The sequence below is a fragment of the Pleurodeles waltl genome, chromosome 5 (assembly GCF_031143425.1).
Source record: "Pleurodeles waltl isolate 20211129_DDA chromosome 5, aPleWal1.hap1.20221129, whole genome shotgun sequence".
NCBI classification, from domain to species: Eukaryota; Metazoa; Chordata; class Amphibia; order Caudata; family Salamandridae; genus Pleurodeles; species Pleurodeles waltl.
Genome location: NC_090444.1, coordinates 1,609,803,029 through 1,609,947,207, shown reverse-complemented (window position 1 = coordinate 1,609,947,207; position 144,179 = coordinate 1,609,803,029). Strand labels below are relative to the sequence as shown.

Sequence of the window (144,179 nt, the reverse complement as noted above, 5' to 3'; positions counted from 1 at the left end):
AACCTTCTATAATACCCTGTCAGGCCAAAGAAGGCTCTGACCTTGGTCTGGGTTGTGGGAGGCTGCCAGTCCAGAATGGTCTGGATTTTGGCCTGGAGGGGTCTAACTTGGCTTCCACCTACCACGTGGCCCAAGTAGATAACAGAACACTATCTGGCACTTACTGGCCTTGATATTTGGGCCTGCCTGCCGCAGGGCCTGTAAAACTTCTCTGAGGTGGACTAGGTGATCCGGGTGGAGCTAAAGATAGCTATGTCATCTAAATAAGCTGCACTAAAGTCATCCAAACCTGAGAGAACTCAGTTCACCGACTGCTGAAAAGTGACAAGTGCATTCTTCAGGTCAAAGGACATCACTTTAAACTGACAGTGTCTTTCAGGAGTGGAGAATGATGATATCTTCTTTACTCCGTGGGTCAGTCCAATTTGCCAGTACCCTGAGATTAAGTCAAAGGTACTTAGGAATTTGGCTATCTCTAGCTATTCAGTAAGCTCATCTTCTCTGGGAATGGGGTGAGCATCAGCTTTAGTGACTGCATCCAGCCCTCTATAGTCCACACAAAACCTCATTTCTGGTTTCCCACCTTTTGAATGAGGCTTGGGGACAGGTACCATTGGGCTAGCCTCAGATGGTTCAGTCACCCCTAGCTCTAGTATCTTCTCGACCTCTGTCTTGATGCAATCCTTAACTTGGTCAGCCAGTCTATACCAGTGTTGTCCAACCTTTTTATCGCCGCGGACCAGTAAATGTTTGATAATTTTTCCGTGGCCCGCTTGTCCCATTGTGTGACAAGCGGGCCACGGAAAAATTATCAAACATTTACCGCCCGCCACAGTGGGGCGGCCCGGTGCCGATTGATCCACGGACCGGCACCGGTCCGCGGCCCGGGGGTTGGGGAACACTGGTCTATACAACTTAGTCTTGACATGGAGGCTGTCAGCCATGTCCACATCATGGGTACACCATGTTGTCTTCCCAGGGGTTAGGGAAAATATCTGTGCAAACTAACTGAGAACTTGCCTACAGTCAGCCTGCTGCTGTGCAGTGACAGTAGCTGACAGCTCAACACCCTCCACTGTAACATCTTGTGGGTTAGATTACAGGAGGTCTGGGAGTGGCTCTCTCGCCTTCTTTTGCTCTCTATCTGTGACCAACAGCATGGTCATGTCAGCCCTGTCCTAGTCTTGTTTTAGGCAATTGACATGAATCACTCTGTGAGGATTCCTGGGAGTGCCTACTTCAACCAAGTAGGTGACTTCCCTCTTTCTTTCCATAATGGGATAGGGACCAGTCCACTTGTCCTGGAAGGCCCTGGGAGCCACAGCCTCCAACACCCACACCAGCTGGCCAGGTTGATACTCAACCAGGGCTGCCTTCTGATCATACCAGTGCTTTATAAGCTCCTGACTGGCCTGAAGATTCTTGTTTGCCTTTTTAATGTACTCTGCCATGAGAGACCACGTGTCTAGTAGATAGTCCACCATGTCTTGCCTAGATTGCTTGGGTGGCTTTTTCCATCCCTCCTTCACAAGGCTCAGCGGACCCCTTACAAGGTGTCCAAACAGAAGTTCAAAGGTGCTGAATCCAGCCCCCTTCTGAGGAACTTCCATGTATGCAAACAGGAGGCATGGCAAAAGGACATCCCACCTCCCTCTGAGTTTATCTGGTAGTTCCATGTTCATGCCCTTAATGGTCTTGTTGAACCTTTCAACTAAGCCATTAGTCTGGGGGTGATAAAGGGTAGTGAACTTGTAAGCCACACCATATTCATACCACATAGCTTTTAGATATACAGACATGAAAGATGTTCCTCTATCAGAGACCAATTGTTTAGGAAACCCTATCCTGGTGAAAATACCCAGGAGGACCTTGGCTACTGTGGGTGCAGTGACAGTCCTAAGTGGGATTGCCTCTGGGTACCTAGTGGCATGGTCCACCACCACTAGAATAAATCTGTTCCCAGATGTAGTGGGTAGGTCAAGAGGACCAACCATGTCAATCCCTACCCTCTCATAGGAAGTCCCAACCTCAGGTGGTGGGATTAAGGGAGCCTTTGAGCCTCTCTTGCCACTGGCTTGGCAGGTCACATAGGCGTGACAAAACTTCTTCATCTTTCAGATATTTGAAGCCAGTAAAAATGGGCCACTAACTGGTCCCAAGTCTTGGACTGTCCCAGATGTCCACCCAGTGGAATATCATGGGCCAAAGTGAGGATGAATTCTCTGTACACCTGAGGGAACACCACTCTATCGGGTGCCCCTGATATGGGGCCCTTGGCCTCAGTGAACAATAGGCTATCCTCCCAATAGACTCTGTGCGTAACACTGATGTCTCCTTGTTCTTGCCTGGCAGCTTGCTGGCTGAGGCTCTCAATAGTAGGGCAACAACTTTGCTCCTTGCAAATCTTTTCCCTGGAGGGTTCCCCTGCACTGAGTAGCTCTGCCAGGTCAGGCCAGGCCTCATCAGTTGCAGTTCCCTCCTCAGGCATTAGGGCCTCACTCTGGGGTAAGTTCTCTCCCTGATCCTGTGTGAAGGGAGAGGCTGGGTCAGCAGTCTTCTTGCCCTTCCTCTTGCTCTTAAGGTGATAGGCCATAGTTCCAGGCTTCAGTTCCTTAACTTTGCCCTGATGCCCTTGTGGTCACATGGGAGACCCAGCATTTCTGCATGGACCTTCTTCTGAACTTCTGCCCAGGCAGAAGTTTCCAAATCATTTCCCAACAGACACTCTACTGGGATGGCAGGAGAATTAGGCACCTTCTTTGGGCCAGTTACTCCTCCCAACTCTAGGTTCACCAAAACCATTGGATGTGACCTAGTCTCATTAATCAGTGTTGGTAGTAAGGAGCTTCTCACATGGGATCATCTTGTCTGGAGAAACCAGTTTGGCTGTCACCATAGTGACACTGGCACCTGCATCTCTCAGCGCCTTAACCTTAGTCCCATTGATTCTCAGCCACTGTCTGTACGTTTCCAAATTGGAAGGTAAGACAGGCAGGTACTCCCAAGCTAACACTAACAATGCCCTTGGATTGCTCCTCAGTGAGGGAATTCTTGGTGCAGACTGAATCACCTCTCTTATGCTGACCACAGCCAAAGCATCCGCCAGCCTTCTTGAGATCCCAGTTCTTACCCTGATACCTCTTGCCCTTGGACTGGGAGGAGTCCAAGGGCCCACCCTCCTTGGAGTTCTTTTGGGAGCCTGGTGCCACCAGTCAGGGGAGTCTTTCTTGTGATTTCGGAGTCCACGATCAATAGGTCTATGCAATTCAACATATACTTTAGGGGAAAGAGCATTGGTACAGGGGCCTGATTAGCAGGCCTTGTTACACTAATAGGTCAAAAACCACAGCATGATAGCAAAAAGTGGGGGGTGACCATCCAAAAAGGGGCACTTTACAACACAATACTATGTTTAAGGAATTCTATTACAAACCACTAAATGATCCATTTTATACAGGGGTGTGGAATTTATTAAAATATCTACTTGTCCAGGGGACAGGTTGCTTCTCAAATCTACTTGTCCTGTAAAAAGATCTACTTGTCCCTTTGGTGCCATGTAGTGTGGCAACAAATTATGGCAGCAATCTCATTATGTAAGAGCTCGGATAATAGCCTCTCTGATTATGCCAGGGCTACTACCATAGTAGGGCTTGAATACTTGCAGTTTCCTTATTTTGCCACCTTTCTGCAGATCTGCATACTGGGGCTGGAGGAAGCAGTAAGCAATAGTTCCAGGACTGGAGTGCCTTTGAGTCCGCAAACCTACTAACCTGCATGTTTTAAAGATTTTCACCAGCTTCTCTCTAATATTTTCCCATAATAAGAAAGGTTGGACATTTACTCCTGACAATGGCAGAATTAGAACTTCTTCCAGGGTTGGGAAGAAAGTGGCTGGAGGGAAAATGAACTTGCAAATTGTAACCGGACGGTTCCGGATGCCGATATACAACATACCACGACGGCCGCGATTGACGGGCCCCAACACACTCGAGGGAGACGCAACCCTATGACGTCAGACGCCTTGGGCGTCTGGGCGGAAACTGAAAGAAAAGACGGACCAAGAGGAAACGGAGAGGGGAAGACGGAAGAAGACTCTCGCCGAACGCGACCAGGAGAAAAGGACGCTCGGACGCCGGAGACCGAGAGGAAGGAAATCGTCGAAGGAGCAGAGGATCGGAAGGAGAAGGAAAGCCTCAGGGGCCCTCCCGCCCCCGTCAGTGAGAAGCCGGGAGACTGCGAAAGCGCCGGCCGCGTCCCCGGAGGGGCGTGGCCAACTCAGGTACGTTCGTACCACAGCTGGGGTATTACGAGAGGGTGGCTATTGGGAACAGGGGGGGACAAGGGAAAGAGAGGGAGATCCTGCAAGGAAGGGGAGACCATCTAGTAGAAAATCCTAAAAATAAACCTAACCGCACCAAGGTACCGACAGCCAGAAGACTTCTAGACAGAAAGGAATGCCTGAGAGCACCTATAAATAGAACCACAAACTAGAGAGCTGTTGTATCCTCACCTCCCTTCACTTATGCCTATTCCCCCACCACCCTACTAACCTTATATCCTTGCAATATATATATATCCCACTTACCTGTTTTGTTGTCCTTCTTCTATTTTTGTTTTGGAGAACCTGGCCCACTGACGTAGAGGAAGATCGGAGACCTTCCCAAAGCTGGACCCGGCCACTTGTGGACTATCATTCACAACCCTGAAAGAAAAGAAAAAAGGGAACTTTGTTAATTTTCTTTTGGACTACAGGTGCTTTATCCTTGTGAACCAGGAACATAGGATAAAAGGCGACACCCATAAAACCGAAGCACAAATAAATTAACTAAACCCTCACCTTCTGCGCCTGTCACCTTATTCCAATATCCCTTTCAATTGTTTCGGGATAAAGAACCCATTACAGTGGTGTCAGAAGTGGGATATTGGAACAACGACAGGTAACCTAAGACGATGGAGGGTACACCTACCCTATCAGAGATGATGCAGCAGCTAGCCGCAGGGCAGAGACATCTGCAAGTAGTGTGGGAAGAGCAGCAAAAGGAGGCTAAAGTGGAAAGGGAGGCCCTACAAAGCGCTCTTAAAAGTCAGGCCACTATCATGGCCAACAATCAGTTGGTCCATGAGACTGCAATCAAAAACCTCACGGACACTATTGCCGCCACCCGGGTACATCCGAACGTTCCCAGTTCGGTCCTGCAGCGATACCAGGAGGGCGAAGACCCGGATGCCTTTTTCACCAATTTCGAGCGGGTTGCTACTTCCGCCACCTGGCCCCAGGATAGATGGGGCCAATATGTCGCCCCGTTATTAACAGGAACTCTCCAAGCGGCTTATCAAGCTGTAAACCCAGGCGGAACGACACCCTATCAGGATATTAAGAAGAGTATCCTGGAGCGAGTGGGGTTTGATACAGAACACTACCGGGTCCGGTTTAGGAAAGCCAAATGGGGGCCCTCCGAGAATCCCCGGGCCCTGTATTTCCGGATTAAGGACTTGGGACTCAAATGGCTAGGTCCCATCGGGACAAATAGGGAGGATATCATTGAGATTATTCTCTTAGAACAGTATCTAGATGCCCTACCTACCAATACCCGTAATTGGATTAAGCAACACCCAAGTCCAGATACAAACACCACTATTGAATTAGCTTGCGCCTTTCACCGCTCCCTCGAGTTCAAAATCCCTCCCATACGGCCAACCCTTAACCCCATCCGACAGAACCCCGGACCCTCCCCATCCCTAGGACGAAAACCAACCGAGGATCCGGGGAAAATGCGAGGACTAGAGAGGCCCTATACCCAACACCCACAGTGTTTTAGCTGTGGAGAGTGGGGACATATCGCCCGGGTTTGCCCGCTGAAAACGGAAAAATCAGAACCGATGGAAATAGGAGTCACTAGGGGGAGAGTCTTCTATACAGGGTGAAAGGAGACCCGATACAGGAAGAGACTTGTTATCAATGGCAGAACCACAGTGGCACTTATCGACTCAGGTTGCAGTCAGTCTGTGATACGCGCTGATTTACTGGAAAGAAAAACCTTTACTCCCGGACTTACAGTATCCATATGTTGTATTCATGGAGATACGAGAGAATACCCCCTAATCTGGACGACCCTGTCCTGGGATGGAAAAGAAGTCCCCATAAGGATGGGGGTGGTAGAACTGTTAGTCGAAGAAGCTATCATAGGAACCGACTTCCCTGACTTTTCGGAGCTTCTTGACAGTACAAAGGACTCTGAGGACATGAGTGTATGGTGGAAAAGAGCTCCCTTTTCTACTACAACTATAACGCCACCGGTGGTTAGATACAGACCCTCCCGAAAGGAAAAAAGAGAAAATAGAAAAGTCTACGCCCAAGGAAACATGAGTCCAAATCGGGTAATTACAAAGGTCCTTACCCTTACTGACCTTCCCCCATTCCGTAGTTGTCAGAGAGAAGACCCGAGTTTGGTCCATGCCTGGAAAAGTGCACGACCCCGGAAACCCCAAGACAAAAGCCCTTCTTTCACCATAATTAAAAACCTCTTATACCGTGTCACTGGTAATAACCAGGAAGAAAAGAAACAGCTATTAGTTCCCGAACCTTATAGACCACAAGTCCTACACCTAGCCCATAGCCAGCCGGGGGGGGGTCACTATGGAAGAGAGAAAACAGAGGAGTATCTGTTGAGGAAATTCTACTGGCCGGGGGTCTTTTCACAAATTAGGAGGTTCTGTCAACAATGTCCTAAATGTCAAATGGTTGATCCTGGTCCCAAAGGAAGGGCTCCCCTGCAACCGCTTCCCATAATAGACATCCCCTTTTCAAGAATAGTAATGGACATTGTAGGCCCTCTCCTACCTTCTTCTAGGGGATACCGTTACATACTAGTATTGGTAGATTATGCCACTAGATACCCAGAAGCCATCCCACTCAGCACTATTAACTCCAAGAGCGTAGCCCATGCCATGATAGGGTTCTTCTCCCGAATAGGCTTTCCCCGAGAAATCTTAACAGACCAAGGTACCCAGTTCATGTCCACCTTGATGTCACAAATATGTCAGCTTCTGGGGATCAAACAGTTGCGGACAGCGGTCTATCATCCTCAAACGGATGGTTTGGTGGAAAGGTATAACCGTACTCTGAAAACTCTGTTAAAGAAATCTATTTCAGAGACAGGTAAGGACTGGGATAGAAAACTCCCATTAGTGTTATACGCTATCAGGACCCATGAGCAAGCCTCCACGGGCCATAGTCCATTTGAATTATTGTTCGGACGACAACCCAGGACCTTGCTAGATATGGCTGCAGAGTTATGGGAAGAGGAGGATGGAGAAAAATCCCTCTTAGAATATACCCAGGAGTTAAAATCCAACATCCAAAATGTGTGGGAGAACGTAAGGGAACATATGGAGAAGGCCCAAGAAAAGCAGAAAAGATATTACGACAGGAATACCCAACTAAGGACCTTTTCCCTAGGTGATAGGGTATTAGTGCTTCTCCCCAGTTCAGACAACAAGCTGCTGGCAAAGTGGCAGGGACCCTATAAAGTGATAGGGGTAGTAACACCAGTGACCTATAAGGTCCAGCTCACAGACAATTCCAACCGGTCACAGATCTTTCATGTTAATCTATTGAAAAAGTGGGAAGAGCCACAGGGAGAACCAACCAGGGGTTGCCTAGTTAACACCGTTAAGGAACTGGAGATAGGGTGGTGTCCCACTGAACATCCTAGCGGAAACGAGGTGCCTCCCATAAACAGCGAAATCTCAATCCAACAGAGGGGGCAGTTAACCCAGCTCCTCCATGATCAGGCCCATGTCTTCTCCGTGATACCAGGCCGGACCAAGTTAGTACACCATCAAATCATAACCCCACCTGGCAAGGTCATACGGTTACGACCATATCGTATCCCGGAAGCTAGAAAGATCCTGGTAGAAAACGAAATAGAAAAGATGTTAGACCTAGGTATTATAGAGCCTTCCCAGAGTCCCTGGTGTTCACCGGTAGTATTAGTACCAAAACCAGATGGGTCTATTCGTTTCTGTATTGACTTTAGACAAGTCAATTCTATATCCCAGTTTGACACCTATCCTCTTCCACGGGTGGACGAACTATTTAAGAAGTTAGGAAAAGCTAAGTACATGTCTACACTCGACTTGACAAAAGGCTACTGGCAGATTCCTTTGACGCCAGAAGATAAAGAGAAAACGGCCTTCTCTACTCCTTCGGGACTATATCATTTTAATGTTCTCCCTTTCGGGTTACATGGGGCACCCGCCACCTTCCAGCGTCTCATCGATACCATTCTACGACCTCATACCAGGTACGCTGCCGCGTATCTGGATGATATCGTTATCCACAGCGAGACTTGGGAGGACCACTTGATACATTTAAACAACATCTTTCCAGCATTGCGAGGGGCTGGATTAACAGCCAACGCCTCCAAAAGCCGGTTGGCATTCAATGAGATCTCGTATCTAGGATATCATATAGGGAAAGGTATACTCAAACCACAAATGAATAAAGTTGAAGCCATCCTACGCGTAGAGACACCCACAACGAAAAAGGAGGTCCGGTCATTCTTAGGCTTGGTAGGGTATTATCGAAGATTTATACCCCATTATTCCACCGTGGCCGCTCCCCTAACCGATCTCCTGAGGAAAGGTCAGCCCAAAAATATCACGAATTTAAACCCAGTACAATCCCGTAGTTACCATACCCTACAAAGATATCTCACTACCCAACCAATTTTAAAATGTCCTGACTTCACTGTCCCCTTTCACCTCCAAACAGATGCCTCAGACGTGGGCCTGGGGGCCGTACTTTTCCAGAAAGATGAGAGAGACATTAGTCACCCCGTGGTCTTTATTAGTCGTAAACTTTTTCCCAGGGAGCAAAAATATCCCATTATAGAGCGAGAATGTCTCGCCATCAAGTGGGCGATTGAAAGCCTCCAATACTACCTCCTAGGAAGGTCCTTTCTATTATATACGGATCACGCCCCCCTCACCTGGCTCTCAAGATATAAAGATACTAACAGTCGCATATTGAGATGGTTTATGGAGCTTCAACCTTTCTCCTTCCAGGTTTGCCATCTCCCTGGTAATCTTATGGGACAAGCTGACTATTTATCCCGGTTCCCGGGACCTTTGGGGCTCGAACAGCCCCATTCAAGGGAGGGGATGTGTAACCGGACGGTTCCGGATGCCGATATACAACATACCACGACGGCCGCGATTGACGGGCCCCAACACACTCGAGGGAGACGCAACCCTATGACGTCAGACGCCTTCGGCGTCTGGGCGGAAACTGAAAGAAAAGACGGACCAAGAGGAAACGGAGAGGGGAAGACGGAAGAAGACTCTCGCCGAACGCGACCAGGAGAAAAGGACGCTCGGACGCCGGAGACCGAGAGGAAGGAAATCGTCGAAGGAGCAGAGGATCGGAAGGAGAAGGAAAGCCTCAGGGGCCCTCCCGCCCCCGTCAGTGAGAAGCCGGGAGACTGCGAAAGCGCCGGCCGCGTCCCCGGAGGGGCGTGGCCAACTCAGGTACGTTCGTACCACAGCTGGGGTATTACGAGAGGGTGGCTATTGGGAACAGGGGGGGACAAGGGAAAGAGAGGGAGATCCTGCAAGGAAGGGGAGACCATCTAGTAGAAAATCCTAAAAATAAACCTAACCGCACCAAGGTACCGACAGCCAGAAGACTTCTAGACAGAAAGGAATGCCTGAGAGCACCTATAAATAGAACCACAAACTAGAGAGCTGTTGTATCCTCACCTCCCTTCACTTATGCCTATTCCCCCACCACCCTACTAACCTTATATCCTTGCAATATATATATATCCCACTTACCTGTTTTGTTGTCCTTCTTCTATTTTTGTTTTGGAGAACCTGGCCCACTGACGTAGAGGAAGATCGGAGACCTTCCCAAAGCTGGACCCGGCTACTTGTGGACTATCATTCACAACCCTGAAAGAAAAGAAAAAAGGGAACTTTGTTAATTTTCTTTTGGACTACAGGTGCTTTATCCTTGTGAACCAGGAACATAGGATAAAAGGCGACACCCATAAAACCGAAGCACAAATAAATTAACTAAACCCTCACCTTCTGCGCCTGTCACCTTATTCCAATATCCCTTTCAATTGTTTCGGGATAAAGAACCCATTACACAAATGCTCAATAGATTTTCACATGAGCAAATCTACACATGCGTATTTACCCATGCTAAAATACAGTTCACAAATATTTTATAGGGGTACGGCAGATACCATAGGTGCACTTTTGTGACTTTCTTTAAGAATTTGGGGCCACATGTAGGTAGGTTCAGATTTGCGACCCGCAAATTGCTAGTCAGAGCGACTCGCAATTTGCGAGTCGCAAATCCTAATGTAGGATGGTGTCCCTAAAAACCATCTGTGATTCGCAAGGGCTTCGTAAATGCCCACCTCATGAATAATCTTGAGGTGGGTCGCAATTTGCGATCCCCTTGCGAATGGCAGCCCTCACAGGGATGGTGGCCTGCTGGAGACAGCAGACCACCATGTTGGTGACTGCTTTTCAATAAAGCAGTTTTGTTTTGTAATGCAGCCCGTTTTCCTTAAAGGAAAACAAGATGCATTACAAAAACGAAAAATGAAACGTTTTTGTTTCATTTTTTCAGAGCAAGCAGTGGTCCGCAGGACCACTGCCTGCTCTGAAAAAATGTTTACAGTGACATTCACAATGGGGAAGGGGTCCCATGGGACCCCTTCCCTTTTGCAAAAGTGTTTGCACCCATTTGAAATGGGTGCAAACTGCGATTGGTTTTCGCCCGCGGTCACAAAACAATCCTACATTGCACTGCGAGTCGCAATTAGGAAGGGGTCGCAAACCCGTTTTGCGATTCAGTAACCAGGTTACCGAATCGCAAAACTGTGTTTGTGCATCGCAGTGTGCTTTTTGCACGTCGCAAACAGAGAAAGTCGCTGTTTGCGACATGCAAAAAAGCTACCTACATGTGGGTCTTGGTCCCTAATTAGGTCTGGTGTTAACAAAGACATTTTGTTTTTATTAAACTTCTATTTCTCTCTCTTTCGGCTGGCTTTACTGTGAGTGATCGCATTCTGCTCTTCCACAAGGAGCATATTGGCACACAAAGTCGTTTTGTTCAGTGTCGGGAACTACAGTGGCAATCAGTGACGTAATGAAACTGGAGGGTGCCCCTTTGCAAAGAACATGGAGGAGCCCCCCTCTCCAGACCCACTCAGGGCAGGTGCTGTGCTGAAGGGGCCCCCTGGAGGGAGGCTGCTGAGCCTTTGTTATGCCACTGGTGGCAACGTGTGCTTTTAGAGTTCAAAAACGTTTTTTTTTTTTTTTGCCATTGTTTGTTTCAATGTTGAGGGCCTGGTAGCTCCCACAACAATAAAGTGTTACAAAAGCCATGTCAAAACAAGACACGCATTGATGAAACTAAAAGACTTAGAAAAATGTCAGATCAGTTGGCTTTGTCAGTGTTTGTTTATTTTCATGCTTCCCATAATCGTGTTGAAAATGGTTACACTGATTTTCAATTAGAAATATTTTTGGGAAATACTAGCATGCATCAACACATTTTACTAAATGACACTTCATTTGCATCTAATCAGAGAGCATTCTGGGAGCATTATACTTAGCCTCATAGCCTAAACTTTTCAAACATGTGTATACACGTTTTTTTTTTTGTACTGGCACCAACGTCAGTAGTGAAGTGTGACCTTAAAACATTTATTTACAGCACTCACCCTAATAATGAAGACTTTCAAATAATGAACCATAAATACAAGTTCGAACAGCATTATCTTTTGGAAACATTACCTCAACTGCAGAGAGTTCCACTCTCTGTAAACAGGCAGCCAAAGGGTTTGTGCTGCAGAGGGTTGGGCCTACTTGTCCCAAGGACAAAGTAAACATAAAAACATGTTGCCCTTGACCCCAAATAAGATGTCCCGGGATAGGAATTATTGACTTGCATAATCTGAAGCCCCCAGCCCTGTCATGAAACCAAAAATGCAGTTGAGAACATGATCAAGAATTTGCAGTTCTATTAAGGACACGGAGGCGAGGATTATCCCATTCAAATTTTAATCCTGGAGTTTATAAAATGTATGTTTTCTCTTTGAAATGATTCCGCTTAAAGATACCCCCCACACACAGTTTTGTTACTTAAAACAAATTAGGGATTTTCTACTTAGCAGTCTGCTTTACTTCAGTTTCACATTAGCAGCAAGAATAATACACAAAGTTACATTTCCGGATGGCATTGGTATCTCACAGCAAGAAGAGAAAGATCTCATCTAGTCATTGATGTTTATATGTACATTTAAGAGTTGATTGGCTACTGTTTGTTGGTCTCATATGTATACATGCCATAGATTTGATTCAGACAGGAGATTCCTGATTTTTGCAGCAAAAAGGTACTTTATTTTCGCTGTCTCCCTGCAGAAATTACCTGCACTTCAATAAAGTCACTGGGGTACATCCATTCTCCTGATTATTATGAGTATTTTGGTTGTTTAGATCTACATTGTGGTTATATGTTTAGTCTGACATGGCTGATGAAAAATAAAAGAGAAAAAAATATGAATAATTCCAGTCGCCATGGCCCATACATATTAACAGACCTGTTGCAGGCAAAGGACTCTAGATATTTTCTGAATAAAGGGCTCTATTTTGGCTTTCTCCTGTCTACAATCTTCTCCAGTTAAATGGGAATAGTAAAGTTTCCTGTTTTTTTTTCTCAAAATTTTCCTCTTTCAGTTACAAAATGTTAGGATGTATGATGTTCCTGATAGAATTGAAAATTCTCTGTCACGTTTGCTATAAAAGTTTCTATTTCTGCTCATGATTGGTTTAAAATGATTGATCAGTGGTGGTTTAGGCAATACTGTTGTGGGCTGTGTAGTGGCGTATGAGTTCTTAATGACGGAACCTTTTTGGCTCCTGGTGGACTCCGTAGAACTGTGAGGTAAGTGTTAGAGCGTGGTGAAGTAAATGCAGGTTTAGAATGTTGAGTTTGTGCTTACACGCAGATGAATAAAGGTGTGTAATACCCTGCTCCATGTATGGCGTAGTCATTAGTGGGTACCTTGCCTGGGGAAGAGACTACAACTGACGACGTGATAGGGGATAAGTAACCCAAAGATCGACAGTGCTCTCCCAGAGAGTTTGCTGTGATCCAAGCAAACTGCTCATGAGTCATGCGTGGGCCTCCGTCGAAAGTGCAGAATCTACATTTGGCATATGTGGAGTCAAAGCCCAACTCCAGCCGGTGTGAAGCATTTAAAGATAATGAAAGATTCACTGAGAAGTCTACACATTTTTGGCCAAGAACCTCCTATCAAGGCCATTACGTTAGGTTCCAGTTCTACTACGCAATCTAAAGCTATACATTACACAGAGTAATAACACTAAAGGCGGATACAAACGAGCACAGAAAATAAGCTCTGAAAAAAACCATAGTCAAATGCAAGTAGAATACATAAAAGTGCTAGCTGACAGAATAATTGACAATAAAGCATACTGTCGTTACACTTACCAGAACATTGATAAGAAGAGCTCTACGACCTCAACAGCAAATGAAGAGACACAAAAAGAAGCACAGGGTTTGTGCTTACTGAGCTGTTCAGTACCTGAAGAGGTTCACAATCATAGGTGCTAGGTGGCGGCTCAGAACAACTCGAGAGGTCTCCAGAAAAGTGAAGGGCTGCAATGGAGACCAAGAAAGAGGTCACAGTTCCACAGGCTGTCCAACACGATCCAGAGGCCAGTACGTCACAGGGCCTTAGAGATGGTTTGGAGGAAGTGGGACAGCAGACAGTACCGGAGAAAACTCCATTCTCAGTGTTATCCAATCTTGTAAACAGTTAGAATGTTGCCGCTGTCTTCAAGCGACCACCACCATTCGATACTGCCAGAAAGCAAAATTTTGGTCATAGATGGACTGCTTAGATAGAGACATTTGATGATTTCATTGTTGCTCTAGAAGAAACAGATAACAAGAAGATCATCAAATACCTTAAGAAACTTGCTGGTGATGGTGTAGAAGAAGTCATAAAGAAAACGTAGGAGCTGACAAAATTACATACTGTCAAATTAAACAAGCTTTGAACCAAAAGTTCAATCCAATGCCAAATGTAGATTACGAAAGATACATTTTCAGTCAAGAACAACAAAGAGTTGCTGAAACCATAGATTAATTTGTTGAGAGACTGGATACGCTCATCAAACACTGTAATTTCAATGAATTTAATGATGAGTAAGCAATACATCTCAGAGTTATTGATGCTGTCTGTCAGATTAATTCAGATGATGAATGCTGAGAGAAACTTTTAATGTTGAGTGAGTTCTCATCTCTGCCAGAGCTAAAGAGAGTGCCGATCGACAAGCTGCTGACATGGAGGGCAGAGGTGCCCAATGTGAGTCAGTCATGAACATCAAAAACAAGCAGAAGCACAAGGTTGAAGGACACAAAGTGATTTCTCCTGCAGAAGAAGTTATGGTTCAGATATAGATTGTTATTTACACACAAAGGTAAATGTCCTGCAATTGGAAAGATGTGTTAAGGCGGTGGGATTGAGAACCATATTGCAATGGTTTATAAGGTGAAGAAAAAATAAGTAAGTCACGTCGAGAAGACAAAATGGCCTCCCGAATGTTCCAGCAGCGACGTTGAACATATGCCCACGAGGCCAAGAGACAACATCAGTTGTGACAAATGGACACCAAACAAAGTCGATCGTCATCTAAGTCATCATCAAAAAGCTTGTCTGTATCAATATCAAGTGAAAGTGAAGAATATGATTGTGCAATGTTGATGTGTACCTCAGACAAATGTGCACATGTTGGACTGGCTGCATGTGAAGAGAAATACCAGTCAAAGAGAAGTCGTCATGAAAAAGCACCAAAGTCGTTCAAACATTGTCCGAAGATTATACCTGAAGTAAATGGTTGCTCAATACCTTTCATTATTGACAGAGATGAGTCAATTAACATTATGAATGAGGAGAAATATAATGAGCTATCTCCACTGGCACAAATGACGCCATTGATAACTGAAGTATGTGTATAGTATGGGCTGCATCGACATGATTGAAAAGTCAAGGTTCATTTGTAGCAACAATTAAACACAAAAGACATAAGTGCAAGCGCCCAATCATGCGCTTCAAGATATGGTGTGAAGTTGCCTAAGTGCAAGCGCCCAATCATGCGCTTCAAGATATGGCATGACGTTGCCCGTTTACTCTGTTTCATCACGGCTGCTGATATGGGGCTGATCTCAGAGAACTGCAACATGAATGCTCATCACAAAATACTGAGTCAGTTCCCTTTGTTGTTTCATGGGTAAGGAAACCGTAAGAATATGAAAGTACAATTGCATATTAATGAGGATGTCAGTCCTGCTGCTCAAAGACACAGACAAAATGTGTTTCATTTACAAGAAGCTGTTGAAAAGGAAATTGAGTCATTACTTAAACATGGTAATATTGAAGAGATGTGACCAAATGGGAAGACCGACCCCTTTTGAACCAGAAAACCAGGTTTGAGTCATGCCACTGTCTTAAGATCCTGGGCAAATCACGTATGCTCCCCTTTGTCTAAAAATAATTAATTTGACCTTGTGTAAGGTAGTCTGGTGCTCTAGGAAAGCACTCCAATTCCTTCATTTTTGTGCTATGTAAAACTGCAACAACAAAAAAGAAAATGTCTAGAAGATATTTAACAGGCTGTCCCTTCCTATATCTAAAATAAAGTATTGTGTTTCCACAGAACAGAATATTCAACACATCTCGATCTTCGCAGATTGCTCTAGGTTTCAGGTCCTGAGCTCGCCCCCCACGACCGCAGCACCAACCTGCTGCCTCCTGCCTCTGTCCCCCGACCACGCTGCTGTTTGCGTGTTCGAGGCCCTCCTCCACCCGCAGGCATCCTCCTGCGCCTCATCCCTGGTGTCTAGTGGGCTCTGACAAGCTTCAATTGACCCGTGTGCCGCTTTCCGCCGTCGTGTAAGTTGTTTTCTCATTTTTCTGCGCCTTGCCTCCTTGCGCTTCTGCCCCCGCCGTGCCCCTTCTGATTGTGCCACTTTTTCGCCGCCCTATAGTGCGTGTTACTGTTTTCAAGCGCCTCGCCTCCGGCGCTTCTGCCCCCGTTGTGCCCCTCTGATTGCTGTTTCCCCGATTGTTTACTGTGCCATTAGTGTATTTCATATTGTGTGTTTTTCATATTGTGACTGCCTTTAATTTTGCTCGATTTTTTGTGCCTTTGTGTTTTTCGCCCCTTGTGCGCTCCCCCTTGCTCTCCGCTCCCTGCCGCTGCCTCCCTGCGGCCCCGCCCCCCTCGCGCCCCCATTCGCCGCTCCCTCCCACCTCCCGCCTCCCGCCTCCCAGCTGCTCCTCCCTCCCCCCTCCCTTCTTAATGGCTGGCGCTGCGCGTCGCGAGTGAGCGACCTCTGACATGTTTAAGGTCCTGAGCTCGCCCCCCACGACCGCAGCACCAACCTGTTGCCTCCTGCCTCTGTCCCCCGACCACGCTGCTGTTTGCGTGTTCGAGGCCCTCCTCCACCCGCAGGCATCCTCCTGCGCCTCATCCCTGGTGTCTAGTGGGCTCTGACAAGCTTCACTTGACCCGTGTGCCGCTTTCCGCCGTCGTGTAAGTTGTTTTCTCATTTTTCTGCGCCTTGCCTCCTTGCGCTTCTGCCCCCGCCGTGCCCCTTCTGATTGTGCCACTTTTTCGCCGCCCTATAGTGCGTGTTACTGTTTTCAAGCGCCTCGCCTCCGGCGCTTCTGCCCCCGTTGTGCCCCTCTGATTGCTGTTTCCCCGATTGTTTACTGTGCCATTAGTGTATTTCATATTGTGTGTTTTTCATATTGTGACTGCCTTTAATTTTGCTCGATTTTTTGTGCCTTTGTGTTTTTCGCCCCTTGTGCGCTCCCCCTTGCTCTCCGCTCCCTGCCGCTGCCTCCCTGCGGACCCGCCCCCCTCGCACCCCCGTTCGCCGCTCCCTCCCGCCTCCCGCCTCCCAGCTGCTCCTCCCTCCCCCCTCCCTTCTTAATGGCTGGCGCTGCGCGTCGCGAGTGAGCGAACTCTGACCTGTTTCAGGTCCTGAGCTCGCCCCCCACGACCGCAGCACCAACCTGCTGCCTCCTGCCTCTGTCCCCCGACCACGCTGCTGTTTGCGTGTTCGAGGCCCTCCTCCACCCGCAGGCATCCTCCTGCGCCTAATCCCTGGTGTCTAGTGGGCTCTGACAAGCTTCACTTGACCCGTGTGCCGCTTTCCGCCGTCGTGTAAGTTGTTTTCTCATTTTTCTGCGCCTTGCCTCCTTGCGCTTCTGCCCCCGCCGTGCCCCTTCTGATTGTGCCACTTTTTCGCCGCCCTATAGTGCGTGTTACTGTTTTCAAGCGCCTCGCCTCCGGCGCTTCTGCCCCCGTTGTGCCCCTCTGATTGCTGTTTCCCCGATTGTTTACTGTGCCATTAGTGTATTTCATATTGTGTGTTTTTCATATTGTGACTGCCTTTAATTTTGCTCGATTTTTTGTGCCTTCGTGTTTTTCGCCCCTTGTGCGCTCCCCCTTGCTCTCCGCTCCCTGCAGCTGCCTCCCTGCGGCCCCGCCCCCCTCGCGCCCCCATTCGCCGCTCCCTCCCGCCTCCCAGCTGCTCCTCCCTCCCCCCTCCCTTCTTAATGGCTGGCGCTGCGCGTCCGCGCCGCTGGCGCGCCGGAGGCGCGCCAGAGGCAAGCCCACCTGCACCCGTCCGCGCCTGGACCGCACCCAGCGCCACCCCCCCAGGTCCTCACGCCCTCTGCATCCCCTGCGTCCGTTACTCAACCAACGAACTCCGCGCACTCAACCCCGGCCCCTCCGCAGAGTGCTTCCTTGCAACCCCGAAGCACACAAAAGGACCCTTCTCCTGCCGCACCTGCAACTTCTCCTGCGACAGAACGGCGAAGCCAACAACAAGAACTTCCAACACCAACCACCTGAACTGCATCCTCATCAACACACGCTCCGCACGAAAACATGCCATCGAACTCTGGGACTTACTCGACACCACCGCCCCTGACGTGGCCTTCCTGACCGAAACCTGGTGGAACGACTCCTCGGCCCCGGACATCGCAATCGCCATACCGGACGGATACAAAATCACCAGAAGAGATCGAACCAACGGAATCGGCGGCGGAATAGCCATCGCCCACAAATCTACCCTCAAAATCCACACCCATACGGACGACACCCTCAAGACAGCCGAACACCTCCACTTCCAGATCCACACGGACCCCAACACGACCCTCAGAGGAACCTTCATATACCGCCCTCCAGGACCAAGAGCCCCCTTCAGCGACACCGTCGCCGACCTCGCGAGCACCCACGCCCTCGCTTCCCCAGACTACATCCTCCTGGGAGATCTAAACTACCATCTGGAAAATAACAACGACGTCAACACCGCATCACTGACCTCCAACCTCCTCAACCTCGGACTCCGTCAACTGGTCAACACTCCCACCCACATCGCCGGACACACTCTTGACCCCCTCTTCACCTCAAGCAACCACATCTCTTTCAGCCACACCTCCGAACTCCACTGGACCGACCATCACTGCGTCCACTTTTCCTATAAGAAAATCACCGAACACCACCGCATCCCTCTACCTCCTCACCGCCGCTGGGAAAAAATCACCCAAGACCAACTAACCAGCACCCTCGTCAAAAACCCACCACCCGACTCAACCGACCCGAGCGCTGCCGCCATCAACCTCCATCAATGGATCCTCGACTGCGCCAACACCTTAGCCCCACTCAAGAAACCCACCGCCAACCAAGGAAAGAAAAAACCAGCCTGGTTCACAGACGAACTGACCGCCTCCAAAAGCCTCTGCCAGAAGCTCAAGAAGAATTGGATCTTAGAGCGCACACCCGACAACCTCGCCTCCCTCAAAGACGCCAACCGTGAACACCACCAACGGATCCGAGTCGCCAAGCGCGCCCACTTCACTGAACGCATCAACAACAACGCCCACGACTGCAAAGAACTCTTCGGCATCGTGAAGGAACTCTCAAACCCCAACGCCAACGACATCCCGCCCTCCCAGAAACTCTGCGACGACCTCTCCACCTTCTTCCACCAGAAAATCACAACCATCCACGACAGCTTCAACGCCACTCCGCCGCCAGACCCCACCCCTGACATCTCCACAGACGCCTGCCGCCTCACCGCCTGGACCCACGTGGACGACACCGAAACAATAACAACCATGAACACCATCCACTCAGGCTCCCCCACGGACCCATGCCCACATCACGTGTTCAACAAAGCCAACGCCACCATCGCCCCCAAACTCCGCAAGATCATCAACTTCTCCTTCGACTCCGCCACCTTCCCAGACAGCTGGAAACACGCAGAAATCCAACCCCTCCTCAAGAAACCCAAGGCTGACCCCAACGATCTCAAAAACTTCCGACCAATCTCTCTCCTCCCTTTTCCAGCAAAAGTCATCGAGAAGATCGTCAACACACAGCTCGCCCACTTCCTCGAAGACAACTCCATCCTAGACCCCTCTCAATCCGGATTCAGACGAAACCACAGCACCGAGACTGCACTCCTCGCCGCCACAGATGACATCAGAACTCAAATGGACAACGGCGAAACCTCGGCCCTCATCCTCCTCGACCTATCAGCCGCTTTTGACACAGTCTGCCACCGCACCCTACTGACCCGCCTCCATGAAGCCGGCATCCAAGATAAAGCCCTCAACTGGATCTCATCCTTCCTCTCCGACAGAACCCAGAGAGTCCGACTCTCCCCTTTCTGCTCCAAAGCCACCAACCTCATCTGCGGTGTCCCCCAAGGCTCCTCCCTCAGCCCTACGTTGTTCAACGTCTACATGGCCCCCCTCGCTAAACTGGCCCGCCAACATCACCTCAGCATCATCTCCTACGCCGACGACACCCAGCTCGTCCTCTCCCTGACCAAAGACCCACTCACCGCCAAAACCAACCTCCACGAGGGACTAAAAGCCATCACCGAGTGGATGAACGACAGCCGCCTGAAGCTCAACTTTGACAAGACGGAAGTCCTCATCCTCGGGCGCACCCCTTCGGCCTGGAACGACTCCTGGTGGCCCACTGACTTCGGACCCCCACCCACCCCAGCCAGCCACGCAAGAAACCTCGGCTTCATCCTGGATCCGCCCTCACCATGTCCAAACAGGTCAGCGCCGTCTCCTCTTCCTGCTTCAACACCCTTCGAATGCTCCGCAGAATTTTCAAGTGGATCCCAACAGGAACCAGAAAGACGGTGACCCAAGCCCTCGTCAGTAGCAGACTTGACTACGGCAACGCACTCTACACAGGCATCCCAACAAAAGACATCAAACGACTCCAGCGTATCCAAAATGCATCCGCCCGCCTGATCCTCGACATACCCCGCCGATGTCACATCTCCCCTCACCTGAAGGACCTCCACTGGCTCCCCGTGGACAAGAGGATCACCTTTAAACTCCTCACCCACGCTCACAAGGCTCTACACAACACCGGACCTACCTACCTCAACTCCAGACTCAACTTTTACGCCCCCACTCGTCAACTCCGCTCTGCCAATCTCACCCTCGCCATCGTCCCCAGGATCCAGCGCAAGACCTCCGGCGGCAGATCCTTCTCCTTCCTCGCCGCCAAAACCTGGAACTCTCTCCCCACCTCACTACGCCAGACCCAGGACCTCCTCACCTTCAGGAGACTCCTCAAGACCTGGCTTTTCGACCGCTAACAGCTCACCCACCCTCCTCCCCCCCCACCAGCACCTCGAAACCCTGACGGGTACATAGTGCGCTATATAAATGAAATGATTGATTGATTGATTGATAGATCGGGAAATAATCTTAGTGGTCATATTAAAAAAGGGCACTTGACATTTAACACGGCAAGTGGGCACAACTGTCATTATCTCATTAGTCGTTGTAATATATTTTGCAGTGCAATTGTGAAAGCTGAATTAATTACTAATAAATTAGTATTGATTAATGGTTAAGAATTTAAATGTATTAGGCTAAAATAGAAAATAATGTGTACCTTGTAAAATGTGTCCACTTGAGTGGCCAACATTGTGCATATGAAAATTAATAAAGAATTCACATTTATAGATAAATAATGTGCACACGTAGAATAAAATCTATAAATGGATTATACTAATATATTAATGTTATGTATTTACTTCAATAATGATGAGCTTTTGAATAAGTACGAGGTTTGGGCCTAGTCGACAAAGCCTCATGTAAAAGTTCCATGGCCTAATAAATGTCTTGTGAAAGCAGAGAATTAATATTATTCATTGTTCACACTGCGCTGACCAAGCGATTTGTAAATGTCTTAAACTTTCTCACGAGAACTGCTGGTGGAGATGTTCTGTTCTAGAAGTTGTTACTTTGTAGATTTGATGCGTGAGAAGATGTTACCAGGAACTAACAATGGATGCACTGACTACAGCTAGGATTGCAACTAAAAGTTACCTGACTTTGGGAACGGGAGAAGTGGAGCCAATCATCGACGTGTGAAAGACTGTTAAGTTATATTTTAGATTAGAATTCAGAAACTATTGGTCCTACTGTAAATGTACAATTTTCTGACCAACGATGGCGTGTGAAAATGCTTTGTGAATGTTGATATATCTGGACCACAAAATTCCAGAAGAGTTCAGTTCAGGGAATGATTGAGTTTTGCTTGTCCAGTCCTTTAGTGTAGCAGGTGCAGATGCTTTTCTATTCTATCCCTTTTAGAACCTATTCCCTCCTCCTTGTCTAATAGTTTGATAGTTCCAGTGCTTAATATGTGCTTATTTTTTCCTGTGCAGAGCACCGGCACTTATTTTTCTGCCTCAAGCATTTAATACAAGCAAAAGACACATATGGGAAAGATGGAGGAGAAGAAAAACAAAAAAGCGTCACAATGGAAAGTTGCAAGATTGAGCTGAAGGGGCATGGAGTGGCTGTAAATGGATTGAAGAGGCCTGAAATGGCTTCAGAATTACACTGCCTCAGTATTCCGTGTTCGCATATTTAATTGAAGCAGCTGTGTGATTAAGAGGAGGGCTTTGCGCACCGGCACATTTTTGTTTACAAATTAAGCACTGGGTAGTTCTATACCATTCTCGACCTCTTAGTAATCCTGTTCGTGGAGCACCACCGTTCCAGATGTTTTCCTTATAGTTGTATCCCCATAGTTTAATTGCTGTGATGCTGCTTCTTTAGCTTAATGTTTTCTAAGTGGTTCAGTAAACTTAGAGCCCAATCCTTTCACTGTCCGTTGCTGATGTTGACCAGACGGATGCCCAACTGACAAAGAAAAATTGCATTTTGTTGATCCACTGAGGAGAGGCATAATGAAATGCTAATTGTTTCTGTTGTAGATTTTGTTCTTTCTTTTAGGTACCAGCTGCAATTTTGATAGAGCGCTGATAGAGAACTTTTGACTAAATTGTTTTGCATGAAGCCCAAACATGCTATTCTAATTGGAGGGTTAGTTAGTTTGCCCAAATGTTGACAAATCATATTAACAAAGAGTTGATTTTTATTTCAGTTGCTCAGTTATTGATTTTACTAATTTGCACTTTAATCATTGAATGTTTAATTATGAATGCTTTAGTTAACCTGAGATTCTTTTGAAGTTTTGGTCAGCTGGTGTTGTTTGAATATGCATATCATTTGGTATTGAGACTAATTTACCTGATATTAGCATTGTTAATATAGGTCGGGAAATATACGTTCTGAATTTTACTAAAAGGCGTGGTTATTCATGGCCACATGGGTCATGGTGCGTAAAGATTACTGAATCAAAGTTTTGATAATTGATTTAATTATCATGTTATGTTGTTGTTAGTCAGATTATGACTAAATATTGTGTACGTGCTGGAATTTCTCTAAGCCAGGGGTCTTCAAACTGGGGGCAGGCCCCCCTAGGGGAGCCTCAAGTGATCCCAGGTGGGAGGGGTTGCCAGGCTCTGGCCAAAAGAAACATTACACAGTTAATGTTTTGGTTTAAGCAGACACATTTTATTGCAGTTTTTAAAAAGTACCAGCACTTAACTACAATGCTTAAATAAGTCCAAACATACTTAAAAAGGCCATCTTTATAAAATATTTGTGAAAAATTCCTGGGGGAAGGGCAATGGTTTTTATTTTTTCAACTCGGCGGGCGCTGCATTAAAAAGTTGGGAGACCACTGCTCAAAGCATAGTCAAAAGGCCCATCTAACCTCTACCGCGTCCTCTTATAAATAAATTATAAAACACCAAATAAGGCCAGACGTGCTCACACATGTTAATTTTGCTGTATTGTTGGCTGTGAGCAGTTCTTTCACTAGCATGTTACAAGAAACATATTTTTGAGATCATTTAATTTGACAGGGTTATATGTGATGTGACTATAAACAAAGATGGTAATGCCAAAAGATTTGTTTGTATTTATCAGAAGTGGATGCAATACAACAGCGTGTCGTCAATCATGCGCTGTGTTGTGTGAAAACGTTCGGAGCTTGGATTTGCCGCGTCACATAATCGCCCCACCATAACTTTCCTCCCCCTAACATGGCTGCCCCTCGACTCAACCTTCGTTTTAGTACCGCGCGCTCCAGTGTCTGCTTGTTCTCGACCAGGGGTCTGAAAGAATCTGCCTGGCGGTTGTCCTACGTCTGTTTTGGCGGCGTACTGCCGCCGAATGTTTCTATCTGCGCCAGGAAAGGCGTGGGGGTGAAAGTGCGCGCGAGGAGTGTGCGTTGACTCGGGGGTTCCGAGGCCATGTCTTCCTCCAGGACCCACCCAGAGAAGTTCCGGGTGAGTGCGCAGCATGCGATTTGACATAAGGCCCTTCACGTGGGGTGGGCTCTTTATGTCTACTACTCGCGCCGCTGCAAGTACACTCGAGTGGGACAGTAAGGAAGTAGCCTGCTGTAGGCGAGGTCCCAGTACGCTGAGGTGCTCTGCTACCCGGCACCGCTTATTTCTGTAAATGTTGTTGATAGTTCCGTTTTTTGGTTATAGGTTTTAACGTCAGAATGATACATCTACAACGTAATGTATCCGTAAGGGATAACCTAAAAGTTAAAGGTAGTGGACGAACTGCATAGTCCTCAAATCTGTCAAAAAGTTGTGTCAAGGGGGCCTCTGACTGCTAAGCAGTTGGAATGAATGTCATTTTTATTTTTTAAAGACTTATGTAGATAAGCTAATACTCATGCAGATATACCTATCAGTCTGTTCCAGCGCCCTGAAGCCTGCCGGTTGGTGGGAGTTTTGCAGATTTCTACATCAACGCCACAGTAAACTGTTTAAAATAAATAGGAGAATAACTGTCGGACTCCATATGATGCTGTCTTCACTATACATAACAACTTTACGGAATCTCTGCGCGGCTTTAAAAGAAAATAAGCCGTTTTATTTGCTTGTCGAATAGTATTGGAAATATTATTGCTTTTATATGTAAACAGTATAAACAAGTTAGACATGACGACGTTGACAGAAGAACCCGTCCCCTTTTCTGTTTTACTAGCTACTTAGTATTTTACGTTAATTCATTTTGTATTTTGTATATAAGTATGTTCAGTGGTATATAACGTATGAACCGCGACGTGGGAAAAACTACGGATAGGGAGCGAAAAACAATATTCTGTAAAAGATTATGTATATTTTAAAAAGGGTAGCGGTATAATTCAGGCTGATTTTCGTTTATTTTCGGATATAAAGGTTAGGTGTGGTCTGATGTCTGCACAAATAGTTTCGTAGGCTGGGGCAAATCAGTTGAAAGGTCTAATTTATCCTTGCCAAACAAAACCTGACAATTTCGATCCCATATAAATGTCACAATCTGTACCACCATTGAGAATGTGTTATGGCCCCCTCAGTTTTCGTTAGGGGTGGAATTTAAGCAGAATTGTTATAATCCCTCCCACCCCCCCTTGTTTCTCCCTCCTATGCCTCCATTTCTCTCTTATGCTCCTCATGCTGTGACTCCTGGTACATTCGGATTAGAAGGTTAGATAGGGAGTTTATGTTAGAACGGTGTGAGGTATGAACAGTTGTGCCAGTAGGAGCAATGTATGGCAAGCTAGAGATGTAACGTTTCCCAATAAACTATATTCATCAAAGTGGTTCCCTTGTAATTTACTTACAATAAATGGGGACAAAGATGGGATACGCTGTGTAGGGTTTAGTAATGCATCGCCACGCCTATAATTAATTCTTGCTTACTGGTTGTCAAGTATCCTTCACCTCTGTGAACACCGCTATTGGTGTCTGAGGCATCCTGCTATGGTATCGCTCTCTTTGCGGGGACTCCTGGATGTGGGTAGCTTTGTCTGCTTTGGAGCATTCCCACATCGGAGGGATCTTGCTGGTGTTTCGGGTCCTGAGGTGACCTGCTCCAGTGCAGCAGCGCAGAAGACGACTTTTTGTTTTCCAGCCAGCATCTGAGCCATGACTGGGTCACACCTCCTCATCGTGCTTGTTCCTGCACTTCCTCAGTCATGGGCAGTATCCTCTTAAACTTCTCCCACTCCTGGTAACCACCTTTGCTTGCAGTTGGCAGCACTCCCAGCCGTCCTTCCTCACGTGTTGCCTTGCGGTTCCCTGCTGCAGTTCCTCTGCTTACCTTTACAGCCGTACTTCCCTCTATCAGCAATGGTCACGCTTTTTAATGCCCTTCCTGAGTAGAAGGGATTATTGAACCTCAGATGACATTTACTTTTTGAAAGAAGAATATTGGTGGTGGGCATAACTGTGGGGAAATTGGGTTTGGAATTCGTGCTTCGGCTTTATTAATATTGCTTGGAGGAGGAACAGTATTAAAGGTGACATTTGACCTTTAGGAGGCTGATCTGTCCTTTTGGGAATTAAGCCTAATCTAGGATTAATACATTCTCACCAACTGCAGTAATTTAATGCCAGCCATATTTTTTTTTATTTTTGGCTTCAGGGAGAGATATACCCAGCCTTTCTTAACCACACTGTAGCTTGAGTACACTTAATGGGATCCTTTATTTGTTTGGTGAAGAAATACTTGAATCAGAATATATAAATAGCTTGCAATTGTGTTGTGTATTAAACTCTTAGTATTGGTAGCTAGGATACTTACTGTACGCTATGGCTGCTGCAAGTATGAATCAACCTCCCCTATTTTTTAATGAAATGGGGGAGCCTAGTTTACTGTGACATGCATGGATTCAAAAGTTTAACTCCTACTTAATAGCAATAAGATGGGGCAAAGTTTTCGCCAGTGAGTAACCTCAACATGTTATTGTGTAATTTCGGTATTCAGAGGTGAAAAGTGTATGAAGATTTAATGGAACATGAGTCAGATGAAACTAGTGGTGAAGAAGATGTTTTCCAAACTACCGTAGACAAACTTGAATGCCATGTTAAGGAATTCTCAAGTTGCGTCTTACACAGGCATTTCAATGATAGAGTGCAAGGAAAGATGAGAAAGTGGGACCTTACATTATAGTGTTGAAAGGGTTGTCTGCTACATATGAGTTTAGTGTTCTCACAGACTTTTTAATCAGGGATCAACTGGTAAAATGCACGAATGATTAAAAAGTACAAGAAAAGCTACAATCTCATAATCCTTCTTTAACTGAAGCAGTTAATACAGCGAGAGGCATAGATCATGCTGCAATATGTATTAAAGAAATTAAGTTGTCTGGTGAGACGTTAAAAACTAATGGTGAAGTTAAAAAAAACAAAAAACGGTGCGAGGCAGAAAATTTCTCCAAAGTAAATGATTTTGCTGCCCAACAATCCACTATTAGAAGAGTCAGCAAACTTTCGTGTTGTAGATGTTGGCATAATAATCACAGTCCAAGGTGCTCTATACAGGAAATGCAATATAAAGGTGACACTTTCCCAACGTGTGTAAGGAGAGGGAAAGTAGAGACCATGTGGTGGAAGATACTGAAGTGGGAAGAGGTTCTAACAAAAAAAAGCAGTTTATCTTTCAGATTAATGGAACTGAATTTGAGGCCAGGATGTTGTATCCTACTTGTGATGTGCTGTTTGAAGGAATCAAAGTTACAGTTTTTGCTGACTCATGTTCCCAAAACACCCCCAATGATAGTCACCCCTTCCATGAGAGAATGTCGGGGGGGTGGTGGTGGGGGAATGGTTATATCATAGACCCTCCTGATATCCAACCCAGAGGGTACAATAAAGCTCCAATTCCTCGTGGGGATGGTTAAAATGCACATATCTTCAAGAATAGACACATGGTTGGTAAAGTATATGTCACTAAGCAAGGGTCCAGTATACTGGGCTGGGACCACCAAAAGGATCTGCAAATCAAATTGGACCCAAACAATCAAGAACAGGTATTAGTAGTGGACAGGTCCATAGTAGGTAAGGATATGTTATGAGTTCCCAAAAGTGTTTTTTGATTGTGCAGAATGGGTGGTCCCCGTTGTTCTTTCCCCAAAGAACGGGGAAAAGGACATACGGTTATGTATTGATTTAAGAGATCTAAATGCTAATATCTGGGTGGACTGTTTCCCACTACAGAGTATTAACAAATTAACTTAATTTGATACATGATACAAAGAATTTTAGTGTGTTACATTTGTCAACTGCATACCACCGGATAGTATTATACCCTGAATCGCAGCCCTTGACCTCATTCAACACCCCTTTTGGCACGTGTCTGTTCCTAAGAAGGCAGTTTGGGTTAGCTTCTGCTGCTGTGTCATTTCGGAGGATATTGTATCACATCCTACAGAGATTAAAGAAGGTCATGTGCTTTCAAGATGATATTTTGATACATGGGTCCACAGAACAAGAGCAGGATATTAACCTAAGCAGTGTGCTTATCAAAATATGTGATGCTGGGTTAACCATAAAGAAAAACAAGTGCAAGATTGGTGTTACATCTGTCGATTACTATTTCCACTGCAGTTATTCAATTTAAGATTAGCTCTATAGATCCTGTGAAAGAGGCTCCTTTCCCTTCTAACAAGGCAAATTATTTTTGGGGTTAGCGGAATATATGTCAGTTTGTAAAGAATTTCACTGAACTGGTGCAACCTATAAGAGACCTTATTAAAGAAAATGCACAGCTTGCATGGAATAACAAACACATAGAATCGTTGGGAGAAGACAAAGGATTCCATAATCAATGTTCCCTGTATAGGCAAATATGATACTGGGAGCAGAACTAGTCTTACCACAGATGGAAACAATAGTGGACTTGGAGCTACACTTTCTCAAATCTGTGGGGGCCTAGAAAGGATCATAGCCTTTGCCACAAGAAAGGTCAGGGACAGTGAAAGGAACTACTCCACAATTGAGAGAGAAGCTTTGGCTCACTTTTTGGCAGGTCATCATTTTATGTTGTTTTTTTTTTTTTTTTTTTTTTTTTTTTTTCCTTTGGGGATTGCCATTTGATCTGAAAACAGATCATGAGCCTTTAATCAGTCTTTACTGCAAACAGTTTGGATAAATCTACCCCTAGAATTTCTAAATGGGTTCTTGGGCTACACGGTTTTCAGTATAAGATGGGATATGTCCAAAGAGAAAGGAATAAAGCAGCTGATTTCCTATCTACGATGCCTTTAACCCACAATAATGTAAGCACTGATCAAGAGGTGTCCATATTGGCTATATCTGTTCCAGCCTTAATGAAAGAAGAGTGGGAGAAAGCTATGTCAGAAGATAGAGTGCTAGCCTTTGTAAATGAGAAAATAGTAAGTGTGTGGCCTGAGAAAAGTGGAGGGTTGGACAAAGAACTGCAATCTTTTTGGAACGTAAGGAATGAGCTTTTCATTAGGGAGGATTTGGTTTTCATATTAGGGAAATTAGTGCCGCCTTCTGGAGTGACATATCTAATAATTGACCTAGCCCATGAAGGACACCTAGGGAGGAGTTTAACAAAAAACGGGGTCAGATATGAATATTGGCTACAGTACATGGACTCCATGTTAAAGGAAAAAGTAAGGGATTGCTGTGCATGCAGCATAAGTGACAAATCCAAGCAAGTACATAAAGCCCCTCTTGCACCTGTTGGTGTGCCTGACAGGCCTTGGGGTAAATTAGCGTTAGGTATTGGTGGGCCCTATAAACACCATGGGGATCCAAAGTAAGTATATTTTGACCCTCATTGATTATCACTCATGTTGTATTTATATAAAGTTTAAGGCTAGAATTAATACTAAGGTTTTGATTGAATCCTTTCTGATATGTTTGCCACTGAAGGTATCCCTGGGACGCTTGTCACAGATGAGGTTCAGTTTTGTTTTCATGAGATGAAAGATTTCATAGCAGGTTTGTCCATGCAGCATTTCAAGACCCCATTATATTGCCCCAAGGCTAATGGGCTGGTGGAAAGGGCAAATGGAAAGCAAAAGTAGTCTATTCAGCTTGGTTTATCTGCAGGGAAACCCATTGTTGAGACTGTCAAGGACGTTTTATGGTGCTATCATACCACCCAAATAGTGTCACAGGATTCTCACCATGTGAGCTACATTGTAAGCCCAATACCAAAGTGGCTCAAGATGGTTATTCAAGCAAAGAACGGTAAACAAGGATCAGAATGATATAATAGGAAAAAAACACGTAATTAAAAGCAGTAAAAAAGATAGTATGTGTCAGAGTCACCAGATCCTCGGGGTCTGTGCACGTTCCCAACACTTCCACCACAAGACAGTTCCAATACTCTGATTAGAATTGTCACATAGTCTAAGAGAGTCCAAGTGGGGAAAAGGGGATTAGGAAGGGAACAGCTGGGAAGGAGACCTGTAGGAAGCAAAAAGGTTAAAACACACAATATCAAGATTATATCATATTAATCAATACTAGGCTATGACTTTAAGCATTGTCATTCTGAAAACATGGACAACCTAAGCATAGACTTAAAATGATTAGGCTTCAAGAAGACTGGATACCTGTGAGGGAATCAAGAAAGGTTAAATGCAACTTTCAAATTCAAGTATTATCTTTTGCATGAGGATCTGGAAATAATCAGAATGATTTCTAAAACATAATATGAATCGCGTTTGAGAAACCTATTATGTACACACAACATTACATCTAGAACTCTAGCTTCTTTGTTCTCTCAAAATTGTCGGAACATGAATTGCGCACATTGCAGATTTGTACAAAGGTTGTAAATACCAATTGAATGATTGTGCACCATGAATAACACAAATTAGACTCGAGAAATAAATCAAACGTCTTGCCAACTTGAAAGCCACCAAGTAAATGCCTTAAAATGGTAGCGCATAATGAACACCGTGATTTTAAACACAGAAAAGGAATTGCGCGGCTTGCCGATTTGAAGGTCATCATATGAATGTCCGAAAATGGTAGCATACAATGAATAACATGAATTACACACAAGAAATGAATCGCACGTCTTGCCGATTCAAATGCCACCATGTAACTGTCACGAAATGGTAGCGCACAATGAATATCAAGGGTTAAAGAACGAGAAATGAATCGCGTGTCTTGCCGATTCGAATGCCACCATGTAACTGTCACGAAATGGTAGCGCACAATGAATATCAAGGGTTAAAGCACGCGAAATGAATCGCGCGTCTTGCCGATTCGAATGCCACCATGTAACGTCCAAGGAATGGTAGCGCACAATGAATATCAACGGTTAAATCACGAGAAATGAATCGCGCGAATTGCTGATTCGAATGCCACCATGTAAATTCCATAAAATGGTAGCGCACAATGAATATCAAGAATTACACGCAAGCAAAGATTCGCGTGTCTAGCGGATTCAAATATCAGCATATAAATATCAAGCGCACTTTCACACGCACAAGAGCAAATAGATTTATCATATTAATTAGGCCCAAGAACTCGAAATACTTCAAGAACGGGATCGGGGACCCAGCCTGACCTCCGTCTTATCGCCCTGATCAAGAATCACCCAGCCAAATGAAAGGGCGTGGCCTGGAAGGTCAAGGTAGGCCTCCGGAACAGGAGCTCAGGAAGTTGCTGCTGCTCTGCACCAGGACCTCTGAATAGTGAGCACGTGGAGCTTGGCTGGCTTCCTTTTATAGAGTCTTAGCCCAGCCCACAGGCATGCTGCAGGGGAAGCTTCTAGAAGGACCTGGAAGGGGAACCACACCCTGACACAGTCTGAAAGCCTGCAGCAGTACATTACATGTGAACAGTATTTATATGCATGCTGAACATAAGCTTTCAGGATTAAACTCTGCAATGCAAAAGGTTAAACAACATCATATCAGCACAATGCATAAATTATGTTAGCTTGAAATTGTTAGGTTTTTGCATTCTAGTCCCTGTAGAGCGCGCACTGCCCTGATGTTGACAGTATGATAACAAGTTGGGTATAAAACAACAGAAATGGAGTGTAAGTCAGTGGGTTTTGGTGAGAAAACCTGGTACCAGTCAAAATAGAACAGACGCATTTTACAAACCTGCCAGAATAAAAGCTATTGGAAGGAATAATATTGTTTTAGATGATAGCCACCTGTGGAGCATGGATAGACTAGTTAGTCCCTTGCCCCGCAGGAATAATTCCAAAATAAAACACTGCTCAAGGCAACATTTTGACTGCTCCAAGTCCCAGCAGAATGGACAAAAGGAGGTGTAAATACCTTGGGTGGCAAAGAGACTCTGTAATCTATTAATGAAAATATATAATCTTTTCCAGTTTATCCACGTAATCCTTGTTTTTTATATAGCGTGAGCCTTCATTTGGTACCATTAGTTTAAATTTTCATTGTACTTATTTTCTCTCCTTGTGTTAGTATGGGGGGGGGGATGAGTTGTAGTTTCATCCTTGTTTCTTCCCTTCCCCCTCGTTTCACCCTCCTATGCCTCGTTCACCCTCTCTTACACCCCTCATCCTGTGCCCCATGGTACAGTCTATTTAGAATGTTGGACAGGCAGTTGATGTTAGAATGATGTATGTATGACCTGTGAACAGTTTTGCCAGGAGCAGCGTTGTATGGCAAGCTGGAGATGTTAAATTTCCCAGTAACTATTCCCATTTATCTACTTATAATAAGAATGTTCTAGAGCTTGAATTGGTGAGGTGTGAGAGTATGTCAGATGAGAGCAGGTACTCCGAACGTGTAGAAATTGCCAGAGAAGGGAAGATTTTAAGAATAGAAGAGTGGTCTGTGTTTTAGCATCTATTACAATCTGCAGACTCTCTAACGCCTTTTCTATGAAGTCTCTCGGGTGTCCAAATTGATGGATGGTCAACAAAGAATATTTATGACCGAGGCTGATTTGCAGTGCCGCCTAGCAAAATCTTAGTTCAAAAGCATTTGTCTACATCCAGGTCAGAAAGGAGACACCATCTCCCAAGTGCACAAGAATGCTTGAAATAAGTGTTGGGATTATAAATGCTCCGTAGTAGAATGCAGCTTTAAATTGTACCAATCTAGGGTGGGGGTAGAGTATGCCATTGCCCCTCCGCCTGTGATCCGAGGCATTTTTTTCACTGAACCAAATATAGCTGTGTACATAATACCTTACCTGTTACATTTATGAGTCTGGAAGTTAGAAGATGCGTTGTATATTGCTGCAGAACATTTTATTACCCATAATTTGGTTAACCACAAAGATATCGTTACCCAGATGTTCCAGCATTTATAGGTAGAATTCAGTTCAAACCTTTTGTTATCAACATTGTTTGCTGAAACCAGCTTGTCACACTTATTTCCCCATATCTGATTGAAGGTGTTTTCTGAGTATGGTTCTTGGACACATAAGTAGCACACTAGATGGAGTACAGGAGAGAAACATTAACTCCACCAGTGCAAGAAGCATGTTGCCACCCCAGTGATTTTTTGGTACATTACCAAATCTGGAACATTCTCTCCATTATAAAGTATGTTATATTTGTATTCCTGGAGATCTGAAGGCCTAGCATAGTAGTGCAGTGCCACAGTTGGGTCCACTTGAGTGGCTAAGGCAGGTGAGCTACCAAACCTCTCTGCTTGAAAAAAGATAGTATAGGGCTTTGACCCATAACAGACCTCTTGCATTGGAAGCTTTGTTGGCGTCACTGCTTGCTCTTATTAGGAACACGTTTCTCCGAAGTTATCTTTTCCTAGTTTGTGCTTTCTACACCTTCTCTTTTTTCATTGACGATATCTGTTTTCTGAGTTTTGCTTAATATTTTGTTTTTATCACTGTTATCTACCTCTCGGGTCCTCTCCAAAACTGTTCTTTGTAGCGGCCTGTTGCTTGTGCTTTTACCCCCTGGACAGGTCTTCCTTTTTTTATCACCATTAGCCATATTGGGTGAGGAATTCTCCCAGTATGGTACTCTCACAGCATTAGTGCGTTGTGCAGAGTTTGTGGCGACTATTTAGTTGCAGCTCCGATTACCATCAGTGCGCCAAAGGTAAACCAGTCTGCCTCATACGCTGTTTGGGTTGGAGCACCTCATGCTATCCTTTCATGCTTCAAAACTAGTCACCTGAATTCCTCTAAAACAAGTAAGTTTGACCTCGTAACTCTAACCTAATCGCAGGTTTGTTCAAAACACAAAATTACTTTTTTATATACTCTTAATGACCTACTCGCTGTCCTCAGCTTGCACACTTTCTGTAAATACCGAAACCTGTTTAAAATGAGAAAAACCTCTATCATAGAGTTTCCCTGACCAAATTCCTTTTTAACTGGTTTATCAGTCTTTCGTACATAAGCCCCCCTCCACCCCCACACACACACTTATCAAAGCTGTGTTACGTGACATCAGGTCAACAAATAAAAAAAGGTTACAAATTGCTGACTTGTGCAACTCCATGAGCCTCTTTCTAATGGAAACATGGCTTCACAAAACTTTGATCACAGTCTTGATGAGCTGCTCCACACCAGTTACAGCATTTACAGATGCAGTTGTCGTGATAAAATCGGGGAAAGGAAAGACCATTATTTAAGTGTTGAAAAAAAAAAAAAAAAAAGAACCTCTTTAAGATGTCAAACTTAAGCATTTTTCAAAATATATCCATCTGGTTCTCCAACTTGTATCAGTGAAATTGGTAATCAGTCTCTAAAATTCTTCCTAATATACCATCCTTGCCTTATCCTGTTGCTGCCTCGGCAACCATTACAGATTATAATGGCCATTTTGCTATTAACAGCAAAGGCATTATTATGAGGAGACTACAATTGTTATCTTGGATTATTTATTAATAGCAATGATTCTTACTGAGAATGTATTATAATATGAATTGAAACTTGTTTTCATTTCTTGTTTGAAAAAAAGCGTCTAACTTACGAGAATGGTGACTGTTTTCTACCATTTTTCCTCTACTAAAAGACTGTTTTTCTACCATTTTTCCACTATTAAAAGAAGAAAAGTCACTGTGTGCAGAAAAGTGAAGCTCCAACCACATTTTTTAAATACCTTTTTTCACTGAATCTGAAACACGTTTGTACGCACAAAAGAACTCCTACCCCCCAAAATAATACAGCAGTGTCATATGATCACTTGCAAAGAGACTTGGGGCTACAGTGCCAAATGCCACCTGAAAAAAAAAGTATGCATGCATATTCCATTAACTCCTTAGCTGTTGGCGAACCCTGACATCCCAGTGCTGAGCCCTTTTTTGGCTAGTTGACGTAGTTCTCGCTTAGGGCGCCATCATTTTTTTTTTTCTACATAAGGTATCCATGCCAAATTTGCGTCCTTGTTTACCACATCCTAGGGATTGTAAAGGTATCTAGGGTTTGTGTATTCCCCTGGAGGGGACCAAGAAAATAGGCAAAATATAGCACAATTTGAGGTTGTTTTTCGAAAAATAGGGAAAAATGCTATAGATGAATGTCTGTTTCCCCCCCCCAAAAAAAAAATGTCAGCCAGAAATGGTTTGCTATACTAAAGTCACCATCTTCCCTGCTTTCAGGAACATGCAGAACTGAATCGAAAAAACTAATTTTGTATCACAGTTTTGGCATTTTTCTAAGAGGTAGCCTATTGTTTTTTGCTCTCAACCTAACCTACTTCCAGTTTGAGGTGGAAACCAGTGGGAAACCCATGGGTGATCCAGAAATGCTATAGATTTCTGAAAAGTAAACACAATTCTGAATTCAGCAGCATGTCATGTGTAGATCCCTGAAGATTTTGCCAAGTAAAATAACTGTTGAAATAAAGAAATATTGAAAATGAGTAAGGAAAAACTGGGATTGTGATACAATTTTCATCTTTACTTTGTTGTCACAATGGCTGATTGACAGAAGCGATACACCATTATGTCCGCCAGACCATTCGGGTTGCAGGATTATATAGGGTTTGCAGGTTCTCCAAGAACTCAAGGGTCCAGAGCGAACAATTGATCTGAGCTGCACCCTAAAATGGTTTTTCATGGAGTACCGAGTATAGACCAAGACTTACAGCAAAATAGGCAGAGTGTAAAATGGGTATCAAGGAAACATATGTATTTCTGAAATACACAGAAGATATGAAGTTCAGGAGCAGTGGTTATTTCTGGGTCACATACTATAGTATGATTTGGAGGGTATTTTTCAAAATGTAATCTTTTTATACACTGTCTTACATTTGAAAGGCACAAATACAGCGCAATTCAGTAGGTAATAACAAATGTTCTACTATTCTATATTCCCACAAGTCTCCAGATAAAAATGGTAACTCACTTGTGTGCGTAGGCCTAGTTCCCGTAGCAGGAAACATTCCAAAACGCAACATGGACACGGTGCATTTTTTCTCGAAGGAGCCATGAAGCCACATCAAGGCACCAACCACTTTATGGTCCGTTCACACGCCTTTCATGCACCACATACAAGACTTTCATACTGCCAGCCACAGGCTAAGTCCAACTGATCTGTGCACTCACATCAACTTATCACCGCCATTCAAGGGCTCTCACATTCATATGCTACAGGACAAAATACATTTGATTACATTTTACAACCTGTCAAGTAACCACTTCTTTCTGAACGTTACCGAACACATGCCTAGTGAACCTTAACTAATGTTTCGCATGACAGCCACAAAAAGCTCAGGAAGACATGTCTTTCATGCGCCTTTAGCACACTCATTGTGGTAAATCCAACTCCGTCCAATTATGCCCCTGAGGCGTCATTCTTTGAACTGAGTGAGCATATGTACCTTTGAAAGTAAGGCAAACATGCTGGAAATATTTTTTTTATTTCCCTAAAGAGGATGCCATGACCTATAAAAAAACAATTTTTTGACATAGAGGATGCCATGACCTATAAAAAAAACAATTTTTTGACATACAGGGTTGTCCGTGAGAATGTAACATATGTCCCATCCACCGTTATGTGAAGTGCTGTTACTGTAGGGCACTTATCATACAGCAAACTGAACATATACTTTGTTCTGATGAAGGATGAACATGCAAGCAGGTCAAGCATGTACCCATACATATTCTAGTAATTCAGTACTTGGGTGAGTGCGGCACCAAAGGGTTTGAATCCATAAGTGAAGATGAAGTCATGGCGTGTGTGCCTCTATTACCTTTACTCTCTGCCTATGCAATATTCTTGGGAAAGCATACCTACCAGAAGCTCTTAGTACCCGTTCATGTCTTTGTCCTCATCAGAGTCCTGGCTAATCCTGTATGATTGCCAAGCAAACCTATACTAGTGCCTTCCGTCCATAGCTCCTGGCAGCTCAAGAAAACTTGACTTTCTTACTGCATCAGCGCACTTACTGTGCTGAATCCAACTCCCTCCAGTTTATGGATGCTAGTTGGAAGTGTCCAGTCATGCCTTACAAGGCCTATTCCTTGAACTGAGCTAGCATATTTACTGTTGAAAGTAAGGCATACATGCTGGGTAATCCTGCCTGAGTTCCCTAAAGTAACACTCCAAACAGATGTCCTGTGGACTTATTCAGCAACACTTTTAATTTAGCTTTGACCTTGTGAAAACTCAGTTACTAACTTATTTCCTACCCAGTTGTTATTGGAGAAGGATACAGGATACAATAGCTTATTTTTTTCACATCTTACAGTAAAGTTGTGAAAATAATCGTCATACAAGATATTGGTGGTCATTCCGACCTAGGCGGGCGGCGGTTGCCGCCCGCCCGTCGGAATCCGCCTGAATACCGCCCCGCGGTCAATTGACCGCGAGGGGTATTCTGACTTTCCCGCTGGGCCGGCGGGCGATCTGATTCAGATCGCCCGCCGGCCCAGCGGGAAAGCGCCTTCCACAAGGAAGCCGGCTCGGAATCGAGCCGGCGGAGTGGAAGGCGTGCGACGGGTGCAGCAGCACCCGTCGCGCTTTTCAGTGTCTGCATCGCAGACACTGAAAAGCCTAGTTGGGCCCTGTTAGGGGGCCCCTGCCGTGCCCATGCCATGGGCATGAGCACGGCAGGGGCCCCCAGGGCCCCGCGACCCCCCCCTACCGCCATCCTGTTCATGGCGGCTTTCCCGCCATGAACAAGATGGCGGTAGGGGGGGTCAGAATCCCCTCGGCGGCGCAGCGAGCTGCGCCGCCTTGGAGGATTCTAAGGGTCAGTGGAAAACCGGCGGGAGACCGCCGGTTTTCCCGTTCTGACCGCGGCCAAAGCGCCGCGGTCAGAATGACCAAGAGAGCACCGCCGGCCTGTCGGCGGTGCTCCCGCCCCCGTTGGCCCTGGCGGTAGGGAACCGCCAGGGTCAGAATGAGGGCCATTGTGTCCTGCCTGTACCCCTCTTCAGTATCATTGGTTATGATGGAAGTTACTAATTGAGTTTGCACACTTTAAAAGCAAGTAGAAATGTTGGTGAATAAGGCCCACAGGACATCTGTTTAACTTATTACACTTACTCTGGTTCTCGTGGGCAGTCAGAGTGGTCCTTGTGTAGCATACATAATTTCCCCAACAAGCACCTCAAAATCTAGTCAACCCTTTAACATTCTGACGCATAGGTGCTCTGTGACAATGTGGGCTGTGTTCTTTTCACCAGTATATACAGTGTGGGGACTATAATGCACTTGTCAATCGGTGAACAGAACACCTAGCACATTCTGATGGCAGATGAAGGCGTCTAGCAGGTCATAAGTTAAGTCCATGATTTCCTGAAGTAGAGGAATTCTAATTCTGCGGCTGCTTGCCTAGTGAAGTAGCGGCCCGTGGACAGTAGGCATCCATGCACAACCATTTAAAGGTTTACCTAGCGACAGTTCTACCTCTGTTAATTAATCAGTAGTTTGCGTTAGTATGATACTACATAAATGGGTAGAAAGACATAGGCCTGGCTGATATGGGCACTCCAGAACATAAGAAGTGGAAGCTGCTGCTACTGTAGCAGTGAGGCTTTCATTTACAGACAACTGAAAGTCAAGGAAAGGCATAAGTCTTTCTGTGTTTGTCCAATGATAAACAACATATGCATTGTATGTTGCCATCTGGATAAACAGTTTCTTGTACCAAGTGCAAGTTTTACGACTCGTATAGCTGAAGAATCTGGTCATTGATGTCCACTCCGCCCACTTATTGTAATCAAGTATACAGATGGACTCGCGAACTTCGGATATTTGACAACAAACAATGACTGGGGCAGTGCTGTCATCACGTATTGCAGTGAGCACGTACACATCCATATGAGAACTTGACTGCGAGCAGTTCGTTGCTATATAACCCAGTACTCTGAGGTTTCTGGAGTTTCTTGCAAACAAGCTCTTGCGGGGAATCCTTTGCGATGAGAATGAACTGTACCGCAGGCCACAGTGCCATCTTTATAGAACTCACTGAACAGTTTTACTTCTGTATAGATATTGTCTACGTAAAGGTTATACCTTTGTGAAGGAGTGGCTGGACAAGCTCCCATACAATCTTTCCTGTGACCCCTTATGTGGAAGGGCAACCTACAGAATTTAGAGTGGAGTCCTTCCCTGAATACACTCTTAAGCTGTACACATAGCCAGTAGAGCTCTCAGACAGCATGCACAGCTTGATGCTATAACTTTTGCTCTCAATGTACTGCCTGGACAAGTGCCACTCTTTGTGCAAGGTTAAGGACTCGGCAACAGCTATATTCTTTCCAGGAGTATAAATCTCTGGAAGCTTGCCAAACAAAAGTTCTACGTCAGTCCTAGATTTAAACAACCTGTCATGATCTGAATGATCCTGTGGCAGTGCAGCAGAATCTTCATTGAAATGCAGCATGCGCTGCAATAGCAAAAAACCAATCTATCTCTGCTCATGTATGTTGTGACGATGGGGCTTACCCAAACCATGCGAGTAGACCAAGTTGGTCTGCAAGGTTGGTTTCTGCACTAACCCCATTTTGAGCATAAGGCCCAAAAATATCTTCAACTCCTCCAGCAAAGTAGGAGTCCACTGGCCTGCCCTAGAAGGGGACCCTTGGGTTCCTCCATGCCCCCTCAGAAATTGTTTGGCACGCAGATTTGTTCACTGTACAATTTGCTCAAGGAAGTCAACATCCAAAAAGTGATGGACATAGTTAGTTGGCAAAAAGTTGTCCGTCTCAACTTTACACCCAGCGTCGCCAGTGAATGGTGGAATTTGGGGCAAAACTAAATTGGGGGGCTGCCAAGAGAGCACTCTGTGGTTGATGTTGCATGTGCCTGCTCACTGGGTTGGTTTAACCTGCTACTGTGGTCCTGCTGCACAGACTGTCATTATCGTGTCCCTCAGAAATGCTCGGAGATGAGATGTTGGATGAGACTATGCCGACTGAAAAATCACTTCCAAATTTTGCTCCATTGTCCTCTCATTCAGATGCTGTCTCACTAACTACTACTGTCTGAGTCTCTGATCCTGCCTCAGAACTATCCTCCGTATCCCAAGGTAGGGCTTGAGCAGCAGACTTCTACCTAGGTGCATTCACTGCTACTGGTTAAAACCGTCCTTGTAAAACACTATCCTATGTAGAAGGCAGATATGATGTTCTGAAATTGTTGGTGTGTGTGTGTGTGTGTGTGTGATGTGTAAACCAGTAAATAATGTGTCACCATACCTTGTCGTCTTCCCTAAATCAGCAGATTCTCAAAAGACATTAAAAAAAAGACAGTCTTACTTCACCTTACCACATACCCATCATCACAGCCTTTAGTGCAGGTGGCGCCCTGTGTGACAATCACCCCCGCCTCCTTATAGTCCCTCATTACTGCCCAGAAAAGGACCCCTCATCTCTTCATTGCCCCTCTCTCACGTACTTTTCTTTTGAGGAGCTGATAATGACTGACTTCACTTATTCATTCAGTTAGCCACATAAAATACGTATCCTTATGGCATGTCAAAACTTCCCCTAGACAAAATCTGATATTCTCATATTTTCTCTCACATAATCATCTTGACGTTTGTATTGCTGGCAGTAAGCTGTGTGTGTGTGTGTGTGTGTGTGTGTGTGTGTGTGTGTGTGTGTATATATATATATATATATATATATATATATATATATATATATATATATATATATTGAGAAAGCTAGTTCTCTCTCTCTCTCCCTCCCCTCTCTCTCTGTCTCCCCTCTCCCCCCTTACACAATAATCCGTTGTACATTCCCCTAAAACTTGATTGGACAAATGTTGCACCCCACTATCTTTAGCCAATTAAAAGCATTAGTTTTCAAGCAGTTTATTGGTCCATATGATTGACGTCTTCAGAGGTAGAACGTCCGGTATGATTTCATCCTTCTGTAATTCTTTGCACATCTTCGGTCAGTAGCTCCATTGTCTGTACCGGTTTGGGCGACCTTGTACATTATACTTATCTACACTGTTGCATTTTAACTAATACATTTCTACAAGCAATATGAATTTCATGAGAACGGATCTACTATAGTTACATTCAGCTTCTAGTTTTTGGAAAAACAAGAGTTCATGTCCTTTTGCAAGTCAGCACACTGCACGTTAGAAAAACACAGTTAATATGAGAGTCAGGCAGCTAGGCCTCGACCCAGGCTAACTAAGGCCTAGGAGGTTTATTAATAAAACTTTAATAACATAATCATTAATAATTAGTATAAAACCATTTAAATGCAATATTTTATAAACATTAGTCATTTTTATTAGTCCCCATATACATTGGTGGCCATTCCCCGTGGGCACATTTCAAGTGCACGTTTTAGCAAAACATACTAATACAGTCTTTATGTGGCATTATTACACATTAATTCAAAAACATTTCATGTTAATATAGATTATATAAGCTACGCTCTCTCAGTCCCTCTGATGACGTTGGTCGTCACACAAACCTTTTCCCTTTCAACCTTTCACTTTCAATTTTTCATCTTGTGCATGATGCGCATTTCAACATCTTGTCCTTTGTGTGAACTTTCCCAAATTTCATTAAACATTTTCTCACTTTCATTTTCTTCATTTCTTTTACTTTGTTTTGTCCAATTTCTCCTAATTCTTTAATTAATTTTTCATGCTCCCCATAAACCCAGTAAACAAATCAGGACAATTAATAGACCCCCTAATATTTTTGCAAGTACCCCGTTCCAAATATTACTAAACCAGCTCCCTACTCTGGCAATTCCTTTTCCAACTTTCTCCCAAACTCCAGGTTCCTTCAGTTCCTTCAAATCTGCACTATCTCTTGTTAGGTTAGTAAGCATACCTCTAATCTTTTTGCTATTATCAGGAATGAACGAGCAATAATGACGCTCGTTATGCATCTTACAGACTCCACCGCTTTTTGCTAAAAGAATGTCTAAAGCAAGCCGATTTTGAAGAGTCATAGCTCTTTCCGTAGCAAGTTCAGTATCCATCAGGAGTATAGCCCCTGTGAAGTTCGTCAGCATGTTATCCACAATAGTAGACAACTTTCAAATCTTTTTGGAGTTTAGGATAACCCCTACTGAAGGAATTATGGCTCCAAATATGTCACCAACGACAGCAGCCGCTGTCTCTCGTTTTTGTCTAGCATGTTGTAATTCAGACATTTTAGGTATCTGCTTTGAATCATCAATCTGGTAAATCTTTGGGAAAACTATCCCCAAATAACATGTCCCATATCATCCCTTAGGGAGACGGTAATAAGCATTAAGCCCACAGATATAATAGATCCCAGGGATCGCTGGATCCTGTCCATTTAACATGAATGTCCACTTACTCTGAAACAAAAACACATGCCTGCATTCACTCGTTCCCACAAATAGTGTTGTGCTCAGATTTTGGGCTATATATACAAAGCCTACCTACATGTAATGCATCTATAGCTAATTTGCCTTGTGTCTTTATTGCGATGTAAGCATAATCATTTGCGTATGTACGTTTTTCTAGCCCCTTTTCTAATCTTTCTTTCAGTGCTTTACGTCTATCATCAGTGTGATCTAAAAAGCTTTTCTCTACCGATGTTAATAAGCAGGTCAGATTGTTGCGGTGCGCATAAACTGTCCCAAATGTCCGTGTCGGCTCAAAGAAACCTCTAACTAATTTTATACAATGCTTATTAGCTAACGTGTTCAGAAACTCAATCACAGACACAAAAGAAAACACTACATCTAGGTTTGAATAAAAATATTGCACATGTTCCTGGTCATAAAATCTTGTTAGCAGCAAACTACAGCTTATCCCGTACGTTAGTGGCAGGCTATGATAGGTGACCCCTTCTTGTACTGATGAAGGAATCTTTGTACATACATAACAGTTCCTCGCATCCATAGTATCAACATATTCCTTCAGCAAGCAATAGAAAACATTAGTAGAAAGTTCCCCCTTTGAATTAGTTCCTTCATGCAAGTGTTTTGTGTCCTGCTCAAACTTTTCCCACTGTGTTAGTGTAGCAGTCTCAGGCTTTGAGGCGTTGTTATTCACCTTTTTATCCAACCAAGGCATTCCCACAATCACACCTATAATTATTATTGCACACACAATGCCTAACATAATACTTAACCAACCACACACTTAGTTGTTGCACGGAAAAACCTTGCAACAAGATATTTCCTGGCTGCATCAATGGTGTCTGTGATGTATCCACACTCCTTGACTGTGGGGCTAACACACTTGACCCTATTTGTCTCATTGCTTCCAAAGGAGCCCCAATCGGATTAAGGGATCTGAGATGTTTGCGCTCTTGGCGATATTGATCGGGTGAGTTCCTGTGAACCCTCCACTCATCATTTCCTGGGTCCCCACCCCTTGATCACATGTGTCAGGTTTACACTGCGCATACAGTGGTACAGGTGGACCAACAGTAATTGGTAGTGATATGGCAGCTGGTGTCTGACCTGGTCCCAAACCCCGTTGAGTAGTGAATCCCAAAGCTTGACTCACTGTAGCTGATGCAGGCGCAAATGGAGATCCTGCTGCTGGACTATAACCCGGGATCAGCTGTTGCTGGGGCAACAATTGCGGAGTTGGCTCAATCTGCACTAACCTTGATTTTGTATATATCGGATCAGGCAGCATCATCAGACTCGTAGTAGTCTCAAGTACTGGGACGTCTGGATAGATTCTCTTATCTGCGGCGGAGGTTGCAACTGTATCTGCTGGTCTCGCGCAGTGGGTACACTGACACCATTTTGTGTCAAAACCGTATCATTAGTCTGCACTGTATCTGTAACTCCCTTATCCTGCGTCTGGTTCCCAGGACCAGCACTAGTGCTCGGGGCATTGTCATCTACTGCATAAGGTGGCGGGCGATCATGTAACAATTGATTAAGAAACTCTTCATCATCTGAGTCATCTTCTTCTATCCAAGATCTTTTAGTCTCTTTTGGTTTGTTAGAGCTCTTATCTGTCTTACAGGTGGCTTTCTTACCCTGTGTCTCGTCTTCTTGTGTTATTGCTGGAAACAATTTGAGTCCGTCAACTATTCCCTTTCTCCACATTTTTCTCTCATTGTCCCATCTAGGCTCAGCTAAAGTCTTCTCTGCCCTTTTCATTCTTCTCTCAAATTTCTGTTGTCTGTCGTATGGCCATTAAATCCCAGACTGCTAATGCCTCATACTGAGCTGGCCTCAGAGGTGGCTTTTGTACACTTAACATCCACCTCAAGTTCTCTAAAATTCTCTTATTGAACGTTCCGTGTTCCGGAAACGCCAGACATCCCTCCTTCTCTGTTAATTTGTGCCACTGCTTCATCCATAAGCAAGGCGCAACTCCCTTTTCCTCCATTACTATATAAGCCGGAGTACCCTCAGGCGGTGTAGGTTCCCCCTCACTCGCCATAATGTATGCGTCTCCTTTCAGAGCGCCCCTAAAAGCTTTGATAAAATTCATCTTTGTGTCTTTTGTTTTGTTTTGTTTTGTATTTAATCAGGAAGTGACTTTAATTCCCAGGACACTCTTCACCCACCTTTCTCAACCTATTGCCTCTCACGGACGGCTGCCAGTCCGTGCGCTACCCCTCTCGGCAACTGACCTATCCCAGCGCGACACCACTGACGTCACACTTACACACACTGCAGCTGACAAAGTCTTGCGGCTTGTCCTCCTCACACTGGATTCACACCAAACTAATGCAAAATTACTGCAAGCACCTTTAGCAACAACAACAACTCAAATTTGCCGGTTTACTACGGGAAGGGTACGCAATCGCTTCAGAACTTTACAGAGATTTCACTTGAAGCCTCGGCCACTACTCTCTCCTTCTCAGTTCCCGCATTCACAAGCAGAATTCGACCCGCAAATCCTACTCTCGACTTGTCAATGGTTCGTCCTAGTGCACTATAGAACTTTCCAAATCTCCATCGAAGGTTTCACTCATACACTTGACTCAAACTCGACTTGTCAACCACGCCCGATTGACCTTATTAAACCGCACAAATTACAACATAAACCCAAGTGTCTCCTACACTTGCCAATATACTCCGGAGTCTTAGACCACGACGGGTCCGTACATTACCAACTAACCACGTGGATAATTTTTTGAGCAAAAAGCCCCGTACTCATGAAGTACGCCGACTTCCCTACTCTCATACTGCGGAATACGCCCACTCCTACTAAAACAACACTACCTGGCCTAAACACACACAACTTCACAAATCACCTGCAAAATGCTTAAGCTGAGCAAGCGCAATTCTATACCACACATACTACCACGCCGAGAACATTCCCAACTCACTTAGGTATGCTCCGAGATCCCGGGAAAGTCATGGGGAATTTAGAAACACATCATACCTCTATTTTGCATTATCTCAGAAAAACAGTCTAAACAATAATTCTCCGTCCTAGGGCCCCAAAGGGCCAAACCGTCGCTCTGCTACCAGAACTGTTAACACGTCCCTTTATGATAATTTATTACACATCAGGACTCGTTTTAGGCCAATGAATCTTTTGACCCAGTTGAGAGACACTTTAGGACAAGATAGCTAATCAATATGTCAATCAATACGTCAATAATGTCATCAATATTTATTACAATACTGCATTTCACTTTAGTCAGACATTAATCAACTCAAGACACCACCATGACCTTGCAGTCATGAATAACCTCACCAGTTTAGTAGAATTTTATGAGGTTTAGTCCCTATTGATTATAATTCTAAGAGCAAGTGTGTTAATTTCATAAACAAAACACTCAATATCATTGTCATAATTTGGCAACTAGAATAAGACTTCATCAAAGCAAGGAACGCAATTATTAGAACATAACACAGCGTCAACATAAATCAACTTCAGCAGAGTGTCATTAACGCGCCAGTTCAACAAAGCATAGATTCAGTCATTTGTCTATTTGCGTTGGTATAGTGAACCCCTGTCCTAACCACTGATTAGCATTGGCATGTTGGGCTTCATGCAAAACAATTTTGAACACCAATTTGGAAAACATCTAGCTATGGTCTCTGTCAAAAGTAAGCAGTTGGTACCTAGAAAGGAAAAGCAAACAGACAAATCACAATTTCATTGTCATAGTTACCCTCCAAAGTCTTTGGGTCCGCACCCAGGTTCAGTCTTCATCTTCAGGACATCAGTTAATTCGCCATCAGTCAAGGACTCAGCTCACGGGGAAAAGGGAGGGCACTTCCCTCATAAGGAGGTAAAGTGTAGATGGGCAATCTAAGGAAGAGGATGGTTTAAGTAAAACCAATAAATCACCAGAGTGACAAAGTTTCTGGATCAAATCAATAGCATTTCCCTAACCAATCGAAATGGCTCCCCGTGTCATAGGTTTTTATCCTTTTTCCGTTGTACATTCCCCTAAAACTTGATTGGACAAATGTTGCACCCCACTATCTTTAGCCAATTAAAAGCAGATTATGTCATTAAATCTTTCACCCCGCATTAGTTCTCAAGCAGTTTATTGGTCCATATGATTGACGTCTTCAGAGGTAGAACGTCCGGTATGATTTCATCCTTCTGTAATTCTTTGCACATCTTCGGTCAGTAGCTCCATTGTCTGTACCGGTTTGGGCGACCTTGTACATTATACTTATCTACACTGTTGCATTTTAACTAATACATTTCTACAAGCAATATGAATTTCATGAGAACGGATCTACTATAGTTACATTCAGCTTCTAGTTTTTGGAAAAACAAGAGTTCATGTCCTTTTGCAAGTCAGCACACTGCACGTTAGAAAAACACAGTTAATATGAGAGTCAGGCAGCTAGGCCTCGACCCAGGCTAACTAAGGCCTAGGAGGTTTATTAATAAAACTTTAATAACATAATCATTAATAATTAGTATAAAACCATTTAAATGCAATATTTTATAAACATTAGTCATTTTTATTAGTCCCCATATACAGTGGTGGCCATTCCCCGTGGGCACATTTCAAGTGCACGTTTTAGCAAAACATACTAATACAGTCTTTATGCGGCATTATTAAACATTAATTCTAAAACATTTCATGTTAATATAGATTATATAAGCTACGCTCTCTCAGAACCATGCGCAGGGGCCCAAGAAATGAATCAGACAATGTTTGAAGATTAAGAAAATATCCAAATAGTGTCTGTCTCTCTTCTGGGTGGCAGAACACATTTGTTTCTTGGGGCATCCTTTGGACTAATGATAGCATCTCCCATTTTAGTCCACCCTCCTGGTTCCTTTCTTTTGTTGGTGGAGCGGGCAGAAGTGTGGGAGGATCTGGACTGCTACTCCTGACTCCCTTCCACCAACAAATAAATACAGTGGATAAAGCTACGGGAATAACTAGGTAGGAGCTGGAACACTAACAGCTGTCTTGATACCCTCTTGTAGCCCCACCTACCAGCACCGTGGTTGGATGGGCTTGGGAGGAGCGAAGGAATCCCTCCTAGGCCCATCTGATAGATAGATATCTATCTATGTGTGTGTGTGTGTGTGTGTGTGTGTGTGTGTGTGTGTGTGTGTGTGTGTGTGAGACGTGACATGCATGTCAATGATGTGGCTGAGGAATGAGCACTGGGCTGCCTCATTTGGGAATGAGCTGGTGCCCTGAAGGGATCGGACACAGACAAATTCATGCAAACCTTCCCCAGCACCATGGAAACCAGCTGTTATGTGCCAGGGATGCTCCCTTAACGTATTGATGTATCTGTATGTAACATACACACGTCATAAGGGCATACAACTAGCAGATTTTTATGATGTGTGTGTGTGTACGGCAGCAAAAGCTTTAAAATGTTTCCCCTTTCTCAAGTGCAGCAATAGATTTCTCAAGAGACAGTTCAGGTGTATGCACATTATGCCAGTTTTTATTGATGGGTTTCTTGACTTGATTGACTACTCCTCCGAAAGTGCTGATGCAGATAAGCGCTAAAGATACTTTCTTTATAGTGAGTCAACAAAGCAAAATATCACTTTTGCCCCCCATTTGAGCATACCGATATTAACTATAGATGTTTAATATAACTATATTTTACCTGTTGTCGTCTGGACACCAGCCAGCATTCAGGCATAGATAAGCAAACCCATTATGCTCTCACGTTTACTTCCCTCTCTGAAAGATAAACATTTCTTCATATCGATATGGGGATGCAATTCAGTTTGTTTCTCCACTTGAGTGTAGTGGCTAAATATGTTTAAAAGATCAGATATTCTGCTGGCAATCAAACAATGCCAGCTGACAAAAATGTTGGTCACAGAGCACTGGTGACCAGAAACCACTGCAGCATCCATGTTAAAAACTAGACTGCAAACATTCTTGTGCTTAATTAGTCCTGAAACGATTAACTCCTTTCTGAGCATACATTTGTCCATTAACATGTTTTTCTACTTGGGATTATTTTGGATACATTTCAGAATAGGTTTTATTTACAATATTTCTAATTAAAAAAAAGCCACTGTAAAGGAATGCTTAACTAATAAATTGGTACATGAATCTATAGTTGGAAATATAAGATGGCTGCATTAGTTTATGGTTCACATATTAGATGAGGTGCAGCAACAGCAGAAAAAAATCAAGAGAAGTTGGGATATCCGCACCATTTTAATGGCAAAGAGTAAGCCTGGTTTCATTCACTCTAGACAGGGACTACTTAGACCAGAGATTCTTAACCTTTTGACTTCTGAGGACGTCCACCTAATCATTACTGGAATCCGGGGGACCCCCTATGAATCATTATTGGAATCCAAGGACCCCCCACTAAGTCATTAATAGAAGCCAGGGACCCCTGCCTAATCAATGTCAATTATTTGAAACACAAAATATTACACACAAAAGTTCAGTCATCAAACAAATACCCTGATGATGAAATTTTATTTAATTCACAGGCAAATATAAAAACAAAATGTACATTTTAATAGGAAGGTTGGAGTGCTTCTAAATTCAGTGGAGCCCACTAATCGTCCATACTATGCTATGTTTGATGTACTTGTACTGCTCCCACAAATCAGGCTAGAGCTACTAACTTAAATTTTAACCTCCAGTTTCGAATTCCTTCACATTTACAGAACTTTTGAAATTTCCAGTTGTACGGGTATCATATTTAATCAGATACACTTAATAATCTGTTAATATTATTCAATTCTCTAAGCTGCCTTGGACACCCTGAGCAGGCTCAGCGGACCCCAAGGTGTCCCTGGACCAAAGGTTAAGAAACACTGACTTAGATGATGAGAATGGATGGAGCGATAATGGGTGGATAGTAGACAGACTTTTCAGGGAAAACACTTCCTCGTGCAACAGAGATTCCTAGTGTCCTTGGCAGATACTTAAAACCACGTAATAATTAAAGCAGTAGAGTGATTCACTTGGGGTACAAAGAGTGTTAAATGTGCATTAAGCATAGTAAATTGTAGATGATCTTGATGCCACCCTTGAAGATGCAGCAGCACAGCCTTGCATTCTGTGACCCGGGGGGAAGTCCTGTCACAATAATTGATCAGTTTGAAAGTGACATTTTCTTAAACTGGACAATTACATACTTGCTCCATGCCTGACTGTCCCAGCAGCAACGTTATGACCATTTTGTTTAGTTTCTGCATACTTATAGGTGCATTCAGTAAATGTCATGTTATGTAGGTGGAAATATTATTGCATATGTCGTAGTAGACTGCAGTACCATGAAAATAAGAGAATGAAAGACTGAATAAAGGATGGGTCAGACTAACTTAGGGCTACATGTTAATGCTCTTGTACACAATGTGGCCCAGTAAGCATTGTACAAGCATTGGGCCCTGCAAACACTTGGCATGTAGTCTTGGTATTAAAATGTCTAATATAAATAGAATTCTATAGTACTAGGGCGTTATCACTGGTTGGTTGCTTTGAGTTCAGGCTTGACATGTTTAAGGGATAGAAATGCTCTCAAGGTTAATGCTTTGGTTACATATTAACTAATTAATTGCTCCCACAATTGCCATTAGCTGATCAAAATGCTTTATTGTTGTGATATAGGAGCTAACATAAAGAAATTACTTTTGGTATCATGGTAAATGATGTTTCTTGTGGTCCTTAAAATAATTAAATGACTGCACATTCATATAACAGTGTACTTTATTTTGGGCTGATTAGTTGAAGAGAAGAGATGTTTTTTAAGATGAAAAAGTATTAATGATGTGTGGTAAACGAGTTATGGAGCGTTTCCTATATACCCTCAGTTGCAGACTGTTTACATTTCTCTGTACATTGACGTTTTATTTTTGTTTCCACCAGCCGATAACACCGGTCTGTGACTCAGAAGAAGACAGAAGATCCAGGTCTTTATACCGTAAGTAACTCTTGTTTTCTGGTTATTATTTTTAGTTAATTCCTTTTAAAGTTTAGGTCTCCTAATTTTTTTAGTAGGTGACTTGTTCAAGTACTTCTTTAGGGAGTAGTTTTAGAAAGACTTTCTTATTTCCATTTTTCATGTACAAAAATGGAAGGCAGTGCGGTTTGTATTCAACAGGAGGGGGAGGCTGATCAGCCAACTGGTTAAGGTGAAAAATCATTTTTAGTGGCAAAATCAACCTTAATGAACATTAGGAAGAGTGCTGAGGCAGTATTGGGTGAATTACGCATTTTAGATGTCCAAACACTGTTGGTTTGGGGCAAGAATGCATGGTCACAAGATGGCCGTGCAAACCTGAGGCTTTGCAGATCAGAGGACACATTCAAGAGGGATCCTCGATTATAGTGCCAATCTACAGCTATTGCTAACTGCACTATTGGCTAGATAATACCTGGAACACTGTAGAGCCTTATGGAGACAAGGAATTCCATTAGATGGAGCAGGCCAAGAACTGTCCCATGAGTGGGAGAGAGACTGGCGAGAAAAGGCCCAGCCTGAGGCCAGAGACCACTCTGCTGCAGGAAGTAGTATACATTGAGGAGGCTGGCCGGTGGTGAAGCGAAGAACATGCAGTCCAGTGGGACCCACAGATCCGGGTCCATAGACATTAAGACCTAGCCTGTAATAGAGCTGGCCTGGGACCGCGTGGTAGGCCTCCCTGGGTTTGCCGCTGAGGCAAAGTTCCTGATTCTAGCTGTTTGCCTGGGGGCTGAAAAAGGAGGTTCATGCAGCATTGTGTCCCCCCCCTGCACCCCCAAATTGGACTTCCCTTTTGTAATTGTGGTCTGCAGGACCAGGTAAGAATCCCTGAACCAGCACAGGACCCTGTCGGTGGTGGTGGATGTTGAGTGGGGGAAGGGGGAAGAGAGACTGTTCCCTCATCCCCTCCTAGCTAAATGACAGTGACCGTCTACTCTTGTGATACCTAGATTTCTGGTTGAACTTTGGTCTACTGTCAACCCGGGAACCTCTCCGTCCCCCCAGTAAAACAATCCACCCCCCTCCCCTAAATTGCTGCTCGTAATCCAGTGGGAGTGGTGGGACAACCAAAGGCGAAGAGAGCAACCGGGCCGGAGTCTACACTAGGAAGTGTAGTGTCTGGATGCCTGGCTGGTGTGACCAGTACAAGTGCTAGTTACTGTGCTACTGTGATTCCCATGGCTGCCACTGATTCAGTGTAACAACTGTATGTGATATGCCACACGACTAAAGCTACTATACAATCTAAAAGCTAATGACATGCTCGTCAGCACACAGCCATCTGCGTGCAAACCTCCCCATGGGTAAAAGGGATGATAAATATGCCAAGCTTCTCTTAGAGTCCAGACGTCCAAGCAGACCCTCCACGCAAGAACGTGCTGCAGACCCTTCCAGTTGCCATCCGCATCCAATGATGACAAGCATATGAAAGAACCTCTACTAAACATGAAACACAGCTTGACAAAAATAGTCTCACTAACTGATCTGATTGACTGCATGAAAGAATGGGTATACAGATACCTGTTAGTCGAGGTGACAGACGCAGAGCATGGTGCAAAAGGCCATAATGAGAAACTACTTACGATAGAAAAAGTGCTGGAAGTCATAAAAAAAAAGAATAAGGATTTTAAGATCTGGTCCGCTGTGACAATTTATGTATTCTAGGGATCCCTGAATCAACTGCTATGAGGGGAATGGAAGACTCAATAGAGCAAAAGCTGAAATGGCTTTTCCCAGAAGCAGAATTCACTCCAGTGTTCTCAGTAGAAAGGGAGCACAGGTCTCTGGGCCCGTCCACCCAGTCATTGCTAGACTACTAAATGTTTAAAAAAAAACACAAAAAAACCACAATACGATCTTGTGCCTAGCCAGACCCCACTTTGATCTCAGCCACAGTGGTGGTAAAATCTGTTTATCCTTACTTTACCATGTAAAGAAAGGACACATTGTATGATTTTCCCCCTCATCCCCCCCAAAACGTTTGGACTGTTTGGCATATTTAACTTACCTATAAGTTCTGTAGTATATAGTACAATGTGTACCCAGGGCTTGTATGTTAAATGCCACTAGTGGTGCAGCACTTACAGTGCCACTACCGCCTAGCCAGCAAGCTTTCAGACTGTTTAGCCGACAGAGCAAAAATCCCTTTTGCCAAGTCTAAACCTTCCCTTTTTAGTATTTGTACGTATCCCCTTTGGTAAGCCTTAGTAACCCATAAAGCAAGGTGCTAAGTATTAAAAGAAGGTTGTGTTTCTTTTATGTTTTATATGTATTGATGATGAAAACTCAACATTGTAATTTTCAGTGTAGCAGGTTGATAGTCCCATTGGCTGCCATGGAGTCACACTAGGCCATTTCGGACCACCAAATAGAGTACATCAAGGTATCAAACTAATTGTAACTTAAACCTGAATTATTGCTGAAGTCGGACTTAGAAAGTCACCAGTTTTTCTCCCCCCAAAGTTGTAGTAACTGTTTCTGATTCACTTCAACAGTTGTCACCTGAGACAGCCTGCTGCACTCCTGTCAGGAGGTGTGAATGACTCCTAGGAAAGGAGAACAAAGGGCCTGTTGGAGGGTGGGAGTGTGACTCCTCCATCTTGACAGGATGGCCAGAGGGCTGTGGCTGTACATGGGCAAGTTTCAAAGGGCTAGCTGTCTGCCACAGACAAATGTAAGTCCCTTCAGTGGGAGAACTCCCTGCTCCTCTTTCATAAAACAGTTTTTACTACCCCCATTTCACCCCCCCCCCCCACCCCCCCAATACCTCCTTGCCCCAAACCACCTTGTTGTTTTGGGGGCCAGTATTTATTTACTAAGATAGACTTACCGCCAAGTGGTAGTCAAACAGACTGGTCAGTTGATGCACAAATTGGTTATTATACCATTCAAATGAGAGGGTGGTGATACAGTTACTTTTTCACGAGATTGGGGAAGGCTGAGTGGGTGAGGGCTAAACTCATCTGGAGAATGCACATTCACAGTCATTCAGGCTAAACATGTACCAAAAAATGCAACTTAAGTGCTTGAAGCTACCCAGCGTTTATTTTACAACAACTCGACTTGGACCTTGAATGGATGTTCATGGACTTACCGAAAGTCCTTTAGTTAGAAAATTCATACAATAAAATTATTAACTTTGACTGGGTCTCAAATGAATCACGTTGTACTCCAGTTCTTGCCTACATTCAGACACGGAAGAGACATAGGGAAATGCATCTAATTCGCAATACTAAATCCAAGCTTACATGGCATCCTATTCCTTGTACACTCATGGTGTAGCTATCATTGTAAAAAAAAAAAAAAAAAGGTGCTGAAAGCAGTAATTGACGCTGAGTGGATATAAGTTATCCTTCATGTGAAGTTACTAAAAGGAGCAGTAATGCTCATCAACGCCTGTGGCCCAAATGCAGCCCGCTCTTTCACTGAGAACTCAGACTCAACACCACACACTTAATAACAGACAGCCACATGCTACTTTTCCACACATGCCACATGATCTCATCTGGATTACTGGCTGGTTACTAAAGATGTGTGCTCTTGGACCACCAGAAAGGAACACGCACCCAGAACACTCTGATCATTCCTCAGGGCTGATAGAGCTACAGCTACCAGGTCTGCAATAATGACCATTTGTGTGGAGAATACGAAGTGACACATTGCAAGACCCTGTTTTAAAGGAGAGCAATATACATTACATAATAGATTAGTTCTCCTTGGTACAGTATCAGCAACAGTGCAGTAAACTATCCCATTTATGTGAGAATTACCCTTGATCGTAAAATAAGCTGCACTTTGCTATGACATTAAGGAGCAAGCTCTCATTCAGGTTGAATTTGTTTTATTGAACATGCTGTAGAAGCTGAAAAACAACGTCTTCATTTTGGGTGACCTCTTTATCCCAGTAATAGACGTGTAGCTTCTTAGATCTCTGCTGATAACAGTTTTACAATTTGCCTCTTGTCACAAGATAAAGGGAATTCAGCTCAACTTTGGCACTCTAATTTGCTGTAGTAATTTCACTGTTGAATGATGTAACCTCACTCTTAATATCGTAAAATTCCTGTGACTGCTCCACTGTCCACTAGTAGTCTTCGGATAAGTCAAAGTCAGAATACAAACACAAAAAAACGGACTGGACCTCATCCACCCACTCTGGTTCCAAAGGAAAGGTACGAGGATCTCAAGATTTAAGTCGCACTTGATCAAGGTCAGTGGCCCTGGAACAAATAACCCAGCTCGCCCAGATGTGTCCCTTCACTGTCATCGAACTTGTAGCAAAACTAGGCCTTCATGGAGGCCTTCCTCAGTCTTTAGTGTTTTTTTTTCTGCTCCCTCTGGCTTGTCTTGAGCCCCACAGAACCACAGAAGCTTCCAGTCAGGTTACTGCCGGTGGGACTTCCCCTGATGTAGTCAACTCCTGTGGGATCCTTACTGAGTCTGTACCATCTCTGGTAGAGACTTCTACTCAGGCCGTAGGTTCCAGGCTGGTTCCCATTGCTCCGATCACAGTAGACAACCTGGTACCAACACTCATGTTGGACCACAAACCAATGTCAGTACTAGTTTGACTGATACATATTCCTTTGGGCTTCCTCCATCTGTTCTGCCAAATTAAGTGGTTCTTCAGGCAGCTAGAAAACAGTTAATGATGCCAAAGTGGAATATTAACTTGGTTTTGACATTTATTATGCATACACCCTTCAACCCTATGGATAGTTTCACATTCCGTTTCTCCACCCAGAAAACAGTCTTAATCAATGTGATTACGCCAGCTTGTCGCTTTAGTGAAAAGCTGGTACTTTCAGTGCAACTGCCCTTCACCACCATCTTTTTGGACAAGTTGGTGCTGAGGGATCAGCTGTGTCTTTTTACCAAAAGTTGTGACTTCCTTCCACATGGACAATCGAACACACTATCAGCTCCCCCCTCCCACAAAGAAAGAGGACGAGAGGCTCCATCAGTTGGACCCCAAGAGATCTTTGAGTTTTATATCGATCTTACCAAGGTCAATTGAGTAAACAGTCAGCTTTTTGGGGTGTTTTCTGGAGTGAAGAAAGGGACTCCACTGTGCAGAAGAGGACAAGGATTTCGGTAGTCCTCTGCACCAAGATCTGCTATGCACCAGTCAAGAAGTAACCCCTTGAGGCAGTGGCACAAGGGGCGCGCCATGCATACATTCACAAAGCATGGCTACCCCGATACCCATGTACAACAAGGTCACTTTACTCAATCTGCCCTGTAGGACTTTATTTGAGCCCACACACCAGTCCTTCCACCTTGTGGAAGGTGCAGTTTTGATATCTATTCTTAAAGTGAAAAATCTGTGGGTAGAAGTATCCATTACACGGTGTGAATTTAATAAACTATCTACTTGTCCATGGGACAGGTTGCATAATAAATGTACTTGTCCTGTACAAAATCTGCTTGCCCATTTGGTGCCATGTAGTGCAGCAACGAATTATGACAGCAATCTCATTATTTAAGAGCTCAGATAATAGTCTGTCTGGTTCTGCCAGGGCTCATGCTATTGTAGGGTTTGAATAGGAGCAGTTCCTTTATTTTGCCATCTTTCCGCTGATCTACATCCTGAGGCTGAAGATAGAGGTAAACAATAGATTCCGGATTGGAATGGCCTCTTGAGTCTGTGCAAACCTGCTAACTTGCATGTTGTAGGGGTTTTCACCAGCTCCTCTCTAATCTTTTCCCATACTGAGAAAGGTCGGAAATGTATTCCTGACAGTGGCATAAGTAATACTTCTCCCAGAGTTCGGGGAAAAAAGTGGTTGGAGGGAAAGTGAACTCTCAGCAGATTTTTGCATGAACAAATCTACACATGCATATTTGCTTGTGCTAAAATGCAGTCCACAAATAATTTCTAGGAGTGTGATTTCCTGACGTATCTCTATATATTCATGTGAATTCATGAAAGCCATAAATCTGCACTAATGCAGGGACATATACCATGGGTGCACTTTGTGACTTTAAGAACTGGGTCCCTGATTAGGTCTGGCATTAACCAAGACCTTTGTTTAAAAATTTAAAAAAAATAAAAAAATAAAAAAAAATTTTTAAAAAAGAATCTGTTTTATCTATCGGCTGGCTTCACTGCGAGTAACAGCATTCTGCTCTTTCACAAAGAGTATATCGGCAGACAAAGTAGTTTTGTTCAGTGCCAGGAACTACTGTGACTGTGCTTTTTTGGGGGGGGGGGGGGACAGCGACCATGTCTGTTGTTGCCAATTGTAAGGTCTTCCCTGTACCAACTACTAATCAAACAAATCTGCTATTTCCTTTACCTGCTAAAATGCTGTAATGTAATAAAGAAAAATATTATTGAAAACCATTTAATCAGATTCAAACAAAAAATGAATATTTTTGGTAAATAATAGCATGCATCATCACATTTTACTAAAGGATGTTTCCAATAAATGATACATAAAATTTCACAGTAGTTTAACAAAACCTTTTTTCCTCCTTTTTTTTTTTTTTTTGTTTGTTTGTGACATTTAATTTTGAAAGCAAAGAATCATCATTCTTCCTTTCAAGATTCTGCAGATATTTGTATCTAATAATAGAGCATTCTGAAAGGACTATACGTTGCCTCATATTGATAAACCATGCAAACATGTACATTTTTTGTTGTTGTTTTTTTTTTTTTTGGAACCACTGTCAGACGTGCAGTCCAAGCTTACATCATTTCTCAGATCCCCCATCCTAATAATATAGGCTTTGCATTAATAGACCATAAATACAAATCAAATAGCATTAACATATGGACACACATTTTACTGCAGACAATGCCCTTCCCTGATCCATAATGTGGTATTGTAAACTGGCAACCAAAGACTTTGTCCTGCAAGGGGTTGGACTTACTTGTCACAAGGACAAAATAAATTTGAAAACTTGTTGTAATTGAGCCCAAACAATATGTCCTGGGCATTGGGCTATAGGAATTCTACACTCCTGCATTAGAAACAAGTTACTTACCTTAGTTAGCGCTCTTTCAGGTGGATACTCTTTTCCAACCCATGAATTCCCAGCCCTCCTCCAAACCCCCCACCCCCTGCCAATCCTTTGGTGTGGTGTCTCCATCGACCAGATAAGAGTAAATAACATGTTCATTTAAGTTAAAGATGTGACGTACATGAATGTGATGCTTCTTACGTCAGTGATGGTTGTGAGACACTTGATGGAAGAAATCTTACTGGCAACCACAGTTTTGTTATCTTAAAGATCTAATTGGTCTGCATAGAGTGAAAAGAGCCAGCAAGAGCAGCATTTTATTCAAATGGGTCATGGGTGAAATCTTTCTATGATATCATATATTCATATGTATGTTTGGACTGAGTTAGTGCAAACCCATGTTGGAAGTGCAGTTTGACTACAAATCGGTCCAAAGCTAAATTAAATGGTCATTTGAACTCTTGTTCAGATTATAAGATCCTTATATTTTATTCTTCATTAAACAAAATATGTCCACTGAAGTTAATTTATTTAACAGTCTGATTTAGAGTCACTTTTTCCGTGGAATGTTCAGAAATTTGGAAATCTTTGTAAGAAAATGCAAATATGTGACATCACTTTTTGACTCGTGTGCAGGTTTTTTTCTTGGTGGACCTAGAGCTCTGCACCCATGTTGTGCACATAAATCGTGTCTATACTTTGTAACTGTACCCATTGATATATTGATGTGCGAATACGAACACATCAACATATTAACCTAAATGCTCACTTTCCATTATTCCAGCATCTGATTCAGTGTTTTGTAATTGGCACACTCTCAATAGGATTGGAAGATGGGCTCTAATACAATTTAACAATGAAAAATTGATCATACTGAAATGTTAAGAGCTCTGTTCCAGATTTCCAGTATCATAACAATACATTTCACTGATCTTTCTGCTGGACCTTTGTTCCCTAAGCACAGCATTTGCACGTGATGCTTTTTATCAATCACTATTCCAGACAATAGTCTATAAATTTTACCTTTCTGCAGGAGCACAGGTTTTGTTTCTGAATTGCCTTGAATTTTTAACTCCTTTGAAAAAGCTTACTGGCATAGACAATGGTCTGGTGAGCGTCATCTCCTTAACTGGCATTGAACAGGTTACATTTTGCTGGGACATAATTAATGCAGGTTGGATATCCCATTGAGAGGATCTGTGTAAACAGGACTTTCAAAAAAGTTCCATCATCTAATTAGATTGTGAGTTTCTTCAGATACTTGGGATGTGTGCATGATCCCATTACCTATTTTATTTAACTGGGTTAAAGAAGCTACACATGGAAGATGAAGCCCCTATCTACTGCCATATCCACTGCCACTTAGCTTTAGATCCATCTCTGCTAAGAGATATCTTTATGATCAAACAGGCTTATATTATCAGAGACTGTACTAGTTGGTCCTGGCGCATAGAATCTCAGCTCCAGATTCTACATTTGGTAGACCTGAAAGTTTGTTGATACATCTCCTAGTGTATAACTTTCTACAGACTGGTTTGAGGGGCAACTAGCGCATCTTAAATTCCAACATTTTAGGAAAGCCTGGCCTTATTAATGCATGACCCTCTGATCTTCGCCCTGGAGAGGATTCTTTCTCCCGTAAACACTGTTCACTATTCTGTACTAAAACATTTAGGGAGAAAGCTAAACTTTAGAAAATTATTAAAAGTAACTTGGAATACCTCAGACGGATAAACAGGCACTTTTGAGAATGCTTATCACAGCAGTGTTGATTTATGTTTGGCATAGACCCAGCTTGTGGATTAAGTATTTCATCGACCAGAAAGAGCATTACAGAAGGTGTACCTCCATTTTTAGTACTGATGGAAGTGTGAGCAGAGGTCCGATTTGTGATTATTTCCAAAAAGTGAGTTTCTTTGTAAAATCTCAATGCACAATTTTTTAAGAGAGTTCAACAAAAATTCCTATCAACTATGAACTTAAAAAACATGTATTTATATTAGTTGACATCTTGTTTTATATCCCAATGAAAGTTGACTATTTGTTCCTTGGGGGGATGGTGGGGGAGGGTAAAGAGTGTGCATCCCTTAATAGTGTATATTGAAAAATGAAAGGGCCTCTTACTTGTAAGTAAAGCCAGGCAGAACTCCTGAATCCTATGTAACGAAATAAACTGTTTTATTCATCTTCATAGAGCATCCTAGTTGGCGAAAACCTCGTTTTGACGTATCGTTAGTACACCTTACCAAAAGGTTTATGGAGGTTATTAATGCGGCCCCAGATGGTATTGTCGATTTGAATGCAGTAGCGAAGACGTTAGGTGTGCGGAAGAGGCGAGTATATGACATCACCAACGTGCTCGATGGAATCAACCTCATTCAGAAGAGATCAAAGAACCTCATCCAGTGGGTGTAAGTCTAAGGAAAGCTCTTGTTTTACCATTCATATTGTGTTAAACATTTTCATGTTTTTTTTCCTTTATTCATTAGAGCTCCATTTTAGCGCAAAGATAACTTTGGGTGTCCAGTCACCCTAAAAATAGCTTATCAGTTCATACATAAATGCTAGTAGGTTGCTGATGCTGTACCAATACAGTAAAGTAGAATTATTTGGGTATTTGCTATGTGCATACTGATATAAAGTAGTAGTCATAACAAGTGCTTCAATTAGTGATTTATATACTGATTGGGATTAGATACTTATTGTCTAGTTTATGGTCAATGTGAATTTCAGATTGGTGTTTAGTGGCCAAATACAAGCTTTCTACTATACATTATGGGCTTCTGTTTTGAAATGCTATTTTCTTGTGTATCCTTTCATGATACGCTACCGTTGGAGCTTGTTAATTCTTTGGTTTGTTTGTTTTATGGGCATTTACATTACAATGAACTATACAGCACAGCATGTACTAGACCTAAATGGGTAAAACTGAGTGCTTTACATGTGGATACATTACACATTAAAACACAGATGATACATTTACAAGATAGCGTATTACCTCCAGGTGGTTTTTAAAATGTAAAGAAAATAAGCACAGGATTATTATATGCAAAATCTAGAAAGAGCAACAAGGGCACTCCATGGTAAGTAAATTTGTAACAGATACTTTAATCCTTAGCGTTGCAAAGTATGAACAGAAATACAGAGATAGTACAAGTCCATGTAAACAATCGAATATGCGCGAGTTCGGTAACAGCCAACACGTGTTTCGTCCTCCCGGACTTCTTCAAGGCTGTAAACAAAGACAGATTGGAACTCTTTACAAAGAGATTTTTACACTACCAGCCGGTAGGTACACATTCAAGGTGTCCATTTACGAATCTTTAGCATGCAACGAAAGCCAGAAAAGAGATACCATTATGTCCCGAAGTATAAACCAAAATGAAAACACTATGGAACAAGTGCCTAAGAGTACAAGAAGGAGGTTTAAAAGAAAAAATCAAGAGTAGTATGTGGGAGAGTAACCAGCCACCACAAGAGAATAGATTATGGTGACAGGGTTGCTTGTACATATCAAGCAAAAGAAACAATATGTGACTACGAGTGTGCATATACTGTAAAGATGTGAGACAACATCAAAAAAAAAAATTGTCTGTTGTGCTAACATTTGTTTGATTGTTAACAGGCGACACGCCGACGAAATGTACATGTACAACTAATCCCAATTCCTATACAGAAACGATCTGCGTTTTGTTCATTCTCGTTCACACATATATTGTGTTTAATACTGTTGCTGAATATGCACCTCACAGTCCATTCTATGCTTTCAAAAAGAATCTTTCCTAACTATTGTGCATGAAACAATTCTGTTAATTGGGCTCTCCTTAAGTCACATACTATGAACTCATTCAATGATAGCATGTGGTGAACTTTTTAGTTCCAACACGGGCAACGGGGTGTGATCTGCATGCCGGACACTTTTACGAGTACACACAACATGGCGCCCGTTAAGTACCACACATTGCGGCCATTATCTTAACCCTTGCTTTATTTAATCAGAGTTTTAGTCCTTCCTTTATTTCTGAAATGCGCGTATTTACACGCCTGCATTCCATAGTTTCTGTTGGCTCATCGCACTCGGCAGCATTATCATACGCTGTGACCCGGCACACGTACCGAGGTTTTTTTGACTTCCGTATCCTGGGGAATCACTGGTAAGAGGAAACGCCGTCTGCCTTAATAGAGCCTTGCCTTTCCAAACGCATATATGGCTAGCGAGAGGCGATACCAGGGAGAGCGTTCTCTATTTACTCATTTTCCTTGCTCAAGCGTTTCAAGCTGTTAATTTGCTTGTACATAGGGGGTAATCACCATTACTTAAACGGCTATTTCCGCTGCAGGTTTCACTGGAACTAAGCCGCAACCTTTGTATTTTTAAGCACTGGACCATGCCAGCACATTTTCCACGCACTCTTAGTTACTCGAAATTTAACTTTTCAGCACTGGGCATTCTTAACGCTTGACCATATGCGTAATGGTAGCATCGACCTGTGTCCTCGGCGCTTAGCACATTCCGTCCTGGAATCTTCGAACCTGGTGCTTAGCTTTTCCCTCTCGATATTTGTCATACATGACTTAATCTTGGGTCCGACCGCATTCCATTTACTCAAGTTATTACTCATGGGCATTTTTATATATTTTTTCATAGTAGTTTTCTCCTTCTTTGTGTCATTTTTGTTCCTCCGTTTCTCTGTTCTATTTTACAGACGGGGTCTACTCAGACCACTGACGGAGTATGTATCCTGGACTACGGACACATTCCACGGGGCAGTCTCTTTGCCCTGGAGAGTACTAACTGTCCCTGTTATAACGAGGGACCCTCTCTTACCTGGATACTTAAATCATATTTTTCCTGGTAGGTTTCTGCTCTTGTCTTTCTCACTGCAGTACCAGTGCAGCACCACTAGATCGATTATTCTTACTACAAGTGCGCTTTTTTCTTTCTGGATTCCCTTCATAGATATGGCTGTACATATTAATTTCATACAGAAACACTGTGTTACCCGAATAAAGTGACTCTTTAAGGTATTATAAGATTTCCACGGGCACGTTTCTTGTCTCACATCTTTACAGTATATGCACACTCGTAGTCACATATTGTTTCTTTTGCTTGATATGTACAAGCAACCCTGTCACCATAATCTATTCTCTTGTGGTGGCTGGTTACTCTCCCACACACTACTATTGATTTTTTTCTTTTTAACCTCCTTCTTGTACACTTAGGCACTTGTTCCATAGTGTTTTCATTTTGGTTTACACTTCGGGACATAATGGGTATCTCTTTTCTGGCTTTCGTTGCATGCTAAAGATTCGTAAATGGACACCTTGAATGTGTACCTACCGGCTGGTAGTGTAAAAATTTCTTTGTAAAGAGTTCCAATCTGTCTTTGTTTACAGTCTTGAAGAAGTCCGTGAGGACGAAACACGTGTTGGCTGTTACCGAACTCGCGCATATTCGATTGTTTACATGGACTTGTACTATCTCTGTATTTCTGTTCATACTTTGCAACGCTAAGGATTAAAGTATCTGTTACAAATTTACTTACCATGGAGTGCCCTGGTTGCTCTTTCTAGATTTTGCATATTGTTCCAGACAGCACACAACATAGGTGGTGTTCAGCCACCGCCTATGTGTTTGTGCATTCTTGAAACCCATGGTGGTTGGGTTTCTGCACCAGGTTGGCACCCTCCATATGACATACACATGATATGATGTTTCCGGACTTCTTTGATTTCAGATGTGCAATGTTTAGCATGTAACCACCTTTTTAAGGAACGTTGATTAATTAGGATTATTATATACACATACAGGTTGGCAGTGAACTACATCATACACCTATATGATTGGGCCTTCTACTATAGCCTTTCTCAAGGTGTATTTAATGGAGATGTGAACTGTAAACACGGACATTTCAGCTCTTCCTTGAAGGATTTAGGGTACATATAATAATGAAGTGTATGGGAACAAAATACACATCACCTATCCTGTGCAGGATTTGTGGGATATGTTAGTTCTTTTAATCGTTAGAGTGGAGTTCCAAGCCTTAGGTGCACTCCCAGAGGTACATTGCTTTAGTGTTCTTTGCTTTCTAAATGCAGGGGATTCAAGCATAGGGGTGTCAGAATTCCAAAGCTATTGATAGTAAGAGATGACCAGTATGTATCCTGTTTATTCTCTACTTAATTGTTGTTTTAATGTGCTGGGTTGTGACCAGTGTGAAGCTAGTGCACTGCTGCTGTGTTAAAACATCTGCATGAGAGTGACTGATGAGTAACACTGTCAGTAGCACTATGCCATCAACTATGATGATTGGCGAAGTGGCTTCCCTAGGCAATACTCTCTCAGAAGACGAGATATTGAAGGCCATTGAGGACATGAGAAATGGGAAGGTGCCAGGGGAAGCAAGGTTCCAATTTGATTTTAACAAGACTGGAAAACCAAAACCATACTACTATTGTGTAAAGCATTCAAGGAAGCAAATGTTGATGGAAGGTTGGATCTAAACTTAGGTGTGCTATTATTTCTCACATAACAAAACGGAGTAAAGGCCCCCTTTTCTGCTGGATACTTAAAACCTCCGATTCCTTATCCATAGAACAATCCCAGGTGCCAGACTAGATATGGATTTTCACCAGCATTTGCTCCACCATGCCACAGGTGGTGCCATCAGATTCTGCAACACCCTCGCTGTGCCCAAGAAGTGATGGTGCATAGGGACACCAAAGTGAAGCCCCCACCACTGAATGATCACCAGGCATTCAGATGACAATAGTACTATAGGAGGCTGGAACCACTGTTCTCACATTTGGACTCTGTTTATGAACTGCAGTGTGCTTACTGATATCTCACATTTGGACTCTGTTTATGAACTGCCGTGTGCTTTGGTCTTCACATTTCATTTGGGTTTATGAACTGCAGAACATACCACATAATGCTAATGAGGAGAAGGTAGACAGCCTGTTGCTTCCCTTGTGGTTATGGCAGTCTGCAGGGCAACAGAAATGTTTGACTTACAGCTGCCTGATGTGGAAACAAATCAAATCAAATCATTAACATTTATAAAGCGCGCTACTCACCCGTGCGGGTCTCAAGGCGCTAGGGGAAGGGGGGGGGTGTTACTGCTGCTCGAAAAGCCAGGTTTTTAGGAGTCTCCGGAATGCGGAGTGGTCCTGGGTGGTCCTGAGGCTGGTGGGGAGGGAGTTCCAGGTCTTGGCTGCCAGGAAGGAGAAAGACCTCCCACCCGCCGTGGAGCGGCGGATGCGAGGGACGGCAGCGAGCGCGAGGCCAGAGGAACGGAGGAGGCGGGTGGGGACGTAGAAGCTGAGGCGTCGGTTGAGGTATTCCGGTCCCTTGTTGTGGAGGGCTTTGTGTGCATGGGTGAGAAGTCGAAAGGTGATCCTTTTGCTGACTGGGAGCCAATGCAGGTGTCTCAGGTGTGCGGAGATGTGGCTGTTGCGGGGTACGTCGAGGATGAGGCGGGCCGAGGCGTTTTGAATGCGTTGCAGGCGATTTTGGAGTTTGGTGGTGGTCCCAGCGTAGAGGGTGTTGCCGTAGTCCAGGCGGCTCGTGACGAGGGCGTGGGTCACGGTTTTTCTAGTGTCGGTGGGGATCCAGCAGAAGATCTTGCTGAGCATGCGGAGGGTGAGGAAGCAGGCGGAGGACACGGCGTTGACTTGCTTGGTCATGGTCAGAAGGGGGTCCAAGATGAAGCCGAGGTTGCGGGCGTGGTCTGTGGGGGTCGGTGCGGTGCCGAGGGCCGTGGGCCACCAGGAGTCGTCCCAGGCGGACGGGGTGTTGCCGAGGATGAGGACTTCCGTTTTGTCAGAGTTCAGCTTTAGGCGGCTGAGCCTCATCCAATCTGCGACGTCCTTCATACCCTCTTTTAGGTTGGTCTTGGCGCTGGCGGGGTCCTTGGTGAGGGAGAGTATAAGTTGGGTGTCGTCGGCGTAGGAGGTGATGATGATGTCGTGCTTGCGTATGATGTTGGCGAGGGGGCTCATGTAGACATTGAAGAGTTTCGGGCTGAGCGATGAGCCTTGAGGTACGCCGCAGATGATCTCGGTGGGGTCTGAGCGAAACGGTGGGAGGTAAACTCTTTGGGAACGGTTTGAGAGGAAGGAGGCGATCCAGTCTAGGGCCTGGCCTTGGATCCCGGTGGAGCGGAGGCGGGTGATTAGGGTGCGGTGACAGACGGTGTCGAAGGCCGCCGAGAGGTCGAGGAGGATGAGGGTGACTGTTTCACCGTTGTCCATCAGGGTTCTGATGTCGTCTGTGACTGAGATGAGGGCGGTTTCCGTGCTGTGGTTGGTTCGGAATCCGGTTTGTGAAGGGTCGAGCAGGTTGTTGTTTTCCAGGAAGGTGGTCAGCTGTTTGTTGACGGTCTTCTCTATTACCTTGGCTGGGAAAGGCAGGATAGAGATGGGGCGGAAGTTTTTCAGGTCGCTCGGGTCAGCCGTAGGTTTCTTTAGGAGGGCGTTGACTTCGGCGTGTTTCCAGCATTCGGGGAAGGTAGCAGAAGAGAAAGAAGAGTTGATGACGGCCTGGAGGTGCGGGGCGATGATGTCGTCGGCTTTATTAAAGATGAAGTGAGGGCAGGGGTCCGAAGGAGCGCGGGAGTGGATAGAGTTCATGATGGATATGGTTTCTTCAGTGTTGATGTGGGTCCAGTTGTTGAGGGTGAAGGCCGGGGGTGCGGGTTCGGTGATGTTAGGTTGGGTCTGGTGTCCGAAGCTGTCGTGGAGGTCGCTGATCTTGCGGTGGAAGAAGGTGGCGAGGGATTCGCACAAATCCTGTGAGGGCGTGACGGCGTTTGCGTTGGCGTTGGGGTTGGAGAACTCCTTGACGATGCTGAAAAGTTCTCTGCTGTTGTGGCTGTTTTTGTCCAGTCTGTCGGTGAAAAAGTTCCTTTTGGCAGCGCGGATCAGGTGGTGGTGTTCGCGGGTAGCGTTCTTGAGGGCGGTCATGTTGTCAGCGGTGTGGTCCTTGCGCCAGGCCTTCTCGAGGGTGCGACAAGTTTTCTTTGATTCTTTGAGGGTGTCAGAGAACCAGAGAGGTTTTTTGGTGTTGGTCTGTCGATGCGTGCGTTTGAGGGGAGCAAGGTTGTCTGCGCAGTTGGAGATCCAGTTTGTGAGGCTGAGGGCTGCGTCGTTAGGGTCGGTGGTGAGGGTGGGTTGGTTGGCGGCGAGTGCGGAGAGGAGTTGCTCTTCGGGGATCTTGTTCCACTGTCGACGAGGGATGGGTTGAGTGCGGAGATGGCGGGTCTCGCGTCGGAATGTGAAGTGGACACAGCTGTGGTCGGTCCAGTTTAGAGCGGAGGTGTGGCTGAAGAAGATGTGTTTGCTGGCGGAGAAGATAGGGTCGAGCGTGTGTCCGGCGATGTGGGTGGCGGTGTTCACCAGTTGCTTGAGGCCGAGGTTGGTGAGGTTGTCGAGCAGGGCGGTGGTGTTGGGGTCGTTGTTCTGTTCCAGATGGAAGTTGAGGTCGCCCAGGAGGATGTAGTCCGGCGAGGGCGTGCGGGGAGATGAAGTCGGCGATGGCGTCGATGAAAGGGGCGCGCGGTCCGGGGGGACGGTAGACGAGGGATCCTCTGAGGGTGGTCCTGGGGTCGGTGCGAATTTTAAAATGCAGATGTTCAGCGGCGAGAGGGGTGTCTTCGGTGGAGGTGGTGACGCTGGTGGAGTCTTTGAAGACGATGGCGATGCCTCCTCCTACTTGGTTGGTGCGGTCTTTTCTGGAGATGTTGTAGCCTTCGGGGATGGCAGTGGCAATGTCTGGAGCTGATGAGGCGTTCATCCAGGTTTCCGTGATGAAGGCGACGTCCGGAGCTGTGGAGTCCAGGAGGTCCCAGAGTTCAACGGCGTGCTTGTGGACAGAGCGAGCGTTGACCAGGATGCACTTGAGGTGGTTGATGGCGCGTGGGCTGGTGGTCGTGGTAGTTGCGTGGTGGAAGATGCGTTTGCAGGAGCTACAGGCGAAGGGTCCATGAGTGCGCTTGGGGTGGGCTTGGAAGCAGGTGTTGGAGCGCCCGGGGTTGATGGCGTGGAGGGGTCGTAGCGGGTCAGCGGGGTAGGGGAGGGCTGGGGACCAGGGGTCGTGGCGCTGGGCACGGGCCAGGTGCGGACGGGCGCAGACGGGGTTGCCTCTGGCACGCCTCCGGCGCGGTCGTACAGCGGCCGCCATAAGAGGGAGGAGGGGGGGGGGAGGGGTCAGATGGGGGCGAATGGGAGCTGGGGGGCGGGGGCGTGCAGGAGGTTGCGGCGGGAAAGCGCGAGGGAGGGGGGGACAGGTAGAGTGAGAAGAGCTGGGGCAGGGGGGTTTAAGGGTGGAGGGGGGTGAGTGTTAGAGTTTTAGGAGAATAGGGAGATAGATAGGAGTAGGGTTGAAAAGATAGGGGAGAGGGGGTGGTAGTGGTGGGTGAGGGTGAGAGGTAGAGTGAGAGGATAGGGAGATAGGTAACAGAGGGCGTGTCGGGACGGGGGGAGAGATAGGGAAATAGATAGATGGAGAGATAGGTGGAGAGATAGAAAAATAGGTAGATAGGAGGAGGGGGTGAGTGAGGGAGTTAGGTGGAGAGATAGGTAGAGGAGTGAGGGAGGCAGGTAGCGAAAGGGTAGATGTGGGTGATAGTGAGAGATGGAGGGGGGTGAGGCAGGAGCAGGAGGGCAGAGACAGGGGCGGGAAGAGACAGGAGTCGGAGAGGACCGAAGAACAGAAGACCGGAAGAACCCAGAAGACCGGAAGAACCCAGAAGAACAGAAGAGAAGAACACAGAGGAACCGAAGAACACAGAGGAACCGAAGAACACAGAGGAACCGAAGAACACAGAGGAACCGAAGAACACAGAGGAACCGAAGAACACAGAGGAACCGAAGAACACAGAGGAACCGAAGAACACAGAGGAAGATGCAGGGGACGAAGAAGCAGAAGAGCAGACGAACAGATGATCAACAAAGAAGATACAGAAGACGAAGAGCAGAAGGCAGAAGACCACAGAGCAAGATGAGGAAGAAGAGAGGCGACAGGAGAGGCTGAGGAGCACACAGAAGAAGAGAGAAGACGGGGAGAAGAAGAGTGCAGAAGAAGATTTCAGAGGAGGATCGAGGAGGAAGAGACAGAGAGGAGGAAAAGAAGCAGGAGAGAGGGTGAGTAGCGCAGGGCGGGGCAGGGCGAGGGACTGGGAGGTGGGGGGTACTTACTGTGAGGTGGGTCTCAGGAACTCAGGAACCTGGAGGAGCTGCAGCGGCAGGGGGAGCGACCTACCCTTGGGCTTGTGTTAGCAAAAACCAAGAGCTTGTGTTAGCAAAAACCTTGCATCTATGGCGGGTTGTGTCAGAGCCGTTTCTGCCTTTCAGTGAGGCTGTAACACACACTTTATAGGCTGCTTGGCTCCCTCCCCCTCAGTGGCCCAGTTGCTAAAGACATAGGCCATGCACTGATGACCCAGCCTTTCTTATCCAACATTGACCCTGGAAAGCTTGGTGGGATAGACGTCCACATGCAAGATCAAACCAAATGCATTCCCTTTTATGCTGCCAGATTAGGAATCAAGGCGTGTAAACTATTTTGGCAAAGTAATTTCACCCTGCAGTCCATGAATGCGGTCACCTCTTAGGCTGTTACACTTTCTGTCTGGGACACGGCAGCACAATTTTGTTGGCTATCCCTGGTAAATTCAGAATAGCCTGTACAAAATCATTTGAGGAAGGATAGGGTGCTGTCAGATGTGTACTACTGGCTAGTTTTGACATAATGAACTGCGCGGGCCACGCCACAACCACAAGAGTCGTGTTGAGATGTCATGCTTGGATGTGCTACTGTTTTTTCCGCACAGGCCTCCTTCGTCAATATGCCCTTCAGTGGGTCCAGACTCTTTGGCGAAATGGCTGACTCAGCACTAGAATACTTCAAAAGCCATGTTACGACTTGATCCATGGTTTTTCACTGGCCCACCAATTTCAGACCACTACAGAGTTTGATCTCCTGGCAGTGGCAACCCTTGCATCCAGTTTAGCAACCTGCCCAAACTTTTCACCTCTTCTGAGGATGTAGTGGTGGCTGAGGTAGTCAAGGGCCACTAACGACAATTTTCCTCTTCCTTAACTGCCACCACGGTTTCCAAGCTGCTCTGGTTTCCTCTTGCAGGCATGTGCATAACTAGTAGGGAGCAGGGTTTGTTGCCTCAGGCTAATGGAAATTAGTATGTCCTACCAATTATTTCTTCTCCTCCTTGTCTCCCACCCATTGTTACCCGAGATTCAGCAGATCATGCCACCATCCTTCTATGGAAAGTCAATTGCCTACTGGTTAAAGGGGCTAATACTTCTTTTGTAATTCTTTACAAACGAAATCCTGGAATTTAGGTTTTCAATGCACTCTAGTGAAAGTACAGGCTAATGCCTGCTTAAAATTTAGAGTCGGTAAACCTGATGGACTGTAGCCCACTAACCACCTACACATTACACAAGGTTGGTGGATTCTGGTTAACGATCACTCCTGTCTTCTTAGGATTATTTGCTGTTAATAGGTTCAGAATCTCTCTTCACCATGCATAGACAACCTAAAAATGCATAATACGGGTATGTTTTATTGAATTCAATGTCCTATCCTAGTGCATATATCTATAAAAAAAAAAAAGTGTACGTGAAAACAATATAATTTTAAAAAGATTTGCAACATTGTAATGATGGTTCAGAATCTACAATTCTCTTGCATGAAAAGATGGCATCTACCTCGCTTCTCCAACTCGTCCCTTCTTGCCTATAGCCAATTTGTCTTTGCACCAAGAGAGCCTGTGCAAGTTTCTATGGTGACCTTTTATTTGCATTGTTGATTTGGACAACTGAAGTGGTATTCTGTGTAAAGAAGGTTTTTGCTTGCTTCCTCTTGGTAGCTATGGCGTCCCAGCAAGCAGATAAGACCGGTCTGGCTCCAAGATGCCATTAAATGGCCTTCACGAAGAAGAGAAGAGCAAGCCTCACATTAAATGATGTAAAATGCAAGAGTTAACATTAATTTTTCTTCGCCATTACCTATGTTTACTAAACAATATAAATCATGAGAATATACTATGAATTATTGATGAACTATCACACTATGTTGAAGCAAATGTTATATGATATACATATACAAACAATCCCTAAATGTGACGTGCTTTTATAAATGAAAATGCCACTCATCCTAAATTAATAGAAACTCAGTGGGGGTAGATAAGTGGAAAGTGCAACAATTAGGTCAGGACTGTCAAGAGTGCCGGAATCAAAAAAGGTAAAGGGGTGTTTCTCCCGCGTTCATTTGGTACCAAAAAAAGGATGGTGGGCTCGGACCAGTTTTAGATGTTTGTCCCCTGAATGTCTTTCTAAGGCATGATAAATTCAAAATGTTGAGTTTATTTTTGTCTTGGACACAGGGATCAGCTGGTATACTTAAGACTACTAGATGTACTCTCCTGTGCCCGTACTACAATCCCACTGATGCTATCTTCGGTTTGTGGTGTGGTCTGATCATTTCCTGCCGTTAAACTTCCTTTCTGCAACTTACGGAGTTGATGATGGTAGACGTGACCCAACTTTATGGGGTGGATATATGTATTCTAATACTTTGATGATTGGCTGCTTAAGGCGGACTCACCATAGACAGTCACAGACCACCTGCTAATAACCATTAGCTTTCTTTCTGCCTCATGGATGCTGATGTCAGGGATTTACTTTATAGGGACCATCTTGGACACTGGTGTTAAAGGACCCCCCGGTCTCCCACTTAATTTCAGGCTTCATCCTGGGTCTAGGGTTTCAGTGAGGTTGGATCTCAGGCTTCTTTGACTTTTGGCCTCAAGCATTTTCCTGAAATCTTGTGCTCGTTGGTACATGCAGACCTTGCACTAGAACTTACATTTCCTGTGTCCTCAGCACAGGTTCTGCCCTTAGGACAAAGTCTGTATCCTCTTGGAATCTCGTGCTCGCTGGTGCATGTGGGCCTGGCAGTGGAGCATCTGTTTCCTGTGGGTGCAGCACAGGGGCTGCCTGTTGGACAGCGTCTGTATTTCGAAGGGGCTACCTCAAGAATTTTGGTGGTAGTAGATGGACACCAGCTCATCATGAGCAGGTTGTATCCCTATAGCTTACAGTAGTGATGGATACATTGTCTCTGTATTGGGTAGAGGTGTGTTCCTCAGTGGATCAACCACTCTATATTAGTCTCCTGAAGCTTTGTGCCATCTGGCTGGTGCTGAAAACCTTCTTCCGTCCTTCAGAGGGTGCCTGTCCTGATAGCGGTTACAGGACCCTACTTGTTACAATATGTTTTCTGTAACAAGTAGGGTGGTAGGTCCACCTTCCACACTCCCATCCCTCAACTCCGCTCCCCCAGCCTTGCCCTCGCCACCGTCCCTTGCATCCATCGAACCACAGCCGGTGGCAGATCCTTTTCCCACCTTGCCACCAAGACCAGGAACTCCCTCCCCATCCACCTACGACAGACCCAGGACCTCCTGACCTTCCCGAAACACATCAAAACCTGGTTATTCGAGCAGTAGCAAGCATTCAAACATTCACCCCTGCTCCCCCCCTCCCCCCACCTCCAGCACCTTGAAATCCTAGTGGGTGAGTAGCGTGCTTTACAAATGATTGATTGAGTAGTATGGAGTCTTGGATCTCTTGCCTGGAAGCACTACACCTTTTGAAGGTTGCTGGATCAATAAGAGATTTTTTTATTGATAAGTATTGGTAAGCAGTCGCCTTGTAGGGTCACTGAACACCAGGGCAGACAAGCTCAACAGATGTCAGCTGCCAGACTAAGAGTGGTATCTTTATCTAATGGTGGTTCATAACCTCTTTGCCCAGTGGCTTGATCTTTTCGCCATTGCTGAGAATATATATTGTTCAGGCTGTTGTACGATGTAGTTTCCACTGTTGCTTTTCCTGCTTTGAGCTCTGTGGGAGGTTAGGACCTACTGAACTGAAGTTCTCATGATTGCCCCAAATTAGGTCAAGAGAGTCATAACTTTTTAAACCTGAGTATTTGTCCTCCGATCAGTTTGCCTTTTTAATAGGATCTCCTGTCTTGGCAAAAGGGCATGTTCCTGAATTTGAATTTCCACAACCTACACCACCATACCTGGATATTGAGCAGCAACAACTGATCAATTTCATCATGCTTGCTGAAGTCATGGGTGTGATACTCTCGACTGAGCACCCCTCAACTAAATCCATCTATTTGGGGAATTGGGAGTGATTTGTTGCCTGGCATAGGGGCCATAAGCTTTATTCCCTCACACACCAGATTATCAGATGTTTTGTTTTATCTTTGGCCCAGCAAGACTTTTATTTGGGCCACAGTTAAAAGTATAAGTCCGCCTTTTTGGATTTTTTTGTTTGTTTATCCAACCAACCCTCTGTATTCAGGATGCCTGTTGTAATGATGAACGTAAAAGGTTTGACAAATGCCTGTCATTATACCTTAGTGGCACCTTGACTTGGTCTTAATGTTTCTGATGTGCACGCCCTTCAAGCTCCTGGACAGTCGCGCTGTCTCCGGCTCATCAGCCTTCAGAAACTTTTTTTGTATCACAATCACTTTTGCGCTCACATTGGTGTGCTGCAAGCGCTGTCATTGTTCCCTCTGTATAACACTTTCTTTTCTTTCATCTTGATACTGTAAACCAGAGCTTGTTTCTGCCAAAGGTTGTAACATTCTTTTAGACAGTGACACCATCACCCTCCTTCCAGCTTCCCTCAAAATGGCTTAATCCTAGGAGAGCCCTCAGCATTTATATCGAGCATCCAGAGTAATAGCACTCCTCATTAGGTGTGCTGGTGCTAGAAAAGTGCCGAGAGTACTGATACAGACCTTGTCCAGGTTGAGTGTCCTGAGCATAAAGACATGCTATATGCTTTCCAAGAAGCAAACTCAGAGAGCCAAAGCTGCCTCAAAGGCAAAGAGGTGTCTGTCTCATGGACATGTGCTATGCTGCTACATGGGTGTCTGTGCACTACTGCCTTAACAGTCAAGTAAAGTGAGGAATCTGTGGTTAAAAGTATCCATCAGAAGAATAACTTACTTACGTTTTATAACACTTTATGATGGATACTCCACCTATCCGCAGAGGAATCTGTGGTTAACAGTATCCATCAGAAGAATAACTTACTTACGTTTTGATAACAATTTATGATGGATACTCCACCTATGCGCAGATTATTGAAACTTTCATAGATTCACATGCTTGAATCATTACCCGTTGTTGAGATGGGAGTCCTCAGTACCTTATAAAAGTAATGTCACCATAGACATACACATAGAAGCCCTAGATCTTTCGGTTTAGTACCATATCAGTCATTTTTATTAAAAAAAGACTGAACTTACAGATCAACCAATCTGGTGACACCACAGTGTAGAACTCTCCTGAAAGAAGGTCCAGTCCCTCAGATTTTCTACTGCACGTCGTGCTAGGGAGTCTCCACTGAGCTATGCTCAGTTTTTTTTCCTTCTTGAAAAGAATTTCTTTATTGTCTTCTTGGAAAGTCTTTTTCCTTGCTTGCACAGTATCATGTCAGACAAGGAAAAGAAAAGTCTCTTAAGGGCCTACTGTTCCTGTGGTAAAAAGATGCTTCACTCAGAAGATCCTCGCAAAGACTGTATTTATTGCCTCTACCTGGACCATTCTGCTAAAGACTGTAAGGTATGTCATACCTTTTTATCTAAGACCTTGAAGGACCAGGAAGGAAGGCTGCTAATTTGGCTTCTGAAGCTCAAAACCAGAAAAGAGCAAGTTTCTGACTCTTGTAATGAGGACTCCTCTGTCACCTCAAGAAAGTCCTGTAAGCGGGAAATATGACCACATTCCATGTCTTCCTCAGAGCAGCCAAAGAAAGCCCTAAAAAGACACCCACAGGCCTTAAAAGGGCTACAGTCCTTAAAAATCTCTTCGAAAGAAAAATCTTCTGCAAGAAAGGAGAGACGAATTCTACCTCCTCAGAAAAGATGAGAAAATCATCCTCTGGGCCGCCTACACCTCCTTCTAAAATCAGACATTTCTTGCAAAAGCCATCTTCAGCTCTGCCAATGAATTCATTGTCGACAAGTATTCCACTGTTGACGAGAACAACATAGTCGACAATCCACATGCAGTGGCATCAGCGATGTCGAGACTTGCAACGTTGTCCACCACCTCTTCCTTTTTGTCGACGGCATTGACCAGACCATCAGTGATAAAAATCTCCATGAAGCCTTTGACTGCTCCATCGTCTACACTGATTACCTTTCTGATGTGATCCTCGTCAACGACTTCTCCATCGACAGCCAGCAAGAAGAAAGTAACACCTCTGTTGATGACCTCATTGACAGCACAGTTGATGACATTGTTGCTGACACAAAAAATTCAAGGACAGCGTAAAAGCAAGATGTTGACACAAGAACACGTGTCTCCTAGCAAAGTGACACCCCTGATTCCTGTCCATCTCTTGGAGGAGGAAGACTCCGAAGACAAGGGGCCATTTGGGGTGGCACATTGTCCCTCAGAGCTACATGTTAAGTGTCAGGAGTAAGAATATGAACAACAAGAGCATTATCCTTCGCCTGGGCAGTATCAACAACCATTCCAGGATGAAGTGGTCTACCTTCCTAGCTCTTTGATTTCAGACCTGCAATTTAAGTTTTTGCACTGTAGTAAGCATTTCCTTCTACAACAGATCCTGCAGAACAAACTCCAACGGTATCTCCACCTCCCACGGCTTAGCCGTACACTCCAGATCAGAGGCCTATCTAATTGCCTACCTCTGTAAGACGTACTCCACAGACAGCACTTCTCCACGACCCAGATACATCTGAGGAAGGGGAGCTCCAGGACACCCATTTGGAATGGGATGAATACCTTTTCTTCACACCATCATCTCGGTCTCCCACTCCATTGAACTCACCACCAGAAGACATTGGGGGTTTCCACAATTTTCTGGAAAGAGCAGCTAAAAGATTCGTACTCCCCATGTCCACTAATCAGGTGGACTGGTGTTTATATGAATTTAAAGAACCATTTCAAAAGATTGTAAGGTCCATGCCCATTGTCAGTTATATCTGGAAAGAGGGCTTAAAAGTGATGAAAATTCCAACACAGCAGTCCTTCCATGCTTAGACAAAAATACAAAGCCCTAGAGAATGCCCCAGCTTGTCTTACTAGCCATCCAAAGCCTGATTCTGTGATAATTCAGGCAGCACAGATGTGATCGAAGAACACTTCCACTCCGATCTCTACACCACCAGATAAGGAAGGACGATGCTTGAACAATATTGGAAAGCGTTTTTCCTCCGTGTTGGGGCTATCCGTAAATAGAGCAAATTCCCTGGCTTTCTTGGGAAGATACGATAGACAATTATGGGCTGACGTCGCCCCATATATAAATATATCAACTCCCAGAAGAAGCCAAGACAGAGGGGAAGAAGATATTACAAAAAGGAGTGTGTGCCTCGAAGGAAATCATAGACTGTGCAGTGGGTATCGCCACCACTGCATTTAGACAACTGGCAGGCTCGGCGGTACTTAGAAGGCAAGATTGGCTTAAGGCCACCACCTTCAGACCAGAGATTAAAACAAGATTTTAGATCTTCCTTTCGATGAAGAAGGCCTTTTTGGCAAACTTGTTGATGAAGCCTTGCAAACAATCAAAACTGACACGGACAGACCCTGCAGTTCAAGAAATTGCCCTTGCTTGGTGCCAGAGGAAGAGGGCTACTATCGTTTAGAGGAGTCTACCAGCAATACTGCTCCCATTCCTACACATCTACCTCTAGGACAATTCTGCCTGCAATATTCTCACACAACCTTGACAAGTGGCCTACAACAGACCTCCACCTAGAGGGAGAGCAACACACCAGGGAAAAGAAACAGGTTGTTGCCAATGTCCTGTTACAGGCACGGGTTACTGCTGTGTCTCCACCACTAAGATTGGGAGGATAAAAATCCCTGTTCACCCAATGGTGGCAGGAAATAACATCAGACCACTGGGTAATAAACCTTGTTCAATTCTGCCTCACCTCAGAATTTTTTCAGATCCCACCTTCAAACCCACCACACACCTCCGTCCCCAAACATCTAAAACTGCTCAAGTTGGAGGTCAAGACCATGTTCAGAAAGGAAGCGATAGAGAAAGTCCCTTAGCCACAACAAAGAAAGGGATTCTATTCCTGTTTTTCTCATGCAAAAAGAGGAAAGTACGGCAGCCTATCCTTGACCTTGGGGAGCTCAACAAACATCTTAAACAATATTTCCTCATTGTCACATTACAAAATATTCTTCTGCGTCTAAACCTGGAGATCACGTCATCTCTAGATTTGCAGAACGCATATTTTCACATCCCCACCTATACTTCCTACAGGCAATTCCTCAAATTGACAGTAGCTGGCAGCCACTACCAGTTCAGAGTTCTTCCCTTTGGTGTGAAGTCCGCCTCCAGGATAGTCATAAAGTCTCTCGCATCTGTAGCAGTCTTCCTAAGGAAATAGAAATATCAAGTGTTCACATACTTAGACAGTTGGCTCATTAAGGTGCATTCTGATCAAGTTATACAGAGGTCTGCATAGCTCTATTCAGTGACTTGGGTCTTACTCTGATTGGAAGAAATCAAAGCCCCAGCCATTGAGGGCTATTATCTTTTTGAGAGCAACACTAAACACAGTCAACAACAAGGCCCTGCCCCACATCAGAAAGGCAAATGAAGATTAAATCATTGGCAAATTCTGTTTGGAGAAGAGTCTCTTTCAGTACACCTCTACAAGTCTCTCTTGAGGATGTTGTTATGCATTCAGCTGATTCCATTCTGCCGTCTAAGAATGCAGCTCCTCCATGAAGAATTAGATCTTCACTTGGTACAGACAACATGTTAGTTCAACAATATTGAAGTTACTCCAGTCATGATTGAAGCGCTATATTGGTGGACGTTAAAGACTCACCTCACTGTAGGCTTTTTCTTTCTCATTCAACCCTCTCTGTTGGTCATTACCACTGACGCTTCCATGAAGGGATGAGGAGCTCACATCCTTGACCCACAAGTCTGCAGAAAGTGCAAAAACGACTTCAGGACTGTCGCATCAACCTACTCAAGCTCAAGGCAGAGCATCTGGCTTGGAGGCTTTCCTCCCCAAGATGATAAACTCTTCAGTTATCATATAAACAGACAACACAACAGCAGTGCTCTACTTAAACAAATAAGTGGGTACGATATTTCTTCCCCTCTCGAGAGAGTCTCAAGACATCTGGAATTTGTCTTTTCGAAATGGAGTGTACCTAAGAGTGGAGCAACTCCCAGGGAAGCAAAACGAGATAGCGGATATTAAGCAGAATAAGGTCCATGAGTGGGAGTTGAGTCAGGAGGCACTGAACCGATATTCTCACAGTGGGGCAAAGCCAATCTGGACCTCTTTGCAAACCATCAGAACACCAAATGCTGGTTCTTTGCAAACTGGCATCATTATCCAGGATTGTTGGAGAATGCATTTTCAATGGCGTGGTGTGGAATTTTTGTCTACGCTTTTCCGTCCATTCCCCTGATTCTAAGGCTTCTCACGAAAATTAAGAGAGAGTCTTGCAGACTAATATTGATAGCCCCAAGTTGGCCTCGCCAACATCCATTTACAGAACTTCTTCTGTCATAGACCCCTCAAATTCCACTGAAGCTTTTACCATATCTTCTGACAATGAAGGGAGGACAAGTCTTGATCCAGATCCCAAGTCTCTGAAATTATCCGCCTGGCTCATGAACATAATGAATTTGCCAATCTAATCATGCCTTTAGAATGTAGAGAGAGATTCTCCTACGCCAGAGCAGATAGTATAAACAAGTCTTATTCTCACAAATGGAAAATATTTTGCATATGATCAGTGGGATCATATAATCCCACTATCTTCATCACTGGAGCAGATATTGCCATACATATTACATTTGGCAAGTTCAGGATTAGCCCATGCGTCCATCAGAGTTTGCCTGGCAGCCATATCTTCTCTCAGACGTTTTCCAATGTCTTTCTTTATGGTCCTCCAGACTAATGAAACAGTTCCTTAAAGGATTGTTTAGGGTCCTCCCTCCAGTCAGATCTCCTCCTCCATCTTAACACTTAAACACTGTATTATCACAGCTCATGAAACACCCATTTGAGCCTATTCATAGAACAAACTTAAAATATTTAATCTTGGACAGTTGCTCTTCTTGTGGTTCTTACTTCTGCCAGATGCGTCCATGAGATCCAAGCTCGCACTGTTCAAGAGCCCTTCCATCAATTAAAAGATGACAGGGTAGCCCTTCACACAAACCCCATGTTTGTCCCTGAAGTCCCTTGAGACTTTCACCTCAACGAACCTTTGATCCTAAAGACTTTTCCAAACCCATCAACACCAGCTGAAAGGGCTCTTCACTGTTTGGATGTCAGGTGATCCATCAAGTTCTACTTTTTGTAAATCTAATCAGTTATTTGTGGCTTACAGCACACCACGGAAAGGGCAACCCCTTTCCAAACACAGTATAGCTAGATGGATTGCTGCTGCAATTCATTTTTGTCGCCAAGCAGCAGGAAATCCATTACAGTCTTCAGTACATGCGCATTCCACAACAGCAAGATCTCTCTCAACTTCAATGGCATTGTTTGCTGCATACCACTCCAAGACCTTTGCAGAGCACAGCTACCTGGGAGAGCAAACACATATTTGTGCAACACTACTGTCTGAAATGGATCCCTCAAGGGGATGTTGCTATAGGCTAAGCAGTTTTGAAACATCTTTTCTGATAAAGGTGAGTTAATTCTTTCTTCCCACCATCCTTTTTTCTAGTTCTGCATATTGAAATGTTTATCCACACTTTGACTTGCATACAGGTTTGTTATTGATATTATGTTTCGATTTTACTTTTTCTGATACAACATCTGCATAGAATTGTATTATCTTCTCATAATGCAGTGAATTTATGAAAGTTGCAATACTGGAGTAAGGAAATAAGTTACTTACCTGTAACTGTAGTTCTCTGGTACTGAAGTCTTACATAGATTCACATGCAACCCACCTGCCTCCCCTAAGAAGCTCACATTTATCTCTCTTAGTACAGTACTGCTCGTAAGCGATAGTGCCCTGAAAATCTGAGGGACTGAAGCTTCTGTCAGGAGGATTCTAGAGAGTGCTGTCACCTGATTAATTAAGTTCAGTCCTTTTTTAAATAATGACTCTAATATGGTACTAAACTGAAAGGCCTAGGGCCTCTGTTGATGTCTGTGGTGACATTACTTTTATAAGGTACCGGGGGTTCTCCCAACTCAACGACTGGGAATGATTCAAACATGTGAATCTATGAAAGATTCCAAAAGTGGCGAAATACAGTTACAGGTATGTAACTTGTTTTCCTCATCACAGTCCTTCCTATGCCCTATTTTGTGAACTCCTTTATGTGTTTAAAAAAAGAAAGCCCGAAATGGTGCCAGCACACTGTCTCCCTCGCTTTTTCATGATTGATTTGTTTCTGAGGGTTCAGAAGAGTGCAAGACTAAATTTATGTTAGCACACAGGAATGTCACATATTTGCAGCTGTGCACCGTCACTTTCAGGCAGCTGGGGCTGTTCTTGACTGCGCCACCTACCTGTACACTAGAGCAATTGCTGTTGAAAATCTGGATCCAGTCTGGTGCCTCAGATTATTTTAAAGGGGAGGATTTTGCAATTAGAGTATCGTTTAAAAAGAGCATTACCAAATTTAAGTAACCTGTTCTTCAGCATCAGTACAGCTCGATCTTCTTTTTGTACTCTGACATGAAAATCCTGGCCTTCACCCAACACAGGTGGGTTTCATCCCAGAGACATCATCAGGGGATAATATGAGAGCTGTACATCTCCTCTTGTGGCAGATCAAAGACGACCATATTATGAAAATAGCCCTATACCTGGGCGTTGAAAAGTTGTTTCACTGTGTAGAATGTAACTTCATTTTTAGGATCCTAGAGTTGGTGAGTCTAGATACAGCCTTCTTAAAGGGCTTAGGTATGTGTAATGGTTGTTTCGGGATCCATCAGCACACATAAGTTGCAATGGATTCCTGTTGGAGGCAGTTCCTGGGTAGAAGTAGGGTGCAGGCATGCCCAGTATCCACCACCCCCAGTTGTTGATATTCACTCTAGAACCCCTGTTTGCCACATTCCAGCATGAGAACCCCTTACTGCCACGATCTCACAATCTTTGCCGATGAATCCTGTGGGGCCCCAGAAAATTGTGCTCTACACTAGTAATATCCTTATGACTGTCTGACTCTGCAACAGGTATCCCAGTCTTCTTGTCCCTTGTACAGGAATTCTCTCACTTCTCCAGTAATGGATAGAAATGAAGGCCCTACCAATGTCCAATCTGTCCAACAGGACAGTGTTCGGTAATGGCCTTTTTTGCTGTGTTCCGCTTGGAGAATTTGGATATCTTTGTTAATAGTGTCCTCAAGGACATTGTTGTGGATAACCGAAGACCATTGCTTTGACAAACATCTGATGACTTTACGAGGTGGCCTGGTCTGTAGTTAATCCTTGGGGATACGATACATATGATAGGTATGCCTATTCAGCAGTTTTAGGTGTGTCTTCACAGTGCAGTGTTTGAAAGTCCTGCATTCCATTCTGCAAGAAAATGATCAGTTGAAAAGGTGATTAGTTTAGGGTGATGCCAAATCTAGACTCAAGCCTTCCAAGCTGCATGCCACAACTGCAAATGGGGCCAGCACCTCTCACATATGGAATCTTATTATCATTCACGCCAGTTGGACCTCCTTATTCATATGCTGCAGACCACTTGAACAGTATCCTTTTGGGTGAAGATTGAAACTCGTCATCTCTCCTCTAAATGAGCTCCTGTTCTCCTACACTGTTGTAGGGATGCAGATTCGGGGAATGGCAAACCAGTTGTGTATGCGAGTGCTGTAGCATGGTGCACAAATTGCTCAGGATAGACTGCTACATCCACTCCATGGCCCCTTCATGGAGCAAAGCTAAAGTCAGGGTCTGTGGCTAGGAGTTGTACTGGGACAAATATGCAGATGGAAGCATTACATGTAATTGATGAACAGATTTGGGGTGGTTATTTATATTCTTTTCAGGTACTTGAAGCCAGTTACAGCCTGTGCCTCTTACAAATCCTGAAATAGCAGCAAGGGCCCCACTGACTAAAACCATGCCTGGAAATACACCATGCACTTCATCTGTCTCCCAGATAAGGTCCTGTTTCAAAACCTGGGAACAACTTAAGGATTTGATATCTGGGACTGGACATTCTGCATATACTGTGGACCTGCCCCTCCCTTGTACGCTTCTGGTTTATAGTGAGGCTCTCCAGTGACTTCAGTTTCCTAACTTTGGCCTTGTTAACCAGTTTCATGACTTTTTGTTGTTCCGTGAAGAACCTACCCTGTAGGAGGTAGTCTGCAACTGCCTTAGTGGGCAAAAAGCTATGCACACTTTGTCAACCTGGTACTTTACCTTTTTAGGTCTCAAATCTATTTTATTATTTCGGAAAGCTAACACATACTCACCTACAACTAATGGCTGGTGAAGCTGAACTGGGAGGGATTAAAAAAGAAAGAAGAGAAAGACAGGGAAGACAATGGCTAGGTGTGTAATGTGGAAGAGGGAAACAAGTTGTATCCATATGGAATGGTGAGGCCACTCCACCACTACTGACATCTTTTTATACTGACTGGTTTAGGGAGATATTGTCAGTTGCAGGCCATGAACACTTTATACAAATTCTATGATCATTCTTTTATATTTGAAATGATTTGGGGTCACTTTGTGAAACCTACTTAAAGCTGACACTGATGATGCCTCCCTTCCAGACAGATTCATACTGCACCTTCTGTTATGTTTCACTCTGTTAATAATAGGTAATTGATGTTGTGCTTCCTGTATCAACTGCAGGTCATTGGTTGTGCCACAGCACACTTTGTCCCTATACTTCATGTGTGCCTTTGCCTAAGCATTTAAGGACTGACTCTCATTATGCATGTAAGTGGCAGTTTGGGGTCTGATGTCCTCGGATGTCCACACCCCTGTCTAACTGGTGTTTATTTTCAGGATCCTTTAAATTTTAGAATTTCGAACCTTCAAGGCCATGGCCTGAACAATTGAAGTATTGGGAGCCACCCCCCCCCCTCAGTTGTCCCTCTTCTCCAGTCCCCAACAAGCCACAGATGGTATGGGGGCAGGAAGTTGTTACTGAATGTGCTCCCTTTCCCACGCATCATGGTTTCTTTCCTGTGATCACTGGATGTGGAGGTGGGGGTGTTTTGGGGGGCGGGGAAGGAATGGGGTGTATACACTTTTGATACTTAACTGGCTCTTTGGTATGAGCATAGGAGCCACTGTTTTACTTGCCCTTATGGCCGTTTAGTGGTTTATTGTTGTCAATCTTCGGCCCATGATGGCTCGAACAGACCAATAGTACCCAACCACTACCGTGCGCTGAACCGCCCATATCCATATCCCTCCCTTCCTTCCCTTTCCTCCGCAGCTATTGTGAGCTCTCCTACTTTGTGTACTTAATTTATTATTGTTGTGTATAGCTGGATATTGCTGTTTCTTAGGTGTTATAGTTATTAACAAGCTTAACTGTGGTAAATATCCAGGCTTTAATTGATTTCTATGGAACTCTTCCTCCAGGACTGTCTTTTTTTTTCTTTCACTGCTTAATGCTTTTAGTCCTGATGTGAACTGGTCAGACAATATGCAGGCCTTGATCACTGAAATTCCCAAACTCCATGAGAATACTATCAAATGCAAACATTTCTGTCATGTCTTTCTTATAAAAGTCAGTAAATCTGCATCCCAAATAATTTTCTTTCTGTTTTCCAGTATTACACCTCTCAGGCTGTCTGATATCACATTGTCCGTACTGCTGACTTTATCATAGGGTGCTTTGAGTGATAATATAATAGCTCTACCAAATTACAGCATCAATCCAACTACTTTAATTTCTTTCCCAAAAACAGTCTTCAATACTTTCAACTGGTGTTATGTGGCATTTGTATTGCGTAGACTTGGCTTTGGATAAACGGTTTTAAAACTACTGCCAATCTTGTATTACAGGTACTAAGGCCAATTTCTACACCAACAGCATTATTTCAGGTAGATTTAGCCTGACGAGGGACAATAGAGTGGAGTGCTCAATTAGGACCTACCTACTAGAAGTAATTGGTAGTCATGTGAGGTTTAACAGTTAATTGGGAGAAGTCTGGGATATTTCCATTGCACACAACTGCTTTCTTTTTCATGTTAAAAGCAGAAAATGTTTGTTTGTATTTTCCTCCAGCAAAATGATTACGCTTTTCTTACAGGGTATTCAGTGTGTTTTAGGGAAATTGAGAAGGATTGTGAGGAGAGACTGTATTTTAATATGTTGTACAATCAGTGTAATTAACGTGTTTCGCCGGTGTTGAATCTTTCATAGATTCACATGCTTGAATCATCCTCGTTGTCGAGGTGGGAGTCCCACTGTACCTTTTAATATAGCAGCTAGTAAACTACTGTAGGCCTTAAAGGCTATGGACAGTCACTGATATAGCCTATCCATGTTCTTTTTTTTAAAAAAGAAACAAACTTGAACCACAACCATTCAGGCGACAGCACCCTCTAAAATACTCCCAACCGAGGCTGATTGTCTACCAGAATCATCGGATTTTCACTGACATTATGTCCCACCCAACTAAAAAAGGACTTTTTCAGGATCTGTGACACCTGTGGGAAGAAAAGACTTCATATTGATGACCCACACAAGAGGTGTATAAATTGTCTGCATCCGGATAACAAGGTGAGAGATTGTAAAATATCTTGCACCTTTACTTATAAGACTCATAAAGACAGAGAAGGGAGATTACTATGGCTGCAGAAGCAAAAAGCAACAGAGTACCCTTCTGATGAGAGTGAGACATCTTCACAGGTCTCTCACTCTTGTAAAAGGCCTAAACCTAAAGACAAACTCTCCTCAGAACCACCAAAGAAGGCACTTAACACCTTTCACTGGAGCAGCAGAAAGGTCAGGAAAGTTGTTCATCATCTTCAGAAAGTCATCCAAAGGCCTTAAAGGTTCACTCGGAGCATACGACTCCATCTATGAAAAAAGCACACCCACAAAGTGCTTCACAGTCTACTGTCAACAGCAAAAATAAAGAAATTCCCTCTGGAGTCTGAAAAAAGGGCCTTGTCAATGAGAGAACAGTTGACGACTCACTTGTTGACAATCGCGTCCACGATGACAGCCACATCAACGTTTACTGTAGCTGTATCTTCTATGATTGTTACGTCGCCGCCGCTATGTTCACCAATGATAATTTCAGCTAGAATAGACAGGAGAGCACCATCGACTGAATCAGTGACATTGGACCCATCGGCTGCAGACCGGACAATGCTATGCCCATCGGTGAGGGACCCGTCGACAACACCACTGACACTCCTGTCGACATCCTTACAGTCGGTGAACAAATCACTGGCGAAAACTCGAGAAAACCCAAAATTGTTGCCGCTGTCTTTAATAACTGTGATGAAAATCTTTGGAAACATTGTCTATACAACCTTCTCCATGCAAGGTGTTGCCATATCCTTCCTCAACACCTTTTGGATGATGATGATGATGGATATTCTCAGGACGAAGGCAGTTTGCTGCGTCTAGCAGACGATCTCGGCTTCATGTCAAATGTAAAGATTTGGAATGCACTCAATACCAAGATAACCACTACTCTGAGAGGCCAAGCGGAACCCTCTCAATCTGAATATTGTGATCGGGATACCTCTATAACTATGCCAATGTCCTTGGTAACAAACCTTCAGAACGTGTTGGATGATTATTATAGGTTTCCACCCTCCGTCAGCCTTATGAGCCAGAAACAGTACCCCAGACACCTGTCTCAATTCAGCAGAGAATTCCACCTATACCGGATGTTACTATCCCTGTGACCCAACCACCACAAGATGACCCTCAGACTACTGATGAGGAAAGAGAGGAGGGAGAGATAATGGATAATACAGTACAGCCTAGTGAGTGGGATGACTACTTAATACCCACTCCATTGCCACCTTTTGCAGTGCCTGTAGAACATCCACCAGAGGACATAGGCATATTCCACAATCTGATGGAGAGAGCAGCAAAACGTTTTGTTACCCATCCTTACTAGGGAGACAGAATGTTTCCTCTATGACTTTAAGGAGCCAGCAAAAAAGTCAGTGAGAGACATTCTGATTGTGGATTTCATATGGCATGAGGGCCTAAAATCAATGAAGAATCCAGCTACAATACCTGCTCAGATACAATGCTTCGAGGAAAAATATAAAGCCCCAGAAGATTCTCCAACTTGTACAGGCCACCGTGAGCCAGATTCTGTGGTCTCTCAGGCGGCATAACTCCGCTCAAAAAAATCCCTCCACACCACTATCTTCTCCTCCGAATAGAGAGAGACATTGTCTCGACAATGTTGCTCACCACAGCAGCTGTGACAGTTAAAGCTGCAAATTCTTTGGCCATTCTAGGGAGATAAGACCGACAAATGTGGTCAGATATATCTACACACATCGACCACTGACCTGAAGATTCTAAGCTGGAAGCAAGGGAAATACTAAAAGAAGGGGAGTGGATAGCAGCTGAAATAATTTGTGCCATTGACATCTGGCTAACAGGATTCAGACAACTGGCAGGGGCCGCAGTTTTATGCAGGCAGGGTTGGCTAAAATCCACCTCCTTTCACCCAGGGATATAGAGCAAAATACTAGATATGTCGTACGATGGAGAGTCCCTCTTTGGTAAATATGTGGCTGAAGCTTTACAGTCCATCAAGGCAGACACGTAGACAGCAAGATCTCTGGGCACATTGCAATATAGAAAACAGCCCTTTTGAGGGGTTGGAGGCAGAGGAACTTACTCCTTTCGCAGAGGATATCAACCATATAGGCAGCAATTTCAAGTAGGTCAGACATCCTATTGACCGCAATATGGATAACAACAACTGCAGTATAGATTACCACCAGCAGCGTACAGGCACCCCACAAGAGGAAAGCTTTCTACCTGTGGCCAGGAAGCAGGCAGAAAGCAATGGCCAAACATTGATACCAGATACCTACCTCTCTCCCTTATCCAAGATTGGAGGGCACATAACGAACCATTTCTTACGGTGGTCAGAGATAACATCGGACAAGTGGGTGCTAGATATAGTATACAGAGGACACACTTTGGAATTCCTCCAGAAGCCTTCAAATACTCTTCTATCAGGGCCACCACCTCCACGTTTACGGCAACTCCTCAAAGAAATATCTTCCATGCTACAGAAAGGAGCATTGGAGATGGTTCCACCGCTTCAAAAAAGCACAAGGTTTTACTCCTGCTTTTTTTTCTGGTGAAACAACCTTCCGGAGATTGGCGCCCTATGCTAGATTTGCAAGCTTTAAACAAGTTCCTGAAAAAACAAACGTTTGGTATGGTAACACTTCAGGACATTCTATGCCTCTTAGATGCTGGAGATCACATGACCTCTCTAGTTCACCAGGATGCATATTTTCATAGCCCAATACATAAAAATCAGCGCAAATTTCTCTGTTTCCAGGTAGCTATTGACATCTACAATTCAGGGTCCTATCATTCGGACTAAAGTCAGACCCTAACATTTTTACCAAAATGATGGTCCCAGTAGCAGCTCATCTGAGACAGCTATGAATCCTGGTGTCCCCATACTTGGATGATTGGCTCATAAAGGCGTCAACACGCCATCAGGTGGTGTGGTGCAATACACGCCCATTTGTCTCACAGTCTTCAAATGTCCTGGGCCTTACCATCAATTATCAAAAGTCGCATATCCGTCCCAATTCAATGTTGAATTTCTTAGGAGCACTTCTGGATATCACACACAACAAAGCATTTCCATCCCAGGAAAGGCAATGAAAAATCTGCCAGATGGCTCACAAGCTCTTTGCAAAAAAAGGACATTTCAGTGAACACCTACAATTAGTTCATGGGAATGGTTTCTTCATGCATTCCACTTGTCCAGAATAGCCGACTACGTATGAGGCCACTTCAAGAAGAACTAGACAAGCAGTGACTCCAGGTAAATGGCTCCTTTGAAGATCAGATTCAGATCACTTCAGAGATAACAGTTGCCATGTCTTGGTGGACAAAACAGTTTAATCTGTCCAATGTCATTTCTACAACAAATTCCAAATTTCACCATAACCACGGATGTGTCCCTTGAAGGATTGGGTGCCCACTCTCGGTGGCTATTCTCAAACAGACAAAAAGAGTCACATAAACAAGCTGGGGCAAAAAGCAGTCGAGCTCGCACCCAGAGCCTTCTTACCAAAAATGCAGATGTCAGCGGTCCTCATAAGAACAGACACCACCAGTATGTTCTACCTGAACAAACCGGGAGGAATGAGATCATTAGTGCTACCACATCAGGCCCAACGCATTTGGAAGTGGGCCCTGGAAAATCAAATTTCTCTGAAAGCAGTACATGTTCCAGGACAGTCCAGCCTTCTAGCAGACTCATTAAGCAGAACGATCATCCTGTATTACGAGTGGGAACTGGACCATCAGATTCTCAACAAGCATTTCCAAAGATGGGCCAGGCCAAGTTTAGATCTTTTTGTCACAAGCGAAAACAATAAATGCCCATATTATACAAGCAAGCATCCCCAAAAAGGGCCTTGGGGAATTTATGCCTGCGCTTTTCCCAGTATTCCATTGATCCCCAGGGTGATCAGCAGGATGAAAACAAAGGGATGCATCTCCTCACAGCACCCAAATGGCCCAGACAGTTCTGGTTCATGGAAATCCTTCTGTACACGTAACGACCACATGTTCAGCTCAGACAGACTACAGACTTGCTGATCATGAACCAGGGCCAAGTCAGACATCCGGACCCATCATCTTTATGGCCTGGCTCTTGAATTCAGTGAACTTTCCAGGTTAAGCATTCCACCAGAAAGCAGAGATATACTGGCAGAAGCCAGGGCCAATACTACCAATAGGACCTATAAGTTTAAATGGAAGCGCTTCTGCTTGTGGTGTGTCACTTCAGGGACCCACCTCTAACATTGCAGCCGGAGCAGATCCTCCCTTATTTGCTCCACCTAGCAAAATCCAGACTTTCGTATTCATCAATAAGAGTACATTTGGTGGCAGTTTCAAGATTCAGACGTTCTCTGGATGTTCTTTCCTTATGGTCTTCCCGAGTTGTAAAGCAATTCCTCGAAGGTCTTTTCACAGTGTTCCCTCTGGTTCGAAAACCTCCACCAGTATGGTTCTTAAATATAGTGCTAGGACAGCTAATAAGGCTTACATTTGAGCTTATTTACAAATCAGAATTAAAGTACCTTACTTGGAAACATAACTTTCACTAGCTCTCACATCGGCTAAGAGAGTGAGAGACATCCAGGCCTTTACCATCAAAGACCCTTTTCTTCAGTTTACAGCAAAAAGTGTTGTACTTCAAACAAACCCTAGCTATATACTGAGAATTCATTCGTACTTCCACCTAAATGAGCAGTCTTGCAAATGTTCTTTCCAAATCTGCATACAGCCTCAGAAAAGGCCCTATGTTCGCTGGATGTGAAAAGATGTCTACAATTCTGTCTACAAAGAACCCATCAAATAAGAAAAACAGACCAACTATTTGTAGCATATGGAGATGCAAAGAGGGGTTGCACTGTATCAAAACAGACCATCGCCAGATGGATTGGATTGACTATACAGTTTTGTCATTCACAGGCTGGGAAGCCCTTACAGAGCAATTTGAAAGCCCATTCCACCAGAGCTGTAGCCACATTTGCATCTCTCTTTGATGGACTGCCTATACAACATATCTGCCGGGCAGCAACGTGGTCCAGTAGACACAGGTTGCCTGGGTGAAGCCTACAGAACAGATACTGCTGTCGGGCAAACAGTGTTAAGACATCTATTCCACTAAGTTGAGGCTCTATTGTTTCCCACCATCAACATAATAGATGTATTATAAAGACTTAGCTAACGTTGTTGTTGTTATTATTATTATATTATTATCATGATTAAAGTTGTCAGGATGAAACTTACTGCTCACTATTCTAATTCAAGCATGTGAATCTATGAAAGATCCAAAACTGGAGAAGTAAATTGGTTACTTACCTGTAACTATGTTTCTCCAGTATTGGTATATTTCCTAGACTCATATGCTACTCACCCTCCTCCCCTTGGAGGCTCTCATCAATCACTAGTAAAAAAAAATCCGTTTTCCTTGGATGCTACTAAGTTTTCCTTGGATGCTACTAAATGGAATGTTTTGAATTCCCTTCACCTATAAACTGTTACAAAAACTCCTTGACTAGAAATTTACTGAAAAAGGCTTTGAGGGTCTATTTAATTAATATTTCCTACATAGTACAGATATGCTACCTCCTCAAGCAAAAAATAAATCTGCTTGTACAACAAGTTCTAGTGCCCCTTGGAAAAATATTTTCCCCACAACAGTGATTTGGTTTGTTTATATGAAAGTACCACGTCATGGGATAGCTCTTGATTAAAATAGTACAAATGCCTTTTTAAAAAAAATGTTTTAATTTCTGTAAAACTATTGATTAAAGATTTCTGGCAACGTAATGCAGTGATCTCTTTGAACTATTTTAATATAGGCACAAATTTAGAACATGGGGAATTTACTAGATATTAGACTGTTCTTTTGACCACTCATGCCAATTTCATGTTTAGCAACATGTTTCCATCTTACAAAAATATAATGGTAAAAAACGTATTTAAGAAAAATATTAAAATGAGTCCATCTCGTAATGCGGACTGGATGAAATAGTGTTGCATAAGCAAGTGAAAAATACTAAGTTATTGCATCACCTTAACAATTTGATCCTCCTTTGTCAGCCAGCCATTTGCTACATTAAGTGCATAATATTTTTCCAGAAATTAACATCCTCTGAGACTCAATTGCAAGGGAAAATCCTCCCTTGAGTGTGGCTTGCCTGGCGCATGTGAAAGACGGTTGAGGCTCACGCTCCACTCCTGCCTTTCTTTGCCATTAGTTTCTTTAATTCTGACAGGCTGCTTGAAGTGGAATCCTGACTCTGCAGAGGACAGGGGGCCTATTGTGCTATTGGTCCCACGTGGCAGAGACTGCTGGCAGGGTGCTTCTGGACCTGGGGGGAATGCAGTCCCTGGATCCTGGCATGACAGGGCAAGGCTGTGGCTCATGTGGTGAAGTTTGCCCCACCTTCATGACTTGGATGGCAGCTCCAGTGCTTGGAGATTGCGTGGAGGAGGACCAGGGTTGCGTATTGGTGCCAATTTCACTCCTGATTGTGGACCCTTAAAAAGAGCTGAGGCACATACCCCAGGCCCAGCGGTGAAGCTGGTGACACCCTGCTGGGGGTATTGAGTCACAGCAGCTCCCTGGGGCTGATCCGAAGGCCAGTGGAGAGGCCCCCCACCGCACAGATCTGGGCTGAGGCAGCAGCCGCCACGATTGGGGATCGCACAGCAGAGGAAGAGTCTGCGAATCAATGCCATCTTGCCTGCTGCTTTGAACACCACAAGGAGAACTGTCAGGAAAGCATGGGTTTTGTGGTGGAGCAGATGCAATCCCCACTGGAGAGGGCCCCTTGCACTGGCACCATGGGGCTACATTTGGACTCCATGGAGGGGCTGATAACGTATGAGATAGGACTTTTGCCCACCCCTCCTTAGGAACTTTATGCTGCGTCAGACCTGGGGGTTGAACGGCCACTGGATGCTGGTGGTCGACAGGGGACTCACACTGGGGTGTTGCTACTGAGGACTGACCCCCATGATAGGCAGTGGACTGAAGGCACTGGAGAATTATTGAGCAATGCAGTGGTTGCTTGGGGTGCAGTTTGGCACTCTGTGCCTGTGGTCCAGTGTGGGCAGATATGTGTTAGCGCACTGAGTCGGTCAACTCGCAAGGATGGTGACCCTACCTTTTATTACTGGTTGGAGCGGAGCATCTGCTGGGTGAATTGGCTGCCTTAGGTCTTGCGTATTGCTCAGTGGCACGACGACAGTTGGCAGAACGATACAAAAAGATGGAGGTTCATTTGTGGAAACATATGGGGTGTTGCAATTGGCAGGATCACCCCACGGACCAGTTTGAAGCTCCCAATACCTGCCCTGCAGCTCGCGTTGGATAACATTCTAGCTGCTACTGCTGACTTCAAGGATGCACTCCAGCAACAGATTGGTGCAGTGGCAACCGAGCTGGGCATTCTCAGGACAGACCACCAAAAACTGGCCGACAAGGTTCAGGCCACAGATGCAATTGTGGGATAATGCCAAGAGCTGTAACAATGACTGATCTAACTGTAGTGTGGATCTTGGAGGACATATGTGAAGATGCAGATGGATGCAATAATGTCTGGATAGTGGTTACGCATTTGAAACACTAGATGAAAACTAAAGTGGTGCCTATTGAACTTTGAAAGAACACACAGAGTCCCCGCGAAGCCTCTGATTCTGTGACTGCCACGACGGGTGGTGGTGGTCAGGTTGCTACATTATAAAGACCGTGATACTCTGTTCCAGCAGTCATGTATGGATGTCCCCTTTCATGTTGAGAATACAATAATGGCCATGAGTGGTTTGAGAGTTACCAGGCTGAAGGCATGGGTAGGAAGGCAATAAGGGAAGGGCCCAAGCCATGACACTACATGCAACGATGGCACAGTGATCCCACATAACTTGAGCGTGTATGGAAACCGATGAGGAGGGAAAGCCGATGAGGACAAGGCAGCTGCATTGCTGGCAGTGACTGGATCACCAATGGGGGCACTACGGACTCAAAAGATGGCAACTATTCAAATGGCTCATAAAACGCAGAGCTGTTCATATTGTCCTATTAGGAGAAACACATCTTACCAAAATGTAAGCACAGCAACTCCAGCAATGCTAAGGGAGTCGAATATACACTACAGAATATTCATTTGCTAGGGGTGCTCTAGTTTGTCTGTGTAGGTGTCCCCTTTGAGGCACTGCAAGTCGGAACTGACAGGGAAGGCGTGTCTTGATGGAGGGGAGGCTAGGTGGCAAACAGTTGATTGGCTCCATATATGCCCTGAACCAGGACCAGATGGACCTACCTCTGTCTGTCCTCTCAATTGAGCTTACGCACTGACGGGGACATGATCCTTGGGGAAGACTTTAACTGAGTGGTAGACACTGATTTGGACCACTCTACCCTGCCTTTGCTATGCTGTTTGGAGGGTGCAGCACAGCCTTCCAAGGAAATACTCCTTTTACTGTATGCACTGCATGTCCGATTGGATACATTCCTTCGCGCAGGGCAACTGTGTCAATTTTTCAGTCACACTGAATGCCTGCACTATCTCTGATCATAGCCTACTTTTTTTTTTATTATATATATTTTTATTGGCATTTTAAGTTTTGACAGAGGTCATGATAATATATAACTCTGTTACAGCTACGTCATCTTGAGCTTAAATAATCTTTTGTTTTCATAACTGTTCTTATAAACAGAGCTCAGCTCTTTGCTTCCAGTTATGGCCTATTTGTATAGACTCTGGTCATTATGTTCTACAGCAGTATATGAAACCTATACCAAGTTTCCCAAGTACCTGAAATCATGCCCTCAGTTCTGGGCTCTGCATGGGCATCATCAGAGAGGTCAGTAACCGCCCACTCTTACATAATTTCTGCCCAGAGATGCGATTTAGGTTGGCTTCGGAGCCCTTGTGATTCCTCTATCCTTAAAGTCCTCTCCTCCACCCCGGCCCAGCGTGTGACCTCGTGTACCTATGTAGTAAGCCGGGGTCCCTCAGACACTTTCCAGGTTATTGCTATCCTACATCGCGCCAAAACTAGAGCCAGGTCTATAAATCTGTTCCCTACTTTTTTAGGGGGTGTTCTGAGGGGGAGTAGGGCCAATAAGCAGACCTCCAGGGTCACAGGCAGGGACCTATCCAAGGTGAGGTTAATGCGTGCAATTACTTGAGCCCAGTAAACTTCCAGGGTAGGTCACCCCCAAACCATGTGCGCAAAATCTGCATCCTGGGCCAGGTATCTAGGACAGGCCTGGGATTCCCCACCGTAAATGGACTGAAGTCTATGTGGGGTAAGATACGTCTTGTGTATTAAAATGAACTGAATTAGTGTGTTCCGTGAGACATGGGATGCATATGCAACTACCAGTCCCCACTCACTCTGTCAGTTCCATGCCCACATCCGCCTCCCATCTGGCCTTTAGGGAATGTAGTGACCTACTCGTCATTCCATTCAATGCCTTGTACAGCCATGTTACCACGTGGGATCTTCCACCCATTTGGAGCATCGTCTGGAGCACAGCATGCTTGTGGGGGTTCCCTCGTACTACCCCCCTCCCCCCCAATAAGTCTCGTACAGCTCAGGTCACTGCCTTGTACCTCGAGAACTGACCCCGTGGGAGGTCCGTGCAGTCCAGTAGCTCTGCGAAAGAGGATCACTCACTCTGGGCATAACAGTTGCTCAAGGTAGCCAACCCCGCCTATGTGCTCTACGCCAGACCCTGTTGGCCGCACCCATGAGAACTCCATTGCGCTGGGGTAGGAATCTCGGCTGAAATAATCTAGCCATCAGTTTGTCTGTATGCTGTCCTGCCCCATCCCAATACTGTTCTGACAACCCATGAGTATTCAGCCACTGCACCAGCCATTGCTGCTGTGCCACAAAATAATAGAGCTTGAAGTCTGGGACCCCCAGGACACAACTCCCTCCCCTTCCCCCCCAAAGGGAGCATAATCTTCTTGGACAGTGAGATACGTGCTGTGAAGGGCAAGTTAAGGGAGCGCCAAAACCTACCCCTAGTTCTAAGGGATTGTATAGTTTTTCTCCGGATTGCCCTCCCGAAGTTCGACTATGTTTTGGTAAATTTGAATCCCAGGATATCAGAATCTACTAGGGGCCCATTTAACATCCGCTGGGCAGGTGGAGCACTGCCCACAGCCACCAGGAACACACACGTCTTCCCTCTGTTAAGGGGTAACCCTTAGTAGGTCCCGAAACCTTCCAGTGTCTCAAGTGCCCAGGGCAAGTCCCTCTCCTCATCTCTTTAAATAAATCAGCAAATGATATGTTCCGCTCCTCCCCGACATATCCCTCTACCATGCCCTTCCTTCCTGAACCACTCCACCAGCGGCTCCATAGCCAAGGCAAAGAACAATGGGGAGAGCAGACACCCCTGCCTGGTACCCTTATGGATGTCATACATGTCCTAGAGGTGCTGCCCAGTTCTGACTCTTGCATATGGTGAAGCATGTAACAGCCGGAACCAAGTAAGCCATGCTTCTCCTAATCCCAACTGTTGCATCGTAACTTCTAGGTAGTCCCATCTCACTGTGTCGAAAGCTTTCTCAAGTTCTACCGACACTACTACTGCGTTTGAATCTGTTGGGTGGGGGGAACCTTATAATATTGTGTACGGTCTACAGAGATTTTGCTTGGTGTTCCTGATAGGTATGAACCCACATTGGTCATCATGGATCAGGTTCTGTATATATGGCAGAAGCCTAGTAGCCAGGACCTTACTAAAAATTTTAAAATCAGTATTAAGTATGGAAAGGGGTCGGAAATCTTTCACCCCGCATATCGGTCAGTAGTCTAAGGGAGTGGGACCACCAGAGCCTCCCTCAGCGTCACAGGGAGAAGGCCCTGCTTATAAGAATCCGTATACATTGCTACCAGCCTTGGGGCCAAAATATCTACTGTCAATTTGTAAAACTCTGGGGGAAGGCCATCCATCCCAGGAGTCTTACCAGTCACCAAGTTTTTAATTGCCAGTTTCACTTCACCCTCCATCACCTCTGCACCCAGCAGGGTGGCGGCCTCTTCAGTGAGGGTCCTCAGTTGCATTCCAGCACACAGGTCATCTAATGTGTCTGGTAACTGAGCCCCCGAGAAGGCATACAGCGCCAGGTAATAATCACGAAACGCTGCATTTATACTGAGGGGTTCATTTACCAAGTAACTGTCAGGCAGTGCAATCCCAGTAATCAGTGTCTCCGCTGTGTGAGGGTGAACCAACCAGGCCTGCAACCGTCCAGCCCTACCTTCCTTCTCATTTACTCTGTGCATATACCCTGCATGGTCATGACACCTAAGTTTCTTAAGGGCCATTGCGTATTCCTCAAGTAATCGGCGGATGGCCTCTGCGCCACAGACCTGCTCATTGTCCAAAGCATGCAGTCGATCTTCAAAATGTAAGAGGTCTCCCTTCAGCACTTGCCTAATGCCTGTCGTATGGCGCATAGGGTGGCCCCGTACCACCACCTTGAGTGCCTTTCATTCCACCCCCCACCCCGATGCTGACCCCTTATTACAGGAACAGTACTCCACCACCGTTGTGGATAGCGCTTTTCTAAATCTGGCATTTTCCAGCGCAATCAGCTGTAGGTGCCATGTCGTTATAGGGGTTTGGGGATCTGCCACTTGCATGTATATCGTGGGCTGTGGTCCGAGAATGTGCGGCCAAGATACTCTTGAGTGTCTTATCTGCCCACAGATTGATCCACTACACACAAACCTATCTATCCTAGTATGTACCTGGTGAATATGAGAATAAAAGGAGTAGTCCTGATGTAGTGGGTGTTGTGCTCGCCACACATCCTCCAAGGCCCAGCTAGACAGCCAGGCAGCCAGTCCCGCAGCAATCCTAATTGAGAGATCACCCTGCACCGGTGGGGAAGAGCGGTAGAGGTCTGTGTCTAGGACCCCATTAAAGTCACCCCCAATGAGGTATGTCCACCCTTCCCTGCCTGGGAAATAAGCCATGAGTGCGGACAGGGCGTGGAGATAGGCCACCTGGTTGTGATTAGCGGCATATACCGACCCAAACATGATGGGTCAACCATGTAGGCGCTCTTCCACAAAGACAAACCGCCCCACATCGTCCATCACCACCCTCGTTGCTTCCAAAGGCACCCCTGCCATAATCAAGATCAGTGTACCCCGGGCATATGCGGAGTAGGTGGCCCGAACAGTTGCCTTCTCCAACGCCGGCGTAGGCGCTCGGCTTCTATCTGTGTGAGGTGCGTCTCTTGCAGCTTTGCAATATGTACAATGCAACGTTTTAAATATGACAGAATTTTATGCCGTTTGCCTGGAATGTTCGAGAGGTGGGATCTATGGCCAATCACATTAAGTGCAGTCAACTGTACAGGCATCATGTAACATTACTCTGTCATCTTCGGGAACCAGACCCCCCCGGCAGTCCACCACCTCTGCCCCATTCTGCATATCAATAGGCACAGTCTCACCAGAGATCACTGAGGACAAAACAATTAAACAAACCCCCTACTCCCCTCCCAAGGACAGTCCAGCAGTGGCTGGTCACCTCAACAGAACACAGTAGCCATAATGAGTGTCATACGATACCGCCTCTACAAAGACGAAGAGTCACGAATAAGGGGGGTGGGGAGGGGAGGTCGAGGCAATAGATGAGACATCTTCTTAGTCTGTCCCACTCTCCTATAACCACGATCAGCCTGTGGAATCAGCAGCCGCTTCAAGCAGTTCAGTGAAGTCCATTCAAATGATGTCAGATGATTGAGGCATCACGTGGGGGAGATGTTCTGGCGTGCTTGTTCGTGAGTTGGAGTCTGACAGGTGGATGTCAGAGGCATGATCCTGATCTTTTCCGGCCCTTACCCCATCCGAAAGTTCAGGCTCCGTTAATGAGGCAGCAGCTCAGAGCGCTAGCTTATTCCCCTCCGACGACTGAGTTGGCGAAGGTTTGGTGAGCCAGGGTTGGCGGGACTGGCTCTGGGATCTCCTTATCTTTCGGTGCTGGGCAGTCGTAGCCACCTCTTTTTGGGACCCAGCCGTACTCGATCTGTAGCATTCCAGCCATGCCCATACTTCCTCAGGGTCTTGGCAGAAGTGCGCAGTTCCATCCACCATGAGTTTCAGCCGGAACGGAAAGAGTAGTGCTTGTTATCCCTTCCTCTCTGAGCACCCTCTTAACCGCCGTAAAGGGGGCCCTCCTGGCTTGCACAGCCGCTGTAAAGTCTGGGAACAGACTTGCCTGTCCTCCTTCCACTTTGAAAGGTCCAACCGCGCAGGCCCTCCGCATCAGCAGGGCTCTATCACGGTAATGATGAAGTTTGGCCACAACGGGACGAGGTAGCCTACCAGGCAGTGGTCTCCGGGCCGGGGCGAAGTGTGCCCTCTCCAGGGCAAAGAAGGGCGTGAGGCTATTTTCGTCCATAAGAGCACTCAGCCATGGTTCCAGGAATTCCACCATGTTTCTCCCCTCCACTCCTTCCGGCAGCCAAACAATGCAGACTTTGTTGCGACAACTACGTCCCGCCGCATCTTCTGCCAGTCGTTCCAGGCGCTCCACTCTGTCTGCTAAATGGGATACTTGAAGTTTCAGTGCTTGGTGGGAGGGTTAGAGGTTTGTGACTAGATTCCACATCCATGCTTTGTCTGACAGTTTCTGATGGTCCGCACGCAAAAACCCAATTCGTCCACAACTTTGCCAATGTCTCGCTGCAGGGTGAGTTTGAAGTCTTCAGTGGCCCCTAGTATTTTGTTTAAGGTGTCGCTCATCCCTTTCGGCACAACTGGGTTAGCCGCCTTTGGTGTCTGGTCATGAAAGGCTAAGGAAGCTTGTCCCATAGGGCCCTGCAACTTGGGCTTCGATTTTCCCATGGCAAACACCTGCGAAATCTGTCTGTTAGATGTGTTGTGCCTCTTCTGCCGGCCTTTCGCTACAGGGGCCACCTTCGGGACCACATACAATTCACTCGAGTCACTGCATCCAAAGCGTCTCAATGTTTCCACTCCCACGCTGTCTCATGGAACAGAGTAGATTCTACCTCTGGTCTTGGGTCTGACTGGTCCTGCATAGGTCCACTCTTCACATTGGGGCAAAATGACCTGGTCCGGTCCCTCCTGCCTCACCTCCTGTGGTGCCTTGCTTTCCCTGCCAGGGGGGCCACATCACGCTGAGGTGGAGAGCGCTTCCCCAGGCCCAGCCGCCAACTCTCCACATCTCTCAGGCGCTTGCGGCCCGCAGGCCAGAACGTCCGACCTCTCCGCCTGTGGTGCCGCGCCCTCCCGAATGGCGCTAGCGGAGTATTTTGGGTCACGCTACAACGAGCGCTTGACTGCTGGGCTGTGAAACTTCGGCTGCTGCTGCCGGATTAAGGATAATTATAGCGGACCGATGCGAAGCTGGAAAAGTACACGCCCGCCATGTTGGATCTCTACGGCCATGCCCCCTTATCATAGCCTACTGTTGATGCAGATCCAACTGGGGGTGGAATGTCCGGCAATCCCCATGTGTGACACCTGTGCCTCAGTGCTTTGGAAGACACTACTTACATAGAGGCTGATAATTCTTGCATCAGTGCCTAATCTAATTCATGGGTCCCACTCTAACTCTGGGAAATAGCTTGCTTAATCTCCACAACGGCCCCAACAGCGCTGGGATGCCTGGCTTCACCTTGGAGGTTGCCCAGGAGTGGGCACCTCACAGGGAAAAGCCAGGAGGGGTTCCACAGCGGTATGGTACAGCACCTTGAGACCCGAACGGGTGACTAGTGCGCTATACAAGCACGAAGTTTACAGTTTACTTGGCAATCGTCGTGAGGCGGGGCACAGTTTGCAGAGGCTAGGGAACAATACAATGTTCTCTTGAAGAGGCTCCAGTGTCACAGTTATCAGGAGTATATCGCCCAGGTTTACAAAAGTGAGAGAAGGGCAGGAAGACTACTGGCATGTTTAGGGAGGCTGGATTGGAGGGGTTCCCAAATTACTAAGCTGTGTATTTTGGACAGGGGACTGGTGCTTTCCCAAGTGGATATTGCTAACTCCTTCAGATATTATCGTACCACATTGTACGGGAAGCAAGCTGAGGGAACCCAGGAAGTTATGAAACCATTCCAATTGCGTAGAACTGCTGCAGAGGGGCTGGGAGGGTCATCCATGCCCCAGGAAATTAAATGCAGATACGGGATGAGGCATGGGTGAAGGCGCCAGGGCTGGATGGCCTACCACCAGAGTTTTTTTTCTACCTTTGTGGGCTGCTGGCAATGAGTGTGGCTGCCTTCTTTGCTGCTGCCCTGAAGAAGCGGAAACTGTTGGCCAACAGCAGGGATGTGATGGTTATCATACTTCCCAAGAGACAAGTGCGGGGAGCACCTGCCACTGCATATAGACCATTGCCCATTTTGATAATGACCTTCAGGATCTTAAGCAAGATTATAGCGATGCTACTGCCCCTGCAAATGCAGATGTTGGTACACCCTGATCAATGCAGATCTATGCCACAACACAATACCTCCCTGAATCTGCACAGCTTGTATATGCTTATGCACACCCCATCTTTGCTGGGTGGGGGCCATGCAGGAATAGTGTCAGTCAACATGGAAAAGGCATTTGACACTGTTAGCAGGTTATACTTGGAATTTATCATGCTTAAAATTGGGCTTGAAGATGCATGGGTGAGATGGGTGCGCGTATTGTATAAAAGCCCTGCTGCCAGGGTGAGTATGCAGCACTGGGTTTCCAGCTCGTGCAAGGTTCATCGGGGTACCAGACGGGGTGGCTGTTATCTCTTCTCCTGTTTCCGCTCACCATTAAACTGTTGGCAGAGTTTTGCAGGGAACATGGTTGGGGAAAGTGTAGTATTAGTTAGGGCTGAACGTGTCATTTCTCTATATGCCTGACAACCTTTTATTGTATCGGTCTTGTTGGTTTCGGGGCTGCAGATGAACCTGGTAAAGCCCTGTGTTTTAACTCTGAGCTTTGGCCTAGATAGGCCATATTTCTTGGTACTGGGCATCAGATGGGCCCCCTGTACCTTTCGCTATCTGGGGATACAAATTTACCACAAGCTGGAGGAAATGTGGGAGGGTAACCAGGGTCCAACACTGCGCGCCTTAAGTGGATGCATGGCCTACTGGCGGACATTGAAGTTTCCCCTGATGGCAAGGATTGTGCTCTTCAAGAATATATTACCCCAGTTGCTTTATAACTTTATTAATCTTCCCATATGGGTACCGGCTGCATGGTTTTGCTTCTTTAGGATTTGCCTGAGCAAGAGGACAAAGATGGGACTTTGTGTGCCTTTCTGCTTGTGAAGAACTCTCCAAGGACTTGAAATTGAGGTTGCCACCTGTTGAAGTCTCAGCGACAGCAAAGCTTCTCTCTGCCAGCACCTGGAGCCGCCTCTGCTGAGACTCCTGCCCTGCCAAGTGGTGCCCTATCCAGGTCCTAGGGTCTTGAAAGGAGAAGCTGGCAGGCCAAGTTTAAGAAATCCACGCACAGACTGCTGTGCGGTGAAAAGTTTGATGCAGCCTCCGGAAAAACACACCGCCGGCTTCGCGGCTGAAATCAACCCTCTGTGGCTGGGAGATCACACAAGCAGGCTGGAGAAACGACGCCAGCATCGCTGACGGAGGCTGGTGAGATCGCAACCCACACTGCGCAGTTATTGGACCGCCATGCGGCAGGATTTCCGACGCAAACATCGCTGGGCGTGTAAAAATTATGCAAGGCCTGCCCGGAACAGAGTGTGCTTGTCCGGATCGACGCATCGCTCTCCTGCAGAGAGAAGAAACGACGCACGCTGACCCGACTGAGGAGAAACAACGCACTGTCTTGTTTGTGAGTGATCTAGACTCATCGCAGGCTTCTTTCGATGCACACTCGCTGATTCGAGGTTATTTTTGACGTGACCCAGGTACATTTTCACGCTAACAGCGGTAGCGTTGTGTTTAAAAGAACATGAAGACTTTTTGCTTTTTAAATAATAACTTGAATTGTGTATGTTGGATTTTTGTCGTTTTGGTCTTGGTTTTGTGTAGATAAATATTTTCTATTTTCTAAACCTATGTGGTGTCATTTTGTAGTGTTTTCATTAAGTTACTGTGTGTGTTGGTAGAAATACTTTACACCTAGCACTCTGAAAGTTAAGCCTGTCTGCTTGTGCCAAGCTACCAATGGGGTGAGCGGGGGTTAGCTGAGGGTGATGCTCTTTTACCCTAACTAGAGTGAGGCTCCTTGCTTGGACAGGGGGGTAACCTGACTGGCAACCAAAGACCCCATTTCTAACAACTGGCAAGACTCCTGTGGAGGATATCAGGGAGAGGGGGTGATGGCTAGTTGCTTTCTGTGGCCCTCTGATGTTGGGGTATCCGATGAACATTAGATTGCTTGCTATATGACACAGCCCTCCCATTGGTGGGATTGCCCCACAGTGAACCCCGATCTTTTTTCGGCACCACAAATGAAGCTGGGGCTTTTTTACAGTCGGTGACTGTGATGAGGCTTCTGCAACTCTGATATAATCTCATGGCTTGCTCCAGGGGCAGTTCCCTCATTATTATTAAGAGGCATTGTTAGGATCTTCATGACTCTTTGTGATAAGGTATGTATGGACTGCAGACTCATGCAGTACTTCAATTGTTGTTGTCCATAGGAGCAGGGAGGAACTTGGTGAATCGGTTATACAATGCTTTTCATGGGATTGTTAGGAAACCACTGCTTGCCCCAAGAATGAAGTGGAAGGAGTATTAGGAAACAACATACCTGACTGAAAATGGGCGAGAATGTTAGTGTACCTGCAGAAGGTCTTCTGTAAACATACCTCATATATATTCATTTCAACTACCTTTGTCAGATGTACCTCACACATACACACCTAAGAAATTTACTGCCATCTTTAGGTGGAGGGTAGGCGTTGCTCTAGATGCACCCTGGAGGAGGCAGATTTCTGTCATATGACCTGGTGCTGTGCCTACACTCGGGAGTTATGGGTAACAGTGGTGCGGAAACTAGCGGGGCACTACACCACAGTATGACATGCAATTTAGAGATGTGCTTGCTGGGGTCATTCCCTAGGCCAAAACCTAAGAATGTGGGGAACAGCTTCCTAGATTTGGCGCTGATACTGGCCAAGAGACCGATTTCCTTGACATGGAAGTTGGAGGTTAGCCAGGTGGTGTCAAGGTGGGAGGCAGCAGTTAAGGAATGGGCTAGAGCAGAAGAACTAGTGCTTCAGAAAGATAAAGTGAGGGGGTGAGGAGACAACGCATAGCACCTCTTTGGACGGAGATACTGGATGCCTTTGAGAACCTGAATGTCAGGCTTTATCCTCTCCCTGTGCTTTAGGATCTGACAAAGAAGGTTGGGCGGAGGGGCTTGAGACGGCAGTCTAGTACAAAGCTTGCTACCATTGTAGATGTCTCAGCTACTTAGTCGGTGGTGTGGCACCCTCTTGGGAGAATGCAGAGTATGCCATTGGTTAGCTGGTGCCTAGCATTACTATCCCAGGCAGTTGGTGCCCAGTGCTGTATCCCTGGTTGTGAGTGGGATGGTTTTTCAGCCAGGCCTCTTGGACTCATGCATGTCAGACAAGTTACACAGTAGTTTACCTAGACCCAGCTGTTTGAATTGTTTGGTTATGCTTTCTGGTTTGTTGGGTATATCAACAGAAATATATGTTGGACACTAGAACGAGGAGGCACCTCTGTCTCTAATATTACATATGTATTCAAATGAAAAATGTCAAAGATGGTGAGCTGTGCTACAGTTTGCTGCTGACCTGGGCTCCCCGCAGGCAACAATTTAACTGATGTGTCAATACATTGTATGTGCATCTGGATTGTTAAAAAAAAAAGCTAATAAATATATTTAAAAAACAAGGGAAAATCCATTCCTTATATTTCCCAGCTGTAGCTGGGGCACCATAGGTTTCCCAAAACGTGATTTTCCGACATTGGAAGTCAAAGACCACCCATAGTACATAGAATTCGCCTGAAGATCTTTTGTTATTTTCCAAATATTAATAGATAAAGTATTTTAAATCTCTAAGCGTGCATTATAGTGGATAATTTCTGTACGTGCACATTGTTATGTGTAGTGCCAAAACAGGTAAAACTTGTATTCGTTTTTTCCTTTCTATTGTTCATTCTTAAAAAATTTGTATATTGCTTTGGGCATTAGTTCTTTTGATCATATATTCAGTCTTTTTCATCATTCTTACAGTTTCTTACTTGGCTTTTAGTTTCTGTGCACTGTTGTTCCTCTTGGGTGCATCCCTTAGTTCATGGGTACTCACAAACATTTTCCCGGGGGCCAAAATGTTTCGTCTATGATGTGACTGAGGGCCGCATTAATGCTAGCAGCGTGGCACTCAGGAGGAGAAAGTTCCACGGGGTGGTGCCAGTAAGGTGGGTGTACTGGAAGCAAAGCATATACAGCCGCTGAACTGCACAATGTGAAACCAGAACACCTGGAATTAATCTCAGTTTCCCCACTTTACCGAATTGTGTGATCCTAGGCGATTGTTTTGTTCCATTTTCCCTTTTTTCCCCCTTCATTATCACATATAAAAGGATGCAGACATACATGACTTCAAGATGTGCAAAACCTTGTCCTGCGTTCGATTTAGTAAGCTATAATGTTGTTCGTGTATAAGAGGAACCCAGCCCAAGGAGTGCACTTAACAAGTGACTTGCATCTTAGCTCACTATTGACACTGTTGTTAGGGTGGGGAAAAAATAATGTAAATTCATGTTTGAAAACTATCGCTTAAAAAAAAAAAAAAAAAATAGTTATCAAGGCTCTGATAACGTGATGTACGAAGGTGAAACGGAATATATGTTAATGAAATACACTTTCTGAATTTTAAATAGATTTTATCATATTTTTACATTTTTGATGCAAGAGGGCTTTAAAAATAAAGGTATTTCTGAAGTTAAACAGTGCAGGATAACCTAGTTACTTCTTTTCTTTAACTTCAGTTAACCTTTACATAAAGGCTTGTTTCTTTATTTAACTTCTTCGTTAATGTTAGTGCTGATTCAAGAAAATGGTAGCCCAGTGCTGCTTTTGATCTGGGGGCCGCATGTAAAGGTCAGAGGGGCCGTACTCATAGCACGTCTCGTGTCACTACTGCTCTGTCTGGGCTGCATCTAAGCATAATGTAGTAATTTGTGGAATGAGGTAGAGTGTGGCGTGTGAGTTTGTAAGTGATGCAGAATTACATGACTGTTCATCCCTAACACGACCATGTATGCTTTCTTTATTGATCAATTGATTTGAACTTCGTAAAAGGTTCATATTTTAAATATAACCTATTGTTACTTCCTTCTTATTCAGCTCTAGTGGTGTACATTGTATGCGTTCCAATGTTGTGATTTCAGTTTTATGTTCGGTGCAATCTATGCCAATAATATGGTGATTGTGGACATAAAGTCTGTGTATTAAATGTGGTGTTTTTTTTTTTTTTTTTAGAGGCTCAGAAGCCAGCTATCTTGGTGCGAATGTACCTGAAAATCCAAAGGCTACTCCCAAAGACTTAACAGATTTATCAGCAATGGAGGACGCTCTGGACGAATTAATCAAGGATTGTGCTCGGCAGTTATTTGAAATGACAGATCGTAAAGAAAATGCAAAATATCCTTTCAGGGTGAACAATGCATAAAACCATATTAATAACTTTTTATGTTCCAGTTTGTATTAAATATTTGTAAATTGACTGTTGTAACTCTTAAACATGTATTTCAAAGTGAGTATGTTCAATTCTGCCTCTTATAGTCGCTAACATAATGGAGTTTTCTTTAGAGCTATAAACATTTAATCTGATTTATGGAAAGCAATTGGAGAATGTTCTGCATGTTTTGGTGCTGTCAGTCCTTAACTGCTGTACTCTAGCTTATGTAACATATCAAGATATCCATGGCATACAAGCCTTCAGTGAACAGATAGTAATTGCTATCAAAGCTCCAGAAGAAACCAAACTGGAAGTACCAGCTCCAAAAGAAGTAAAAGCTTTTCTGTTTGTAAATTTTAACTCATGGAGTTGTTGATAAAATGTGTGACTGTTGCTTGTAAATAGTGGTTGAAAATGATCCTTCAGTGGTCTGGTTGTTCACACCAAGAACGCTTCGTAGCGGAAAGTCTCTTGAAATGGTCAATACAAATGTGCTCTTAAGGTATAGTCATGAAAACAAATGCATCACATTAATGTTTTTAGTGTGCTGCTTTTCGACCTGTTATCTATTCTGTGGGCTTCAAACACATCCCTCTCACGCCCATCACTTTCATTCGTTCATGGGCTTGCCTTTCAACAATCCCTTGATGTAATTGGTGAATGCTTTACGTTTGTCCTACTTTTGAGGGTCTTTTGTTACGCCTTCCAGGCTGTCCCTGCTACATGGATTATTGCCCAATTGCCAATATACTTTCAGGAGGACAAACTACCTTTTTTTTTTTGTCTCTCCCCTTTGTGCTCCATGGCAGACATGGCGCTTTAAGGGCCAACCGTGCGAACAAGATTGGTGGTATTGGAGCGCGCTTCATATTGTTGACACTGTTACCTAATCGGAGTTATTTCAATTTTGCTTTTGTCTCTCCCCTTTATGTTCCATGGCTTTCAAAAAACCCTTGCAATTGGTAAATGCTTTACCTAAATAAAAACACAGAAATCATCAAAGCCATTCTACCGGCAGAGTTTAGAGCCAATACTGCAATATTCACTGCACTCGGGAAAGCTCACTGCAAAATGATTTGCAAGCATTCTTTTTCAATACATTTTTGCCCATAACTCAGCCTATGGTGGTCCTAGGACAGTGGGATCACCACCAAAATGTCCAACACACACACACACACACACACACACACACACACACTCTCTCTCTCTCTCTCTCTCTCTCTCTCTCTCTCTCTCTCTCTCTCTCTCTCTCTCTCTCTCTCTCTCTCTCTCTCTCTCTCTCTCTCTCTCTCTCGTCTCTGGGTCCCCACACTTGGTTAGTGGGGACTCCAAAATAATAACCCCTCCCACCATTCAGTGTCTTTGGAACCTCTCTCATGGCTGGTACTTTTGTTTTACAGCTGAGAGTAGTATGTGTGTTAAGGGCCTTGTTTGTATTATCATTGTACTAGGCCCGCTAGCCCTTAAAGTATGTAACGCACTAGGGGCTAAATATATGGTTGCACTGCATTACTTTCTGCCATTTTGTTTTCATGTGGTTATACCCTCTAAGGGCGAATTATATGGTTACATGACCATGTTTCTTACAAATGCTATTTTTTTGTGGTGTCCTCAAGGGGCTGTTCTGAGCATTACTGTCAACATACTACAATTTTAGCAGCACTCTGAAACTCACCTCATAATGCTTTGTAGGGCATTTTTTTTATTTATTTTTTTATTTTTTATTTTACAAAACATGTTTGCTCATAACTCCGCCTGTGGTGGTCCTAGGACAATGGGACCACCACCAAAACGTTCCCCACAACATGTTCTTTCTGTCTAGATTTCTGTGTAACCCCACACTAGACCCCAGAATAATAACCCATCCCACCATTCTGTGTATTTGTAAGCTCTCTTATTCCTGGAACTTTTGATTTGCACCTGGGAGTAGTTTGTGTTTTCGGAGCCTTGTTTGAAAAAGTATTCCAGTAGGCCTACTAGCCCTTCAGTTATATGCAGGGCCACTGGAATTATGTGGCAGAAAGGACCGAAATACGCTGCAGGGTTGATAAATTTATGTGGCAAAAAGTCCAGTTATGCCTTTACAATACCAAGAGCTCCAACTCCAGTAAATGCAAAAGCTATTTCATTGCAAATTGTTTTCTCTTTCACTCAACCATAAAATCTTGGAACTAAACAGCTCCTAATTTCTAGATCTTTGGGCATCCTTCCTGTTTAGCCATACATACTTATCATGTCAAAATATAAAAATGAGCGTTATTCGTATCTCTCTAAACCGATGCAATTCATAAAACAAATATGCTTGCTGTTGACACAGGGTCACTTGAGTTTTACCTTCTGGTCACTGTTACTGTGTTCTTTAATTGATTGAAATACTGTTAAACCATAGGCTACCACTAAACCATAGGCTACCACTTCTTGGGTGGATTATCTGCTTGTTCTCTTTCACTTTGTTGTTGCCGTCATTTTTGCTGGTTATCCCATTCTCCAGCCTCAAAAGAAACAACTATCCACTCTCTGCCATTGTAGCAGGCCTAACTTTAGAGTTTGAGAATGTGTTCCTCATTGCTTAATACATATTATCTACTATTGAGTTGATATCCTTTTGCTGTCACTGAGACCAATCCACACCGACCCATGGCTCATTCGTGACAGCAAAGGATCATATACATGAATTCTGTCATTTGAATCTATTGTAAATGGCTGATTCAGAGTGACTAACTATGGATGTACTTTCATAGCCATTCAGAACATCTTGTTGCTGACATAACCCCCAATCCCGTTGTACTTTTTAAGAGCATTAAGTAGCACGTTATTCACAAAGTAGTTAGAAAAACACTCAGCATTCCGTGTGCTTAAGAAATTTTATGTGACTTCTCATAGACTAAATATACTTAGAGGTAGAGAATTGTAGCATCTGACTTCTAAACATAAAGAAAGTTTGACTGTTGCTGCATGTCTGGCAGCCCTGAGACACCACAAGGAAATTATTTAAAGGAGCTCCAATGGTGGCTTGGAGTAGTCTAAAAACATTTATAAAGCAGAAAAGAATGGTGTGCAGAGTAACCAAATCCTGAGCTTTTTAATTTTTCATTGAATTGTGCAACTGTGTCCTCTTGCCAGTGTAAAAATGATGAAGTGCCATCATAAGAGGTGAGATATGATCTTGGCCTGCTCATCATTATAGAGCTTTATTAGCATTCTGAAATACTTTCTCATTTAAATGAGAAGACTAAGGTAATTGAGAGTGGTCACATGTTGGAAAGAAAAAGGTCCCCTTTCTTGCACTGGAGTATATGCACCCTTGCCCTGAATTTGCCATGTAGCAAGTCTCTAGTAATTTTTCATTGTTGACTTTGTCATACACAGCAACCATGTATGTGCACTTAAGGTTTGCATAGAAACAGATTGAGGTGCAACTCGGGGCTCTCTGGTCTGGAGGGACACACTAGGTGCACGCTTGGTTTTCTGAATGTGATTACTGCCAGCTCACTGGGCTGTCGAGGGCTGCCCATGGTAGCAACCACTGATTATACTTGCAGGACTCGCACTTTAATTTGTTGCTTACACTTACAAATCTGTCTTAAATGTCCCACCAGTCTCATGCAGCTGACTTCTTCGCACCATCTGTCAGTGTAGCATGGTGCATTTGTTTTGTGTAACTGGTACTGCCCATGAATCTGTTTTGAATCGCTTGTGCATTGATTTATTTAAATATGTTTTTATTGCTGTTTAGTGACTTGCACACATTGTTTCTCTTGATCCGTCTGATTGAATATCCTATTATTCAGCTTTCATGTAACAATTGTAACTTATGTCTTGCTGGTTCACACTGTTATTACTTTTTTGTCATTTCTTTGGTTAACAGTGTTTGCATTATACATTATGCAATCAAAATGCTGGGTCCATTAACAACTTTTAACCATGTTCGAAGGACTGTTGTATCAATGCTAAGTAGTAAATTTGTTGGTATCCTCAAGTGCAGCAACACATTGTCTAACTTGTTGAGCTATTGTTGGTTGCTTCAAGTAGGGGGTAGTAGCATACACAGTCAGGTGGGAAGACCTGATTCAGTGGGGTCTGTGTGAAACAAGAAGGAGGGGGCCGAGAAGGGAGCAATCAGTGACATGCATGCCTCCCTAAAACGAGGAGAGAATTGGTGCAGGGTGGTCAATCATCCTCTCCAGTGCATGGGATGGTGCACAAAGCAGAGGTTGGAGGGAGCTTGTCAGCCATGTGAACTGCAGGAACATCCTAAGCATTCTTGTTGTCCTTGAAAATCAACCAGACTCTAGGCAGTGGAGCATAGAGGGCACAGTTCTCCTTTTGAAGTATGGGGACATCCTTTTTTCCTCCTCCCTGCTCCATTTTTCCTTAAAGGAGTTACCCGCAATCGGTGTCAGGAGATTGCAACCTACCAGCCTCTAAGGCAATTTATTGTATCTCGCACCAGTCATTCATTACAGTATCCTTACCTATAAGAGTCAGAGTAGCCTAAATTGTGTTACAGTCTAACTCTGCAACACAGTGATTCCCCTGAGGTAGAACTGTGTGCCTTATGTTTACGGTCTGCATTTCATCAGTAGTCTTTATTTGTTTGACATTAAAATACTTACGCTTTTCAAGCAAATGCATTGGTTGTACATGGTTAATAAGTGGTATTTATTTGATTTATTCAGTTCTTAGTCTGTTCCATTCCGCCTCCCTTAGTAAGGGTGTAGTTGTTCATTTTTGGGTCCAACAGTAGGTATGGTAAGCTACAGAGATAAATGGTTGTCATTGCGACAATGTGAGGCAGACATCCCATGACTGTCATAATACCTGCTGTAGCAGTATGGAGAGTCCTGCTGCGACTATAGCGAGCTCAAGAGGGAATGAAAACCCTATGAGGATTTTTCACATGGCTGAAGCAGAAGCTCACAACAAAATTATATTTCAAGAGCGTGAGAAAAGGGGAACATATAAAAAACCATATATATATATATTTATATATATATATATATATATATTCATTCAATGGAATGTGTAGCTGCAGATACACATGCTATGCATATGCTGCCATCTAGTGTTGGGGTCGGAGTGTTACAAGTTGTTTTTCTTCAAAGAAGTACTTTCAAGTCATAGGATTGAGTGACTCCTCCTCTTCGGCTCCATTGTGCATGGGCATCGACTCCATATTAGATTGTTTTCTTTCCGCCATCGGGTTTGGACGTGATTTTCGCTCCGATAGTTCGAGTCGGAAAAATTCTATTACTCGTTAATTCTTGTCGGTATTGTTTCGATCGCAGACCATCTCTCATCGACCGCGTGGAAGCCTCATGGACTGGACCCCATTCCACTTTTGTCCTCAGTGCCACGCCAAATTTCCATATACTGACCAACATCTCGTCTGTAATCTCTGTCTCTCCCCAGACCATCGATAGGAAAATTGTGAGGCCTGCAGATCCTTCCATTCGAAGAAAACTCTCAGAGACAGAAGAGCACGAAGACTGGAGATGGCGTCGATGAGCACCGAACGTCACGACGTCGAGGAAGAGGAGAATATGCACACCGCAGTCTCCGTCCGAGGGTCCAAGAAACCGCTAAAGCCATGGGTGCTTTGTATAGGACACAATATAGAGGATCCTCAATACAAAGGTGGTTTTAGAGCACAAACACCTGAGGCATCCACCTCACAATCAAAGTCAACCTACCAACCTTAATACCAACGAGGTGAGTTTAAAGGTAATTACAGAGGCCAACTCTCCAGAGGCAGGGGAAAGTATCAGGCAACAAAACAAGCCTCACAGACTTACTCCATCTCTTCCCAACTCACATCTCATATGTGGGCGGAAGACTGAAAAGGTTCCACAACAATTGGCTACCCATTACAACAGACAATTGGGTATTATCTATTATCCGCAATGGTTATTGCATAGAATTGGCACAAATCCCCCCAAATATATCTCCAAAACCACACAAACTCTCCTCCCAACATATCTCAATGTTGCAAGAAGTAAAATCGCTATTACTCAAACAAGCGATAGAGCTTGTACCACAAGGTCAGATAGGAACAGGGGTTTACTCATTTTACTTCCTTATTCCCAAAATAGACGGAACCTTAAGACCAATATTAGATCTCAGAACTCTCAATCTTTACATCCTGTCAGAACACTTTCACATGTGGTCCCACTGCTACAGCAGCAAGATTTCATGGCAACATTAGACCTCAAGGATGCGTATTTTTACATACCCATCCATCCAGCGCACAGAAAATATCTCAGGTTTGTAATTCAGGGAAAACATTACCAGTTCAAAGTGTTACCCTTCGGGATAACCGCTCCCAGAGTATTTACAAAATGCTCAGCGGTGGTAGCTGCCTACCTAAGAAGACAACACATTCATGTCTTCCCATATCTCGACGATTGGCTAATAAAATCCAACAGTCATACACAGTGTCAGAACCATACACATTATGTAATACAAACCCTACACACCCTAGGGTTCTCCATAAACTACCAAAAATCCCACCTACAACCTGCGCAAATTCAACAGTATTTAGGAGCCACACTAAATACACAAACAGCATTTGCAAACCCAGGTCCACAAAGAGTGCAAGCATTTCACAATGTATTAGCACAAATTCAGCCATGCCAACAGTACACGGTCAAATTCATCATGAAAATGTTGGGCATGATGGCATCATGCATCGCCATTGTCCCAAATGCAAGATTAAACATGCAGCCTTTACAACAGTGCCTTGCCCAACAATGGTCGCAGGCACAGGTTCAACTTCACGATCTAGTGTTGATAGACCGCCAAACACGCATATCACTTCAGTGGTGGAATTCCACACATCTAAACAAAGGACGGACTTTTCAAGACCTGTGCCTCAGACCATACTTACAACAGATGCATCAATGATTGGATGGGGGCACACCTCAACAATCACAACATTCAAGGACAATGGGACACCAAACACTATTTCACATAAATCACCTAGAATTGCTAGCACTCAGCGAGCTTTTCAGTCTCTTTTCACTCACAACATCCTTTATCAAAACAGACAACATGACACCAATTGTAAGGAAATGCCTCCTTGGCATGGTTACCCCCTGACTGTTTGCCTTTGCTGATGCTAAGTTTTGATTTGAAAGTGTGCTGAGACATGCTAACCAGGCTCCAGCACCAGTGTTCTTTCCCTAACCTGTACTTTTGTTTCCACAATTGGCACACCCTGGCATCCAGGTAAGTCCCTTGTAACTGGTACCCCTGGTACCAAGGGCCCTGATGCCAGGGAAGGTCTCTAAGGGCTGCAGCATGTCTTATGCCACTCTGGGGACCCCTCACTCAGCACAGACACACTGCTTGCCAGCTTGTGTGTGCTAGTGAGGACAAAACGAGTAAGTCGACATGGCACTCCCCTCAGGGTGCCATGCCAACCTCACACTGCCTATGCAGTATAGATAAGTCACCTCTCTAGCAGGCCTTACAGCCCTAAGGCAGGGTGCACTATACCATAGGTGAGGGCACCAGTGCATGAGCACTGTGCCCCTACAGTGTCTAAACAAAACCTTAGACATTGTAAGTGCAGGGTAGCCATAAGAGTATATGGTCTGGGAGTCTGTCATGCACGAACTCCACAGCACCATAATGGCTACACTGAAAACTGTGAAGTTTGGTATCAAACTTCTCAGCACAATAAATGCACACTGATGCCCGTGTACATTTTATTGTAACATACACCCTAGAGGGCACCTTAGAGGTGCCCCCTGAAACCTTAACCGACTATCCGTGTAGGCTGACTAGTTCTAGCAGCCTGCCACACACCAGACATGTTGCTGGCCACATGGGGAGAGTGCCTTTGTCACTCTGTGGCTAGTAACAAAGCCTGTACTGGGTGGAGGTGCTTCACACCTCCCCCTGCAGGAACTGTAACACCTGGCGGTGAGCCTCAAAGGCTCACCCCCTTTGTTACAGCACCACAGGGCACTCCAGCTAGTGGAGTTGCCCGCCCCCTCCGGCCACGGCCCCACTTTTGGCGGCAAGGCCGGAGGAGATAATGAGAAAAACAAGGAGTCGTCACTGGCCAGTCAGGACAGCCCCTAAGGTGTCCTAAGCTGAGGTGACTCTAACTTTTAGAAATCCTCCATCTGGCAGATGGAGGATTCCCCCAGTAGGATTAGGGATGTGCCCCCCTCCCCTCAGGGAGGAGGCACAAAGAGGGTGTACCCACCCTCAGGGCTAGTAGCCATTGGCTGCTAACCCCCCAGACCTAAACACGCTCTTAAATTTAGTATTTAAGGGCTCCCCAGAACCTAGGAACTCAGATTCCTGCAACCTAAGAAGAAGAGGACTGCTAAACTGAAAAACCCTGCAGAGAAGACGGAGACACCAACTGCTTTGGCCCCAGCTATACCGACCTGTCTCCCCACTTCTAAAGACACTGCTCCAGCGACGCTCTCCCCAGGGACCAGCGACCTCTGAAGCCTCAGAGGACTGCCCTGCATCTAGAAGGACCAAGAACTCCAGAGGACAGCGGCTCTGTTCACCCAAGACTGCGACTTTGCTACAAAGAAGCAACTTTGAAACAACTTGCGTTTCCCGCCGGAAGCGTGAGACTTGACACTCTGTACCCGACGCCCCCGGCTCGACTTGTGGAGAACAATCACTTCAGGGAGGACTCCCCGGCGACTGCGAGACTGTGAGTAGCCAGAGTTGCCTCCACAGCGACGCCTGCAGAGGGAATCCCGAGGCTCCATCTGACCGCGACTGCCTGCTTCTAAGATCCGACGCCTGGTAAAGACTGTGCACCCGCAGCCCCCAGGGCCTGAAGGATCCGACCTCCAGTGCAGGAGCGACCCCCAGGTGGCCCTCTCCCTTGCCCAGGTGGTGGCTACCCCGAGCCCCCCCCCCCTTTGCCTGCCTGCATCACTGAAGAGACCCCTTGGTCTCCCATTGAAACCTATTGAGAACCCGACGCGTGTTTGCACACTGCACCCGGCCGCCCCGTGCTGCTGAGGGTGTTCTTTCTGTGTGGACTTGTGTCCCCCCCCCCGGTGCCCTACAAAACCCCCCTGGTCTGCCCTCAGAAGACGCGAGTACTTAGCTGCTGGCAGACTGGAACCGGGGCACCCCCTTCTCCATTGAAGCCTATGCGTTTTGGGCACCACTTTGACCTCTGCACCTGACCGGCCCTGAGCTGCTGGTGTGGTAACTTTGGGGTTGCTCTGAACCCCTAACAATGGGCTACCTTGGACCCAAACTTGAACCCCGTAGGTGGTTTACTTACCTGCAAAAACTAAAACTCTTACTCCCCCCCAGGAACTGTTGAAAATTGCACTGTCTAGTTTTAAAATAGCTATATGTGATTTATGTGAAAACTGTATATGCTATTTTGCTAATTCAAAGTTCCTAAAGTACCTACCTGCAATACCTTTCATTTGAAGTATTGCATGTAAATCTTGAACCTGTGGTTCTTAAAATAAACTAAGAAAATATATTTTTCTATACAAAAACCTATTGGCCTGGAATTGTCTGAGTGTGTGTTCCTCCTTTATTGCCTGTGTATGTACAACAAATGCTTAACACTACTCCTTTGATAAGCCTACTGCTCGACCACACTACCACAAAATAGAGCATTAGTATTATCTCTTTTTGCCACTATCTTACCTCTAAGGGGAACCCTTGGACTCTGTGCATACAATTCCTTACTTTGAAATAGTGCATACAGAGCCAACTTCCTACACCAATGTATTACCTAACCAAACAAAGAGGGACCCATTCATCATAACTTTCCCTCCTAGCCCAAAAGATTTGACATTGGGCAATCCACAACAACATTCACCTGGTAGCACAATACATTCCAGGAATACACAACCAATTTGCGAATGTTCTCAGCCGAGATCATCCACAAACACACGAGTGGGAAATTCATCCCCAAGTCCTTCAGACATACTATTCGCCGCCAGCGAAAACGCAAAATGCCAAAACTTCGCATCCAGGTACCCACATCCTCTATCCAAGGGCAATGCTCTATGGATGAATTGGTCAGGGATATTTGCTTACGCTTTTCCCCTTCTCCCACTCATTCCATTTCTAGTCAACAAACTGCGTCAAAACAAACTCAAACACATACTTACAGCCCAACTTGGGCACGTCAACCCTGGTACACGACACTCTTAGATCTGTCAGTGGTACCACATATCAAACTCCCCAACAGACCAGATCTGTTAACGCAAAACAAACAACTGATCAGGCATCCAGATCCCAAAATACTCATTCTAGCGATTTGGCTCCTGAAGTCATAGAGTTTGGTTATCTACAACTTCCAACTGAATGTATGGAAGTAATTAAACAGGCAAGAAAACCCACTACCAGGCAGTGTTATGCAAACAAATGGAAAAGGTTTGTTTATTACTGTCAATCTAAACAAATTGCCCCTCTTTCAGCGTCAGTACAAGACATTGTAAGTTATTTGATTCATTTGCAAAAAGCAAATTTTGTCTTTTTGTCTATTAAAATACACCTCTCTGCAATTTCTGCGTATTTGCAAAATATACAACACTGCTCTCTATTTAGAGTCCCTGTTATCAAAGCCTTCATGGAAGGATCAAAACGCATCATTCCACCAAGAACATCTCCAGAGACTTCGTGGAATTTAAACATAGTACTCACACGACTCATGGGTCCACCATTTGAACCTATGCATTCATGTCAGATTCAATACCTAAAATGGAAAGTTGCCTTCCTAGTTGCAATTACTTCATTAAGAAGAGTTAGTGAAATCCAAGCTTTCACTATTCAAGAATCGTACACAAACATAAAGTTGTACTTCGAACAAACCCAAAATTTCACCGTTTCATATCAGTCAAACAGTGGAACTTCCAATCTTCTTCCCACAGCCAGACTCTGTAGCAGAAAGAGCCCTGCATACATTAGACATTAAAAGCGTTCAAATGTATTACAGAGATAGAACTAAACCATTCAGGAAAACCAAACAATTATTTGTGGCATTCCAAAGACCACATACTAGTAACCCTATTTCAAAGCAAGGGCTAGCTCGATGGATAGGGAAATGCATCCAAACATGTTACCTAAAGGCTAAAAGGCAACTGTTGGTTCCACCTAAAGCACATTCCACCCGGAAAAAAGGGGCTACAGTGTCTTTCTTAGGAAACATACCAATGGCCGAAATCTGTAAAGCAGCCACTTAATCAACACCGCATACATTTACCAAGCATTACTATGTAGATGTGTTAGCAACACAACAGGCCACAGTAGGACAGGCTGTACTTAGAAAACTATTTCAAACAACTTCAACTCCTACAGGCTGACCACTGCTTATGGGAGGTAAAACTGCTTTGTAATCTATGCATAGCATGTGTATCTGCAGCTACACATGCCATTGAACAGAAAATGTCACTTACCCAGTGTACATCTGTTCGTGGCATGTTCCGCTGCAGATTCACATGCACCCTCCCACCTCCCAGAGAGCCTGAAGCCGTTTAAGTTCAACATTCACGTGTGTGTGTGTGTGTGTGTGTGTGTGTGTGTGTGTGTGTGTGTGTGTGTGTGTGTATGTATGTATGTATATATAAATATATATATATATTCCATTTGCATGGACATCTCTTTTCATTATACTCTACACTCCTACCTTACCCTCTGCGGGAAATCAATCTAACATGGAGTCGATGCCCATGCGCAATGGAGCCGAAGAGGAGGAGACACTCGATCCTCTGACTCGAAAATACTTCTTTGAAGAAAAACAACTTGTAACACTCCGAGCCCAACATTAGATGGCAGAATATGCATAGCATGTGAATCTGCAGCGGAACATGCCACTAACAGATGTACACTGGGTAAATGACTATATATATATATATATATATATATATATATATATATATATATATATATATATATATATATATAGAGAGAGAGAGAGAGAGAGAGAGAGAGAGAGACAGAGAGAGACAGACTCTCTGCATATTCAATAGTATGTGTGTACATACAAAATGTGGAGCTGTATGTTATAGATCTATGTCAAAGAAAATAAACAGTAGTGGAGATGAGATCAGCTTAACAGTATAGCTAAGAGCAGCAATTGAAGAACTGTTTGCGATTGAGTCCATCACATTGAAAAGTGTTTCCCGAAATCTTGTGTTTCATGCATAATTTTTAAAGTAGGTTAATGTTGTGTTATGGCTAACTCTGAAATCCTTAACTCTTGTAACTATGAAAACATACCTAGCACACCTAGTGCAATGCTCATGACCTCCCGTTTGATATGACAGATGCAGTTACAAATGTCATATGATCCTATAGGTCAGATTATATATCACATTACAGTTAACACTATCAAGGAAAATACTTTATCTATTATAATTTATTTATTTTAGTGTGTGTTTTAATTTGAGGTATTGTTACTTATTGGTAGAAATATGGAGAGTTCATAGGCATTGAATTTAGACTGCAACTTACTGTTTTTATGGCTGTTGTGGGAGTTAAGGATAGCGGAGCTGCTTTGTAGGTTTTGTTTTGTAACCATAATTTGACTTTAGCCGTTGAATTTTTAGTGAATTTCTGTTTATATACTACATCCAACTTAAAATGATTTCCCTCCCCTTCTTTGAATGCAGACTGTTGCATTCAAACATAAATTACCTTCTTTAATGCAGAGCGGAATTCAATGCTGACACAGCCTACAGGAGTTTTACACTCAAGTTCAAACTTTGTCCATAATGCTTGCTGGCTTACAGTGCAGCATCCTAAATGTCCAGGTTTTTCTTTTCCTTTTATGAGTCAAAGATGGATAGAAAGCACCCACCTTTTGTCCGTCCCTTAAGTTTCTCAGAAACTGTACAACTAAGCTAGGGGTTTCTTTTCCCTGCCCTTGTTCCCATCCTTGGTACTTTAGCTGGCTTGTATTTGCAGTTTAGATGCCAGTGTTTTGAAAAGTTTAGTGTCCTCAGAAGTTATGACATTTCTATTCATATAAATCATTGCAAACACAAGTGCACGTCAAATCCTGTTTCAAATGCCCATCTATTCGAAGGAACAGATATGGTACTTGATGGCCATGAACGTGCTCTCCCAAATTGCTGCTTTGATTTCCCCTGTCAAGTAGCACTTTCCGACGCAACTGTCAGCCAGAAACTGTAGTTGATAACGTGCCAAGCCCTGCAATCCCATAACATGGCCCACACAAAGCTATATGTAATGAGGCTGCGAAAAACTGAAAAGTACTTCTGGTAGAGACTTCTAGCTGTAGATGCCTCACTTTTTGAATATTCCCAGTGTGTCTGGCTGGATCCAGAAACTTTTCGATAGTACCTCTGCATGCCAAAAGGTGGTAATGTGTGGCTCCGCACCAATGCCGACCCACTCCAGAAGTGAGTTGCCGGCCTAAAGTGTCCAAGGAATATCGCCACCTAAGCCAACAGGCTTTAAACTGTGTAGGGACTATCACAAGTAGATGTCTGTGACAAATTCTCACCAAGCATGCCTTTGGCGTTTGAGGTCGAACCACAACACCAAGACCTGTAGACACTGCATCAATTAACCCAAAGGCCAAAAGGGAACATGAAGCAAAACCTTGTTGCTAGCACAAGAAGGCACACTGTCCGGGATGCTCCAAGTCAAAGGCTTGCTTCCGTTCTCTGAGTTGACATAGCCGATAAAGAGGCCCGTCTTCGTTGTGCTTCATGCCCTCTGGTAAGAACAAAACAAAACACAAGACGTTGAAGCAGGGTTTCACGCTACAACTAGTACACTGTCTAAATTACTCTTTGAGCTAGGTTATCATGCTCTGAATGGTTGAACCCCGGGTGATCAACCTGATCAACCAACATTCACCACAATCAACTCCAAGAGTATAATTAACTACTCTCTTCTTCATTTGTCCCTGTTAATATAGTCCAAAGACGTGAGAGAGATCATAATCCCAATCAATCTTTTTAAGATGGAATCACTAACAAAGTACTCTCAACGCAAATGTTTCTTTATTAATGTATCAAGGCTTTATCGCAAAACATCTCAGTTCAGGCTTATCAGAGCCTAATACTGTGTTTGACTGGAGTAAAGGATGGGAACAGTTATCAAATGCAGTTTTTAATTTCATATATTCAAATTGGGAGAGGATCACAAAGGTGGAAAATAAATATTGTAAAACAGACAGCAAAAACACTATTGAAGACAGATGAGTCTACTCCAGGGGAATCAGCTGCTGAACAGGACAAATTGATAAGGAGGAGAGAAATAACGGTATAAGACCGTAAAATAAGATTCAAGGATATCTCATCAAGATGCATTGTGGAATAATTTGTTCTCAGCTGTTTGGTCAAAAGACTCTTTAAAAAAAAATATATATATATATATATATTTATTTATAGCCATGGCACTGGATCTTATAAAAACTGACTCTTTCCATATAGACCCAGTTGTGGTGATAAGATCAGTCTGCCAATTTATACAAACCTAGATCTTAGTATTCCGAAGAAGGAAATGTACTTATTAAAAGAGTAGCAGGACCAAATGGAATTCCAGTCGATATCTTTAGGTTAGATCCAGATAGTTGGAGACCACCTTTGTTCAATTTATTCTCAGCGGTTCTCCATACAGGCCAAATCCCTCATTCTTGGAGAGAGTCCATATTTTTAAAAAAGGTCCTAGCAACGACCCTAAAAGCTACAGTCTAATCTGACTTTTAGATGCTGAAGGAAAAGTGTTTGGAAAATTCTTGCTTAACAAAGTCTTTGATTGGGCCACCAACTTCAACTTTTTACTGTTCAATCAAAACCGGTTTAAGTCCAGGTTACTGTACTCTCAATAACATTGTTGCACAGAAATTAATCATAAGCTTGTATACGAGGAACAACCTTCCTCTATACGCCTGTTTTATTGACTGTTCATCTGCTTTTGACTCCATAAACCGTAGCAAGCTCTGGTAGAAACTAAGGAACAGGGGCATAAGTGAGTGATTGTTGCATTTTCTGACCTAATTTCACAAGAACACCTGATTTCAAGTACAACATGCAGAGGAACACTATCTCCAAGACTGAGTACTTCAGACGGTTGAACATGGTGGTGAATTTGATTAAAATGTTTGAAAACATTTACGGTAGCAGGTACCAGGGTAATTAGTGGAGGTTATGAAACTCATTCCAATCTCCTTATGTGTCTCCATTATCTTGAATAATAACACAATAATTTGAATACAATTTACATGAACATAATCATAGGTTTATTAAATGTATGTTTATCTGCATCCCATAGTAAGCTGCTTTTAGAGTTCTTGCTTTCCTCTTTATTCACACTTCAGGAGAATGCCCTTATAAATTGTTTCTTACTACTCAAATGTCAAGGAAATGTCTTTTAACCTCCCGGTGCCTTGGATGAGGTCACCTCGTCCTACACCCTGGAACTGGAGGGAGGGAGTGCTAGTGCTCCCCACCCCCCCAAGGCAGGGATGGAAGGGGAAGCCCTTCCCCTTCCACCCCCAACCCCCCCACCCCCCCGTTACGTCAGCCAGCATCACACGCTGACAATCACAGAGGATCGAAAGAGAAATGCAGAGCTTTTGAAACGCCCACTAGACACCAGGGATTTTTTTTTTTATGAAATGGACAAAAGGGAGTGACCCCTTGGGCAAGGGTCGCACCCAGGGGGGCATTTTTTTTTGGACGGCCTTATCTGCCCCCAGGGGGGGGGGCAGAAACCTCTTGGCACCAGGGATCATTTCTTTTTTTTTTTGGGGAGATGGGGAGCGACCCCTTACGCAAGGGTCGCCCCCCTAGGGGGCAAATTATAATTAGGCCATTTCTGCCCCCCTTTGGGGCAGATTGGCCTATTTTTATGAGGCCAATCTGACCCCAAGGGGGACAGAAACCACTAGGCACCGGGGATTTAAAAAAAAAAAATTGTTGTACAGATGGGGAGCGACCCCTTGGAAAAATATATTTTAGGCCATTTCTGCTCCCCCTGGGGGCAGAAACCTCTAGACGCCAGGGCAAATTTTTTTTTTTTTTTTTTTTGTATGTGTTTTTTTTTTGTTGTTTTTTTAGAGATGGGGAGCAACCCATTAGGTAAGGGTCGCTCCCCTGGGGGGGGGGGGGGGGGGGGGCAAATTTTATTTAGACCATTTCTGTCCCCCTTGGGGGCAGATCGGCCGATTTTAGGTCAGTCTTCCCCCAAGGGGGCAGAAACCACTAGGCACCGGGGATTTTTTTTGGGCGCCAATGTCACGCAGGGGGGAGTGACCCCGTAGGCAAGGGTCGCTTGGGGGGGGGGGGGGGATTTATTTTAGGCCATTTCTGCCCCCCTATTGTTATTAGGCCGATCTGCTCCCGGGGGGGGGTGGGGGCAGAAACCTCTTTTGATCGTTCTGATACTGGCTTAAGTGTTCAAGTCAACCTTCAAACCCCACAAGTTGCAAAGATTGGATGCCAAACGCGTGGGGGTTCCAAGTAAACTCGAACTTAAATATTGGGATACAGAATGGTCAGAACATTAAATATTTATTTTTGCAAGCCGGCTTTAGCACTGAGATCAGATAATGCTGTTTAGAGTTGGAAAAGGTGGCCAACATATAGCTGGCATATCGGGAAGGCTGGAGAAGGTGGAGGTCATTTACTTACTATGAATCCTCAGGCCGTTCTTCACCTGATCTTTATGATTCGATCGCAAGATGTTTATTAGCTCATTAAATGGTGACAGATTGTTCCCAGCAACTATTTTTCAACCTTTTCGAAACTAGAGTCTAAATGAGAGCTTTTGGATTGAGAAATTTTTCTTAAACAGCAGCCCTTTAACCCCTTCGCTGCCAGGCCTTTTCCCCCCTCCTGTGCCAGGCCTTTTTTTGGCTATTTGGGTCAGTTCGCGCTTAGGCCCTCATAACTTTTTGTCCACATAAGCTAGCCAAGCCAAATTTGCGTCCTTTTTTTCCAACATCCTAGAGATTCTAGAGGTACCCAGACTTTGTGGGTTCCCCTGAAGGAGGCCAAGAAATTAGCCAAAATACAGTGAAAATTTCGTTTTTTTCAAAACAATGGGAAAAAGTGGCAGCAGAAGAAGGCTTGTGGTTTTTCCCCTGAAAATGGCATCAACAAAGGGTTTGCGGTACTAAAATCACCGGCTTCCCAGCTTTCAGGAACAGGCAGACTTGAATCAGAAAACCCAATTTTTCAACACAAATTTGGCATTTTACTGGGACATACCCCATTTTTACAATTTTTTGTGCTTTCAGCCTCCTTCCAGTCAGTGACAGAAATGGGCGTGAAACCAATGCTGGATCCCAGAAACCTAAACATTTCCAAAAAGTAGACAGAATTCTGAATTCAGCAAGGGGTCATTTTTCTAGATCCTACAAGGGTTTCCTACAGAAAATAACAACTGAAAAAGAAAAATATTGAAATTGAGGTGAAAAAAACAGCAATTTTTCTCTACGTTTTAATCTAACTTTTTCCTGCAATGTCAGATTTTCGAAAGCAATATACCGTTATGTCTGCTGGACTCATCTGGTTGCGGGGATATATAGGGCTTGTAGGTTCATCAAGAACCCTAGGTACCCAGAGCCAATAAATGAGCTGCACCCTGCAGTGCGTTTTCATTCTATACCGGGTATACAGCAATTCATTTGCTGAAATATAAAGAGTGAAAAATAGCTATCAAGAAAATCTTTGTATTTCCAAAATGGGCACAAGATAAGGTGTTGAGGAGCAGTGGTTATTTGCACATCTCTGAATTCCGGGGTGACCATACTAGCATGTGAATTACAGGGAATTTCTCAAATAGACATCTTTTTTACACATTCTCTTATATTTGGAAGGAAACAATGTAGGGACAGACAAGGGGCAATAACACTTGTTTTGCTATTCTATGTTCCCCCAAGTCTCCCGATAAAAATGATACCTCACTTGTGTGGGTAGGCCTAGCGCCCGTGACAGGAAATGCCCCAAAACACAACGTGGACACATCACATTTTCTGAAAGAAAACAGAGGTGTTTTTTGCAAAGTGCCTACCTGTAGCTTTTGGCCTCTAGCTCAGCCGGCACCTAGGGAAACCTAGCAAACCAGCGCATCTTTGAAAACTAGAAACCCAGGGGAATCCAAGATGGGGTGACTTGTGGGGCTCTGACCAGGTTCTGTTACCCAGAATCCTTTGCAAACATCAAAATTTGGCCAACAATGTGGACACATCAAATTTTTTCACAGAAAACAGAGGTGTTTTTTTGCAAAGTGCCTACCTGTGGATTTTGGCCTCTAGCTCAGCCGGCCCCAGGGGGGGGCAGAAATGGCCTAAAATAAATTTGCCCCCTCCAACCCCTCCCCGGGAGCGACCCTTGCCTACGGGGTTGCTCCCCTTGCGTGACATTGGCGCAAAAATAAATAAATCCCCGGTGCCTAGTGGTTTCTGCCCCCTTGGGGGCAGATTGACTGAAAATCTGCCAGTCTGCCCCCCAGGGGAGCGACCCTTGCCTAATGGGTCACTCCCCATCTCTTAAAAAAAAAAAAAAAAAAAACACACACACACAAAAATAACATTTGCCCTGGCGCCAACCACGACCTCAACTTTTGCTTTTCTGTGTCTGGTAATGAATGGTTTTATTCTTAAATTGATGCAGTTTTAATGAGTTAGCCTACTAATGATGTTGAAGATCAGCCCTTAAATGATCTTATCAACTCACGTCTACCTGATTATTGTAGTACTGACTTCACACATTTATGGTGATCATTTTCGTAAAGGATTATTTCTTTTTTTCTGTGCATATAAAATAATCAATAAATACTAGAAACAATTTAAAACGGAAAACTTTCCACAAGGCTTTAAAAGTGATTTCTAACCAGAAAAAAGTATATAACTTGGGGTGAATAGGAACATGCAAGATTGAGACACTTAAATATATATTTTTTTTTTTAGCTAAGTGTGGATGGAAAAGGAGATAGGCATTGATGAGAGAGACAAAAAAAATTAAATCAGGGAAATGCTCTGGCTTATCTCTTTTTCAGACCAGTTCCTTACCAAGACACTAGTTATAAGTGCCAACTGCTGTTTGTTTAACCACTTTCTCCAGAACAGCTGTGACAATGATCACAGGTAGAGACCGCAAACACAACTGTTTTTGATTCCGGTTTCAGATCACATTTGCCAACGAGGTTCTGTCTTAGGTGTGCTCAGTCTCCAATTTGTTGGATTTTAAACACTACAATTAAAATGTAATAATTGGTTGTTTGTCAGCTATTCCTTGTGTATTCGCTAATGATGTTTGTAATGGTTATTGTTAAAAGTGGTAGTAGGTAAACCCAAAACTTTGTCATAAAATATTTTTAGGGTTTTTTGGTGTGCTTGCTTTCTGGATTGGCACTTCGAAAGAAGTGTCACCGACCCTAAATTGAGTAATCTGGTCAAAAAATCCCTGTTAGTAAATCTATAATTTTGAGATTCCTTGTTAGTTTTTTTTAATGTACTGAGCTTTATTGAACTACTGTTAATATAACATTGCTTTCTTTAGAAATCATTCTTCTTTTGACACTGCATTAACTTAATAAATATTTGGATATTTCAGAATTGCATCGAAGTACATATTAAGAGCTCAAAAGGACCAATTGATGTTTATTTGTGTGACATGGCACAAGCCAACCCTGAAAGTAAAACATTTGAAGATTTGGACACCTCACTAAAGAAAGAGCATGGTATCATTGAAAGTAAAACTTCAGAAGATTTGAACTCTGCACCAAAGATAAGAAAATTTAAATCTGAAAGTAAAACATTGGAATGTTTGGATGCAAAGTTACCAGTGGAAAAACAGACATTAGAAAGTAATGCTATTGAAGATGTGAATCCTTCTTTGAAAATGAGCAGTAAATCCGAAAATAAGACTTATGAAGGTATTGACAGCTCACAGATGATGGAAACTAGTGACTTACAGAATAACAATTGTGAAGAGTTAGAAACCTCATTGAAGGAGCAGCAATCGGACATAGCTATGAGCGAAGGTAAATGCTATGAAACTAAAATTCATTGCTGATGTTAAATATGAAGCGCTAAAAGCTACTTTAACGCTACATGTGATAATGTGTTGCATGTTGTTCAATATGTTATACCACTACAGCAGAGACAAACTTAGCAGCCTGTAATAAAAATATTGTATCCCCAATATCAACTCAAGGTAAGAACTTGTGGAGTGATATATTTTTATATATACATATATATACTTATCTTGATGTTCTTGTGGTAGTTGATTTGTGGATGAATATTTTTGCAGGTCGAAATTTCGACTAAAACATTAACACATACAACCTTTATAGTAGGATCTTTTGGGGTGCAATTCCATTTATGAGATAGGGCTGGTTATCCTAAAGCAGGTAGTGTAAGCACTGTGATGGTTGGTTGAAGGGTAATCTTGTAGCTTCTGTTGTGGCCACAGTTATCCCTCCCTTTCACCCACCGATAAATAGACACATTCACTCAACATGCAGTGTTATTCCTCACCTTTGAACAGTCGTCCTCTATTTTTGAGCCATGGAGAGCTATAGTGGGTGCAGTTGTTGCATTGAGGCCAAAAACTCTTCTGGTAGATGAACCCCATGCCTGATGCTTCTGATGGGGCTTCTAATCTCATTGTCCTCACCTTTCGAGTACTTCCTGAAGCATCCAACTGAATCCAGAATTGTTTTCAGCAGTTACTCAGAACACCAGTAGATGGCACTGGTAGCTCCACTCCAGATGGGATGTGCATTGGCCTGTGTAAGTGCCACCATTCCTGCTGACGTCCGTTCCTTTCTTTCCGCATCAGCAGACGTCGACTTCAGATCGTATGACATTTTTCAGTATGCAAGGGAAAAATGTCCCCTCCCAAGTCTACAGGTTTACACCCCGAGGGGAACGATGCAAACAAATGTCCATGATTGACCCACATGTGGTTTGGCTGTGGTGCCTAGGGTCAGATCACAGCAGTAAGACTTGCAGTGGTTGCGCCTTGATGCACCTGGAGGCCATTCAATATCTGGAAGCTAAGCTTTGTGGAAAAGCACCAGGATGAGTCAAGATCTAAAAGTAGGTGCTGATCCAGGTACTGAGGTCCTCCTATGACTGGTCTTCTTTCTTCTCTAACTCCTCAGGGAAGTCCAAAAAAGAAGAACGAGAAGTGCGTGTGTGACTCTGCCCTGGTCCCTTGAGAAGGCACAAGGTCATCATCTTGCCTCCAAGTCATACTTGAGGTCCGGTTACTTTGGAGACGATATTGACCCTACTTCCGCCGCAACCAGAAATTCCAGGTCTGTCGGCGACACTGCAGCAAATTGAGGAATTCCTGCAATGCTATGCTGTGCCTTTTTTGCATGTTAAAGGCTCCCTCTGGCACTCCTATGTGCCCCTGGGAGCCAAGAGGCATCCCACCTGGACTTCCATTGACTGGTTTGCACCAGGTCTGGATCTGCTCAGGGCTCCAGACCGACTTTGATAGTGGTTCTGTCCCCAGCACCATAACCCACACTGGAATGAGATCCACTTATGCTGTTAACTCCAGACGAAGGCCAATCCATGGTCCTGTCCGATACGCCACTTCGACCTCGATCGAGGTCTCATGCTCCTTTTCTTAATCGCAGCCCTTCTGACTGACACACTGCCTCTACCTCCTGGTAGGGCCCAAGTTCTTCATAAGCATTTTTGGCATATACTCAGACCATGGAGGCTATGATTCTCGAGATGAGATTGCCCAACCATACGTAGAGGAAAACTGGTATGAGTATCTCCAGGATGCCAGTAGTTTGAATACCTCTGCAGACACCAGCCAGGTTTCCCCATAGGGCCTGCCATAGAAAAAAACGCCTTCTTCCCTATGGTTATAAAAAGGGTGGCAGAGGTAGTTGATCTTCACCTTCCTGCTCGGAAGGTTAAAACCAGTGTTCTGACGGAGGTGTAGCAGACTGCCTACTTGGGTTCTGAGGCACTGGTCTCACTTAATGAGGTGCTCACAGATAATTTCTTGGTTACGTTGGCCAAAACGTGTTGAGCCCAGCCTGTGTGTCACCAGACACTAATGCCCTGCTCCAGGTGGACCTGCTTTCCTCACTCAGCACCCCACTCGTGAAAGAATTGTGATGCAAACATTTGGTCAGAAGACTGAACACAAACGCTTTTGTGGCTACTTCCCCTGGCAGGTAATCAGTGAGAACAGGGACCTTTGGTAAGAGGGTTTGCTCATCTACAAGCTTATCTGTTCATTCTGTGAATGCTGGCTGCTTTTTAGGCCATTATTCTCACAACTCCTGGGACTCCATGCCCCAAGGGTTGCCCATGGTCCCCGGAACAAGGCCCAAGCCATTCTTTCTCAGGCATTGCAGGATGTTTGTGACGCATCAAAGTTCACCATTCGCTATTACTTGATACTACTGACTCCATCAGTGAAGCTGTTGGCTATGTGGTCATTCTCAGAAACACATGAATGTGCTCAGCTGGCTTTTTGGGAGACGTTCAGGCCAGTCTAATGGACATCACGCTAGGCAAGCATGCCAGAATGGATATGCGGGCTTTGTATTGGGCACAGCACCAGGAGGATCTTTCCGACGTGGTCCAAATTTCAGAGGAGAATTCAAAAGACCTGCAGTGGTGGCTGCCAAATAGTGATTGGTTCGGGGGCAGACCCCTCTCCTTACCATACCCAGGGCTCACAGTGGTGACCAATGCATTGTTTCTGAGTTGGGGGGGGTGCCATCTGGGAAAGGTAGAGATCAGAGGCATCTGGTCTCCAGCAGAGGCCCAGCTCCATATAATCTTTCTGGAGCAGAGAGACATCCACTTGGCATTGAAAGCATTCCTGCCATCCATCAACGGGAAGCAGGTGCAGATGCTCAGACAACACCATCTCCAAGTGGGCCTGCAACAGGCAGAGTGGAGTGGGTTGGTGGACCCTATGCCAGAAGACTTTGCGTCTCTTGACTTGACTTGGCTTGAACACGCGAACGGAAGAATTAAGCTGTAGCTGCCTTGTGGATCACAAATTACAGTTACATCCGGAGGTGGGGGTGCAGGGTCCTTTCCATGAATGGGGAAAACTCTGGCTTGATCGCTTCACCACCACTGGGAATGGGCAGTGTTGGCAGAAAGGTCTGGGCCTCTCATTTTTCCAACCTTTTGATAAATATGAGAAGTGTGGTAGAAAAAACTAAGTTAACCCTGGGTTCGAGTGTCCAGCTTATGCCTCCTATCCATTTGTCTTATGGATACTCCTCTAAGCTGAGACACTGCAAGAATCAGGATGATGAAACTGGGTTCTGAACTAAGGAAAAAGGTTAAATTAATAGGTACTGAATGAGATTCATGGTTTTTAAATTATTTAGGAAAAGTGACCCCGTCATGCATGTGCCATAGTGAGGAAACCCTTTAAGACTTAGTCTTACATTTGGATATTCCTATCGTAGGCTACATTTAAGGTACACTGGCCACTCAAACTGGCTTGTACATGAGTTTAGAAAGTTGAAGGGTTTGGTGGAGACTCTCAAGATACATCAAGGAGAAAAAGGACATAGTGACAGAGTACCCCAAGATTGGATTATTATGGGTCAGAAGGCTTCTACATGAGGTTGGATAATCCTCACCTCTGTGTTGTTAATTTAAACTTTCCTTCACAATAGCTAGGAAATTTTACATTGTATGTTAGGATTGGAGGCTGCCTATGAGACCAATGTAGGTTATTGGTTTTACGAGACCCTGTGATGAAGCATGCCACATAAGGGTGGGTAAAGGGTTTTCATTATCAACATAGTTTATTGTTGTCAATTACAGACACTAGTTATTCTTAGAACCAATCACCTACGTTGGTCTCATGGACGATTGTGCATCTAGTAGTGTTTTGTTTACTGTTTTAAAATGTGAAGATCAACCAGCCGCATTCAGGATGTCTTCTAGGCGTCTCACAAAAGTAAATGCATAGTGTTCATGGTTCCCTACTGAACCAGGCCCAAAACGCCAAATATCAGTACCTGCTTTGTTCATGATCCAACCAACCCTTCTTGCGATTGTAGGAGATGGAATAAATTTGTAAGGCTTCTTAATAGAAATCTACAGTTGGTTTGCATCCGCTGGCCTCAGCTCTTCTGTGATGTTTTCAGAGGCCTCAAAGCAACATACCAGACAGTTTGGGATTATCTAAAAATGCTGTGTACTGAGCCAATATTTATTTGGTTCTTCGTGATATTGTAAATTAAACTCCTAAAGTAAAAATTCTAGGCGATATGTCCAATGCACTGATACTGACATGACGAGATTAGATGACATAGTAACATCGCCAGCTTTCCTGAAAGTTCTCTTCTTTCCAAAAAAACACTCATTATCCGTGCAAGAGTCTGTAACCTCAGAATCACATTCACATCCCACAGCATATTGCAACAAGGCTCCAGTGGGGCAGATAGTTATATATCCTTAGGCAGGCTACAGACCATGAATATCTGTATGTCCTGCAATGATTGCTGACCGTCATGCATTAATTTTGCAACAAGCCAATCCTGAATGTGCCAAGTCTGACAGAAATGGCAGTATGTGTATTACATGTGCTTCAGTGGGATCCAAACTCCATTCCACACACCAGCGTGACCACCACTGCTGTGCGGAGGTCTATTGTTTTACAGTAGTGTCCAGCCATGCTTTTCTGATGAAGCCAGAAGTTGCTGTGAAAGTCTTGGGATATCCTAGTGTCTCCGGTCCCCCAGGCTGTTAGGTGGAGTGTTCTTCCAGTACCAATTTTTGTGATTTGCTTTGAACATTCTTCCAAATGTTCAAAATTGGAGAAGAAGGATCGTAGAATACAAAGTAAGTTCAAGACGAACTGGAAACACACTTGCGACCTCCATAAGAGGAGTCACCAGCTTTACTTCTTGCAATCTGACGTGCTGTAAGTCTGGTTATTGCCAGTGGTGGGAATGCCTAATTCAGACCCAAGAATCAGTCATGTAGGATTACATCTGTCATCTCTGCCAGATAATCCAGCCTTCAGCTGTAGAACCTCCGAAGTTGATGGTCCAGCTGAAAGGCAAATAGGCCCACTGGCACATGCCCCACTTGCTCAATATTCTCCAAAACACTCCATCTCCAGTTTCCATGCACTGAAATCTTGCAGGTGCCTGGAGTTTAAGCCCCTGATAGAGTTTGGTCTCCCTGGAAAATACTCTTGACCTGATAGATTTCTTCTTGTTCAGTCAGAAATACCAGAAATACCTGGCTAGGTTTGCCAGAGGTTTTGATTTTGTTCCTCCTAAACAATTTCTGTACCTGATCGTCAACACATTGAAGATAAACAATAGGATAGAATCAGAGGCGTTTTGCTTCGTCATACACTTCAGCACCACTGACCCCACTAGCAACTCCAATTTACGTGAAATCTTTTTTCCTGTTCCGACTGCGATCAGAATGGAGATTTGCAATCACGCTTCCCATCCTGAGTGACTTGCATCCACCTCTATAAATATGCCTGGCACAAAGCTGAAGATGGCTTTCTCATTCCAGACCTCCATGTGATCAACCGCCATTGGATCTCTGTCCTGGCTTCACCCGTCAAGGGACTCTCCGACTCGTATGTTAATAGTTTCCGCAAATGAGAGGCCTTCAATTTCTGCAGCATCCTTTAATGCAGAAGGCCCAGGAAGATTACCTGTATTGAAGATGCTGACAGCCCTATTAGCCTGGCCAACTGTCGCATGGAGACTTGCTTTTTCTCTAGGGTTCTTCTTAGTTCTCTTCTACTGAAAACCATATTCTTATTTATGACAAACCCCAGAAATATAATCTTTCGAGATGGTGTCAGTTCCGACTTCTGTGCATTGATGAAAAAGCTCAGATCTTGCAACAACCCTATGGCCATGTCTCTCTCATTGCTTAGACGTACTGGATCTTGATTCACCTGCAGGACAATGTTGAGCTAGACAGAGAGCCTGATACCTCTGGCTCTTAACAACACAACCGGCCTCAAAACCTTTGTGAAACGCCACAGTGCACGGGAGAGACTGAAGGGTAAGGGCTCAAACTCGTACACCTGATGCTTCCACAAGAATTAGACAAACCTTTGTGTTACGAAAATGTGGATCGCAAGATATGTGTCTTTCAGGTTCAGTCTGACCTTTCAGTTGTTTAGTAGCAGAACCTCAAGACAAGGTGCATGCCTTCATTTTGAAATGTCAGTAAATAAACCATCGGCTGAAATCCCTTAAATTGATTACGGGTCAATGACCTTGGTCCCTCTTTGCCACCAAAATATTGTTGCAGAAGCAACTCCCTGGGAGTAAAGACATTAGAACTGTTCCATTCTTGTGCAACAAAGACTGCACTTCCTGGTCTATTAGGATGGCTCCTCCTTTGAAAAGCAAAGAGTAACTGGTTTCCACTGCAGCATTCCGAAGAATTCCATTGTAAAGCTTGTTACAGTCTTCAGGACCCATTCATCCTGTATTATCTCCTTCCATTTGTGCATCACAAAGCGTAACCTTCCCTACCTTTGGTTGGGGGGGGTGGGTGAGAGGAGGTAGCTCTTACTGGTTGGCCCTCCTGGTGCATTAGCACCCCCTCAGAATGTTCCTCCACTTCTACGCAGGCTGTGGGTCCTGCCACTACAAGGACCTTCTGCTGTGCAATCTCTGGGAGACTGAAGTAAATGAACAGATGCTGGAACACCACCTGCTTCTACCGGCCCCTCCAAAAACCTTTTGGCTAAAGACTCATTTCATGGACTGTTGTGCCATGTCCAAAGATGACAATGTATAACAAACTCTCCAAGTTCTTAATGGAGTGGTTCGCAAAGAGACGACCTTCTGCCAGAGGGCCTGCTTCTGCAGTGGCCATTTCAGGAGGGAGGCTGCCTCTCCAAGGACGGAGCACAGTTTGCGTTTCCTAGGAAACCTATCACCCTTTGGTCCCACCTAGACACAATATTTAGTGATACTCTGTTGTCAGTTTCCCTAGCCTTCTCAGCCTTCTTTATCAGTGGGTCTACAATATCCAGCTATGGCTGATCCTTTTTTAAGGTCTTTCTTTAATTTAGTAATAAGTTTTGCCATCTTCATATCGATTTCTGTGGTTAGCAGCTCTTTTCCCTCTAGTAATGTTTTGGGCATGAAGACATCCCCTACCCTCTTTGATTAGGGGTGTTTCGAGTCTGATGCACATGTATTGAGGATTCTTGTCCTCCGTGGTCAATTCAGAGCACTGCAGGTGATAGATACTGTCTGGATCTAGCACGTTGATGGACTCCCTAACTACCATAACCCTTTCTACAGGGTTTGTGTCCATCCTAGGATGTTTGGCGCCACCTCTGGTCGCCACAGTTGCTATGACCCTGTTTGTGTCCCGTCATCTTCCAGCACTTGTTCTTCTGAATATTTCTCCGCATCAAGGTCCTCTAGTTGAGGCTCAAGGGGTATGTCTAGGCCTAGGGTGTTTTACATCAGCTAATTTTCTATGGCACTGACTTGTCTTTTAAGAAAAAGCATTTCTAGGGCATTCAAAGGCATCGGAAGAAAGAGAAAAGTCTTACGTTTTTGGCTACCACCTTTCATTTACCACTTTGACCACCCTGAGGTTTAAATGGCGAAAAAAAAGGCCCAGGTTCTTTCCCCTACCGTTGTTTCATCTAACTGCTAGCTGCAAGTAGCAGGATCTTTCTGCTCAGGAACTCCAATGCCGACAAAACTGCCCTCTGCTGGAATGAGTCTATAGCACTGAAAAACACGTCATCATTAGGGAGTTGCTCATCTCTTGCCTCACGTCTCGAGATGCTTCTCTGGGCACCTACCATAATTGCTCTGGTGTAATGACAATTTAGATTGCCTTAAGAGACTTCTTTGTAATGCTCTTTACTGAGCAATACACACTAAATCGGAGTTAATGCCCGTACATTTTCTGCTTTTGGCTATGGAGTGCCTAAACAGTTTTACCCCACCAGAAGTAACCTCGTCAGTACCAATAGCTCTAATAAGCTGCCCATGATCACATAATGTTCCCCGACTCGGTCAGGAAGTCTCAAAATAATGTTACCTGGTCTCTCCTTTGTTGTGCCGTGTTTTAGTGGGTGCTAGAGCCTATATAATCCCGATGCAACGGAATAAACGCAGGCTATTACCCCCATCATCTTGCTCTGGATGCAGAGACTAAGAAGACACGAAGAGAAGAGTAGTGTGTTCTGTGCACACATCCCTAGCGGGTCCGAAACTCCATCACTGCCTGTTGCGTAGTCTCTGTTGCTCCATTTGTCAGCGGAGTATCTGCCCTCATTTCGGGCCTAACATTGATGAGGTAAGCAAAGGCCCCTGCGGAGTATTGCTGGCACGCTATCGCACGAGTACCATATGCATTTTTAGCTACAAGACTGCACATGTAATCTCTGCTATTGATGCTATAGGCCACTTACTTAGACATCACACTTATTAATGCCTTATAGCACATGTAAAACAGTAAACAAGGAAAAACTCTTATCTGGTTACTGAGCTGAGAAGAAAGAAGTGCTTTTGTTTGAAAGACTGTTTATATGCACTAACCAAGCCTTGGATTGATAGGATATTGTTTCAAGTGCTCATGGGAGTTGTAGTCCTTATGCTACAGTGTTATATTTCGCTGATGAGCAATAAAATGGAGAAAGTAATGCATAATCTGAGCCTCTAATCGTGACCTAGAAGGCAGTACAGTGCTGCGGAAAGGCTTGGTCTAAACTTCCAGAGTAATGAAGGCTGGGAAATTTGGAAAATTACTGATTTTTATTTCCTACATGTAGATAACTCATGGAATTAATTCCTGATCATTGCAAACTGCTTGAGAAATAGTCCTTAGTGTTTGCCTAGTGCCTTCTAGAGCCATCAGTTGCTTCCCAACTGGAGGATGGGCAGAGCCCCACGGGTCTATGATCTTCCAAAGAGAAATTATCTCAGCTAATACTTCAGCTGCTATCCTTGACATTGGTGGTACAGGATCATGGTCAAGTTACTGTCCTGTGCGCACATGGAGATGTAGCTAAGGTTTTCATAAAGAAACAACATGGGGCAGCTCAACAGGCCAGCCATATGGTTGCCAAGAAAATACAGGCTAGAGTAATCTAGGTCACAGTATCGTTCAAAATGTTCTGCAGCAGGAAGCAGTCAGACAGGGAGAAATGAAAGCGGTCTAACAAGATGCAGCCTGTCAGCATCGATATTAGAGGGCGATGTGGGATGGAATGTCATACAGCAGCACAGTAAATAAAGAATATGAAGGAGTCAGATTAATGTCCCAGGCCCTTATAAGGCTTACCTTGATCAGTGTCCTAGTGCCAAAATGTTCGAGCCTGCAGATTACAGATGAAGGAAAGATGCTGCCAACACAGGAGGGAATAGGGTAGGGTAAAACTGCGTATATGTTGCTCCAGGCGAGATGAGTAGAAAGCGTGAGGCTAGTTGATGTGTCCTCAGGTACAGAAAGACAGAAAAATATGGGATATGTGGCATTCTTTCTGCTCCTTAAGGATTTACAAAGGTGAAAAGCATAAGGCCGCCATGCTTTGCGGTAAAGAAGGAAGGGTCATTGTAGGGCATTGGTGCAAAAACAGTAAGCGCAGAATCTTAGAACAGGGATAACATTTACAAAGTCCTGAGGGAGGCATTACAGTGTGCAGTAGCTTGGTGCAGGTTTGTGATTGTGGGTATTAGGTTATCACTGAATTGAAGGAAAAAAGAATTTTAAAAGGGTTTATCTGGAAGCAGAACGAGCTAAATCTTGTTAGGCAGGCTGGCGATAGTGTAAATTAGAATGCCAGAGAAGTATGAGTAAATGGGAACTTTCAGGAGGATGGTATGAATAGTTCAGTTTAGAAAAATAAAATGAAGAAGAGAAGTACAAGTACAGAACAAAATGCAAAAGCCCAGCGTTAGCTTTTAAGAGGTTGGGCAGAGACAATGTTATCTCCTGTGAGAGTCCAGTGGACTGGAAGCATCACAGAAGGCGCAGCAAAATATCTAGGTTAAGAATTGGGGACATAATGACAGTGCGGGGTGTGCTGAAACTGCAAAAGGATAGACAGCAGTCTCAGTTCAGATTATCTGGATGAAAAGGTACAGGGAGTAGAGCACCATTAACCCTCTCATGCTCGTAAAGTATTGAGGACAAATTTGGGTGCCGAGGGTTGTGGGAAATATGGGTAGGGAAGAGTTAGAACCACGAGAGTTTCAGCATGAGGAACATGATTAAGGGCGGGACAGGAAACGAACATGGTGATGCTCCAAAAGGAGAAGACAAAGGAACATATGTTGGTGACATAGAAGAGCTCCATCTGAGCTCCAGAATTAGTCACACACAAGTAGGGGTATCTCATGTTGTGTTAGAAGTTAATGTCTACTGTTCTTGTGTAAATCATGTAAACAAGAATTATCATAAGAATCCTAAATATGTCAGTCACTAAAAATGAAATGCGGGTGAAAGCTGGATATATTACCATTGCTCGGTCACGCACCTCTACCCTTTTAAGACAATTCCTTAATTATGTTAGATTCATCCGGCTTATAGCTTGATATAGTAGTTTAGCCTGATATTTGCAACCATTTAATGCTCCCCACATTCCTGTAGGCCTCAAATCGGATATCGGTTTGTCAGCATCTCTCTTTCAGTTTGCTAGCCGTGCCGCTTTTGCTGGAGTGTTTCATGCCAACAGAACTTGTACAGCATCATCCTGCATGCAGATTTCGAACTACCTTGAAATACTGCGGACAATGCAAACATCCTTCACGAAGGCATTGTGAGCAGCAGAAATAGATGATAGTTGAACACACACAATCTTTGTTAGCTTACAGAAAAAAGGCTAGGATGCCTGGGAAAATAGAAGCCTGTTTCTCGGCCTTTTCACTTCTGTCATGCACTCCATTTCATTCAGTGCATGATGACAGTGTTAAGCTACATCAAGGACTGTGACACATTACATTGTCTGACATATGAAACAAGCATTTGCAATGCAACAGGTCTCGCATTTCTCCGAGTTACAGCTATTAACAGTTGTAAACGCCCAACCGGACTTTTCTTGCCACATTAAATGGAAAAAAAAGAGCGTGATTGCGCTGCTACAGTTCACTCGTAGTGAAACCTATCGGTAAAAGTGCAATTATATACGTAACTGGCAAAAGTACAATTAACTATGTAACAGGATCTATGTCATGGAAAGCGCTCGACCTCTGTCAAGCGAGATCGCGCTACGAACAAAGATAAAAAGTAGTCCACAAACCGGATGGAAAACAGTGAGCCTCGCATGTTTTCAGTACTTGGTCGCTGCGCTCGAGGAGGGCTAACCAACGGAAAAGGCATGACGTATGCATGCCTTCCACTAATAAAAGCAAGCAGATTTTAACAGGCAAGCCCACAAACCAATGAAAGACACTGATGTGACATGGACGCGGCTCCGAACCCTTTTCTAACTCCTAAATCGTCTCGCAAGCGAAACGCATGCGCAAGCGACGACGGCTCGACCCTAAAAATGGGTTCACCTGTGACAGTACAGACGATATTAACTAAGCTTTCCCTCTAATCTATGCAGAGTGCTCTTATACCAAGGGCATAGGATATAAGAGTTAAGCTTTGTTACCAAGTGCAGTTAGGGATCTTTTCATATGTAAGATAACTTGTTTTTACATACCACTTAATGCCACACTGTTGCTTTTTTAAGTGTTGCGAATAACCGGTGTTAAAATTCTGATTTAGTGGAATAAGATGATTACAACTTATGAAGGATAGAATGATCATTTGTCCTTGCTGGGATTCAAATTTCTGGCCTGTTTATCACCGCATTTTTCATCCATAAACTTTGAACTCACCGAATCATTTAGCTGATTGGAAGGAGAGAGAAATAGTTTGGACCACAGCAAGTAGGATACTATCTGGACAGATTAAACTGAAGTGGATCTTTCTTTCATATTATTTTTGCGGGGACATGTTTACAATGTAGACAAACTTTTTTGTATGATTGTCTAATTTGCTAGGACAACGCAAGTTACACTTTGAAAGTGTGTTAATTTTGTTGTTGGTTACATGGTTTTTAGATACGTCAGCTGAGGCCTAGACTATGAACTGATTTGCCGGAGGCACAACATTTACATCTGTGCCAACGGTCCGTAGTAGGCCAGTGATTGGGCAGGCTTGCTAGCTGATTGGCATGCCCAGATGAGAAAAAGGGAACGCTTTCAGTACTCAGCCCTGTAACAGTGGGGGTGCAGGTGGGATAGAGGACTTGAATGTCCAAGGGAAAAACACCGGTAGGTCATTATGAGGCAATCGTCCACATGGCTGCTGACTGGTAGTTCCAAGAGAGGAAAATACCGATTGGGTCAGTAGAGAGTAAGGTGGGCAGGTGACCTAGTGTGGCTGTGGAAGGTCCAGAGAAGGAAGAACATCTGGAAAAATTTAGATGTTACCTATGGGAAGGAGCGCTAGAGCAGTGTGTGTGGATCTTACAGAGACAGTGAAATAGTGGTTTGTCACTTGGGGATTTATCCTTGGCTGTAAGGCAGTGTGATTTTGCAGGGTCTTTTGTGACTCAATTGCAGATGGTATGCTTGTCTTAGGCTCCTTTGCCTATCCCTCAAGGGACATCACCAGCATTGGGATTGGAAGCGATAGGTACTGTTGTTGTAGTCTTCTACTGCCTCAAAGTCACTTGTGGTGCCTGAAGCAGCGGCATCAACATTTGGAGATGAAGTTATTCTACTGCTTCTTTTCTGTCACCTGTTTTTTGCAGTAGTGAGTTGAGTGTAGAAATGAACAGGTAGAAAACAGAAGCAACTTTTAGGAGCGCCAATAATACCTATTATTTGTCTGCATACTTACAATGTGTTGGAATTAAAAATATATTGATCTTTCGTTAAATGCCATAGTCAATTAAAACATGCAACATGTCAAGCTGTGAATTACTAGCCAGGTCTTATTTTTGTGTCGCCATAGAGAAAAGCAAGTGTACACCTGTGCTCATACACTTTGAGCATGCAACGAACTCTGGCTGGGTAGTTAAAATATCTGAAATAAAAATATCCACATTTAGATATGCCCTTTGTATCTAAATCCGTGACGATGAGTTTTATGTACAAGCTGTAGGCTCGAATCTCAGCAGGCTGGACACTAGGAGGACCCAGACACTCATTATCTGTGGTTTATAAATTGAGACCCATCGAGCTGGTTAATGGCACCTGTCATGAACAGTATAACAAATCAAATCAATGCCGTTAAAAAACGCATCATAATTTTAAAAGATGTATCTTTCCAGTATTTTACAAAAGAAATTTGAAAAACATTGACAGCTATACAATATGGAGCGCAACAATATCTGAGACTAAGAACTTGAGATACAGTGTGATGTTGCATCTTTTGATATTTTGTATTTATCATCAGAAATAAAAGCAATGCTAGCTATCCTTTTTTTGTGAAAGACCTTTCACGTTTCACCGTATAAACAGGATATGATTTCGGATGTTACTGCCCTTACCTCACGTAATCAATCCATTGCTCTTCCAAGCCACCTACAGTACCTTATTTCTTAATAAGTAATGGTGTGCAAAATTTGCATTTATGTACCTACTCAGAATTTCTGAAAAATTAGTTGAAATTGCACGTAATTTTGAAACCCAGTATTTGGTACTGTATTTTAGAGTGAAATGCATCCCTGCATCCATTTATTTTAGAAGTTTTTGCGCTTAAAAAAAATAATGCAACAACAGTCGCTCTCCTTCTGGACGTTCCTGTTTTCCCCCATACGCTCACCCTGAATTTTTACTGTGCATCCAGTTCCTTGACCTTTTGAAGTTTCTTGACCTATGGACGTATTCCTCTATATAGTGCAGAAACTCCTTGATGACTTGCAGTATCTTTATAACTTATAGCAGGTGAGTACTTTATCCTATATAGGATTGGTGTGCAATTGGCCCCTCACGCCCTGGGTCCACTGCTCCTGCTGCACTGTTGATAGCTACGTTCCTGTGGGCCTGTCATGCTCATCAGAGCTTTACAGTCAGCTAGCATTTAGCAGCACTCTGAAACAAGTGTATAACTCCGCATGCACCTCTTCCCCATCAAGCACCACAACCAGTCAACAGTAGCAGACTATCTAAAGCTACAACTTTCATGACGCATTGATCACACTTCCATCACGTGCTCCGACCAAGATGCAAACCTTCACGGCTCTGAATTATTTTTTCTTTAAAAAAAATGTATTGCATGATGTACAGCACGGTGACACCACTGATTTCTAATGGTGCTTTATAAAAATGTTCAAATTTGTTTGCTCATTTAATGAGTAATACTTTAATGTTTTATTTTTATTAGAGTTCTCCATGACTTAATGTAAAAGAGAATCTGGTAACGGGAGTTTAATCTCTTCTTTTGCCCTTTCAGGTTGAAATACCTCCAGACGATTGGAATTGGGCAACACCCATTTGAACTCCATGAGTTTTGTTTAGTTTTCATGTTGGATCTTGTTTGCAAATGAATTGCACAGCATTGTGTCCAAATGCTTTAACCACAGCTCTGCTAAAGACCTATGGTCTTATATACATAGATCAGTTATTCTTGTAAAACTGTTGAGGCTCGAACAAAGATGGAAAGTTGCAACAGAAAGAAAATATGTTGTGTAGCACCGCAGCAGTTTATTGAAATAAGTTCATCTGTAACGGCACTCAAGAGTGTAACAAGCACTTGAAGTTTTGACAGAATGCACTTTAAAGCCAGGCTGCATTTTCACAGATTTGTTTTTTTTTTTGTTTTTTTAATGTTGGGATATCGGAATGTAAACATACATGTGGAATATGGGTATTTATATTCTTCTTACTCAGACCTTTTGGTAAATGTTTAAAAAAATAAATACAAAAACAGGGAAACCTGTTATTTTGTTCTTCTTTTAAATGCATTCCGCTTATCAAGTAGCTGACAAATTACCTTTAAACTTGGTTGCTTGGTATGTCTTTTTGAAATCAACAATTCGATTGAAATTGAATTTTCCCTTTACCTTTAGTATGAAAAACATTAAAACCAGTTGGCTGTGTGAAATTTCGACCCATTCGAGTGTTTTTTTCCAACTATTTTCACATAGTTCGGTATACTATGATTAAAGTACTTGTTGTCTAACGATTTATCCAACAGCGTTGTATTTTGTTGGATCCATATTCTCAGAATAGGAATACATTTGTTTGGATGAGTATCCACAGAGCATCTATTTATTTGTCTTCATGCGTCAGACTTTAGTTGTGTTCTTAGAAATTGCGAGCTCTGTTCAGATTGCCGGCTATCAGAAAGAATGCCAAGCACCTTTGCCAATTACCCTCCGTGCCTTTAGTTTTAGGCTCTTTTCATCTAATTTGATGTTTTCTTTACTGTTCTTTCTTTGATTTTCTGTTGTGTCAGATAATTGAATCGTGTCTTAAGATTCTGCTGCAAGGATTTACTTGGCAGATACAAAGTGTTGCATCTGGTATATTTGGAAAATAGTCTATGAAGATCGCTAGCTAGTAGGTTCACTGACTCGTTATTTCCTAAAAGGAAACTGTGGCACTCATATTGAGGGACCTTCCTGTGTATTTTCTCCCTTAAAAAGGTCAGCAATAACTTTGGCTTACCATTGTGCCTCTGTCAGCCACTGACCCGCTTTCCAAAAAAAGGAAATGATTGTGTAATGTTTCTTTGACTCACATAGCAGACACCCTTGCAACCATGCATAATTGCCCAACAGATACAGCTTAATGAACCATGTAGGTGTAACTGAAGTTTAATTGATGTCCACACAGATCATGTGTTCCCAGTATGCAGGTATAGACAATGAACTCCCCTGATAAGAAGACAGCTAACGCAACTATTAACAGGTGACATTTTTGGCTGTATTTTTGCAGTTACGAGGTTTAAGTCATACAGATTCCACATATACATTGTGCTCAATCCACCAGGGTGAAGTGAGAATTAGTGATTGTTCAGCTGCACTCACCATCTCAATAAGTTGTAATGCAACCACATAGGTGGAAAATCATGCTTTTTGTTGCCATTTCCTTCTACACTCCTTTGCCAAGAAGTTCTGAACAACTGTTTTTGCTTGAAGCAGGTCATTTAACTTGTAATTTGTTCTATTTAGCGATAATTGTATTCTTACTCCTAGGTCTCCCACTTCCACAGTTACCCTACAGACCTCTTGTAAGCAATGCTCTTTATCCGCTATTTTGAAGATATTTTGTGTAACACAAGAGCCACCTCCATGTCTGTGTAAACGTGTATCAAGCATGAACGTAGAACAGGCATTCACATGGAATTCATGGAAGTAACTGTTTTAATGGGGCAGAGAGTACCTGTCAAAAATCAGTTTGAAGCAACACACAAGTGACAACCATTATGATGTTGTCAATTCATCCGAATTGGAATTTATAATAGATACGAAATGTCAATGTGTACAAGAGAAAATATACTCATAAGTGACTTATGAGAGAAGAATTTGAGATGAAGCCCCAAGTATAAAAATAAAAAAAAAACATAACCAAACAAGAAAAGTAGTGGCAAGTGAGTGAAAATAAATAGTACATTGGCATAGGACCAAATAGCCTTATTCACTTTGAGACATCTACAAAGGTTTTGTGAGTCTTTTCAGATCAGCAGATGACCTGGGTGGCTAGAGATGGGAGGTAAATTAGCTCAAGGGCTAACGTAGGTGATGGTGTAGATGGGGAATATAAGAAATACATGTTCGTATGTCAAAGAAGCGGAACCTGTGTGCAAGTCGTCATTTCAGGACTGCTGGATAATGTCACAGTTAATAAGGCCCGGGTAGGTGCACACAGGCTACACCTCCTTGACATACCATTATCAAAGCGAATAAAGCTGTCTGTTCCAATACCAGTGTACCATTTATTTTCACTCATTTGAGACTATTTTTCTTGTTTGATTGTTCTTTTTCACTTGGGGGCATGTTCTCAGATTATTCTCTCAAGTCATTTAATAGTGTATTTTCTCTTGAACAAATTGACATTTTGTGTCTAGAATAAATTCCAACTCGGAAGAATTGAATGCTTCAACTTCATACTAGTTGTCACTCATATGTGTTGCTTCGAATTGATTTTTGACAGGTATTCTCTGTCCCATTACATTGGTTACTTACATAAGTTCCATGTGAATGCCTGTTTAAAGGTTGACAATTTTTAAGAAGCATGTTGGATGTGGCTGAATAACAGGTGGGAGTTGAAGGGGCAGATAAGCACACAGATTAGTACCCATGAACTTAGTCTTCAGTCTTATTAAAGCTGCAGCAACATTTGGTGGTCTGTTACGAACCCAACTGTGGCAGCAAGCCTTCCAACAAGTTGTATATAAGTAATGTATTGACTAAGTGTACCAGAATTGCCAAGAAGACCAGTACCCTTTCTTAGTGTAGAGTTTGATTGTGATTTCATGTGCTCTGTACCATCACTCTGAAAGGGACAATGAAAGCAGATGCTTTAAGGAAACACCAACCTCATGAGTGTGGCTAGGAAATGTATCAGATGTTACTAAAATGTTGTTCAATCAGGAGGTCTTCACATAAAAGGATCTCTGTTATAGTAAAATGAGTTCTGGATATTCTGTACCACTCTCTCCCTGCAAATTCCGTTTTTGCTACTATGGTCAAGGAGAGACTATATTTTTTCCATTGTTGCCCTTATTGGACGGGAAGCAAAACATCAGTGATACTAACAGTGTCTACCTTGCCTTCACAAAAGATGGTATCCAGATCTCTTTCGCCTCTTGATTTGTCTGCACCAAAAGTTGTCAAACAGAGGTAGTCGCCTTTCCCAAATGCTGTGGAGGGAACTTTGAATGTTTTCAGGCTAGCTTCAATAATCCTTAAATTTCCTTGTCGGAGATTTTGTCTTTCTTGTTTAGTAATCCTAGTGGTGCCCAGACAGCCTTCTGCTAGGGCATGTTGTGTTTTTTGGATAACAAATGTTTTTAGTTTAGTGATATTTGTCTTATAGTTAATTATTCTTAGTTTAACTTATGGGATTTCAGTATCGTCTGGTACAGATCAATGTTTTGCTTTCAGCCTTCATTCTTCATTATTGCGATGCAAGATGGCAATGGAGAGACGGTTGTTTCCTAAAGGTGCAGACCTAATATTTCTTCTTTGTTGAGTTGTTTTGCGCTCTTTTTAGAACATGTTTATCAAGTTGCTAATCAGAATTGAGGAAATGAAACTATAGGTCCTGCCGTGGTGTCCCTGTCCGAGGCAGATGCAACCAGCCCAACTCCCTGCTTATCGGAAATTAGTTTTCCTGAACGATTCGCCAGCAGTTGTGCTATTAGAAGCCATGATTTCTGCGAGTCTTTCATCTGACAAAGCCGAGAACCCTTGTAGCAGCATAAGACTTAGAAATAGATTGTAATGTGTACTGACGTCCTTCCCGGAAACAGCGAGAGTTCGAAGCATGTAAATCAGTAAAGGGTAATCATGCGGAAGAATTATTACGGGTCAGTAATTTGAGTTTATTCCTAGTCCATGTTTCTGGCAGATGGGGCAGATCTTTGTAAAGTTATTAAAATATCATGTTAAAACCTATTTTGTATTTTTTTTTTAACACGGGTAAATAATTTGGTATAGGTTGTTTTAGTAATTACAGATAAATTGTATAAATCTAGTGCTAATCGTCAGCAACAAAGGGGCAGTGTGTTTATGCTTGCAGTGCCCCAATCTTGGAGCTAGATGGTGTAAAAAGCCATCTGCTAAGACACCAGCCTGGCTGAGAATTGCACCTTATCAAAATTCTGTATGATTGAAAATATTTAAATGTCACAGCTTTCTTCTGTTTCCCGTTATAATTCTCAGTCATTATTTTGTTGCAAGAACTTACTTAATACCATCAGAAGAACTGTTGTGGTGGTTTTTTTTTTGTGGGGGGGGGGGGATTACAGTGTTTGACGCTATTCTAAAGCCTATTTGTTAATTAAAGCACATTAAACAAGATTGTCTTCCCGTTTTTTTTTCGGAATCTTCATAACTAGTGTTTTAAGCTTTAAAAAAAAAAAAGAACCTGTGTTTAGTCAACAAGACAAAAGGCAAAATAGAGCACAGCGCCAGACTATCAAGCCCATTTTCTGCGATCCAACAACCACGTGTTCTGACTTCAGGCTCGTAGAATTCTTTTTATGAATATGGAGTTACTATCTCTATAACCCATTTGTGCCCACTACCGAGATAAGAAGGAAATGAGCATGGACAGAGCAAGAAATTAGGGAAAACACCAAGAAGTGAAAGTACTATCCCATATGTACACATCTCCAACCTACTCCTTTCCCATTAATGACCTAGCGTATTATTTTCCACTCACATTCCTATGGACTAGATCTGGTTGTTACCCATTCAGCCCGTTTACCTCATTTATACAGCAGGCCGCAAGCAGTTAACTAAACACAGAATGTAAAGCAATACACAGGAGTCTTCTTAGCAGAAAATAGGCAAACGAAACGAGAAAGTGCATCACTTCTCCCCTGCATACCTCTCCCCTTACCAACGTCCAGGAGTCACCTCTTTGGTCAGCCAGTCCTCTTGGACCGCCCGTATCTCTTAGTAGAGCTAAATCCCTGCTTCTGTGTTTTTCTCTTGTTAAGAGATTCTTGGCTTAACTGGCTTTCCATTCTGCACTGTAAATTTTGATTCCCTGTAGCAGAGCAATACACATCTCATCACAAGTGCGAGTTTTCACGCAGTCTGTTTCTAATAAAATCCTTAGGATGGCAACTATTCATAATCCCCCTTTTGACTGCT

The 144,179-nt window shown here is 44.1% G+C and overlaps 1 protein-coding gene across 1 annotated transcript; it reads left to right on the top strand.

The window, feature by feature from the left end:
* The first annotated feature begins 23,663 nt into the window (after nt 1–23,663).
* On the top strand, nt 23,664–139,453 carry E2F6 (E2F transcription factor 6). The gene is made up of 7 exons (XM_069235940.1): nt 23,664–23,815; nt 49,926–49,980; nt 59,183–59,399; nt 104,247–104,408; nt 104,662–104,776; nt 123,993–124,422; nt 138,803–139,453. The coding sequence occupies exons 1-7, from the start codon at nt 23,780–23,782 to the stop codon at nt 138,805–138,807; spliced, it is 1,020 nt and encodes a 339-aa protein (XP_069092041.1). The 5' UTR covers nt 23,664–23,779; the 3' UTR covers nt 138,808–139,453.
* Nucleotides 139,454–144,179: the final 4,726 nt, after the last annotated feature.

Excerpts from the sequence above, each read along its gene's own strand:
- E2F6 (XM_069235940.1), top strand. The coding sequence starts at position 23,780 with ATGTCTTCCTCCAGGACCCACCCAGAGAAGTTCCGG. Across the intron at positions 49,981-59,182 it reads AAGATCCAGGTCTTTATACC|AGCATCCTAGTTGGCGAAAA; the intron begins GTAAGTAACTCT and ends TCATCTTCATAG. Across the intron at positions 104,777-123,992 it reads AAGTACCAGCTCCAAAAGAA|AATTGCATCGAAGTACATAT; the intron begins GTAAAAGCTTTT and ends TGGATATTTCAG.